Raw genomic sequence first — 134,620 nt, forward strand, 5'->3', positions numbered from 1 at the left:
CTGAGCCCAGCTCTTTGCTCCCTGGGGCACTGAGCATCTGCCCTGTTCCTGGTGGGACCTGTCTTCTGCCAGAGGATTGCCCACTGTATTTTCCATCTTCTGTGTCTGGGCTGGTCCTCGAGACTTGATCTCTATCGTGCATTCCTGCCTTTGTTGGGGGGGGGGGGGGTGCTTGAGGGGGGGTGCCACGTCTGCTTCCTCACTCTAGCCTGGTGCACAGGCCCCACCCTGCTCTTATCTCTCCCCTCTTATCATCCTGCCTTGGCTGCTGGCCCTTTCCCTTATACGGCCTGCTATTGTGTCTGCTTGCATCCCTGCAGGTAACTCCTTGTGCAGGAGTGCCTTTCCTAACAGAGACTGCAGCCCTCACGGCAGGCTGGGCCACTGCTCTGCTGCTGGTCGGACCCGTTATGTGCTATGAACGTGGAGTGGCTCTCTTCACTGTGACTGCTCCTTGAGGTTCCTCCTGCCCAAACTCTTACCAGGGCCTGGTGGTGTGGGATGGGCTGCCCATGGGGCAGGGAGTGGCTGTGTCAGCACAAGTAGCTCCTGGGACCTTGGCTCGCCTTCCTGCCTGTCCAGAGTCCCTTCTGTGTCCTCTGCGGCAACCTCCAGGCTGCTGGCTAAGGATCTGCCTTGGATATAGTTCTCTTTGCTGTGGGAGCTGTAAATGAGCCATGCTGCTTCTCTGTGGCACTTCTCAGAGTGGGCCATGGGCTACTATGGTTTTGGATGTGCATCCGGAAGATTGCGTTCTCCTGATCATGGTCCCGCTCCATATGTTTATGTGCAGCTTCTCTACCTCAAACAGTGCTGACCTATTGCTCCTTGTCTGGTGTTAGTGCTTGTTTCACTGTGCAGTGTGAGGGCTGCACGTTGCTCTCTGAGCCTGGACCCTCTTCTCATGGGTATAGAAAGATGCCAGAGATGTTGGTTCATTTATTTTTTAGCTAATTGAGGCTGACCGGGAGCCTGTGGTGAATTAGTGGGGATGTGAACCAGTGCAGAGCATCAAGTGTTGTGCGCTGTAAGAGCTCAGACAATTGCAGGCTTCAATTATTGATGGGGCTTCTGTTTTTACTAGGAGCATCCACGATAGGTAGATGGAACCTAGAGAATTCGTTGTTTCCTCCCTGGAGAGGACAGGGTCCTGGTACTGAGAGCTGTGCGTGTTCCCTGCTGAAGGGCAGCCAGCCAGCTGGCTCCGAGCCCCTCAGATGGATAGGGCAAGGCTAATTGCTGGGGCGAAGTTGCCATTTTTCTTGTTTTGTAGTTGAGGGAGTGTGCCTGCCAGGCTTGCCTGGCCTCAGCTATGCTGTCCTTGCCACGTCTTCTCCAGCCCTGTGATCCACTATTGGGTGAGGGGCTACGTCTGTCCTGCTGGAGGGAGAGGCAGCTTTGCTCCTGCCTGCAGCTGTAGATGGTGTCCTGTGGTGGGGCAGACCTTGTTCTGTGTGGAACAGGTGTGTGAGGAGCATCAATAGACAGGAAAGCTGCTGGGGGTGGGGAATAGCAGCCGGAACTGCTGTGATGCTGTCATGGCACAGACAGGGAGACAAGGGCTGTGGGTGTGCCTCCTGGCAGGGAGCTGGGCAGGGCTGACGTGGTGCAGGTGGCTTCTGGCTTTGGAGGTGCTTGGCTTGAACTTTGCCCAAAAAATCTTCAGTGCTGAGGATCTTAACTGCAGTCATCCTGAAGATGAGTCTGCAACTGGTCCTTGTGAAAAACCAGCCAGAGGGGCTGTATGCTTGAGTTGCTTTATGCTCTGCAGCAGGTGGTGCTTGTCAAGCCTGCTGTCTGTGTCTTATCTGTAGGATCTTGTCTATGCTCTGCCCATGGTGTCCTGTTCCCTGTCTGCCAGCTCAGGGTCAATGTCCCTGGCTGGCAGGAACCTTTCCTGGTGGGGAACCTTCAAGACTTGAACTTCATCCTCCAGCAGAATAGAATGTGGGTGAACTCCAGGTGGGTACAGCTGTGATTGGACCCTCAGTTGATTTTCCAGGTGAAGTATTTAGTTTTGGGACAGGCAACCATCTAAAGAGTCGGGAACAGAAGGGTTTAGGAAAAATATCCAGAGTTCTTCCACTGGGCTCTTCAGAACATTGTATTTCTGTTGAAGACTGGTTCCAGGAGCTCAGAGTGCAGCCCAGAGCTGTCCCAGCGCTGGGAAGTAGGAAAATGAGGCCAGAAGGACCGGGATGTCAGGCTTTCTGGGTGCGCACATTGGTCCCTGGGGGCTGTGGGATGAGCACTGTGGTGTTCCTCGTGCCCTGGGGTAGGAGCTGCTTGGGGATGTGCTTTGTCTTCAGGCTTTTCAGTTTTGCCCTGAACCAAGCCCGCTGAAATATTTTTGGCTTGCTAGGTTTTTTAAGTAATGGGTGTGTCAGAGTGCCTCTCATGATGAAAAGGCTTTCATGCAGCCATCCTCGAAGATGGTCATGGTCTGGCTTTGGAAAAATGCTCTGTGAAGTTGTATCTTCAGAGCCAGGGGGATGAGGAGGGGGGAATGGGTGCAAAGCAATCCCTGGAATTTCATCCTTTGCTTTGTGGGATGCAGCTCGCTCAGCTTGGAGCTGTCACAGGCAGCTTGCTCTTTCCTCTTCTTTCCTGTTCTGTGTCCCAATCTGAAGATGGCTGTTACCCCACGTTCCCACGGACAGGCGGCAAAGGTCTGTGCTGTGCCCAGGGAGCACCATGCTCCCCAGTACTGTGGTATAGGAGCCACCAGGGAGTTGGCAGAGGGCAGAGATTTGCGGCAGACCCTCAGCAGCTGGGAAGGCATGTGGCTGGCGTGCTGCTTGGGGTGTGTGCCCCAGCCGGTGCTGGGGGAGGGCTGTGCTCTAGCTTCTGCTGAGATGGATGTTCGTGAGTGTGAGGAAGCAGGGAGAGTGGGCAAGGACTGGTCCTGTTCCTTCCCCCACTGCTGTGTGTTTACTCCCTGTGGAAAGGGCAGGAAGGAAACAACCTCATGGCTGCTCCAGCCCCTTATCTGGATCCCTTAACAGCCCTGTGAGTTCCATTGTTAGCATCCACATTCTCTGGGCTGTGCTCCCAGGGGATGTGTGGAGGTGGGGATGTGGGCCAGAGTGGCATTGCTGGCTGTGTGGGGCCTGCCTGGTGGCCTTGGGGAGCTGGAGGGATCTACTGGGGTGTCTGCCCTGCTGGATTCTTTCCTGCAGCAGCAGACTCCCCCAGCGTGGCAGCCTGGGGGAGGTTGTTCTGTGCTGGAGCCCTTTTTTGTCAGGGGCTGTTTCTCCCTTTTTAAAGGGCTTGGTGAAATGCTGTGTGGGAAGTGAGCACTCCTTCACTAGCAGCGTGCCAGCAGTGTTTCTGGCTGGGGCTTGGGTGCTCTGTTGGTGTAGGATGTCTGTGTGTGGTAGGACCATCCCATGCATTCGAGGAAGCCTGGGTGCCTGTGAGCTCAGTCCCCTGGCATTGCAAGAACTATCTTGCTGCAGCCTCTCCTCAGTATGGGCCATGGGGCTGGGCCTTGCAGCCTTGTTCTGTGTCTAGGGGACTGTCACTGAGGAACCAAGTCCCTCCCTTAAATCGGATAGACGGGGGGTGTTTGATTTGAGGATGAGAGCTGAATTCTTCTGGGACTGGGACAGGGAGGCAAGGTGATCTGAGTCTCTGCTGGGCCCTGCACGAGTAGAAGAACTAGATTTTTTTTTAATTGATGAAGACAGATTACAGAGTGGCAGCAACCAGATGTTGGGATATGCTGCAAGCAGCCTCTGAAGCATGTAGAAAAAAATCCCCCCTGCTTTGCTGGATTTTGTCTCAGTGATGTCTGATAGTGCTGGGGCAGATGGGCTTCTTGAGCATCTGTGGGAAGCTATGGGGCAGGCATTTCAGGAAGTGTTTAATCTGAATACTCTTGAGTTAATATGGAAAATAAATAAAAATTAGAAATGATGCAAGAAAAAAGAAAAAAACACTTGACTCTTAGTGCCTCTGACCCAGTATCTGCTTCAGGCTGAAACTGGAGGGAGTGGGCTGTCAGGGGGTGAGGGGCTGGAGGGAGATTGGTACTATGTAAGCATGGTGGTGCCCATGTTCCTGGCCCTGGGTCGGCAGTGGGAGAGTGGGCAAAGCTGGTGCTGTGTTGGAGACCGTGGGAAAGCAGTTCCTGCGTTGGCTGCCTGGCTTGAGCGAGTCCTCACACGCCTGCTGTGACTGCATGGGTTTGGGAAAACCTCTTGTGGGCTTGCCGGGGCTTGGCTGGGGAGGTGGAGGGCCAGGCCTGTGCTGTTCCTCATCAGTGGGGAGCAGTTGGAGGGGCTGCAGTATCTGAGGGAGCTGTTGCAGAGACAGTGCTGAGCCTGCTGCTGTCTCAGCTCCATCCTTCAGAAGGAGAGGAGCCCCTTCCTCAGCCTGTGTCCCCTTCCCTGCCTTCTGATTTAAGTTTGCTCGTGATTTGACCCTGTTCTCCTGCTGTCCCTGCAGCTCCCTTCCTCCTGCTTCCCCCCTGTGGTGGCTGGGCTATTTCTCCCATGACTCTCTACGTCTAGACCTGGCTGTCCCGTGCCTTTGCCAATCACACCCGAGCTTCCTCCTCTAACAGGTCTGTATGGAAGAAAATCTCTCTATCAAAGTGTGTTCATTGTGGTGTGCTGATTCACTGTTTTCTTTTGGGAGGGGATGTTGATGGGTCTGAGGCAGTGCATGTCCCATATCAGTGGGCTGAGGACCTCCTGGGATAGCTGCAGGTGTGGGAGCCCTGACGAGAACCTGAGGGTAGTGGTGGAGTGGCAGCTATCTCAGAGGGGTTCATGCAGGCCCCTTCTGGAGGTCCTGTCCCACTTTGCTCCTTTTCCTGGGTTGGAGGGAGCTGTGAATGTTTTATTTTTTTTCCCCTGTTCTGAAGAATCTCTCTTAATGAAATCAGTCTCTTCTGACCTTTTTTTTTTTTCTCCTCATTTCCTCCCTCAAATCATGTGCAGTGAAGAGTGGGGCTCCTCCCCTTCTGGGTCACTTTTCCTCCTCTCACCTTCACACCAAGCCAACTCTGCTTGTGTCTCCCCGTGCCCTTCGCCCCTTCCCCGCCCGTCCTGGGTAACCGTCACCCATGGACGACTCGGAAGTGGAGTCGACTGCCAGCATCCTTGCCTCTGTCAAGGAGCAGGAGGCACAGTTTGAGAAGCTGACACGGGCGCTGGAGGAGGAGCGGCGCCATGTCTCAGCCCAGCTGGAACGAGTACGGGTCTCCCCACAGGACGCCGGCCCGGGCTTGGCCAACGGCACACTCTCCCGGCGGCACCAGGTAAAAAAGGCCCACAGCAGAGGTGGGCACAGAGGCTCCCAGAGCCCCTGTCCATGTCAGTCCCGTCTCGATGGGGATGGCCCTGGGCCTGGCTCCCTTTGGCCCTCCTTGGCGATGAGGTGGAGGAGAGCTGTGCTGGTCTCATAATGCTGATAGTGCTGTACATGGCTGGGGCTGACGTGAGCTGACGATGTGCAAACCTATCTGGGTCTTAATGGGGGGAAGGTATTGGCCAGGAGGGTCTTGCTGGCAGGTCAGCTCTGGTTTTGTTCTTCTGTGAGCAGTTAAGGCTGGCTGTGTTCAGTAGCTGGGTATCCCTCTGCGTGCTACCTGGCTTCTCAGAAGGTGGGATGTGAGTTGGTGTCTTAACTGTGAGGGTGTCTCTCTGATTCCTCTCGTGTAGCAATGGGCATGTATCTGGAATCTTGGTCTATCCCTGGAGTAGCTAAGCCCAGGACTATGAGAGGTCTCTTCTCTGCAAGGCTCAGAGTGTGGTTTAATCTACCTTGGCTCAAGGTCTCTGTCTTGCTCTTGCTTTCCTGGGCTGTTCTGGGGAGGGTACCCTTGGAGCTGGTGCACAGTGGCACATAGAAAGCATCCACCTTTCTGGCTGTGAAAGGTGGTGCTGCTAGGAGAAATGTGGGATGGGAAAGGGTGGTTGGTGAGGCAGTGTGAGCAGGTCAAGCTGCAGCACCCTGCAGTCAGCTACCAGGTGTCTGCATGCTCCGTTGCAATCCTTGGTAGCTTCTGAGCACATTTCTTGTAGCTCCGGCATCAGGAGATGGGAAGGGTCGCCAGGGCCACTTAGGGAGTGAGGATGCTCTTGGCTTCTCCATAAGAGCATTAGAGTGGCATGCAGGCAGTGTGAGGGAGGTGGGCTGAGTGCCATGTTCTGTAACTTCTTTCGGCTGGGTTGGGTGGTGGCTTGCTGTGTGCTACGCAGACTTGAGGAGTGATGTACGGCATGCACTGTGCCTGTCAGAGCCATCTTGGGACCTGGGGCTGGCAGGAAAGGGAAGATAGCTGCAATCCTGGCAGGGACAGAGGAGTGGTTGGGTAACAGGTCTGCAATGGTGATATGCATTTCAGAACGGCCGTTTCTTGGGTGATGCTGACCTGGAGAGACAGAAGTTCCCAGATCTGAAACTCAACGGACCACAGGTAAGAGGAATGAAGCTGTGGGCGCTGTCCTTGCTGGATGGAATTGTGGGCAGACCTAGTGGGAGAGGGGAGCTTGTTTCTGATGTGGCCACCTTGGCTGAATGGGCTTGGGGCATGATTGTGAGTGTGGTCTACTGAACAAGAAGAGACTGGAGGGCTCCCTGTAGTATAAGATCTCTGGCTGTGCTGATGTGGTGAAGTGAGTGTGTTGTGCTGGTGGTGAGGGCTAATTGACTGCCCCTGCTTCCCCCAGGACCACAGCCACCTCTTGTACAGCACAATCCCCAGAATGCAGGACCCAGGCCAGATTGTGGAGGAGACGTACACCATGGAGGAGGACCCAGAAGGGGCTATGTCTGTTGTGTCTGTGGAGACATCAGATGATGGGACAACCCGACGCACAGAGACCACGGTATGTGCCTGGGGAGGGCGTAGTTGGATTGGACTCCAGCTAAGTGCTCAGTGGCCCAGCTGATCACGGCTATGATCATTGCCAGCTCACTGTTTACGTGAAATCAGTCCAGAGTGAGGTGCTGGAGTGGTTGGGGTCTCAGAGGGTGCAGCGCTGTGGGACAGGATTTCCTGATGGGAATGTATTCTACATCCCACTCTCTAGGTGAAGAAAGTGGTGAAGACTGTGACCACCCGAACGGTGCAGCAGGTCCCCATGGGGCCTGATGGGTTACCCTTGGAAACATCCCCTGTCACCAGCAGCTACGTCCAGACGATGGACAGGAACTTCCGCAAGAATGGCAACGGTGGCCCTGGCAGCTACCTGAGCCAGCCAGGCACAGCCACGCTTCCTCGCAACTACCATTACCCCGATGGCTATGGCCGCCCCTATGATGACAGCTACCCGGGCAGCGATCACAGCTATGGCAGCCTGTCCCGTGTCACCCGCATTGATGAGCGCTATCGCCCGTCTATGGACACTTACCGGGCCCCCAGCCGCCAGGACATCTATGGCCCCCAGCCTCAAGTGCGAGTTGGGGGCAGTAACATGGACCTCAACCACTTCCACCCCGAGTCGTACGGCCTGGAAGATGACCAGCGCAGTGTGGGCTTCGATGATGTGGACTACGGGCTTATGTCTGACTATGGCACAGCCAGGAGAGCAGGGACACCATCTGATGCTCGACGTCGGCTCAGGTATTGGGGTATCAAGTGTGTGGCAGCAGCTGTTGGGGCAGGGGGTTACTCTAGGGTCCCTTTAATTCAGTTCTTACCAAAGGTGTTGAATCAGTTAGGTTAGAAAAATCCCACAAGATAAAGTCCAACCTTGATGTAACAAGATGTAATATAGTGGATTACTTTGAACGTAATTTGAGTTGCATTGCCTTAAAATTCTTCACATTCTCAACAACAGCTTATGCCCTTAAGTCCTTCAAGTGTTCACTGCAGAGTGAATAGAAAGAGGGACAACACCACGAGCTGAGTCAGGCATGGCTTGTGCAGGAGAAATCTTGTATCTGCTTCTAATTAATTGTGTGCTTAATTGGTGGTTAATACTCAGTGCTAATTGAAGCAGTTGTCCTGCAGCAAGGAGTTCCACGAGGTGGCTGGACATGGCTCTGGGCTCTTTCCTCTGCACTACCTGTTTTATTAGCATGGTGGGAAGGATCCAGCTGTTCTGTCACTGGCTGAGCTTGGGTGCTGCAGTATTCATCCTGTGCCCCAGTCTGGTTTATCTGCTGGGAAATGTGCCTGATGCCTGCTGAAAGCAGCAGCAGCCTCACCATTGCATTTTTTGCCAAGCTGAGAGTGACAGGCAGCCCTGAAGGAGCCATGCTGAGCCTGGGGCTGAATCAGACAAGGCTCAGTGCTGCAGTGCCCTAGGGAATGCTCTTGCAGGGTGGGACAGGCTGCTCGACCTGTTTGTCAGTTGCAGCTTCTCCCCTTGTTCTACTCTGTGTGATCTGCAGCTCTTCCAGCCTGACCGCTGTGCAGCTGCCTTAGACAGGTAGAACAGGGGCTTGGTGGTCCTAAACTGCCTTCCAGATGTGCTGCAGGCATTTTGGAGTGTTACATACTGGAGGCTATTTCTGCCAGGGACTGGTATCTCGTCCAGTTCTCTCTCTCAGAATGTGGCTGCTGGCTGGCTAAGCCTCTCAGCTTGCTCTTGTGTGCTGCTGTGTGGAGTTTAGGGAGGTGCTGGAGTGAACTTGACTAGTGCTAAGATGAGTGAGGCTGAGGCTGGACCCTAGTGACGGGGAGTGGCTGCTGGTGGGCTGGAATGCACATCCACTCCTGCTGTGGAGGCAGGCAAAGGGCTGACCACAGGCTTCTTTGCTTCCAAGGACAAGAAGCAGAAGCTTGAGAGGAAGGAAAAGGAGGCATTTGCCAGCCCCTGTCAGAGATCCACCCATCTCTCAGGGTGCATCCTGTAAATCCCCAGTAGCTCTTGGCTGCTGCAGCAACTGAAGGAGGAGATTTGTCCTTTCGGCTTGTGCCAGCACGAGTGTTTCTGTTGCTGTGTTGAACCAGTTGGGGCAGTTGTTCTTTCAGATTGATTTCCCCAGCCTTGTGTTGTGAAGTGTGTGCTGGTTAGAGGAGAGCTGGTGAGGCTGACTTGAGCAGCCTGTGAGAAGCCAGCTTTGGCAGTCCTGAGCCCCCTTCTGGCCCCTCAGCATGCCCCTTGGACAGAAGGGATAAGGCAGAGTCCAGAAGACAGGGATCTGTGCAGCCCTTTCCTGTGGCCCCATGAGCAGGCTCTCCCTCCCCATGCAGACCGATAAAGATCACAGCAATTTGTGGAATCCAGGCGCTGTTGAGCTTGGCTTGTCCCCCGCCTTCTCACTTACCATCTCGTTCAGCTGACTGGCTCACTGAGATGGCAACAAGCAAGAGCAGCATCCCACCCCCTGCCTTCAAGATGTTTGTCTTGAGCAGGGGCCTGGTGTTTAATGACTTCCTTCAGAGAGGCAGCTTGCCAGGCACGTGGGGGACGAGGGAGCATGTTAGGCAGAGTGTGGGGTGTGTGTGCTGGCTGTATGTGGCCTTGTCTCCTCTGTATAACTCTGCTTGGAGCTCCCTGCCTGCAGAGAGGCTCAGCAGCAGCACAGGAGTGCTTCCCTTGCCTTTCCCTGCCTTGCTATTCCATATTCCTCTTTTGGGGTGCTAAAGGCTTCTCCTGGGGGTGAGGCCAGCTGCAGGCTGTGTTGGCAAGAGCTGAGATGTCTTTTTTTTTTTTTTTTTGCAGTGTTGGCATTGGGCAGCTGGCTTGCTAGTGCTTTGTTCTGCTGCAAGGGCAGTGTTGGTAGGCAGTGTGATGCTCTCATATGCCAGACTGCACAGCATTCCTTGGTCACCAGCCCCTGGAACTTGTGATTTGGGCAAATTCCTGTACCCAACTTTATAGGGGAGGTTGTGCAGGGAGCAGAACCTTTCTTGCAACTTTCTGTACCCACTCATAGTCAGTGATAGGGATCTTCCTGTGTCAGATTTGGGAGCTTAGAAGTGGGATCTGAAGGTGGCTGAGCAGATGTGAGCCAGGGGACACAGCCTCATCTTGGACCTTGGTTGTGCAACCAGAGTGGATATAGCACAATGGTTCCAATTGATGTGGCAATCAGGGTAGTATAATCCCCTGCCTCTCCTGTCCCCTTCTGCTGGAGGCTACCAAATTCCTTTTGCCTGGGTGGAGAGAAAATATTTGCCATGCAGGCTTGCCAGTGACCTAAAAATAGGGTAGGAATTGGGGATTCTGTATGCTTTGGGTGTGTGTAGTAGCACTAATGCCCAGTGGATGACTTCCTTGCACCAAGTGCTGAAGAGTCTGGTGTGGAGTCCTGGGGAACTTCTGTCTGGTTTGGACTTGCCAGCAATTTGATGTGGGATGAACGTGCCCTCTAGTGGCCATTGGCCTGAGTAGCTGTTTGTGGTGTTAGTGTTGGTTCAGCCTCAGGCCTGGTTCTTGCCACTGTAAAGGTTACACAGAGAGCAGGATTTTGTCTGACCCAGAAGTGAGATCTGGTGGGTGGGAGGTGACCCTGGTTGCTGCTGGGGCTCCTCGGGAACCTCGTGCTTCCTGAGCCATCCCAGAGATGCCTGCGCTGGCCTCCAGGGTCCAGCTGGGCCCTGTGCAGCTCTGTGGGTAGGAGGAGGATACCATGGTGCTGCCTTGCAGCCTGGCTCCCTCCCCTTGAAGGTACGCTGCAGCAAGTAGCGACTGCGTACCGTGTGTGTATTCCCCATCCTCTGCTGAGTGAGAGGAGGCACAGCATCCGCCTGGGCACAGGGCTCACACTGATTCTTGCTGTCTCCTCTCCTAGGAGTTATGAAGACATGCTGGTGGATGAAGTGGCTCCTGACCGGTACTACTGGGCCCCCCTGGCTCAGCATGAGCGGGGCAGCTTGGCCAGCCTGGACAGCCTGAGGAAAGGAGCACCACCCCCTGGCAACTGGCGTCAGCCAGAGCTGCCAGAGGTGATAGCGATGCTGAGCTTCCGCCTGGATGCTGTCAAGTCCAACGCAGCTGCTTACCTGCAGCACCTGTGTTACCGTAATGACAAGGTGAAGACGGAGGTGCGCAAGCTGAAGGGCATTCCGGTGCTGGTGGGATTGTTGGACCACCCCAAGAAAGAGGTCCATTATGGTGCCTGTGGGGCCCTCAAGAACATCTCCTTCGGCAAGGACCAGGACAACAAGATTGCCATCAAGAACTGCGATGGGGTGCCTGCTCTGGTGCGCCTGTTGCGAAAGACCCACGATATGGACCTCACGGAAGTCATCACAGGTAACGGTTCTGGGGAGGTGAGGCGGCAGTAACCTGCTGGGTGAGATGTAGGGTGTGGGCATTTAAAGCCTGACCAAACACCTTCTATATGTGGCTTTGTAGGAACACTGTGGAACCTGTCTTCGCACGACTCCATCAAGATGGCCATTGTGGATCACGCACTGCACGCCCTGACTGATGAGGTTGTCATCCCCCGCTCAGGCTGGGAGCGAGAACCCAACGAGGACTCAAAACCCCGCCATATTGAGTGGGAATCAGTACTCACCAACACTGCTGGCTGCCTTAGGTAAGGGAGGGGGAGCTGCAGGCTGCTGGCAGAGAGCTGGAGCGTGCTGGGGCTGCTGTAACACTCCATCCTGGAGTGGGAAGAGCCTGCTTTGCTTGCTGTGGAGGAGCAGCTACTGTTGATGTGGTGGTGCTCTTTGGCACTGTAGCAAGAAGCCAGAGAGAGGTCTTCCTTTGATTTGAGCACTTCTGAGTGTGGACTGCTCCTTTGCCTGCCCTCAGCTGTTTTCCCATGCTGTATCTCTCTTGCTTGACAGGAATGTGAGCTCAGAGCGGAGTGAAGCCCGTCGGAAGCTGCGAGAATGTGATGGGCTGGTGGATGCCCTGATATACATCATCCAGTCTGAGATTGGCCAGAAGGACTCAGATAGCAAGGTACTACAGAGGGATGCTAGGTACTACAGATGGGCTAGTGCAGCAGGGCAAGATGCACAGTGCTCTTCAATTTATGGGTTGTTCCTGGGTTTGTCCTGATAAGGACAAAAGATAGAGGAGGATCAAGGAATTTGATCTGGAAGAGCTATTTGAAGAACACCTAAACCAGGCACCTGCCTTGCTGTGCCTGGGAGGAGAGTTTCTTTGGGGTGTGACCCATGTACTGCGTGACCAGGCATTGGGCTCTCAGCCAGCAGTTGGCAGTAGGAGTACCTGACCCTACAACAGGGCTGTGATTAAGTCAGTGACTGTAGCTTTTGCTCAGAGATGTGGACTGGGCACGTGCTGCTCTTGAGTAGAACTATCTGTCTTTCTTTAGCTGGTGGAGAATTGTGTGTGCCTGCTGAGAAACTTGTCCTACCAAGTCCATCGTGAGATCCCCCACGCTGAGCGCTACCAGGAGACTCCTCCGGCCACCACCACCAATGCTGGGCCCCATGCTGCAAGCTGCTTTGGTGCCAAGAAGGGCAAAGGTTCGTTGGCTGGTGACATGAAGGCATACTTGCTTCAGTGGGTCTTTAAGGGTGGTCTGAGATCTTTGTGATCTGCTCTCTTATCTCTCATGTGAAGGCTAAATTGTAGCTTTCTCTGGTAACATGGTGACTTGTGTCTCCCTTTGCTTTGGGAGTTACTGCTTGGCTCACTCAAAGCGTTAGACATGAGCTAATGGTGCCCTGGTGGGTTTCTGTGGTGATGGGATGGTGGTGGATAGATAACCACTAACTTCACATCTTCCCTTTTCTTGTGTGTTGTCCCTTCCCCTTCCCTTTGCTTTCTTGCCAAACGATCTGCCCCATGATGCTGTCGGCACTTCTCTCCTCCTGCCTCCCCTTTCTCCTGTCCTCCTCTCCGCTTCGCCAATAGACGAATGGTTCTCCAGAGGTGAGTGTGCTCTTGGTTTTAATTTTTCCATGGTGAAAATGATCGGGTGCCTTCCTGAGCTCTCTGTTCCCCTGCAGCTGGCCTTGTGCTGCCTGCAATGTGACTAATGTCCTTGGTGGTGTGCATTGGTAGCTTCTGCTCACCTCTGGGCTTGTTCTTGTAGCAAGTGGCAAAAAACTGTTTAGCTGATGTGGCTGGGGAAAATGAAGTGTCTTATGCCTCTGTGCTTGCCCTTTAAAGGTAAAAAGCTTCCTGAAGATCCTGGTGTAGATACAGTGGATTTTCCCAAAAGAACAACTCCAGCCAAAGGTATGTTGTCCAGTGTGTTATGGACTTGAATGTGTAGAGCTCCTTTCCCACGAGCAGTCTGGGAAGGGGTGTGGCATTGAGGTTTTTTTTCCCGCTCACTGAAGAAAGCCTCTTAAATAGGCAGAGGTTTGACTTGAAAGTAGCTTGTTTCTGGTTGCCCAGGCTTACAAGCTGGGCTGCAGGCAGCCATGAGGAGGCCTGCTGGTCTTGGTGTGGGTTAGTGCTACCTCAGGACAGGCTTGTTGGGGCTGCAGAAGGAGCCTTTGGAGCTGAGGAACAGTGTGGTGACGCAGCCCTACAAAGAGGCCTCTTCTGCTGTTGTTTTGGACTTGTCAGTGTCCTGCCTGCTCATCTCTCCTTGACATGAAGGACAGTCAGGATTTTAAACTAAAATGCCCTGCCTAGAGGAGTGTTCTCCAGGATGAAAGTGAGGAAGGGTCATTCCAAGGCAGACACCTAACCTCATTGCAGTGATTCCAACCTTAAGGGTAGCAAATCACAGCCTGTCTGTGGCCCGCTGAGCAGCTGCTGTTGGCCACGAGTTTTAGTTCTGCTGCCTCTGCCCCCAAAACACTGTATTCTGAAGTCTGAAATTGATGACTGATCTGAGCTGTTCGTCTAGGGTGTCTGTTGCTGAGGCACAACCTGTCCTACTGTGTCCTACCAAAGAGCTGACAGTGCCTAGCAGTGCTCCTTTGAGTAAGTCTGTTGCTTGGTCTTGGGTACTGGCGGAGGTTATTGAGTAAGTTCTTCCTCCCTGTGCATCTCTGGCAGGCTATGAGCTCCTCTTCCAGCCAGAAGTGGTCCGGATATACATCTCCCTGTTAAAGGAAAGCAAGACTCCAGCCATCCTAGAGGCTTCAGCGGGAGCAATTCAGAATCTGTGTGCTGGCAGTTGGACAGTGAGTGCTGTGTAGAGCTGGGCATCGGTGTTCATTTGTGTTGAAGGAAAGGGGGATATGGGGAGTATCACCTCTTGGTGTCAGCAGAGATGTGAAGTGTTAAAGCTCTGGCATTCCAGGCTGTTGCACTTCATGTGGCTTGCTCTCAAGAAGACATCATTCAGCAGCACAGCTCAGATGTGAACAGTGCAGGAGAGATGTGGTCAAGGGCTCTTTGCTCACTGCCAGCTGTGCCTTTCCAAGGGCTGCCTGTGTCTCTGCCTGCAGTCTGTTCCCTGCCACTTCTTCCCTTCTGCAGTCCGCAAGAAGGGAGTGTAGGTTTGGGGCTGCTCTGTAGTCCTGCTATGTCTTTGCTCTGTATTCTCTTAGTGTGTGTGGAACGATAAAACAAAATTGTGCTTGCCTGGCTGGCAAGGGAGCTTTGACACCTGTAAATCAGCCCTCTCCCACTCACAGTCATTTGCCTGAGGTTACCTGGAGATGGGTCTGGCACCTTCACTGTGTCTCTCCCTACGGGTGAACCCAGGACCCTTGATTTCCAAGGTGGGTGGGTGGTAGAGCTCCCAGTAGTGCCCCCACTCCCCCACATGGAGCAGGGTGAAGCTGTGCCTGCCCAGTTTCCACTGTGTTGTTCTGCTCTCCCCACAGTACGGCCGGTACATCCGCTCAGCACTCCGCCAGGAGAAGGGACTCTCTGCCATTGCTGACCTCCTGACCCATGACAGTGAGCGTGTGGTGAAAGCAGCATCTGGAGCCCTCCGCAACCTGGCTGTTGACTTACGTAACAAAGAGCTGATAGGTGAGAGCTGTGGATGCACCCCACACCCATCTGGCTCCAGATTTCTAGGCTGGGTGGCTGAGGATATGCATGGGCACAGTGGCTGCACAGAGGGTGTATGTATTTCCTTTCTTAAGGGAACATATACTGGGCTCCTTGAGAGATGGATGCATCAAAATTGATGACCAATCTCTGATCTTTCAGTGGTGACTTCTTTTTTTAGTCACTGTTCTTTTCCTTGTTCACTCATGCCCGACTATTTGCCTTTATTTAGGTAAACATGCCATCCCCAACCTAGTGAAGAACCTGCCTGGAGGCCAGCAGACTCCAGCCAAAAACCTCTCTGAGGATACAGTGGTGTCCATCCTCAACACCATCAATGAAGTCATTGTAGACAACCTCGAGGCTGCCAAGAAGCTGCGGGAAACGCAGGGCATTGAGAAGTTGGTGCTGATCAACAAAACTGGGTAGGCTCTGCTTGAAGGGTAGTGCAGGGATGGAGAGGGGCTTCTCCTGAGTCTGCCTTGAGGCTGTGGGCGTTGCCAAACATCTCTTCCTTCACTGCTTTCTAGGAACCGCTCAGAGAGAGAAGTCCGAGCAGCTGCCCTCGTCTTGCAGACAATCTGGGGCTACAAAGAGCTGAGGAAGCCCCTGGAGAAGGAAGGCTGGAAGAAGTCAGATTTCCAGGTATGGGGAGTGCTGGAGGAGAGTACCCTGTTGTGCCTCGGGCAGTAGACGGGGTCCTGCAGCAGGGAGGAGGTGCTCTGGGAACTCAGCAGTGTTTGATTTCAGCCCTTGTCTCACTGGTGTGACTGGAGACTCCTGGAGGTGTTGCCTCTGCCACTTCTCAGTGGTTGGATGGCAGTGGAGCAGAAACACTCTGCAAAGTATTAAGCCTTTGATCGTCAGGTCTACTAGCAGGGAAGGTCTGCAGTGCTAAAACTGTTGTGGCAGTACTGAGATAACAGGGTCCTCCAGTGTTTGCTTTCCTTCCTAAAAGCTGCAGCTGCCTCTTGAGGGCTGTGTGCTGCCCTAACCCAGCTTAGGTAAACCACCTCCACCCTTGAACGTGGGTACACCCAGAGGCTTTGGAGCACCTTCTGGTCCCTTCAGGCTCTTTGCTCAAGGGCTGTGGGTGGGAAGCATTGCTGGGTGTGCTGGGGCTGCAGGGCTGCTGTGTGCCCAATGTACTGAGTGTGAATGGTGGCTGTCTGGTGTCCCAGGTGAACCTGAGCAATGCCTCTCGGACCCAAGGGGGAAACTCCTTTGATGACAGCACCTTGCCTCTTATTGACAGGAACCAAAAAACAGGTAAGTGCCCTCCCTCCTTTTGGCACTTGTCCCACTTTAACCACCTTGTAGGTACCAATGTTCCCTCTATACTTTTCACCCTCAGCTTCTTTGGGTTCCCCAGGGGCTCACACAAAACCATCCACATGGGGAGTTTGTGTTTTTTCTCAGGGTTATAAATGATGCTCAGAGTTTACATAAATCCTACAGTATCTCTGGGCCAACAGTTCTGAGGCTGGAGCTTTCTCCGGTCTTATTCAATTCAGCACTGGTTCTACTGCTGCTCATGGCCACAGAGGCTACGTCTGATCTGTTTTCTCATCCTTCTAGACAAGAAATCCTCCCGGGAAGAGATCCAGATGAGCAACATGGGACCAGGTAGGAAAGGAACTGGAGGATGAGCGTCTTGCTTCTCCGATGTGCTGTGAACAGCTTGCCTCCTACGGGGAGGATGCTGCCTCACAAAAAGGTAATGCAACTGATGGTCTCCTCTCTTGCTCCAGACAACTATTCCACGCTTAATGAGATGGACCACAGCAGGACACTGGACAGATCTGGTGATCTTGGAGACACAGAGCCAGTGAAGGCAGCACCGTTGATGGTGAGCAACTTCTCTTAATGAAGCTGAAGTGGGCAGCAGTGCAGGGAGTGACACTCTTGAGAACTGGGCTCCTGTGACTAACCCCTGCCTGCTCCTTTGCCCCTACTAACCCTGTGCCTCTGCAGCAGGAGGAGGGGCAGGAATCCCAGCCTGAGGCAGAGGAGGATTCTGCTGTTTTTTCCCCTGTGTCGGTATGTCCTGCAGTGCCCTGTCCAGTCTGAATAGTGGTGGCAAATCCTGCTCTTCTGTTAGGGGTGCTTTGGGTGGCCAAATCATGCTTTGATCGCTGTCTGCAATCGCTGCCTGATCCATAGGGGCCGTGTACACATCTTCACTGATCCATCCTGCTCTGGATGTGCTAACGTTTCTCCTTCTCACTCTCTCCACAGCAGAAGATCTAGCTGCTATCCCCGCCTCTGCTCAATTTGGTTGATAATATATTTTATATATATAAATATATATAACTCTTCGTGGTGGAATGGACCGAATTTTTTTCAACTTTTTTTTGCTGGACTGTTTGTGCCAACTAGCCAGCCAAATGACTGGGCCTGGTCCCACAGGAGGCAGCCCAGGCTGCTCTGCCTCCTCTCGGTAGCTGCACCTCCCCGTTCTGGGACAACTATCAGTAACTCTTCCTCCCTGTCCTCCACCACCTCCTTCCTTCAGAGAGGAGGCCCTCCTGCCTGACTGCCTGCACCAACCAGTGAGGATGCTGCAAAACAATTCCAGACCTCTGCCTTGACCAGGAACTGCCTTCTCTGCATCGCCTTCCTTCTGCTTGGAGTCTGCTGCGGGGACAGGGACCGAGACCTTACTTGCCACCTCCCTCTGTTGCCTATTGGATATTCTTTTGTGTGTGGGATCACTCTTCAGCTGAGGCTGCAGGGATGAGAGCATCTCTTCCTGGTGGTGGCAGGACAGGGGTGTGAAAAGGAGGCTAGAGTCACGGGGGTGTTGGTGGGAAGGAGAAGCAGCAATAACTCTTCTTGCTTTGCTCTAGATGAGGCTTTGGGGGTGTGGGAAGAGGGATCTATCTAGCTCTCTTTGGCCTGGCTCTGGATCCTGCTAGGGGGAACCTGGTTGTGGCCCTTGAGGAGGGATCCTTATATAGGGAGAGGGTCTGTGTGGTGCATATGGAACAGGCCTCTCTGCCCTGGGGGTGATCCTTCCCTGGGGAAGGAGGAGGGAAAGGAGAAGCAGCAGGGCTCTTGAAACTGGGTTTCTTAGGGAACTGGCTGACGTAGCGGTGGGTCTGAGAGGGAATGTGCAGCAGGTAGAGCCTGGATCCTATCCACCCCCATGCACCTGCTGCCTGTGGCAGTGCCCCCTCAGACTTCTCTTGACATGTGCCTTTCTTTTGCCACTGTGAAATAGCTCTTTGAATTGTACTGTCTGGCTTCGCTAGGGGAAGCAGCATTCTGGGCTCCTGGGAGGGCTGAGCTCTGCCCTGCTGGCAGCCTGAGCTGGGAGCCCAGTGGGGAGCATCCCAGCACCGCTGCCCTCGGCTGCCACTGCTGGTAAGGGAGCAGGGCTCTCCCCTCTTTTCCTGTCCTGGGGAGACCAGGATGTCCCGGGAGCATCTCTGTGGTGGTGGGGGTGTGTTTGGTGCTGTTATCTTCTGGGTGAATAGGGGGAGGCTTAGGCTCTCTGTGCAACTGGAAGCCTCCTTGCAAGGCTGCAAAGTGGAGGTGGAGCCCTCCTCAGTACGCACACTCGTGCCTCGCTCTTCCAGCTCCAGCCACACCTCAGCTCCGTTTGGTTTTGTTCTGGGGTCTAACTTCTTTTCCCTTTAAATACGTAAAACACTAATTCCTTTTAATTTTTTAATTCCAGATGAACCAAAAACAAAACAAACCACAAAACCAAGCTTCCCCCTTCCCTCCTCTCCTGCACGGGGCAGGGGAGCTGGCTGCAGGGTGAGGGTGGAGGGGGTGGGAGCGCCCCGCTGTTCCTTGTCTGATTCCTGTGCACACTCTTGTAACGCTTTTCAAACAAAATGATTTTTTTATATAAATAAAGTTTTTAAAGTGTGTCCCTGCGTGGCTACTGTTGGATGCTGTGTTGCCACCTCTCCTATCTTAGCTTTACAGCTGGGGCTGCCCTCTTGCCCTGTCCTCGTCTGCTGGGTGACAGATTGCTACTCGGGTTGGTGTCTGCTGCAGTACAGTGACAGGAGGAGCTGAACCACTGTGCCCCCAGAGCACAGCTTCCTCCTGCAGTGTCTCTCCCTGGCTTTCTGCTCTCAGTGAGCTAGCGCTTGGTCCATTTTTATTTATTTGCACAAGAAGTAATAATTTTTTTTTATCAAGCATCACCAGCAGCTGTAAGGGAAGTGGTGGGGGAAGCCTGCCCAAGTGAAAGCTGGGGTTTCGTGGGTGTAATGCTGGGGCTGTCTGGGGTGGAAGGAGCAATGCTGTGGGTGTGGAAGGGCAGGGATGAGAGGCAGGGTGTTTGCTTCAGCTGGGGATGCTGAGGGATATAAGCAAAGGGATTTCTGGCTCAGCCAGCAGGGCTGGCTCTTGGTGCTGATGACAGGGAAGTCAAGCAGAGCAGCAGCAAGAAGCACAGAGGGAGCCTGGTGCTCAAAGGAAGAGCTTGTCGTGGCAGACCTGGCAGTACATCTTGTCCCCGTGCTCACGAAAGGTGCCTTTGTGCAGCTGGCTCAGGCAGTAGGCGCAGATGAAGTGCTCGGGGTGGTACTTGTGGCCGGCGGTGGTGATGCAGCGCCCGGTGATGGGGTGCCCACAGCCGCGGCACACGCTGCCCTGCCGCTGGTGGAAGTGCAGCTCGCAGTAGGGCCGGCCCTCCAGTTCAAAGAAGGAGCCAGTGGTGAAGCTGCTCAAGCAGTCCTGCAGGGGAGAGGATCATTAAGGTTGCTGAAGATCTCCAAGTTCATCTAGTCTGCCAACCCATTCCTGCCGAGCACACTGAGGCATGTCCCTCAGTGCCACATCCCTGTGTTTCTTGAATATCTCCAGGGATGGTGACTCCACCACCTCCCTGGGCAGCCTGTGCCAGTGCAGCATCTTCTGAGAATGAATGTTTCCTCAGCCAACCTGAACCTCCCCTGGTGCAACTTGAGGCCGTTCCCTCTCATCCATTTGATGTTACCTCAAAGAGGAGGCCAGCCCCCACAACCTCCCTTCAGGCCTCCTCCAGACTGAACAACCCCAGCTCTCTCAGCTGCTCCCTATCAGACTTGTGCTCCAGACCTTTCACAGATCTGTCTTTCTCTGGACACACTCTGTGTCCTCAATGTCTTCTTTGTAATGAGAGGCCCCAAACTGAACACAGCACGCGAGGTGCAGCCCAACCAGGCCTGAGTACAGGGGATCACCTCCCTGCTCCTGCTGGCAGTGCTATTGCTGATAAGAGCCAGGATGCTGTTGGCCTTCCTGGCCACACTGCTGGCTCACGTTCAGCCATCTACCAGTGAACTCATTAGAGAGGAGGGCGGTATGGTGTTGGGGATGCGCCTGCCCTGCACGGCTCTGTCGTGCTGCCCGCTCACCGCGCAGACGAAGCACTCGGGATGCCAGACGCCCTGCAGGGCTGACAGGTAGTTGTCGGTCAGCGGCCGCTCACAGCCCTGACACTTGGGGGCGAAGAGGACCACGAAGTCCTGGAAGCAGTAGGGTTTCCCGCCACGCTCATGGAAACCTGCAAGGAAGGAAGTGGGATGTGCGTTGGGCTATGGAGGGACTGGGAGGGAGAGATGCAGGAGCCAGGCAGGGTTACACAGCAGGGAGCAGGGGGATGTCTCCTCCAGACAAACCATCATCTCCGAACACCTTCCCGCAGTGGGCGCAGAAGAAGTGCTCGGGGTGCCAGGTCTGGTCCATGGCGGTGAGGACTTTCTGTGGGCACAGGAGAGGTGAGGCGCTGGGTAGCGGGGCACAGAGGTGGGGAGGGCCGTGCTTACCTCGCGGATGGGCCCAGCACAGTAGGCACAGCGTGGGGAGAAGGCCTGGTGGTAGTCCTCCTCGCAGTACGCCTGCCCCCCACGCTCAAAGTAGGGCCGCCCACCCAGCTCCTGCCCGCAGTGGGCACAGGTGAAGTGCTCGGGGTGCCAGGTTTCTCCTAGGGCGGTGAGCATCTGCGGGATAGGGATGAGTAAGGAACCTGGGGGCTGCTGTGAGCCCCATGCCCCCGCCCCGTGGCTCACCTTGCCGGCGATGGGCTTGCGGCAGGAGGCACAGATGGCAGCAGGAGCAGCAGTGATGCCCAGCTCCTGCAGGTCCCGTGTCAGGCCACCCAGCATGTGGTCCAGTGAGTGTTCGGGGCCTGCCTGCGCTCCGGCTCCCTGCCCAACCGCTGCCAGCTGCTGGGATGGGGTAGGTGAGGGATGGGCTCCAGCCTGCCCTGTGCTGTCAGCCCCAGGATGCAGCTCACCTTGCTTTGCATCTGGCCCAGGTCAGCCAGGAGCTCATCCAGCTGCCGGGCGGCTGCAGTGGGTTCAGGTGAAGCAGGCAATGGTTGTGGGGTCGGTGTAGGACTGCTGGGCACAGCAGAGAGCAATGAGTACTGAAGTTTCAACCCTAAGGCTGAGGAGCACCTGGGACAGAGTGTCTTTCCTTCACCCCAAAAAAGCTGCTCAGTCCCTGCAAGCTGTGGTAAGGGACAGGGGCTCTTCGTGGGACATGCTGGAAGCACACCCCTCGCCCTGGCAGTAGGCACAGCAGGACGTGACACCCCCACCCCAGCTCACAGAAGGACGTGGGAACGTTGAGGAAGCTGGGTGAGTGTGTCCAAGCTAAGGAAGGGGTAACCCCAATGACTCTGCCATCTCGTGGTTTTATTTTACCTGTACACAGTTTCCAAACTCTTTCCTGAAGGCTGAGCCCGAGGCAGCAGTGGCACCTGGAAGGGCAAATCCCTGTGGCTGAGCTCCTGGCGCTCTTCAGCATCCACGCAGCACCCCCACTCCTGTCATGGGCTGAGCAGGGCCTCAGTGCAAGCCCCATTCCCAGGCCCTGAGCATTACCTTCGGAGCTGCTGAGGCAAGTGGCTTCTGGCTGCTGGGGGCTGGGGGCTTGCTTGGGGGTGCATCCTGCTGCCTGGAGCTGGGTGTCAGCAACGTGCAGTCCGTGGGGGCCGAGTGGGAGCTCTGCTCCAGCTCTGCCAGCAAAGCATCTGCAGGGAGAGATGCATATAGGGAACCAACTCCCACACTCTCCACACCATGCATAAGCTGTATCCAGCTTACAAAGAAATATCCACTGCCCTGAAGTTCCTTTGAGCACAAGTCCTGGCATGGGAAAGCTCACCCTAGGTAATTCCTGTGTCCCAGAACAGGGGGATCCATAGGGAGGACAAAGCCCTTGCTCTTTCTGGTTTCACCTTCCCACCCTCATGGCAGGACATGGTGACAGGCACCCCTAGCAGTGTGGCTGCCCCCTGAGCCCCATCTCCCAGCCTGGGGCCAGGGCACCCTTGTTTATGGTGCTGCCTTCCTGAGCAGGTTGTTGGGCCCCACTGTGCACAGACAAGATTGCACCGCCACTGAAGCCTGCTTCCTGCCTTCAAGCACTCTCCATTTTTGGCAAGGCTCAACCGCCCGTCTGTCCTCCGAGATGGGGGAGCAGCCCTGCTGCAGTCCCCTCTGTGGCATCCCCACCCCTCCAGCGATGCAGGAAGATGAGGTTCCCCAACCTGACAGGACAGGACCCCGCAGCGAGCTTGGCCCCGGGGCCAGCTCAGCCTTCCCCAGCACCAGAGGGACCCAGCTTACCCAGATCTTCCATCCTGTCTCTGCAGGGCAGTGTGAGCAGCAGGCTGGGCTGCACCAGTGCTCAGTTCCGCTCCCCAGCCTCGCCTCCACCCCTGACACCAGAGTTCATCACTGGGCTTTTTCCCTTGTGGGTTGCGCATCACATGCAACATGTAACAAGCGATGAAGGCTGGGCCAGAAGAGGAACAAACTGAGCAGTGGCTGACCAAGGGGCTCCTGACTTGACAAAGAGCACAGGCTCCTCATGCTCCTCTTCTGGGAGCTACCAGTGGTATGTGGCAGAGATGGCATCCCCATGTTCAGCAGGTGCAGGACCGCCCTGCATCCGCCCAGCACAGCTCTGCCTTTATAGGGAGGGCACCTGCAGCACATCCTTGCTGGCCTGCTTTGGACGGTTTCAAAGCTGCTATAAAGCTGTGGGAGCAAATGATGCCACTCTGGCAGAGCCCATAGCTCCCCACTGCTTCTCCTGCAAGAACACATCTCATCCTGCCACAGCCTTGCCTCTGCCACCCCTCCCATGCCATGGGGTTCTTTGATCTCCCTCCCATGTTCCCTGGCATCACCTCAGGGACTGACTCTCCCCTCAGTGACGAGGTGGCCTGTGCTGCAAAGCAGCTCCTGACGCTGTACAACTCAAACTCAGTGGATGCGGATGGCTGAGCCGTCCTGAGCTGAGCTGCCTTTCCACGCAAGGTTTGAGCCAACACGTTCTGATGAGTATGGAGCAATCGAGGCTGCCGTACTCCACAGCACGACAGGTTATCAGAGCATTCTCGCAGAGCTTCTGTAGACTTCTAGAACTAATCGCCAAGCGACAACCCGAGGCGACTCCAGGGGGGGAGGCGAGGCACGGAGACCCCGGCGTGCCCGGCGCCCACTTCCGGCCAGGCCGCACCAGCGCTCCTCCGGACTACAACTCCCGGCAGGCTGTGCGCATGCGCGGAGACCCGACGGAAGTGGGCGGTGCTCCCTCACGCTGGCCCCGCCCCCCTTGCGCCGGCCGCCATTTTGTCACCGACTTTCACCCGCCGCCCGACGGGGCGTTTTTTTTTTTTCTTAAAGGAGAAGCGACAGCCCCCAACCAGGGCCCGCCGCCAGGCCCCGCCGCGACCGCGAGCGGTGCCGCGTCCCGTCCGCAGGGAGCAGCCGCGCGGGGCGAGGGGAGAGAGAGCGATTCCCCCTGCCCAGTCCCGCCCGCCGGGCGAGGGGACTCGGGGGCAGCCGGAGGGGCGCGGGCGGCGGTAGGAAGCCCGACGAGGGCCGGTGGCGGCGGCGGCCGGGCCGGGCGGGCGGCCGGGCGGGTCGGGCGACGGGGTAGCGGAGCGAGAGCCGGAGGGGCCGCGCTCGGGCGGGCGGCGCGGCGGGGCAGGCCGGGGCGGGGAGGAGGTGGGGGGGTGGGGGGGCTGGAGGCGGGAGAGAGAGAGAGCTGCCGCGCCTGCGCGGCGTGCGGCACGCCGATTGGCCGAGCGACAGCGTGGGGGTGGGCCCTGCCGCAAGTAGAGCACCTATTGGCCGGGAAGCGCGCGAGCGGCGGAGAAAGGCGGGAGGACCGCGGGAGGTGGGAACTGGGGGCGGGGCTTTCTCGTTTGCCGGCCGCGGATTGGTAGGTGCTGGGAGGAGGCGGGGCGCGGGGTCGCCGCGCGTGAAGACAGAGGCCGCACTGTGATTGGGTGAGCGCCCGGAGTGGGGCGGGGAAGAGCTTCACGGGGCGGGCGGGAGCGGCACGGAGACGCTGCCCCTCCGCTCGCCGCCTCGATGCCGGAGGGTACCGAGCAGCCGGCGGGCGCCGAGCAGCAGCAGCAACAGCCGCCGCAGCCCCAGTCCCAGCAGCAGCAGCCTGCCCAGAGTCCGCCCCCCGCCGCCGAGAGGCCCCCGCCACCATCGGGACGCCGTCGCCCGTCTGCAGCCGCCGCCGCCGCCGCCGAGCAGGGGGAGGAGAGCGGCGGCAGTCGTGTGCTGAGGGGCGGCCGGGAGCGGGGCCGGGCCGCGGGCGGAGCCGCTGCCTCCCGCCGCCGTAAGGCCGAGTATCCCCGCCGCCGGCGGAGCAGTCCCGGGGCCCGGCCCGCCGCCGCAGAGCAGCCCGCCGCCGAAACGCCGCCCGCCGCCAGGAAGGGAGCGCCCCGCGCTGGGTGAGTGTGGCCCTCCCCGTCCTTCTCCCCGCGGGTTCGCGCCCCGAGTGGCCCCGCTCCGGTTTGGGGTGCGGTCCCGCAGGGGCAGGCACAGCCGAGGGGCAGCGCGGTGCATCGGGAGCTGGCTCTTACACCCAACTTCTGTTTTCCCCAGGTGCACGGATAAAGGCTCTGGCAGAGGTAAGAGCTCGGTGTCTTCTCTGTGCTGTGGTGTGCTGTGCGGAAAGGCAGGGCTCTCCTGTGCAGGCAGCCACGTGTGTGCTGGAGCTTCCTTTAAGAGAAAGCCCTAGTGTGTGGGGGCATGCAGTTCCTTTCCAAAGTTTCTCTTGGGGTGGTGGAACTGCCGTAAACTGCCTGTGCTGTTCACGTGTGCCCAACGTACAAAAACTTTGTTCTCCTAAATAACCACTAGGGTTTCCCTCTGTTAGCAGAAGTGCAGCCCACTGCACCGCTGTCTGCCAGCCCCTGAGCAGCTGCTGGCACACCTGGGCTCACATCTGTGCTGGGCTGTGCTGAGTAGAGGTGTGAGTATGCAGGGACACGTGCAGGTGGATATGCAGATACTTTCCTTTTCTGGCCTCACAACGTGTAGCTGTGGTGAATCTTGTGCCTTGCTGTTCCCTCAGGGATCATAGAATTATATTCTGAGTTGGAAGGGTCATCAAGTCCAACTTGTTGAAATTTTGGAGGGAGAGACAGCAGTGTGTCTTAGTGTCTGCAATGAAGCAGACCCAGGCAGCAGCATGGTCAGTGGCAGAATTCTGTCCCTCCATGTGATCTGTAAAAACTGATCACCTGTACAGCAGATGCTTGTAGAAGAATGTCTGAGGACCTCACTCCTTACCCAGTGACTCTTGAAACAGTCATCAATCCCTGCCCTGTGCCTCCTCCCTCCCAGATAAATGAATAGGTTTATGTGGTGTTGGTCCTGATCTGGCACAGGAGAATCATAACAGAAGTAATGACGAAGAAGGTCATGCAGCTGTGAGTATGGGTTTGCCTTTCCTACTGGAGCTCTTAAGTTCTTGTTTGCAGTTTGTACCTAGACTATGCAGTCTGTCCTTGTTCTTAAAATTCTGTAACTCTAATTCTTACAACTCTATAACTTTATTCTGCTTGGGTGCCGAGATCTGCGACGATTCTAGCTGACAAGGCATAGTTTTGAAGAACTAACTGAAGTGTGCTGAACAGAGAGGCTGTGTGTATGTGTGTGCTTACTGCTCGTGATGCTCTGCCCATCCTTTCATGCAGGAAAGCTTCATCCTTGTGGGTGAAAAAAAGTTGCTGCAACATGTAACAGTGTCACGGCATTGCCCTTTGATGATGTGTACAAGGAAGTGCTAACATTATATTTTGATGGTCCTTCCCAGTGTTTTGAATATGCCAAAACACGCAAAGCAGTGTAGTCCCATTCTTATGCAGTTCTTTGTGATGTTCTTGGAAGGGGTGTGATTCCCAGGTTTGCTGTCTCTCTGATAGAGTACCTTCTTAAACCTGGGGCTCCGGGTGTCCCAGCTGTCCTTGGATGTGAGAGTATTACAGTTCTTGACTGCATCTCTGGGAAGGTGTGAAAGCAGAGTAATGAAGGTGCATTCCTCGCTGGCAGGTCATGTGTGTGCAGGAGGGGAGCCCTATTCTGGTCCCCTGTTTTGGCCTTCAGCATAAAATGTGTGAAGGGACCAGATGAGGTGTGAGCAGACAGCAGCTCTCCCTGCATGCCAAAGCTTCTGGCAGCGAGGAGCCTCTGGGTTCTGGCAGGTGAGTGCCGTGTGTGGTTTCCAAAGGTCCATCTGCACAGGTCGGATGGGGAGATTGCAGGAGGGTAAAGTCAAAGCTGTGGTTTGCCAGGGTGCGTGGTTGTTGCCATGCCCATGCACACGAGGGCAGCTGTGCTGCCAGCCACAGCAGTTGTGTTTCTTGGCTTAGTCATGCAATTGCAATATTTCCCTAATGTGTTTTATAGAAATATTACTTTCAGACAGAGAACGCTTAATCTCAGTTTAAAAATGAACTCATATAGCTGAGCAGTATATGCCACATTGAGTGCTCTGTGACACTGTCACTCTTGTGGAAATAATTCTCATTTTTGTTAGGCCTGAATAGCTTTAATTATTGGAACATAGATTTTATGAATGCACTCCATGCCCTTCTATCACCAAACTGAGAGCTGAGCACTTCCTGTGGTTCTTTGAGCCACGGCAGCAGTTGGTGGAACCTGCTTCTCAGCTACCATGGTAGGGTATCAAAGATAGATGAGCCTTCCGTGGCTGTGCCCACCTGCTTGTCTCTCCCCAGGCAGGGAGCAGAGTGGCACTGTGTCACCAAGTCCTCAGGGGACAGGACTGGAAGCCCTCTGAGGAAGGAGCTGTTGGCAGGTGTTCAGGGAGTGCGGTTTGTTTGGATGTTCTGCTCTTGACAGTGAGTGTTTAATACATGCCTGGGACTTTGCTTTCCTTCAGGTGTTGGCTGTGGGATGTGTGTTCACTGCTCCAGCCCTTGTCAGCTCTCTGTCAGTCATGCAGATATCATGGCTCTTACTGATTCTTTTCTTACATCACTGGATGCAGCAAGTGCCCTGTTCTTGCATGAGCCTCCTGTAAAGAAAACACTGTGGGGTCTCAGAGAGTGATGTAGAAGCAAGGCACCTGAATGTGTGTCTATCCTGATTTAGGGGTTATGATTTAGGGTGAGGAAGAGTTTGTCTCTTGAATGATTTCTTGTCAGATGCTGGCACCCACCCAGCTCCTGCAGCTGATTTCTGCAGAGGCTACTGAAGGAGGGAGATAGCATCGGTATCGGGGAGTTGCAGGGAGTGTGAGTGCGGGGGCATTCCTTGGCACAGCAGCTTGGCCAAGTCACAGCTCCTGCTGCCCCCCGCCCCGTGCAATGGGATTTGGGAAGATGACAGCAGTGCTGGGTCTTAATCTGGGGCTGCTGCCAGAAGGAAAGCCTATCATTTGCTTTGCAACAGCTGATCTGAGAAGCAGTGCTCCCTGCTTTTTTTGTTTCTCACTGGTGTTGCTTCGATATCCATCACTTCATGCGCTTGTTCGTCCCTCCTGGACTTGCAGCTCTTACAACCCAGTGTCCATCACTGCTGTTGACACTTGCAAGGAAATAGCAGGATGCTGGCATGCAATCCATTTTCCAGGCATCTTATGGGAGGGCAGGAACCTGCTCCAGAAGCTGCTGCTGGTCAGAGCTGCTGATGTTAACAAGTTTGTGCGCATCAAATGCAGAGTCAACAGCAACCTTTTCATTTAAACTTTTCCCTCCGTTTCAGCCTGGAGAGATTAGAGCAGCAACTTTTTTGGTTGAAAGAACAGAGCCTGATTATCTGTAATAGCAACATTTCCATTTATCTTGCTGCTTGCTCTAATTAGCCAAATCCCTCTAACTGAGGAGCACGTGGCTTTCTGCACAGGTACATTGGTGGGAGAAGGGTGGAGCTGTCTCCATCCACAGGGCCTGGGTTTCATCAGGTTAAGTGTGGTGTCTGAGGCAGGACTGGAAATAGCAGGAAGGTTAATTACTGTAAGGTTTAATCAGTCAAGAGGGCATCTCTTACTGTGTTTTCTCAGAGGTACAGAAGTATTCACAGCATGTATAAAAGGCAACATGTCTGCTAGACGGTGCTGAAGTGGGGGGTGAAAGTGTCACAGAAAAAGGCTCATTCACATCTTCAGAGAAGTAGAGCAAAATTGCTGGGTGAGTGGCATCTCGGGTGTGCTTCATAGGAACGTGTTCTGAAGGTCTGTTTCAGCTCTAGATGTATACTCTAAACAATATTAGCTCTTACCGAGAAATCAGATCAGCCAAATTCCTGATCTGAGGGGGTAAACATCCTTCAAGGGCAGCAGTACGTGTGTAGAATGGTGGTGCTTGATGGGAAGAATGCTAGAGAATGGTTTCCAAGTGTCTTTGAATTTGATTTAGCATTCAAAAAACTAGGGATGTTCAGAATTAGGATTACAAATGTAAAGTAGGTGTAATTGGTGCTGGGATCCATACAAGCAGGGAGGCAGAAAGAAGGCATAGTTTGTGCTTGGTAATCAAGGTGGCTTTATGTATGCAAAACATCAGACTCAGTTGCTGTTTTGAAGCCTCGTATCCCATATTCCAGGCTTTTCAGTCAAAGGCTGATCACTCTTGACTCTGCTAATGAGGGCCTGAGAGGGGCCCCAAACAAGCAACGTGTCAGAAGTTCTATCACAAAGGTTTGGTGGAAAATTGAGGGAAGAGCTGAGGGAGCAGGGTACCTCAGAGGGCCTCTGGTTCCTGCTGGGTGTGGGTTCAGCATGCAGCTAATGTCCTGAAGCACTCTGGGGACACACAGCAACGCAGCTTGGCATTCAGCCCCCCTCCCCATGCCTGGATGCCCTCTGGGAAAGGCCACACAGCCATGCAAATGGATGTCAGTGAGGAGTGGCTCAGAGCCGAGCCTGGAGCTCAGGCCCCATGCCCGTGTGTTAGTGTGGTGGCAGAGCTGGAGCACAGAGCCTGGCCAACTGCTCAGGGTGGATTCCTTTAGCACATTGTTTGTGAAATGTAAGCAAGCATTTGAGTGTGTTAAGGCCCAGTGTTCCAGCAACCACCAGGAAGTGAGATCAGGTGAACTATACTTGGAATTCTAATTTTTAAGGAGATGAACTTGCTCACATACACGTTTTAGTTGGTTCTGTTATCCTGCCAAAATGTATTTGGAGGTCAGCCATCAGCCAAAGAGAAACCACCTGTAGAAGCAATAAATGAGTCCACAGACCTCAGGATGATTTTGCTTGTGCTTTTTGCTCTAGCACGAGACCAGAAATCCAGCTCAGGTTCCTCAGGATTATTACGGGGTATGCTTTGCGTTAGATGTGTGTTTAGGGGGTTCTCCAAACACGACTTTTAAGACGGGGCTATTTTGAAGCTGATCTTTGATTAACAATGACATTTCAATGGCGTTTCAGATCCCAAAGAAGAGAAGGAGGAGGAGGAGGTGTCCCCTGCCCTCAGCCAGGGCTCTCCAGTCAGCACAGCCCGGCCCAGCAGGAGCTGGCGCAGCAGCAGGTCAGCCACTGCCGCCCGCCAGCGTGAAGCTGAGAACTCACGTGCCTCCAGGTCCAAGACTGGCTCCCTGCAGCTCGTCTGCAAGTCGGAACCAAACGCCGACCAGCTGGAATACGGTACGTGGGAAGCACTGGCGTGAAGTGCCTGAAGATAGGCAACTGCTGGGAACCTCAGAAGGGAGCTGCATGTTGGGTGTAAGTCGGTGAGCTGTGTGCTGACTGTGGCTGGCTGCTCCAGACGTGGTGCTGCTTTGTCACGAGTGCCTTCTGCCACCAGCGCTCCTGATGCTGAGTGTTGGCAGAGGTATCTTGAGACAGATGAGCTTGCTGCAGTCAATGCAGATTGAAACCTAATGGTGACTTTTCCTTTCAGAGATCGCAGAAGAGCGTCAGTCTCCAGCTGGAATCAGGTAGGAAACTTTTTTTTTGCAAGTCCTTTCTTTTTAGTGTCAAGAAAACAACATATGAACAGTTTTTCAAATGCTCATGACACTGTCTGTGAGAGGGATGGTGGTTGTGTTCTGCTTGCAGTCCTGGCCCTTTGCGTTTTCAGCTTGGATTTCTGATGGGCTAAAGGCGTCAGGAGATGTTGGAGAATTGGGTTTGGTCAGTGTAGGCCTTTTAGCTGGATGCTATAGTTGGGTGAGTTCTCAACAGGGTGCCACTCTGCCTAGCTGTGCTCCTTAGTGCAGCCACATGGGATGAAAAGTACCACATAATAGTGTCTTTCCCATCCTATGGGGAGGGAATATTCATGAATATTCTTGCTTAAGTTGCTGCTTGACTCCTCTGTTCTCCTTTTCTCCTGGCAGTGATGATGAGGAGGAGATCCTTGCCAGTGAGGAAGAAGTTCCCTTCAAAGATGATCCAAGAGATGAAACCTACAAGCCCCATCTCGAAAAGTATAATAGATTACCCACTTTCTGTGTCTTTAGAGTAAAAAGCAGTTGAGACCTCTTAGTTGAACTAGCTTAATGTGACCCAGAGTACCCATGCTAGTTGCTGACGTGGAATGGCTCCCATTGAGCGCAGTGTTTTCCCTATTGCCCACACCTCTTGGGGGACATTTTTCTGTGGTGGTCTGAAGCTTTTAAAGACCTGTTGGGATTCAGGTACATCCTTAGTCCACTTCTGCATAGAAGTGGGATTTGATTAAAACCGTGAACTCCTGTCCAGCTTTTGCCTAACACTTTGTATCGAGCAGACTTTTTAAAGATTATGGAAGGAGAGGAAGCCGTTTTTGCTAATATAGTGGAGAACCAGTCATAGCAAGGCAGAGGTGTAGAGCCTTAGAGGAAGACAGAGGCATGAGGGTGTCTTAAAATAGATCCATGCGGCCTCTTAACATTGGAGTAATACATTGTTTGTGTCTTTGCAGGGAAGCTCCAAAACAAAGGAGAAAAACTGGCAAGGGAAAAGAAGAAAAAGAGAAACAGAAGGAGATTAAAGTAGAGGTAAAAGAAGAGAGTGAGTTTCGGGAAGATGAAGAACCACCGAGGAAGTGAGTAAAATTCTGCAATTATGTGTTCCAGTGTGTATGGTGTATTTTGCATTCTTGCTAGCGTACAACAGTGTTTTTGTTGTTTTTCCCCTCTGGGGCTGAAAGATAATAGGGCAGAACCTCTTGTTCTGACTGAAGTACTGTTTCCTAGCATCCTGCCCGTGATTGGCAAGGGAAAGCAAGAGGTGATGTTTTCATTTAGTTGGGGCAGTTTTTTTCCATGCTGGGGTTTAGTCAGCCTGCCTAGATACAGCCACGCTGCGTCAAATACTGTAGAGAGTTTTTAAAGACAGGGCTCAGCTGTCTGAAGTGTGTTGTACTGCTGTGTTAGACTGTTAGAAAGGTGGTCTGGGAAGGCTGGATCTCTTCCAGTGTGTGCCTGGAGGTAGAGTACTTCATACATGTTGTGTGGGAAACCTCCTCTTGGTTCACTGGGGATTAGTGCACCATTGCTCAGGAGAAACAGCTGTGTTATGTCTCCTTTTGGAGAAATGGGAACAAAAGGAGCTCCCTCTGCTGGCAGCAGCACGGGGCTTTGCACACCTTTGTTTAATTTCTCATGCAGCCTCTAAGCTGCAGCAAGGCTGATTGATGTTGAAGTATTTTTTGAGAAGGTTTTTGTTTTATGCCAGATGGGGCTTTCTGAGGTTTGTGGTTGTGCTGTTTGGATCAGACTTTTTTTTTCTTTTCTTTTTTGTACACAATAAAACCTGTGCTGTTGCTGAAGGCTTGGCTTGAATGCTGAGTGCCTGCTCAGGCTGTTTACTGGCATGGTCTCACCATCAATAAAATGTCTCAGTATGGGCTAGAAAGGAGTTCATCAATCTGCACTCAGAGTCTTGCTGCAGCTGTGTGATCAAGCAGGCACAGTCTTCTGGGCAGAGCTGTTGCTTGGGAGGGTGCATTGTACGTGTAAACACAGGTCTGATCAGGGCATAGATTTGTCTTGACAGGTGTGTAAGCTGCTCTAGGTACGTCAGAGGGCTGAAAAATAGCTGCTAGGTCATCAGTCCCCTTCTTCCTAGCCATGCGGACTGATGTTTTTCACGTGGCATGAACATACCCAGCAGAGCAGAGGAAATAGAGAGCACCATCAGTTCTGGACTGTGTTGGCAAAATTATTTGTTTATTAAAAATGCATTAGGAAATGGGAGGTCTTGTGAGAGCTAACCACATAAAGCACTTATTTCTCGAGAACATTGCCTTCCTCTGAATCTGCATCAAACTTGCTCTCAATTGATTTTTCTCGGGCTTGCAGTTAATGAGGCAATAACTTGCTAACCGTCTACAGCGGGAACTTGGGAGAGCAGAGTTTTGTGTGCTCGAGTGCAGCTTGGAAAGGCCTGAATTTAAGCAAGGATTGAAAATGATTTGGACAGTGACAGATCTAAAAGAAAAATATGAAGCATGTGATGCCTGCTTGAGGGGAGCCTACCCATCTATTGCACAAGTGTTTCCTTTCAAACTCTTCAGGCATTTTGATCCAGAGTGGGTGGTGGTTAGTTTTGAATTGTGGGTGCAGTGTTACTTTTCAGCCTAAAGTTGTAGAAGAGTTCTGTAGTATTGTGGCATTCAGCTGAAAACCTCTACCTAGTACCAATGTAAAGAAACCTCCTCCAATTTTGTCTGTATAGGAGAGGAAGGAGAAGAAAAGATGACAAGAGCCCAAGATTGCCCAAGAGAAGGTAGGTGGTCCCCTCCACTCAGTTCAGTTCCTTTGTGTCCTCCACAGAGGCGCTGTCTCAAAGGCACCTTTCTCACACAATACAGAAATAAGCCTTAAAGAAATAGTGACATGTTGGGTCCTTTGCTTTCCTTCCCCTTTTTCCCTGTGGGTGTTGGGTTTGCTTTCTTCCCAGCTGTTTCTCCCCACTTGACGTGATCCCTGCCATGGCATTGTGTGCGGGTTTTGGGGAGCTTGGCATCTCCTGGGGTTTTCTTAGTCCTTGTGTGAGCTTTCAAGTCCTGCTAGGAGTAGAGAGGACTTTTGGCCAGAGTCTGTGAGCTTACCCAATGGGAATACTGGAGCAATAATTCCTTGCTCTCACACTACTGAGCTGCACTCACATCTGATCACTGTGCTCATTTTCTTACTCACCTCCTAGGAAGAAGCCTCCGATACAGTATGTCCGCTGTGAGATGGAAGGCTGTGGCACAGTCCTGGCCCACCCGCGTTACTTGCAGGTATTTGGGATTGTCTGCTTCCTGATGCTCTTGTGTGTGAGGGCAGGGACTGGCAGTTTGCATCTGTGTCTGTCCTGTTACTGGATGTCTGCATTCGTTTGGCTTTCTTCTCTGTGTGCAATGGTGTCTTGTTAGCGACTGGAGTTTCGTGCCCTGCTGAGGGTCCATCTGGGATTGGTGTGCTTCACTCCCTGCCTTAGCCGTGCAAAGAGAGCTTACAACCTTTCACTTTTCTTTTTCAGCATCACATCAAGTACCAGCACTTGCTGAAGAAAAAGTACGTGTGTCCCCATCCCTCCTGTGGTCGGCTCTTCCGGCTGCAGAAGCAGCTCCTGCGGCATGCCAAGCACCACACAGGTATGGGGAGGTGGGGAAAGCATCTCAGCTCCACGCTGGGTTGGTGAATGGAGTGGGGAGGGAAAAAGGAAAATGCCCAAGGCTTGGGGTGAGGGTGAAGGCAGATGATGTGGATGTGCAGCAATGGCAGGGTATTATTTCCTTCTGTGTTACCATCTTTTAAGGAAATTGAAGAAACGGGCTATAGAGTTCCTAATGCACCCACTGGCAAGTATTGTTGCAGGTATTGGTAGCAATCAAGCAAGCTAAGCTTTTTCCTAATTTACCACTCCTTCAGTTTTGGTCAGAATGGATTAAGACTCTTCTCAGAGTTAATTATCATGCCTTAGCTCTCCAGATCAAGCTTCTGTGGTGTCTTGTGGGACACTTCTTCCTCTATGGTGCCTGCTAGCCTTCCAGCACTTCTGCTGCTTCGTGGGCAGCTTTGCCTGCAGTGCATGATAGCAGGGAGAGGGAGCAGGTCTGCAGGACAGTAATGTTCCGACTGGTGTTGCTTTTCAGATCAAAGGGACTACATCTGTGAGTACTGTGCCCGGGCATTTAAGAGCTCTCATAACTTGGCAGTGCACCGAATGATCCATACGGGCGAGAAGCCCTTGCAGTGAGTACCTCTATCACCTTCCTCCTTGGAGTGACCCTTATACACCAAGCGCAGGGGCAGCTCTGAAGTCAGGGCTGGAACCTACTTGTGAGTCCTGGCCCTCTTGAAGTACACGTCCCTGGGAGTGTTTGAACTGCTGTTTGTTGTCTCACCTGGTCCTTGAGCAGAGGTCTGAGGAACAGGAGTGATATAACTGGAAGAGCTGGTGCTACGGTGACAGCTCGCAGTGATGAGACCCCACTGTTTTCCTGGGCTGCCTCCTGCTGTCTCCACAACCATGCAGTGGCGTTGCTGTGTTGTGACCTCACCTTTCTCCTTTCCCCAGGTGTGAGATCTGTGGATTCACCTGCCGGCAGAAGGCTTCCCTCAACTGGCACATGAAGAAGCACGATGCGGACTCCTTCTACCAGTTCTCCTGCAACATCTGCGGCAAGAAATTTGAGAAGAAGGACAGCGTCGTGGCCCACAAAGCCAAAAGCCACCCAGAAGTGCTTATTGCTGAAGCACTGGCGGCCAACGCGGGTGCCCTGATCACCAGCACTGACATTCTGGGCACTAACCCCGAGGCCATCGCGCCGCCTACCGATGGCCAGGGCCTCCCTCTTCTTCCTGACCCCCTGGGCAGTGCTGCCCCGGCCGATTGCCTGCTGCTGAACCCCGATGGGATGCCGAAGACGTACTGCAGCGGGGCAGAGCGCGTGAGCCTGGTGGCTGACGGCAAGCTCTTTGTGGGCAGCGGCAGCAGCGCCAACCCTGAAGGGCTGGTGATGAACACAGAGATCCTGGGAGCCACCACGGAGGTGCTCATCGAAGATTCAGACTCCACTGGACCCTAGTGGGTGGGGGAGCATGTGGGTGCTGGGACTGTTTGGACTCTATTTAAAAGGAAAAAAAAAATGGAGACACTTACTGAAAGAGAGAAGAGTTAAACAAAACTTAAAATACTAGTAAATAACCGAAGGGTCTGCTCCCCTCAGCGTGGATCACAGCACATCCTCTTTCTCCCAGCCACTTCTGTCTCCCACTGCTCCTTTGCAGAAAAGGGGCGCGTGCTGCCATTACCAGAGCAGGTTGGACTGAGCGACAGATTTCTCCGAGGGAGAGGGAATGGCTGAAACCCTTCGCTCTGCCCCGAAGCAGATGCCTTTCTGGCTCCTTGACCTGGCCCCGTCTGCAAGCTAGAAAGCATTTGGTGTGCTCTGGACAAGTTTCTTAGGACTCCCTTTTTGCCCCGTGGTCCCCACTTCTATGCATTGCTGCACTCTAGTCCTTGCAGTCTCACTCTTCATCCCGGGGCTGGGAGTTTGGCTCGGCACTTTAGGCCCCCTCGGTGGGGCAGGCTGCAAAAGAGTCCCTGTCCCCTGCCGCACTCGGCCCCGTCCCTGGCAGGAAGCAGAGGGAACGCCCTGGCTTATAGATCATGTTTGCTTGGAGAGGCCCGGGGGCTACGGGAGCCCTGCGTGGGAGAGGCAAGGAGGAGCATCCCGGTTTGACGACAGTAATTTGCACTTTGAACATGTTTCGTTTTTGTGTTGTGGTAACGAGATTCCTTATTTATTGATGAAAGGGTCGGTAATACTTTAGTTACGTTCTTGGCAGGTGGGGGTGGTAGGGGTTCGGGCTGCTTCCCTGTAGGCTCCTTCCCACCGGAGAGCTGTAGGGAGTGCGCATGCCATGTAACAGCAGCTGGGAGAGCTGGAGAGAAGGCAGTGTGCTGCAGTCAGACCTCACGGCTTTCCAGAGCAGAGGGAGAGCCCCAGAGAAGAGCAGTGGAGTCCTTGCGGCAGCGTTTTAGCAGGAGGATGAGGTGAGTGATGGCACAGCAGCCTCTCGTCTCCCTCCCAGCTCAGCTCTTTGCTCCTCTTACTCCCTCACCTTGCTGGGAAGGACTGCATTAGCCAGGATACTTGTTCTTGTGGCCCAGGACACTGGTGCTCCGCTGTAGAAATCGGGTATAGTTGTCTTTAGCTCATCTATCCAAGGCAGTAGGAGTAAAGGCTGTCAGTTTGTCCGTGCCTCTGTTAAGGGCTGTGCTGAACCCCTCACTTGTGCACAGCCACCTCTGCTCCCCAGGGTGGTATGGTTGCTGCCTGCTGGTGCGTTAGGACAGCTCGGAGCCCGTGGAAGAGTTTACATAGGAAATTATGTCTGGTCCATAGGCTCAGATCTTCTTGTTGTTATCTGAAGCTGCGTGTGGAGACTTGGTGACCTTGAATAATTTGCGTGTTTGGAAGAGGTGACCAATAACCTGGGCTTTCTGTTGGTTTGCTGGGTTTTTTTTTGTTTTTTTTTTTTTTCAGTTGTGTTTATGTGCTGGGAACAGATCTGAAGTGCTTTGTCCAAGCCTGAGGTCAGCAGAACCAGTCTGTAACAGCAGCCAGGCAAAGTCTAGTATCCGCGGTCTGGAGATCAGCAATAAAATGTGGATTGAATTGGAAACTTTACAGGAAGCTGACTCCAAACGCCCACTCTGTCGCCTGTGCTGCCTGGAAATCCAGCTGTAGCCCAAAGCCTGACAGCACTTATTGGGTCACTTGTCCTGATTTCCCCTTTCCCTTCCCACTGACACTGAAGTGTGTGTTGGAGCAAGGCAGGGCACTGCTGTTGCTGGGATGCTACATGTTGGTCCATGCCCCGGGTGTGGACATCCACTGGTCCTGTAGCACAGCTCTTAATGTGTGTGAACATGGGCCTCCCAGCACAGTGGTGTGGGAGCACACAAAACAAAGCAGTTGCTTTAGCTGGCATGGCCTGCTTTCTTGCTTGGGTCAGCTTGGGATTCCCATTAGGAAGCATTGCTAACTGAAGGGCACCACATAGCTCACAGAAGTGGATTCACCCCCTGCAGTGTGGCTTTTCTCTCCAGGGGATTGAAGGAGGGGAGCACACAGCTTGCACTGTGGCATGCCCACTGGCAGCTGTGCATTGGTCCCCCAAGTTAGGAGCTGTTTCTCATGCCCTGCTGCCACCCCTGGGAGCGCTGCGGGGCAGGCAGAGCCTTGCACGGAACACTAAACGAAATAGGAGAGGTTGGGGTTTGCTCTCTGACACTAAAATGCTTTTGGGTTGGGAGCTCACTTGCTGCTGGTGACGCAGTGCTGGGCTGGGCCAGGAGGTGAGGAGGCTGCCTCGTCCTGCCCCTGCCCCAAGCACTCCTGTGTGTTGTGGGGTGCAGAACAGAGCAGCTCCTTTGCCTCCTGTGTTGCTCCTGGCCCCTCTGGTCCCTGCCTTACCCTCATTGCTTCCCTTTTTTCTTTCTGTCTCAGCGAGTTGCCTGTCTGTCCTCTAACCACAGCCTGCTCGCCCTTGGTGTGGGAGGGTCTGGTGTTAACTCCTTTCCCCCCTCTCTCTGAAACCATACAACTGACACAGCCCTCCTGCAGCTCCTCCTCTCGGTGTCTCTCCTTCACTCGCATGCAGTTTGCTTCAATAAATTATTGTAGTAGTTTGCAATAAACATTTTTTGTATTTTTCCCCTGTATTTATTTTATTATTCTCCTCCCTGGAAGGAAAGCCGGGGCCCTGGCCCCAATAAACCCCTGAGCTGTAGGATGAGATGGGTGCAGGTTAAGGGGGGCTGCGGGGGCTATGGGGCCTGGTGCTGGGTGATGCTGTGGTGGCTAAGGGAAGCTGCTTTTCTACTCTGTTTTTCTTTTCATCTGGGTAACACGTAACCAAAATAAATGTATTGAGGAAAACAAAGCAACTCTGCGGGCTGTCTGTGTGTGGTACTCGTGCTGCGGGGCTGCTGCTGTGGGACACACCCCTGGGCTAGGGGTGGCTGGGGGGGGTCCTGGCACCCTGAAGAAGAGAGCGGAAGGCGGCTGTTGGGGTCAGGCTGTCGGGTGTCCCAGCCCCCGGCTGGGCCTCGCTCTGTCCCCAGTGCTGCGCCCTGCTCAGGCCCCAGCCTGCTGCTTGTGCTGAGCTGTTGAGCAATGTCCCGGCTCTGCTCACCTCTTCCCGGCAGCGGTTTCCCGCGCTCCGGTCTGAGCCAGGGATTAGCGTGGGGCTCGTCATGCCACGGGGAAGGAGCCTTTTGCTGCCGGGTGAGAGTGTTCTGGGCAAGGCGCTCAGAGTGGCAAAGCACGGGGAATTAGGGAAATAATCTGTTGCTGTTGATCCCAGAGGCGGGAATCTGCAGCGTCGTGCCAGGCCCCAGGCGCGGAAGAGGGGGAGAGCCGGGCCAGCGGACGTGTGAGCGGAGCTCCCGGCTGGAATGCACCAGCTCAGCAAGGGATTGTCCTCCCTGGGCTGCGCGGGCACTGCGCCGGGAGCCTGGGACGGCCGCTGGGCCATGGCGGCGGCGGACACCCCCTCGGCCTCCCTCCGGCACCACGACCTGTGCAGCCGTGGCATCCGCCTGGCCAGGAAGATGCGCTCGGACGTCACTGACCTACTGGACATCTATGTGAGTTGGCCCCGCTCTCGGGGCTGGGAGTGCAGGTGGGCGGGAGGCTGCTGCCACAAGACTTCTCGGGGCAGGATGCTGGAGGTCTTTGTGCCGGCACCCGTCCCGCTTATCTGTCCCACAGGTGGAGCAGCAGGGCCTGGACGCATCCATCAGCGTGGCGGCGGTGGAGGGGGTGCCAGTGGCGGCAGCGGAGCGCTGGGCCGAGCAGACGGGCACCCAGCGGCTCCTGGACAACCTGGCAGCATACCGGGCCTTCCGCGTGCTGCTGGCGCAGATGCTGGAGGAGCAGCGGGAGCAGCTGGGAGATGCTGACGGCGAGCTGGGTCCGGCACTGGCGGCCGTGCTGCTGCAGGTCTCGGCTTTTGCCTACCACCTGGAGGAGCTGCTGGAGCTGGAGAGCCGCAGGGCCCCCGCCGAGGAGGGCTCCGAGCCCCCTGCACCCCCGCGTCTCAGCCTCTTTGAGCAGAAGCTGCGGGGCCTGGGCGTGCTGCGGGAGCTGGCCCAGTGGGCCGTCAGGTCAGTGCGGGACCTGCGTCAGCTCGCCAAGCACGGCCCGGGCAGCGGTGCGGCACTGGGTATGGCTGAGAGCCAGTGATGGCGGTGTGGGGAGCCCCGGCTCGGATGGGCTTAGCTGAGGGGCCACCCCTGTGTAGGGCTGCAGATGGGCACGGGGGTTTCGGGGAGCAGGGGGGACCGTGCTGCTAACTCAGGGCCTTTCTGCTTCCCTGCGATGGAAACTGAAGCATAGGGAGGCAAAGTGGGTGGCCCGCAGCCCCACTAGGGCCTGGAAGCCGTGACCCCCGTGTGCTGTGCAGGGCCAGCCTGCTCTGTGGGACTGGGCGATGCTTCTGAAGAAGGGGAGCTGCCTCGGGGTTAGGGCTGTGAAAGCATCACCTGGTGAAAGGTGGCTTAGGAACTGTCCCCTCTCCGCAAGACCTGAGGCTTTGCCTCCTTCAGGTGCTCCCTTTTCTCTCCTGCACCTGCACAGCTCCCACCCTGCCCGTGTGCTCTGCGTGCTGAATTTCTGCTCTAGCCACTTGGGGGCTTTCTCAGGAGGGGGGATGGGATTTTGAGCTCGATGGCTCAGAAGGAGCTGGATGGTTTCTCAGAAGGCTGACTTGGAAGGCCCCATGCCTCTGGGGGTGCAAAGTTGCTGGAGAGGGAGAAGCGAACAGCCCCAGCCACTGCTGGCCACCGTTTTCTCCCCGGGTGGCTGTGGTGGATGCTGATCAAATAAAGCACCTGGAGAGCTGCTGGGGTGTTGTGACTTCTTGGGGGCCCGACTCACTGGGCTGCCTTGTTCCCGATGCAGCACCTTTCTTTGTGCCTGGGGGGGAGGGGGGGGTTGGAAAGCGGGCATGCTCTGAGAGGAGGATAAAGGAATGGTGCAGGTGGTGGGTGAGGAGGAGGTGAGAGAAGGCTTGCTGGGGAGGTACAGCCGCAACGTTACCCCATCCCTGTGTAGCTCTGCCTTCATCCTTGAGCCCAAGAGTGACACACTGCAGGGGGTTCCTGTTCCCTGGGGCACAGGCATGGCTGTGCCACTGGCCCTGCACAAAGCTCCTTTGTCCCAGTGGGTGCTGGAGGCTCCAGGCACAGTGCCTGCCCCAATGCCAGTGGTGTCTGTGCAGCCAGAGGGGGCTGGAGGGCAGTGCTGAGGTGGTGCTTGCTGGGCTTGTGGGACAGGGGCTGCCTTATGGGGTTGGGATGGGGTTGCCTGCAGGGTGGAACCTGTGGGGAAGGACGTACACCTTCCTCCCTGCAGCTGATTGTCTGGTCTCGGTTTTGCAACTCCCACTGGATTACTTGCATGGTTCTGCTTCCGTGCACTTGTAACTATTTCTGGCATTTATTTTTTGGGGGGGATTACACAAAGCATCGCTCTCTCCCACGTCTTGCTGTGTGCAATCGCGCACAACTTTCTTTTCTCCCCACACACTCTTGTTCTCAGCAGCACCCGGGGGCTCACACCCACTCCCCAGCTGCCCCCTGCTTCCCCAGGGCAGAATGTGCACCCCAGTCCCACCGTTAGCTTTGGGACAGCAGGGTGGAGGCAGAAGCCCAAGCACGAGGTGACCTTAATGTCAGCGGGGCCCCAGCGGTCCTGGCACAGGGCCCTGCAACCCGATCGGGCTGGGGCAGCTGCTGCAGCCATGCTAGGGCCCAGCCTGGGCAAGGACAGCCGGCATTGCCAGAGCCGTTCCCCAGGGCCCCTAAGGAGCCTTCCAACCCAAGGCACTCGATGCCTCTAAACTCTGCCCTGCTTTCAGGCGGCACTTCCAGCCGCACAATGCGGAGCTGCCAGAAACCAGGGCACGGTTTTCCTGCAGCCACAGGGGCGGTCCTCTCCAGGACGGGCCGCGACGGCTGCAGATGCCGACGACCACGACCACCTCGGGACCCACTCGGGAGGGACGTGGCCGGGGGCGTGTCCCGGCCGGGGGTGCCGTCCCGGAGGGGGCGCGTCGCCCCGCCTCCCCGAGCGCGCTCTCGGCCGGGGCCGCGCGGGGCGGGCGCTGCGCGGTGCGCGGGCGCTGCGATGCGGAGCCGCCCCCCGCCGCCGCCGCCGCCGCCGCCCGCCGCGGGCCGCTCGCCCGGGGAGAGGCGCTGCAGCCCGGCGCGGCGCTGAGCGGCCCCTGGCGGCCCCGGTGCGGGCAGGGCAGGGCCCCGCGGAGCATGCGAGAGCCGGCGGGGCGGGCAGCGGCGGCCGCGGGCAGCGGGAGGAGGAGGAGGAGGAGGAGGCGGCGGCGGGCCGGGCCGGAGGAGCGATGCTGCTCGCCTCCGCCGTGGTGGTGTGGGAATGGCTGAACGAGCACGGGCGGTGGCGGCCCTACAGCCCGGCCGTCAGCCATCACATCGAGGCGGTGGCCCGCGCCGGGCCGCGGGCGGGCGGCAGCGTGGTGCTGGGCCAGGCTGACAGCCGCCTGGCGCCCTACATCATCGACCTGCAGTCCATGCACCAGTTCCGCCAGGACACCGGTGAGTGAGCCCGGCCGGCCCGGGGCTGCCCGCGTTCCCACCGGGTCCGGTATCGCGCGGTGCCGCCTGACCTGGAATCGCGTTGCGCTGTGTTGCACGGCGCCGCGCCGCCGGGCCCGTGCTGCATTGCACTGCCTGAGCCGGAGCCGGGTTGCGTTGTGCCGCCCTGCCCCGTTCCACGTCCCGCTGCCCGCCCTGCCGTTGCTCTGCCGTGCCGCTCGCTCCTGCCCGGCCATCGCTGCCGAGCCCCGCGTTGCATCACGCTGAGCCCTGGGTTTGCCTCGCGCCGCCTGACCTGGGATTGCACAGCTCTGCTCTTTGCTGCCTGCGCGCTCCCTCCCCCTAGCTGTGGCTGTGCTGCTGCCCGGACCCTGTTGCAACCAGCAGCAGCCTTTTGCCCTAGTGCTGAGCTGGTCGCAGCCTGCGGACCTCTCCTGTTCCCTTCAGACCCTTCCTACGTGTGCTTCTCTGCTCCCCTGAGCCTGGCCCTATGGGAGCCGTGGGGACAAATCCTGCCCGGGGGCACGGCACGGTGCAGGTGGGGCGATGCCCAGGGAGCTGTGGGGGGCACAGGCTGATAATGGGAAGTCCCCGAGGGCTGAATGCAGGTGTGAGAAATGCAGGGCATGGATGTGTGAGGTGCCCCTGGCACAGGGGTTTGTGCCCCTTCCCTCCCCTGCCAGCCCTTGCTTGGCCATAGGAAAGGGATGGCGGTGTCCCTTGTGCCCTGGTGTTGATCCCTTCTCTGGGAGCCTGGGGCTGGTGGGAACTATGGCCCGCCCGGGTGCTCGGGGACAAGGGACCTTTGGTGCTGGGGGACAGCATTCAGCGCCATGTGTCTGAGGGCTATTGTTGCCCAGGGGAGGAGGCCTGAAAGGGGAATTGTTCTGCCTCTCCCTGGGTTGCCGGGGATGTTGGTATTTTGGGTCATTAAACAGCTCTGATTTGGGGGGGTCGCGACCCTGGCAGGCCCTGAATAGCTATTGTCCCTTTTCTTCCCCTGCTGAATGGGAGGCCAGCCGGCCGCCGGGCCGGGGGGACACGCCACTTTCCCACAGTGCCAGATGCCGCATGCCATCGCTGCTGCCTTCCACGCCTCGCGCCGGATTAGGATAAATCACTGCGTGCAGCGAGGCCCCACTCCCCTCTGGCCTCAGCCCTGCTTTGTGTCGGGAGCTTTTCCCCCACCAGGTGCCCCTGTGCACGATGGGGCGGTGACCCACTTCTCTGATCTCCAGCCCGCTTGGGGGAACGTGGTCTGGTGTGGGAGCTGATGGTAGTGGTAAGGGTCGGGATTAAGAGGGACTGACATTCTTGCGGGCTTTAGGGGGACACGTGGCCGGTCAGAGCAGGATGATCGTGTGCTGCTGCGGTGCCAGGTGGGACCTGGCTGAGGTCTGCTGCGACAGGCTGACGGGTGTCACGTTGGTGCTAGGATGGCCTGGGGAAACTGAGGCACGCCACTCCTGTGGCAGGGCGGGGACAGTGGCTGAGTCAGGAAGCTGTTGTCCCAGCACCAGCGAGGCCAGTTGGGGCAGTTCCATGGTGCTCCCTGCCCACAGGCTGGTGCTGGCCTCTGATGAAATCTCTGTCCCCTCTGCAGGCACCATCCGCCCCGTGCGGCGCAGCTACTATGACCCATCCTCGGCACCGGGCAAGGGCGTCGTGTGGGAGTGGGAGAATGACAGCGGCTCCTGGACTCCCTACGACATGGATGTGGGCATCACCATCCAGCGTGCATACGAGAAGCAGCACCCCTGGGTGGACCTCAGCACCATCGGTTTCTGCTACGTGATCGACTTCGCCACTATGGGCCAGATCAACAGGCAGACCCAGCGCAAGCGCCGCGTCCGCCGCCGCCTCGACATGGTGTACCCTCTGGTGTCAGGCACCCTGCCCAAGTCGCAGTCCTGGCCAGCCAGCCCTGGGGCCTCAGCTGCTCCCCCGACCCCTGCCTGTGCCTGCCCCCAGTGCCTCCTGGTGATGAGCGTCAAAGCTGCCGTGTCGGCCGGCGGCCTGGGGGCTGCCACCCTGCAGCCACGCAAAGCCCCTCCTGCTCCTCCCGTTGCCCCCAAGGCCCCGGCACCCACCCCGGGTGCCAAGGTGCCTGATGGCACGGCCACAGCACGCGGATCGCTGAAGCCTCTGGGCTCACAGGGGGTCCGGCGGCAGGCAGCCAGCACGCCCGCCCTAAGCCCGGCTGGCCCTGCCTCAAGCCCCCCAGCTGTGGGCAGCAGCAAGGCAGCCCGGCCTGGCCTTGGCACCCTGAACCGCAGCCACCTGCAGCGCCTGGCTATTGCCCAGTCCCGTGTGCTTATAGCCTCGGGGTGAGTCCTGCTGCATGTGTGTATGTGTGAGCGAGAGGGCAGTTGTGGGGAGAGCAGGGGACCGCATCCCTGAGCCGTTTAGTCTGATGGAAGGGAAGCCATAACACTTCCCCGCAGGCACAGGGCTCTGCTGGCCCCATTCCCTCCCCATGGGCACCCCTGGTCCCTGCAAGGGGAGTGGGTGGGCAGCACAGAATGCCCTCCTGCATCTTAATGAGGAGGTTGGGCTGCTCTTTCTTCAGTCCTTTTTCTGTCCCCCACCCTTCCCCTGCCACAGAAAAGGCATTCAGGGCCCTGTGAGAAGGGGTCCTTCCCCACTCTCTTAGGACAGTTTTTAGTGGCGGGGTGGGGGCTGCTCAGTGTGCTGTTTCTCCCTTTTGTCTGCTTCGCCATGGGCCTCCTGTCACAGCCTGGCCCCTTTCCTTCCCTCTGTCCTCCCCCTTCCCTCTGTCCTCCTGACCCACCGGGAAACTTTCCCATGGAAGAGAGCCCTGACGCGGGGTGCAGGGAGCGGCTGTGCAGTGGCTGTAGGAGAATGGAGGTGGAAAAAAAAGCACTAACCCAGTGACAAAAAGAGGCTGTGAATGGTTTGGAGATGCAGGCGGGGTTTCTAAAGAGTGAGAGAAAAGGCAGCAGCAGGGCGGGGGGCACAGGGCCGGGTGGGGAATTCTCTCCTTCCAGCCAGGGGCTGTTCGGTTGCTTGGGAAACTGCTGTCTGGTGCAGGCCCCAGGCTCTGACGTGGTCCTGTGCTTTCTCTGCAGGGTCCCCACCGTCCCTGTGAAGAACCTCAATGGCTCCAGCCCTGTGAATCCAGCTCTGGCAGGTGAGGATGGCCCCACTGGGGAGGTCTGTGGGGGTCTCCCTCATTCCTTAGCACTGTTTTGCCCCCCCCTCAGGGATCACAGGGATCCTGATGAGCGCAGCCGGGCTGCCCGTCTGCCTGACACGGCCCCCCAAGCTGGTGCTGCACCCCCCACCTGTCAGCAAGAGCGAGATCCAGTCCATCCCCGGCATCTCCCACACCTGCCGCAAGACCACCAAGAAACAGGCCAAGAAGGGTGAGCCCCCTCTGGCCTTCTCACCGTCCTAGCTGTGGGCCTGCCCACCTCTGCACTGCTGACTCTTGCTCTCCTGCAGGTAAAGCTCCAGAGGAGGTGCTGAAGAAATATCTGCAGAAGGTGCGGCATCCCCCGGATGAGGTGCGAGCAGCAGGGCTGGCCTGGGCTGTCTGTAGGGTGGGAGGTGGCAGTGCCCCTGGGCTGTGCCACACGTCTGTGGCCTCTCCTCGTGGTTCTTCTGAAGAGGGGCTGCGTGCCCTGGGCACGTGCCAGCAGGACCTATCCCATTCTTCCTGCAGGACTGCACCATCTGCATGGAGCGGCTCTCGGCACCCTCCGGCTACAAGGGCCCCCAGCCAGCTGTCAAGCCCGACCTGGTGGGGAAGCTGGCCAAGTGTGGCCACATCTTCCATCTCCACTGCCTGGTGGCCATGTACAACAATGGCAACAAGGTGCGAGGCTGCAGCTCCGTGAGCCTGAACCCTCAGCTTGGTGACCCTGGTGCATGCTGTGACCATGTGTCACCATAAAATGGTCTGTGGCGGGTGGGTCTTTGCTGGAAATGCTGAATCACAAGCTGGGCTTGCATGGGTGTTTTGTTTCCCGATGTGGTTCCTGTCCTCGCTTCCCTCCCAGGGCTGGGGAGGTGACCTTTGATCGGTACACACACCACCACTGCTTTTCCAGCTGCAGGTGGACTTCTGAGCCCTCTTAACAGAGCTGTTTTGTTTGGCATGCCTGGAAAAATGTGTTCCACGTTGCTTAGAGATTGTTATTCTGCTGTCTCTCTCTCTCTCTCTCTGCCAAACCAAAACAAAAAACAGAGGTAGGGCTTGTGAAGCTGGTGTGACCAGAGCAGTTCAGACCTCGGGTGTTTCGTTCCAGTTGGTTTGCAGGCCCTCCCATCCGCGCCCCCCCCCTCCCCCCCAGTTTCCTGAGTGCTCTGGAGATGTCTGTGTGTTTGTGCTGGGTGGTGCTGGGGAGCACTGCTTTCATTACTTCCCGCTCTCAGGATGGCAGCCTACAGTGCCCGACCTGCAAAACCATTTATGGGGTGAAGACAGGGACGCAGCCCCCGGGGAAGATGGAGTACCACATCATCCCTCACGCACTGCCCGGCCACTCTGACTGCAAAACCATCCGCATCATCTACAACATCCCCCCGGGGGTGCAGGTGCGTCCTGGGGAGTGTCTTGGTGGCGAGCCACCCTTGTGGGGACCGGCAGCCCTGCCACTGCTGCAGCACTGTGACCTGAGCCTGTGGATGATGGTTTTGGGGTTGCTGTCTGAGTGCAGCTGCTCTGTGGTTAAGTCCACGGTGTGTGGCAACAAGCAGCTCTGCCTCTGATGGAGTTTCGGTGTTCTGTTGCACCCAGAGTGTGCTTTTGAGCTCTGAATTGTATTTTATTTTTTTCTTCCATTGTGTATTTCAGGGACCAGAGCATCCAAACCCAGGGAAGAGCTTCACTGCCCGTGGCTTCCCACGGCACTGCTACCTGCCTGACAGTGAGAAGGGCAGGAAGGTGAGAGGGGCTCAGACTGGCAAAGCATGAGGGGGAGAGGGACAGGAGCAGGGATCTGGGGCATGGAGAAAAGAAGGCTTGGCTTCGGCAGGCAAATCCAGGTGAAGATCTTCCTTCCCTGTAGCCTGTCCTGGACGTGCTGCGGAGCTCTGCTATTTTGGTTGGTGTGAAGCACCATGGGGTAGGACTCTGCTCCTGAGGTTCCTGGTCAGCCTTGGTGAGGGCTTTCCTGGGTGGTCGAGTGCTGAACAAAGGCGGGTGCTGCCCACAGCCCTGTGCCCACCTTGCTGCCTGCCTTGTCACCTGCTCCCCAGGTACTGAAGTTGCTGCTGGTAGCCTGGGACCGGCGTTTGATTTTTGCCATCGGGACCTCCAGCACCACGGGTGAGTCAGACACAGTGATATGGAATGAGATCCACCACAAGACGGAGTTTGGTTCCAACCTCACCGGCCACGGTTACCCTGACATCAACTACCTGGACAACGTCCTGGCTGAGCTCGCAGCCCAGGGCATCACGGAGGAGAGTCTGGCACAGGAGAAGGACTGAGATGGTGGTGGGGAGGCCATGGCAAGGGTTCCCACTGCTGTATCCATGGATAGAAGCAGCTTCAGGCCAATGGGGATGTGGGAGAGCGTCTTAGGGCTGTCCCCTCCCTGCTGGCAGAGCCAGCTGGTGCTGTAAGCCACAGAGGTGATGCTGGCCTGACTGTCCCCAAAGAGCCAGTCACTGCTGCACGTCCCATGTGAACGTTGCGTGCTGCTGCCAGGGTTCTGTGGGAGCTGGGGAGGGCAAGCCAGGACCCTTCCCTCTCTAATCACTCATGTCCTAGCCTGACTTGATGCCCCCTGATACCCACCTGGGCCTGGGACCCCATTCTGGTGCTGGGCAGTGGGTGGGAGCTGGGCTGTGGGGTCTCTGGCTGTGACCCTACCTTGTCCCTCACCCGTCTCTTTGTCTGTCTGTCCTGTCTGGTACATCCTGACTGGTCTCCTCTGTCCACAGAGGTTGGGGGACTCTGGACCACCTCGACCAGACCCCCTTGTCCTTCCTCCTCTTCTTGGCTGTGTCTGAGCTGTGCCCTGTGGGGTCCCATTGTCTGGGCTGCCCCTGTGCTGGGAAGGGCTGGTAGAAAGCTGAGTGTGGGGGGGAAGCATGTCTCCTGCCCCTGTTCCCCCCAGTAGTGGGTTCCTTGAACTGTTCGTATGGGGGCGTCCCCGTGTTGAATTTTATATACCTCGTGTTTTGGGGGTTTGTCGTATATATGTACATATAGGTGGTGGTGGTGGTTGGGAGGTGGCCAGGGGAACATGGTGCTGCAGCTGAGCCTGGTGGTGCTCTGGATGCAGGGGGGGTGTGTGTGAGGGGGACACTGACCCAAAAGGGCTCAGTGCCTCACAGTGGGGCTGTCACCCATGGGTCTCTGTGAAGCAGGGGTGGGTGGGAAGCCATCACTTTCCTGCTGGTTTCCAGCCATGTCCTGTGTCTCAGGGGTCTCTGGTAAAATCTCAAGGGAGGGGTGGTGGGTGTTCAGGGTGGCTGACAGTGTGTTGGCACAGTGATTTTTGGGCTGGGTCTGGGGGGGTTGGTGTTCTAGGGGGGGAGGTGTGGATGGGAAAAGGGGAGGGGATGGGGTTTGCATGGCATCAGGTGGACCCCCCACCAGACCCAGGGACTTCACAGGGCCTCTTGGAGCCACATGGGCTGGGAACAGTGGGTCCTGTGGCTCCAGGGGTATGCTGGTGGGGGCACCTTCCCCACAGGCTGTTCTGTACCCTCCTCCTGACACCATCCTGTGAGATGCCCCGGCTTGGTGAGTCAGGCAGGGGCCCTGCCCAAACTGCCCCCTGTCCCTGCCTCATCGCTCCTTGTGGGGTTGGGTCCTCGTAGCCCCTTTTGTTTAGTCCCCTTCTGGTTTTCCTTTGGGGTCGGTTCGCCCTCCGTCCTGGGGGATGGCGGTGTGGGAGGGATCCGTCCTGATGTACATCACTCTGTTGTTGTTGCTGTTTCTCCTCTCCCCTGTCTGTGGGGTCCATTGCCGCCAGCTGGCCGCCTCACAGGGGCATCAATAAAGCGGATGGTGGAGGAGTGCTCACTGTCCCTACGTGGCCTGGCCTCTCTGTTGTCTTCTGTCCGTCGTCTGTGTGGCCAGGCGAGGGAGTGGGCACCCACAGGGAGGGCGGGCACCTCGTCCCCCTGCACTCTCCCCTTCCTTAGCATGGGCTGTCATCTTCTACCTCAAGGGAGAAACCCTCTGTCTGTAGGAAATCCCCTTCTGCAGCAGGGGAACAGTGTGGTGATTCCTGCATGGCTGCACCCGAGGTTGCTCTGCTACAGAAAACTCTGAGCTGGAGCTATGCAAAACCCTCGTGTGTGATCCGGGGGAGAGGGCCCCCACCCCCAGGCTGCCAGGTTGATGACTAATGTGACACAGCTTTTAAACAACATTCTTTTTTTTTAATATATTTTTTAATGCTGTGTTGCCTATGCAATTAGTTGCTGGCTGAAATAAAAGTGATCCGTGCCTCTCTGCATGTGTGTGTATATCTATCACGATAGATATACATGGAGGTGTGGGTCACCCTCCTGTTCCTGTGGGTGGGAATGTACAGTATCTGGGGATTGGGGGAGGGGGGGGGGGAACCAGGGGTGTTCTCCAAGGATTTGGTCCCTGTGCCACTGCTTTTACAGACAGCGAATCTCTGTGATGGAGAGATCTATCTGGCGAGTCGGGGGAAGGGGGGGGGGGTGTTGCATGGCTTCCCCCTGCACTTTGAGGTTCTCTGGGGTACCCCAACAACGTCAGTGGTTTTTCGAAGAGCACTGGATCCCCTTTTCTGGCTTTGGAAGGGGGAGGAGGAGAGAGTGGGCACAACCTGTAATGGGGTATTGAGGCTGCTTATTTCTCAAGCAGCAAAGCTGTGGGCTGGTTGAGAAAAGGCAGGGGCTGGCAGAGATGTGGTGGTGGGTTGAGGTGGTGGGATGGCCCCAGGTGGTGGCCTCAGAGGCCCAGAGAAGGGAGAAAGGCTATGGAGCCCTGTGGGTAGACAGAACTGCAGAGAGGTGAACTTACGGGGATGGGGTGAGGTGCAGGAGCTAGTGGCACCGCACAGCTGTGCCTCAGGGAAAGGAGCGAGCAGGGGGCTTTGCCTAGGTTAGGGGCACAAGCAGCTGGGTAATGCTCATTCTATGAGCCTTGCTGGCTCCTGCTGGTGCCCCTCGTCCACATTAACTGCAGTGCTGTCCCCTGGGCTCTCCACAGGAAGCCTGTCCCCTTCACCCATAGCCAAGTACCCCTTTCTCCTGTACCTCCAGCGACCGTAGCTGACCATTGCCAAGATGGTGACGAGCCCCACCACCACTGCCGCGACCACACCGGCCACCTCACCCCCAGTCAGTGCCCGGTCCCTCACCATCTCTGCTGCACGCTGGATCTCGACTGGCTGTGCCAGCTTCCACGCGTGGCCCGTCCCATTCCACACCCAAGCACTCTCCCCGTCCCCGCTGCTCACCAGCACGGTGTCGACAGCTGGCAGGTTGGCAGGGGGTCGGGTGAAGGGCGGCAAGCGTGCAGGTGGCAGCGAGCCTGCCGTGAAGACACCAGCCTGGACACAGTACTCCACCTGGCAGCTATCGCTGATCAGTGCCAAGTGCTGGCTGAAGCCTGTGGGGCAGCGCTTGGCGTAGGGGTCCTCGGCGGTGCCTTTGTGCTGACCCCCTAAGGGGTTCCCTGTTTGGCAGCTGAAGAAGCCCCCAAAGGGCACCGCGTACCGTCTGCCTCCCTCGTAGTCCTGGCTCACGCACAACCTGAGGTCATCAAAGAGCTTCAGCAAGAAGTACCTGGAGGGGCAGGACTGGGCACCAGTGAGGGGGTTGACGCTACGGCTGCTGAACAGCCCCCCAAATAGGTAGCCTGAGTCTGGGGGCACTGGTCCACTTGCGACACACCAATAAGCTCTGAATTGCACCCGGGAGAGCCAGAAGATGTCCTTGCACACGCGGTGGCAGAAGATGCCCAGGGTGCACTTGTTGTGGCACTCCAGGTGGCTGTGGCCTTCCTCCCTCTCCTGCATGCCCAGCAGCACAGGGCTGTAGGAGGTGGGGCAGGAGAAATCCCCGGTGAGGGGATTTCTCTGCTCCAGTACTCGGCACAGTTCACTGGTGTCGGGGCCGGTCAGTCCAGTGCAGTCCTGGAAGACTCCCCCAAAGGTGAAGTTGGTCGTGGTCCCCTCGCAGGAGCCGTCGTCAGCGTTGGCATGGAAGTTGAAGTTGGGTGAGGCGGCATCGGTGCAGCCAGGGTAGGTGTTGAAGGCGTAGTAGCGGCGGATGGCCATCTCCACCCGCTTGGCCAGCTTCTTCACCGTGGGGCTGGGCAGCTCTGGCAGGGTGCTGGGGCTGATGAAGAAGTATAGAGGCAGCCCTGAGCGATCGATGGCCACCAGCTGGTTGCTGATTCCCTCCTGCCAGGTCTTAAGGGTGATGCCTGGGTAAAAGGGGGTCCCGCCAATGCTCTCCACTCTGGAGTTGGTGCGGTTCTCCAGGTACTGCTTGGTGAAGGCAGAGCTGGTGCCCTGAGACTCCTCAGTTTTCACATTGACAATGCTGTGGAAGGCTACGGCGGCTGAGGCGGTGATGGAGCTCCGCATGGCCCAGCTGTCCTTCAGGAAGGTGGCCTTGATCTGATCTTCCTGGACCAAGCTGGCTCCAGCATCCACGGAGGTGATGGTGTGGGTGCCATAGTTGAGCACCAGCACCTCAGACAGAAAATCAGCCATCCGAGTCTGGTTGTTCTCCAGGTGGCTGGCAATGGTTAACAGCTGCTTCTTGAAGTCCTTGTCCAGGCCTGATCCTGGGTTAATCTTGGCAGTGTAAACCAGGTTCCTGACCTGTACACGAGTGGTGACCGCCTTGTCCTGCACTTGGTGGGTCTTGGTCTGGTGGAAGTCGTAGGAGAACTTGCCATTGATCGCAGAGAAGAGGGACAGCTCCAGGTTGATGGAGGCAGAGGTGACGCTTTGGTAATCTTTCCAGGACTCAATGATCTCAGAGTTGATGTCCAGGTTGCTCTGCTTGCGAGGAATAGTGAAGATTTCATCTGGGATAATGTAGGATCCGTCTTCAGTGGTCTTGCACAGTGAGTAGCTCAGATTTATGACCCTGCCCATATCTAAATTTCTGAGGTTGTCCCAGCCCCCCCCAGGGAGGACTTCCAGGCTTGGGAGCTTCAAGGCTTTCTTGCAGTCCTGAAACCCTACAGAGGCTACAGAGGGCAGTGGCTCCTGGGGACGTTCAACCTCTGCCACTGTCGTAGCCAGTGTCTGAACGAGGAGGACCACCCTCAGCACCCAGACCATGGCTGAAGCTCTTTGGGCTCACTGGTGAAGAGATGACTGGGGAAATGAAGAGGAGGGGGTGCAGCTGGTGGGTGGTTCCTCCTCTCAGGGTTGAATTAAGAGAAGGGAAAGGAGAAGTGAGAGCTGATGAATATGAGAAATGGCTGAGTGGAGCAGAAATGACTGGGTGAGGGGCAGGAAAGCCCTGAAGCTCACTGCCTCCATGCAGCAAAAGCTCCCTCTTACTGTGAAAGCTGCTCTGCTGGGAATGGGACAGGGAGAAGTCTTTTTTCAGCACGCTGCTGCCTCACATGTGATGCCATCATGTGCATCTCCTTTCAGTGACTCCATCCCTTTACTCTGGCTCTACCATGCTCCACAGGGCTCTGGTGGGCTTTAGGGGAGTCTTCAGCACTTCCTGCTGCCCACTGCAGCCTCCTGTACCTCGCTCCTGTCCTCCCTTCACCTAGCTGGGAAGGGCATCTTCTGTATGGAACTGTGTCACAGTTTCATGCTTTGGGTAATAAACAGTTAAAGCTTCTGTTTCTGCTGCAAAAACTGCTGAAATAACCATGGCTCTTTCCTTATGGACAGGTTCATTTCCCCTATTTTTGTTGGTTAGTTCCTCTTTCCAGGACGGTTCTGGTAGAGAATGGGACTGCAGTGAGCAATGTGGTGAACAGCTGAAGGGGCCAATGGGAGCACCTTGTCCCTCATCATCAAGTAGAGTCTGTCTCTGCCTCTTTAATGCCCTCACATGAGATGCCTTATTCTACAGACCAAAAAAGGTCTCCTCAGGATAAACAGTCCCAGATTCCTCAGCCTTTCCTCACAGGAGATGGACTCTAGACCATCATATTCACAGTGCTTGCTTGGACTCTCTCCAGGATGTCCACCTCTTGTACCAGAACTCACCCAACACTCCAGGTGTGGCCTCATCACTGCAGAGCGGAGGAAAAGGATCACCTCTCCTGACCTGCTGCCATTCTTGGAGGGTTTCAAGACAATGGAGGAATCCCTGGGCAACTGGGCATTGAACCTCCAAATCAGGAGGTTGGAGACAAAGACCTCACGTGTGCCTTCCCAACAGAGTTGAGGGCAGTGTGATTTTACTATCACACCTGAGCGGGATGAGGAACCAAGAACACTGCGTAAATCTCCAGGTATGACATATGAAATCAGATATCGCACTGACCAGGAGGTGCTGGAGCAACCCCACAGTCAGACGTGGTGCTTTGCTGTGCTGCCACTGCTCTCTGCTGGCATCGGTACAGCACAGCACTTTTGGAGCCTCACAACTTCCTGGTCTGGAGTGTCTTTTACGTAGAAGAAAACTAATGCTATCCCAGCAAAGATCCAGCAGAATATCCACCCATAGTTCTATACCATCTGTGTCATGCTCAGGTTTTACACTTGGGAAAACATCCTCATTAATCACCACCATCCTTCCTGTCCTGTGATATACTAAGATATTACTACTGTAGGCTGTGGGCCATTCCTTGAAAATATCAATGAAATGTCCCGTGTAAAGGTCTGTTGTTCATTGTAGTCCATGATTTTGGATATCCCTTCAGGCTGGTGGCATGCTTCCCTCTCATGTTGCCTATCCTTGCTCCATCTTTGTAGGTTTCTAGTTTGTGTTAGAGTTTGGTAAGAAGATCCTCATTAACCTGTGCAGGCCTTGGTATGCTTTTGCCTGACATTCTCTGTATTTGGATGCTTTGCTTCTGATCTTGGAACAGGTGATCCTTGAATATTAACCAAGGTTTTCCAGGGCCTTATCTATCAAGAATCTGCTTGTGAAGGCAGATCTCTGCTATCCCGAGGGCAAGGGATGTACTCATCACTGACCTAAGCATCAAAAACTGCAAAATTCATAAGCACTGCAGCTAGTGCTGCCCATGAGCTTCACATGCCCCACATGAAACTACATATGGGTGACAGTGAGCTACCCCCCAAGGTACTGATGGATGGCCGCTGGACTAAGGCAGAGGAGCCAAGGCTGGAAGTGAGTTTCTACACAGTTCTGGGGTTTTAATAAAGAAGAGATACCCATAAGGAAGTTACAGAAAAGAGAAAGGCTGATTAGCTGTTGTGTCCCAGCTGCAGGAAGGAGAACGGAGCAGTTTGCCCCTGTTCTGCAGCGCTGGGCAGGGAGAGGTGATGCTGCCAAGGCCAGGGCCACCTCCTTCTAGGGAAAGAGGCCCCTGTTGCAGCCATGTCCCTGGAGCCTGCTCACAGTGATGTCCTCAGGGTGCAGACACCAACGTCGTCATAGCCTGTGTCCTCAGGGAGCTGTTCCAGGGCATCCCCGGTGTGGGGAGAGGGGACCACCTCCAGCACAGCCATAGCATCGTCGTAGCCATGCGAGGGGCTGTGCTGGGGCTGGGCTTCGGGCTCTGCAACAGACACAGAGGAGTGGGTGGTGAGGACACAGCCGGGAGGGACTGCGTGCCCTCAGCTCCCCATCACTGCTGTTCAGCTAAGTCTCCTCGGATGGGTGTCGGGTGCCTTTTTGTCCTCACCGTGCACCTCTGTGCCTGTGCCCATACCTGGGGACACCTGGAGATCGCTTTCCTTTGCGCTGCTCCCGGTGTGATCCGACAGCTTTGTCCTTGAGCTCTGGGACAGGGAGCCTGGAGGGGAGACAGGGTGTAGGGGACGTGAAAAGGGATGGGGACAGGCCCAGGCCCCGGGAACCATCCTGCTCCCACCTGTGCGGCTGGGCATCTCCTGGTACTCGGGTATCAGGCTGTAGTCAAGCTCCTCATACACAGCCTCGGAGGAGGCATCCTTGCTGGGGCCTGCAAGGCAGTGCGCCTGGCACCGGTGTCCCCGATGTCCCCAAGGCATTGCCCCGTGGTGGGGGACTCCCAGAGCGGTGCTCACCTCTGCATTGGGCCCGTGTGCGGTGTAGCTGCACAGCCAGGGCGGCCAGGGCCACGCACAGCAGCGTCCCCAGGAGCACACACAGGACCATGAGCACTGACACGCTCCTTGGTGCTGCCGTCAGCGGGACAGCGGTGTGGGTGGAAGCTGTGGGGCAGTGAGGGGAAGTGTGAGCTCCCATGGCAGCAGACGGGGGAAACTGAACACCTGTTGAGGTCCCAGCAGCTGCTACCTGGGGCAAGGGTGGTGGCCTCGCTCCTGTCCCTGGTGCCTTCGTCACATGTGATGAAGGTGATCTCAGTGGAGCTGCATTCCTGCAGCTGCCAGGGTGCCGAGGGGCAACGCCAGAGCGATCGGGCCCCTTCCTCACAGCTCACCCAGCTCAGCCAGGCAGGGTCTGAGCCCTGTGCAGGGACGGCCTCCAGAATCCCCCCGGTGCCGCAACCCAGCTGGCGGCAGACGGCAGCAGCCGTGGCGGGGCTGGTGCCATTGGCACAGACACGACCCCACGTCCCCTCGTGCAGCACCTCCAGGCGCCCACTGCATCTGCTGCTTCCCCCGCTCAGCCGCAGGTCCAGCAGCCCTGCAACGAGGTCAGGGGATCAGTGCACCCCGAGGGTGGTGGGGCTGCTCCCATGCACAGGGATGGTGGCACTCACCTGAGCACACGGCGCCCGCACCACCACCACGCCGGCAGCCACGCTGCACTGGGGCAGAGCAGTGCCAGAGAGCATCCTCCGTCCCAGAGCAGCCCCCGGCAGCCGGCCACAGCGTCCCAGCGCCAGGCCCGAAGCGCTCGGAGCCGGGCGCCTCCAGGGCCCACCCACAGCCCAGCTGGCGGCAGACGACGGTGGCATCCTGCAGGGTCCACGTGTCCTGGCAGACGGTGCCCCAGGTGCCCTTGCTGTACACCTCCACCCTGCCGGCGCAGCGCCCGGGGCCGCCCGCCAGCCTCAGCCGATGGCTGCCTGCGTGGGGGGCTCGTGCTGGGGCTGGGGACGGCAGCGTGATGCCCACGGCCCTTCCCGGCACACTCACCTGAGCACGTAACGGCCAACTCCTCAGGGCTGCGGCCGGGCTCGGTGGCCATCCCCGAGGCATTGCACTGCACCAGGAGCTCCTCGGTGCCAACGCACCGCAGCTCCTGCAGCTCCATGGGACGCGAGCCGTTGGCCGACGCAGCATCGATTTTCTCAGGCACTCCGCAGCCCAGCTGCCGGCACGCCACGGCGGCAGTGCCATTGTCCCACAGCCCCACAGACACACGGGCCCAGACACCGGGCAGCACGGCCACCTCCAGCCATCCGTCGCACCGGCTCTCCCCGCCGTGGAGCCGCAGGGGTTCGGTGACACCTGCAACAGCCTGGCTGTGCCGCGGGGATGGGCAGTGTTCCCTGCCTGCGGGGATCCCCACTTCCCCAGCACACACCTGAGCAGCTGACCGTGGCCGTGTGCCCAGGGGGGCAGGCGGGCTGCCCCAGCACCTCCACGGGGCACTCGCCTGGGTGCCGCTCATTGCCGCTGCAGCTGAGGGCATCGCGCCGCAGCATCCCCGTCCCCGTCCCAAAATGGCCTGGTGGGTGCAGGGAGATGGCAGGGCCACAGCCCAGGTGGCGGCAGAGGACGTGGGCGTCGGGCAGGTCCCAGGAGGTGGCACACAGGGACCCCCACACCCCCCGTGCCTCCACCTCCACTCGCCCCACACACACCGAGCCTCCATCCACCAGCCGGAACCCTGTGTAGGCTGCAGCAGAGAGAGGGTGCTGGGGTTGGTGAGGGGGGAATCCCCCAGCAATGCGTACAACATGGCAGTGACACAGCCCCACAGCCCCAGTGCTTACGGGAGCAGATGATGGCAGCAGAATGGGTGCAGGTCTGCATGTGGGAACGCCGCTGCGTGCATGCAGACAGGAGGAGCTCGGTGCCGTTGCACTCAAAGGCCCCATCCCAGAATGGCCGCGTTGATGGTCCAAAATGCCCAGGCCGCGGTAGGGCCAGCGCTGTACCGCAGCCCAGCTCCCTGCAGACAACCTGGGCGGCCATGAGGTCCACGTGGCCGTGGCAGACGCTGACCCAAGCCTGACCCTGGCGCACCTCCAGCCGCCCTGAGCAGGCGCTGTCCCCTCCGGCCAGCCGGGAGAACCCTGTTGGGAGAGGTGGGCTGCTGGGCTGGGGGATGTGGTTGATGGGCTCCCCACGGTGCTGCATGCCCCCAGCTCTCACCTTGGCACACCACAGAGGTGTCATAATCATGGGGTCCCTCATAAGGTCCCCAGCCCTGAACGTTACAATCCCAAATGGCAGACTCATTCCCATGGCAGTTGATAAATGCCAGCATGATGGGACTGTAGATTAGCCAAAATTTTGAGGCAAAGTAGGCGCCAGCAGCTGATCCACAGCCCAACTGCTGGCACACCACCTCAGCATCATTCATTTTCCAAACATCATCTGACACGGTGCCCCAGTGTCCCTGCAGCTTCACCTCCACTCTCCCTTCACAAGGTCCCCCTCCATCCGCCAGCCGCAGCTCCAGTGCCTCTGCATCAGGAACAGTCCTCAGCCCTGCTCAGGGACCCTCACACAGTGTCCCCATCCCAGCCACCCCACCTCACCTGTGCAGATTACTCCAACATCCCGCTCATGGCTACAAAAGTGCTTGCCCCAGCCAAAATGGGGACAGTTCTGCAGGGAGTCCTCAGTGCCGCGGCAGAAGAAGGGATGCATCCAGATGCGCCCCTTACCCTGCCCGAATGGTGCATATGGGGACGCATGGGCCGCCGTCCCACAGCCCAGCTGCCGGCACACCACGCCGGCCCCGCGCTTGTCCCAGTCGAAGTCATAGGCGCAGACGGAGCCCCACTCGCCGTTGTGCTTCACCTCCACCCGACCGGCACAGCGTCCACCGCCATCCACCAGCCGCAGCTCCTCGCTGCCTGCGAACACACGGAGAGGTGGATGAGCCTGGGGGTGCCCATCCCATGGCTCACAGAGTCAACCTCTGCTTTCACCCTATCCAAAGTCCACCCCGTACTCCTGTACTCACCCCCACAGAGCTGCACACAGAGAAACAGCCCCAGCACCACAGCAGGCACCATCATGCCCCACACGCCCAGCCTGCAGCCCAGGATGTCCCGGTGTGATATAGGCAGCCCCCGCAGGCAGGAGCCAATGGGGACGGCGAGGTGCGGTGGGAGCCGTTATCAGCAGGGTTATCTGCCGCCTGCCGGGGCCCAGCCTCCAATAACCTGCTTTGTGCCCAAATATGAGGCTCATCTCCGCTTCTGGCGTCACACAGCCCCACCACGGGGGATCACTGCCTCTACGTCCCCAAAGGAAGTCATTATCCTGGGTACAGAACATCCTTGAGCTGTGGCTGGGGCTGTGCCCACGCAGACCAGGTCCCCAGAGGGACAGGAGAGACCCCAGACAGGGTCTTGCTCTGCACCGTAGTACCATCCTCAAGATGGTGCCATCCTAGAGCTGTTTTTGAGATCCTCCAGTAAAGAGTGGGGTTAATAAGGTCCGTATACTGGCACAAGAGGTCCATCCCCAGCCCCTCACAGCAGCCATTGGGACACAGTGCTGCCTGCATCTGGGCACACGCAGCCCTGTGCCCTCCCCGCAGCACAGGCAGCAGGGGATGTTTTCTCCTGTGCGGGGACCCGGTGTGAGCTCCGAGCTCACGCAGCTGCTGTGCCACCTGCACACAAAGTGATGCTCTTCGACTCGAGCCTGCAGCGTGCGATGCGGGAAGGGGTCCCGCTGCCCCGCTTCGGTATCGCTGCTCCAGGAGCAGACACAGGGACGGCTGCAGACCGCAGCATTCCCGGGGCTGTCCGGCTGCTGCGGGGACAGCGCAGGAACCCCAGCTTCACCAGCGAAAGGCGCAGGGCCGAGCTGTCCCTGCCCTTGTCCCCGCAGCAGCCTGGCCCGGCCACGAGTCCTTGTAGGCTGCAGTTACAGACAGGTGCAGGAGCTGATGCGGAGCCCCAATACGATGTCTCTTGTTTCACAGGGAACTGTCTCCTGTGTGTCCCCTTCCCACTGACAACACAGGTCTCCTCAGAAGTGCAGATCCTCCCCACAAGCGCAGGGTGACACTCAGCTTACTCCGCTTTGCTTCTCAAACCCTCTGTCAAAGGGCTGTGAATGTGTGTGGAGATGCATACATAGCCGTACGGTTATCATCTGAATTTCTGTAACTGCTTTCCTTTTCTGTCCTTTTCCGTTTGTGTGTTGCCCCACGAGTTTGTTTACCGCTCTCTCCCCCATTGCACACTGGGGGGCAGAGGCGCAGTGAGTGAAGGCCGGGTGCTGCTCAGCTGCCTGCCGGGTGAAACCACAGCGTGTGCAGCGCGCTGCACCTGTGTGCCTGTGGGACACGCGGTCTGTTTTATCCTTCCATTGCGGTGCAGCCATCATGAGAGCCATCCCACCTCATCTCTGCGAGCTTTCCCACTCTTTCTGTCCTTTCCCCCATGCACAGAGCCAGTGGGATGTCTCTGTAATCAAGCTATGCCCTTGTGGACCCGAGGAATGGCCGCTGGAATAAGGTAGAAAAGCCAAGGCTGGAAGTGAGTTTCTACACAGTTCTGGGGTTTTAATAAAGAAGAGATACCCATAAGGAAGTTACAGAAAAGAGAAAAGCTGATTAGTTGTTGTGTCCCAGCTGCAGGAAGGAGAACGGAGCAGTTTGCCCCTGTTCTGCAGCGCTGGGCAGGGAGAGGTGATGCTGCCAAGGCCAGGGCCACCTCCTTCTAGGGAAAGAGGCCCCTGTTGCAGCCATGTCCCTGGAGCCTGCTCACAGTGATGTCCCCAGGGTGCAGACACCAACGTCGTCATAGCCTGTGTCCTCAAGTAGCTGTTCCAGGGCATCCCCGGTGTGGGGAGAGGGGACCACCTCCAGCACAGCCATAGCATCGTCGTAGCCATGCGAGGGGCTGTGCTGGGGCTGGGCTTCGGGCTCTGCAACAGACACAGAGGAGTGGGTGGTGAGGACACAGCCGGGAGGGACTGCGTGCCCTCAGCTCCCCATCACTGCTGTTCAGCTAAGTCTCCTCGGATGGGTGTCGGGTGCCTTTTTGTCCTCACCGTGCACCTCTGTGCCTGTGCCCATACCTGGGGACACCTGGAGATCGCTTTCCTTTGCGCTGCTCCCGGTGTGATCCGATAGCTTTGTCCTTGAGCTCTGGGACAGGGAGCCTGGAGGGGAGACAGGGTGTAGGGGACGTGAAAAGGGATGGGGACAGGCCCAGGCCCCGGGAACCATCCTGCTCCCACCTGTGCGGCTGGGCACCTCCTGGTACTCGGGTATCAGGCTGTAGTCAAGCTCCTCATACACAGCCTCGGAGGAGGCATCCTTGCTGGGGCCTGCAAGGCAGTGCGCCTGGCACCGGTGTCCCCGATGTCCCCAAGGCATTGCCCCGTGGTGGGGGACTCCCAGAGCGGTGCTCACCTCTGCATTGGGCCCGTGTGCGGTGTAGCTGCACAGCCAGGGCGGCCAGGGCCACGCACAGCAGCGTCCCCAGGAGCACACACAGGACCATGAGCACTGACACGCTCCTTGGTGCTGCTGTCAGCGGGACAGCGGTGTGGGTGGAAGCTGTGGGGCAGTGAGGGGAAGTGTGAGCTCCCATGGCAGCAGACGGGGGAAACTGAACACCTGTTGAGGTCCCAGCAGCTGCTACCTGGGGCAAGGGTGGTGGCCTCGCTCCTGTCCCTGGTGCCTTTGTCACATGTGATGAAGGTGATCTCAGTGGAGCTGCATTCCTGCAGCTGCCAGGGTGCCGAGGGGCAACGCCAGAGCGATCGGGCCCCTTCCTCACAGCTCACCCAGCTCAGCCAGGCAGGGTCTGAGCCCTGTGCAGGGACGGCCTCCAGAATCCCCCCGGTGCCGCAACCCAGCTGGCGGCAGACGGCAGCAGCCGTGGCGGGGCTGGTGCCATTGGCACAGACACGACCCCACGTCCCCTCGTGCAGCACCTCCAGGCGCCCACTGCATCTGCTGCTTCCCCCGCTCAGCCGCAGGTCCAGCAGCCCTGCAACGAGGTCAGGGGATCAGTGCACCCCGAGGGTGGTGGGGCTGCTCCCATGCACAGGGATGGTGGCACTCACCTGAGCACACGGCGCCCGCACCGCCACCACGCCGGCAGCCACGCTGCACTGGGGCAGAGCAGTGCCAGAGAGCATCCTCCGTCCCAGAGCAGCCCCCGGCAGCCGGCCACAGCGTCCCAGCGCCAGGCCCGAAGCGCTCGGAGCCGGGCGCCTCCAGGGCCCACCCGCAGCCCAGCTGGCGGCAGACGACGGTGGCATCCTGCAGGGTCCACGTGTCCTGGCAGACGGTGCCCCAGGTGCCCTTGCTGTACACCTCCACCCTGCCGGCGCAGCGCCCGGGGCCGCCCGCCAGCCTCAGCCGATGGCTGCCTGCGTGGGGGGCTCGTGCTGGGGCTGGGGACGGCAGCGTGATGCCCACGGCCCTTCCCGGCACACTCACCTGAGCACGTAACGGCCAACTCCTCAGGGCTGCGGCCGGGCTCGGTGGCCATCCCCGAGGCATTGCACTGCACCAGGAGCTCCTCGGTGCCAACGCACCGCAGCTCCTGCAGCTCCATGGGACGCGAGCCGTTGGCCGACGCAGCATCGATTTTCTCAGGCACTCCGCAGCCCAGCTGCCGGCACGCCACGGTGGCAGTGCCATTGTCCCACAGCCCCACAGACACACGGGCCCAGACACCGGGCAGCACGGCCACCTCCAGCCGTCCATCGCACCGGCTCTCCCCGCCGTGGAGCCGCAGGGGTTCGGTGACACCTGCAACAGCCTGGCTGTGCCGCGGGGATGGGCAGTGTTCCCTGCCTGCGGGGATCCCCACTTCCCCAGCACACACCTGAGCAGCTGACCGTGGCCGTGTGCCCAGGGGGGCAGGCGGGCTGCCCCAGCACTTCCACGGGGCACTCGCCTGGGTGCCGCTCATTGCCGCTGCAGCTGAGGGCATCGCGCCGCAGCATCCCCGTCCCCGTCCCAAAATGGCCTGGTGGGTGCAGGGAGATGGCAGGGCCACAGCCCAGGTGGCGGCAGAGGACGTGGGCGTCGGGCAGGTCCCAGGAGGTGGCACACAGGGACCCCCCACACCCCCCGTGCCTCCACCTCCACTCGCCCCACACACACCGAGCCTCCATCCACCAGCCGGAACCCTGTGTAGGCTGCAGCAGAGAGAGGGTGCTGGGGTTGGTGAGGGGGGAATCCCCCAGCAATGCGTACAACATGGCAGTGACACAGCCCCACAGCCCCAGTGCTTACGGGAGCAGATGATGGCAGCAGAATGGGTGCAGGTCTGCATGTGGGAACGCCGCTGCGTGCATGCAGACAGGAGGAGCTCGGTGCCGTTGCACTCAAAGACCCCATCCCAGAATGGCCCCGTTGATGGTCCAAAATGCCCAGGCCGCGGTAGGGCCAGCGCTGTACCGCAGCCCAGCTCCCTGCAGACAACCTGGGCGGCCATGAGGTCCACGTGGCCGTGGCAGACGCTGACCCAAGCCTGACCCTGGCGCACCTCCAGCCGCCCTGAGCAGGCGCTGTCCCCTCCGGCCAGCCGGGAGAACCCTGTTGGGAGAGGTGGGCTGCTGGGCTGGGGGATGTGGTCGATGGGCTCCCCACGGTGCTGCATGCCCCCAGCTCTCACCTTGGCACACCACAGAGGTGTTATAATCGAAAAGGGTATTGTAGGGACCCCAGCCCTGAACGTTACAATTCCAGATGGCCTTCTCATTACCACTGCAGTTGACAAGTGCCAACATTAATGGACTATGGTCTTGGGATAGTTGCCAGCGAAACGTGGTGTGATCAGCTGATCCGCAGCCCAACTGCTGGCACACCACCTCGGCATCATTCATGTTCCAGGCACGGTCAGCCACTGTTCCCCAGCGTCCCCGTAACTTCACCTCCACTCTTCCTTCACAAGGTCCCCCTCCATCCGCCAGCCGCAGCTCCAGTGCCTCTGCATCAGGGACAGTCCTCAGCCCTGCTCAGGGGACATGGCACAGTGTCCCCATCCCAACCACCCAATCTCACCTGTGCAGATTACTCCAACATCCCGCTCATGGCTACAAAAGTGCTTGCCCCAGCCGAAGTGAAAGCACTTCTGCAAGGAGTCCTCAGTGCCGAGGCAGTAGACATGCATCCAGATGCGCCCCTTACCCTGCCCGAATGGTGCGTATGGGGACGCATGGGCCGCCGTCCCACAGCCCAGCTGCCGGCACACCACGCCGGCCCCGCGCTTGTCCCAGTCGAAGTCGTAGGCGCAGACGGAGCCCCACTCGCCATCATGCTTCACCTCCACCCGACCGGCACAGCGTCCACCGCCATCCACCAGCCGCAGCTCCTCGCTGCCTGCGGATACACGGAGAGGTGGATGAAAGAGTGGTCAGGCACTGGAATGGCCTGCCTAGGGAGGTGGTTGAGGCACCATCCCTAGCGCTGTTCAAGAAGCGTTTAGATGAGGTGCTAAAGGATTTAATTTAATACTTGGGTAGAGATAGTGATAGGAGGATGGTTGGTCCTTTCCAACCTTATGAACTTATGAACTTATGAGTCTGGGGGTGCCCATCCCATGGCTGACAGAGTCAACCTCTGCTTTCACCCTATCTGAAGTCCACCCCGTACTCCAGTACTCACCCCCACAGAGCTGCACACAGAGAAACAGCCCCAGCACCACAGCAGGCACCATCATGCCCCACACGCCCAGCCTGCAGCCCAGGATGGGGACGGGGTGATATAGGCAGCCCCCGCAGGCAGGAGCCAATGGGGACGGCGAGGTGCGGTGGGAGCCGTTATCAGCAGGGTTATCTGCCGCCTGCCGGGGCCCAGCCTCCAATAACCTGCTTTGTGCCCAAATATGAGGCTCATCTCCGCTTCTGGCGTCACACAGCCCCACCACGGGGGATCACTGCCTCTACGTCCCCAAAGGAAGTCATTATCCTGGGTACAGAACATCCTTGAGCTGTGGCTGGGGCTGTGCCCACGCAGACCAGGTCCCCAGAGGGACAGGAGAGACCCCAGACAGGGTCTTGCTCTGCACCGTAGTACCATCCTCAAGATGGTGCCATCCTAGAGCTGTTTTTGAGATCCTCCAGTAAAGAGTGGGGTTAATAAGGTCCGTATACTGGCACAAGAGGTCCATCCCCAGCCCCTCACAGCAGCCATTGGGACACAGTGCTGCCTGCATCTGGGCACACGCAGCCCTGTGCCCTCCCCGCAGCACAGGCAGCAGGGGATGTTTTCTCCTGTGCGGGGACCCGGTGTGAGCTCCGAGCTCACGCAGCTGCTGTGCCACCTGCACACAAAGTGATGCTCTTCGACTCGAGCCTGCAGCGTGCGATGCGGGAAGGGGTCCCGCTGCCCCGCTTCGGTATCGCTGCTCCAGGAGCAGACACAGGGACGGCTGCAGACCGCAGCATTCCCGGGGCTGTCCGGCTGCTGCGGGGACAGCGCAGGAACCCCAGCTTCACCAGCGAAAGGCGCAGGGCCGAGCTGTCCCTGCCCTTGTCCCCGCAGCAGCCTGGCCCGGCCACGAGTCCTTGTAGGCTGCAGTTACAGACAGGTGCAGGAGCTGATGCGGAGCCCCAATACGATGTCTCTTGTTTCACAGGGAACTGTCTCCTGTGTGTCCCCTTCCCACTGACAACACAGGTCTCCTCAGAAGTGCAGATCCTCCCCACAAGCGCAGGGTGACACTCAGCTTACTCCGCTTTGCTTCTCAAACCCTCTGTCAAAGGGCTGTGAATGTGTGTGGAGATGCATACATAGCCGTACGGTTATCATCTGAATTTCTGTAACTGCTTTCCTTTTCTGTCCTTTTCCGTTTGTGTGTTGCCCCACGAGTTTGTTTACCGCTCTCTCCCCCATTGCACACTGGGGGGCAGAGGCGCAGTGAGTGAAGGCCGGGTGCTGCTCAGCTGCCTGCCGGGTGAAACCACAGCGTGTGCAGCGCGCTGCACCTGTGTGCCTGTGGGACACGCGGTTGTTATTATGTAGATACCTCAGTTTTCTTAATTCATTACTGCATTTGGCCTTCTGTTTTCTGGTATGCTAATTTCATAAGGATGTCTTTGTGAAGGCCACTCTCTGCTGTCCTGAAGGCCAAGGCTGTGATCTTTCTGTGTGACCTCCTTGCTGCCCTAAGGATCCACAACTCTGCAGCTGACTGCACTGCAGCCAAGGCTGCCCTTGAGCTTCCAGTTCTCCTCTTGCCTCTCCATGTAAGTGGGAGGAAACTCTAGCACAGTACCTCTGCTTATTGGTTCCTCTGTCAATTGGAGGTGGAATGCATCACCAGTGTATGGGAACCTCATGGAATGCTTTTGTCTGGCTGTGCTGTCCCTCCAACTGGTATTGGTCTTGTTGACGTCTCACAAACCTGCTTTGTCCCCTGAACTTGCTTTGTGCCCATATATATGGGTTTCAGCTCTACTTCTGACATCATGCTACACCATCATGGGCATGTTCCTGAGTGGAACCAGTCTTCTTTGGTGCTGTGTGTCCTTGAGTTGGATTGGGGGCTGTGCCCCAAAGAGCAGGTCCACACAGTGCCAGGAGTGACCCCACACAGGGCCTTCCTCTGTACCCTATTGCCCAACCCATTACAGTGGAATCCTGGAGCTGCCTTTGAGGTTTCTCAGGCAGCAGTGGGCTGAATAAGGTTTCCATGATAGCCAGGACATAGGCAGAAGGGCTGTCCCTGGGTACTCACAGCAACCAATGGGATATGGCACAGCCTGCATCTATGCTCCTAAAGTCCCCTGCAGCACAGTCGGGGAATGTTTCCCCCGCACGGGGAGTCTGTGTTGGTATCGGCCGCACGCAGCTGCCGTGCCACCTGCACTGCTGTCGATAGCATCGTGGCTTTGTGCATTTGCTGCGATGCAGACAAGGGGGCTTGGGGCCCAAGCGGGGCCTGGGGACCTGCAGGGCTTCCCGAGCGCTGAGCTGCAGCACAGTCCTTGAGGAGAATGTGCCACCTGCAGGGAAACGTTACAACTGCATGAACTGATGGTCTACTTGAGACTCCAGCATGAAGGGGTCTCACTCCCCTGCTTTGGTACTCCAGCTCCCTATAGACTGAAGGAAGAGACAGGTGCAGGAGGTGACTCAGATCCCTGATACGAGTCTCTTGTTTCTGAGGGAACTCTTTAAGGCATGCCCCTTTCCCACGGACAACAGACCTGTCCTCAGAAGTAGAGATCCTACCAGCAAGCACAAGGTGAGAGTCTGCTTACTCGATCAGATTTACTTATCAAAACACCTGGTTGGCCACCCAGGCTTCCTTTGTTGGCAATAAATCAAGGGAAACAGGCGATTATAAATGATCTAATGATTGTAAATGGACTTCAGATGACTCAGGCTGATATTTTTGGCAGTTAAATGGATGTACAATTTTTTCAGTTGTAGGTATGTAAGTACAGTTGAAAAGTATCTTGTTCCTTAGCACAAGGGGACAGATGCCACTTCAGCAAACCTGCAGGTAAGTGGTAAACTGGGGAGGGAGGAAAGCAGTTTGTAACTACAAAGGATGTGTGTAAGCATTTGTGTTAGAAGAGTGTCTGCTCTTTTAAGGGTTTCTAATGCAGGACCTATTCCAGTGCAACAATTAATAATAAAGGCAGGAACTGATGGGAAACAAGTCTGATTTGCCACACTCACTACTGAAGGTATTTGGGAATGTTTGTTCCAGCTTGGTTAATTGACTGAAGAGTCCTATGTTAGGATGGTAATAAGAATATATGGGAGAACAACAGAGACATAGACCTGGCAAAGTGAAAATGGAAATGATGACAAGAAACACACCTCTGTTTGTGCTAATGGATGGGCTATCTAGATACAGGTCGCAGGAAGATCAGCCTGGACTTCACAACTGATAAGACTGTGAACAAAGGCAGGGGCTGAACTATAAGGGGTGCAGGCAAACTGCAGAGCTCTACAAGCCTGTGGTGGGAGCAGGAAGAACAAAGCAGGGAGATAGGTAAAAGATATATGAATGTACATGAAGCTTTGAGGCTGCTGCTCACCTCAAGCACCAACCAGGTGCTGTGCACATGCTCCTAAGTCCTCTGTCCCTGACTTCAGGTTTGGTGAGCCAAAACCTGCACTTTTCCTCCTGGCAGGGCTCCCAGCACTGTAGCTGTGGCTCACTAGGCCTGAGAGTGGAGAGATGCCATGACAATACAGGTAGCCTTAAGCAGTCAGGTGGGAGGGAAGCTTCACTTGGATCTGTTTGGCTGCAGGAAAGAAGGTACAGATGAGTTATGACACTGCTGTAAATCCTGAGGAAGCAGAGCTAATGTATCTAAAGATCAACAAAGTGGAAAGTACTTACAGGAAAATTAGCTTTCCTGTTTTACAATGACAAGATTAGGCAGGTGTGTTAGCAATGCAAACCGTAGTGATCCTAGAGACTAACACTGGCAGCTTCCTGCTGTCCTTCGTCCCTCTCCCAAATTATGACTTGCAGAATAAAGCAAGAAAAATCCCCTAGTTTTCCAAAGTAATAAAAAATTTGCTCTTGGCAAATGAATAGTGTGTTTCTCTGTTTGGTTTTTGCAGACACAGGCAAAACGTGTTGCCTAAAAATGAAATGTCAGCCCTCCCTCAAGAAAGAACGAATGAAGGATACATGCTGATCAACAAGAGACTCTGCTCCCCAGCCTTAGAACTTGGTTGCTTTCACAGATGCTGTTTTACTCATTTCCAATATTACCACCTAAGAGGTAAACAGAATCTGACTGAGACTAAAGGTCTGTCTGATTATAAGGAGTCCTGTGCTGGTGATGACGTGGGAGTAGCAGAACTGCTCCTACCCTGTCTTGCCAGAAGAAGGCGCTTCTGAGAGACCTGGTGCAAAAAGAGAAGTTTTCTGGTTGATCTAAAATGAAAATGGCGACGTTTTTTTCTTCCTGTTCCTCAGTCTCACCACACGCTGGTGCTTCTTAGGCTGGGTGTGGCTATAGAGACAAATTAGTTCTCAGTGCCCTTTCTTCTTCCTTTTCAGCCGCCTGAACTTACTGCTTAGCTCCTTTCAGGTTTGTTTTTGTGGGTGTGATTGTGTCACTGTGATGTGCTAGTTTAGGCTGAAGTAGTTCAGGAAGAACTCCTTTCTCCTGTACTGAGCCACCTCTGGATCAAGCAGCCTTCTGACCTCTAGAATAGATTCTGGACCCTTCTCACCTGAGGAGGTTGGTGGCAATGCAGGGCCTTGCAGGAACTAGTAAGCTCAGGATGCAAAGAGAAGGGTTTCCAGAAGAAAATGCTGGAAGTGGGCAGTCTCCTTCTCTTTCAAGGCTGACAGCTGTGGTCCACTCTGCTTGTCTGGAAATGTTCATGTTTACAGAGGGGGGAGTTAGACCAATGTGACTCCAAAGAATATGGAAAGATGAAGAAATTGGAGATGTACCCTGTCAACACAGGATTTTCTTAACAAGTGAGTTTCTGACCAAATAAAGAAGGTAGATAAATGGTGGAGATATTTTGTACGGATTCATATTCCATCTTATTGCTACTCTACGCTTCAAACAGTACGATCAACAAATGTTACCTGTATTTAACACCAGTCTCAATTGCTGGTGATGTCTGAATGAGTGGCTCTAGCTCACTAGGTTCTTTAAAGTCAAAGGTGTTTTTTAAGAGGGCAATGGGACAGCCTGTTCCTTGTCTGCAGGTCTGAATCGACTGATCAGAGAAGCAGTGTGATATGGGAGTAGGTGTTAAAAGAGAACAAAGTTTGATGGAAAATCCATTTGACCCTTCTTTCTGAAACTGTGGCACTTGGGATAACAAGTGAGCAAAGGGCTGGTGTGCATACTTTTTGCTGGGCAAGGTCCTGGGCTCAGTGCAGCAGTATTCTCAGGGGAGCCACTGCTATAGTGAGGGCATTAGGGGCAGGGAAAGAAGTAGGAATTGCCTGTGTCATGCAGTATTTACTGCTAGTTAAGACTCAGTGTGGCCAAGGATGCAAGCAGTTATGATTTCCAGTAAAAGACTGGTAGCTTTTTTTTTTTATGATCATGTGGAGCTAGTTCCTCTACTTGATTTTACTGACAGAGTTTCCTGGATTAAGTAACAACGCTGCAATTCTAGCTTACTTTTCGTCTCCATCAGGGAATTTGTCTTACATGGTGACCTCAGTAACATCCATGTGGTTTAGCATCTGAGCCACTCCCTCTACCACCCCATGATTCTAGCTGATGTCAGCCTGTTGCTCAACCTGCACCTCCTGACTAGAGAAATGCTTTGTAAGAGCAATCAGTACAATCGCTTCTGCTTTGTGTCCGAATTAACAGCTTCACAGCTCAGTATCCTTGGCATCTGGCCAAGTCCTAGGTGTTCAGGGGGCAAAGGGAAGCTGCCTGGGCAGCCTACTCACATCACAGGAAGATATGTATTCTGTTATTCCCCGAGGGAAATGGCATCAGGAAGGGCTGTTTCTGGCACGAGTTGGGGGAGCCAACTCTGGTTGTGGTAGAAGAATCCAGATATCATGTGAATGTCTGCAACAGTCATCTCTGTTAAGGCTCCTGTAGGACAGTAAGGAGCTGCCACATGGGGAGATTTTCAGTCCCCTTGTTTTGTTAATGAAGTGTACAGCCTTACTCATTCCTGCATGAGCCCATGCCTGAGGAATGTCTGTGCACTTTCAGAAGCAATCAAGTGCACCAAGCACAGGCAAAGTGTCCAGCCTGTGAGAAGTATGTGAGGAGCAGAAATCTGTTTTCTTGTCTGACTGGGAAGTTCCCAATTTGACTAGTTTCAGTCTTGGTCATTGCTGGCCTATTTACACAAGTTTGATGAAGTGTGCCCGTGCATGACTGAGCAGGCCTGCTTGTAAGACCGAGCAACCAAGGGGAGGGACTGATGTGTTAGGTCAGGTTAAGTATTCTACCAACCTCCCTAAACCTGAAATGAAGCTGGCTGCCGTCCTAGATGAGAGCCTGCACTACTCGCTATCTCATGAGACTGATAGTTAAGAGCTTTTAGCTGGAGCCTCTTTCCAGAATGCTGGCTGAAATCACGGGACAATGTTATGGCTGCCAAGGTATAAGAGTCAGGTGGTCTGCCTGGGTTTAATGATTCTTCCTGGTCAGTTCTGCTCAGAAACTGCCAACACAGCTAGTGCTATGGTCTGAAAAAGTGACTGCTAAGGAATGCATATATTCCTTTCTGCAGCGCCACATACTCCTGCAATTGCCTTTTAATGTAGCTAGATGGAATGGCCAGGTGGCCAGTCCTGAGAGTATTTTTCTGGTTGCTGAAACACTGAATAACAGCATCTGATGATTTTATGCACAGTCCTCACATCCAATCCTATGTAATGATACCAAGTCAAGCCTTGCCTCAGTAGAGCCTACTGACAGCTTTTCCTTGTTTTATTTCCCTTCTGTCCAGTGAAGCCACTAAGACCCAAACCATCAAAATGATGTTTTGGGGATGGACAATAATTATCAATATGAACACTCTCAGGAAGGTGGGCAGCCTGACTGGGGTGCAAAACCATGGGGCAGGGAAGCTTTAGAAGAGCTACGTGGCTGTACCTCAGGTGGCCTCAGCTGACAGCCCAAGGGACAGACTGGGCACATGGTTAGTTTCTTTCTGATGGATTACCAAGCAAAATCGTGTATTTTAAAATAAGTACGTTCCATCTGTGCCTCCCACTCAGAGTGAAAGCTGCCTCACCCTTCATGAAGACTTGAACATCTACCTGTGTTTTGCAGTGGAATTCACAGTAAGGTTTCCAGTGCACTGAGAAATTTCCCAGTGGCTGTTGACTTAAGCAGGGTGATTTTATTTACAAGTTTGGATTGTTTTTTTGTTTTTGTTTTTTTTGTTTGTCCAGCTTTTCAGTATTTGTGGAAAAGGTTTGTAAGCAGAACAGTTTAGAAAGATTTTGTAATTCTGAAAGGAGAAAAAAGTTGATTTCACTACAAAGGGGATAATGACAGTATAGAAAATGCTGTGGCCAATGCTGTACTGTGGAGGACCATTGATGTTACCCTGATTCTGGATTCTGCTACTAGGCAAGTCTGTCTTACGACCACTACAGTATGCCCACCCAGTACACAAGCTGTAATAGGAATAAAACCTAGAACTTCTGACTCACGGGTAATGTAGTCTTCAAATTAGAATAAGTGGGGTTGGTAACCACCAGTAAATCCACCAAATCTTGCTTCTGGCCATGCTGAACAGGCAGAACTATTGTAATATTAATTAACATTGCTCTTCATCACCCTATGCCCCTAAGCGCTTTTTTCTACCGACACATGCCAAGGAAGACAAATTAAATTAGAAGGATATTCTGAACAAATTAGAGAAGTGTAACCTCCTGGGGCGGTCAGTTTAGACTGTCTCTGTGCAAAAATATTCCAGTGGGGAGGAAAAAAACTGTAACTACTCAGAAAACATGTCTGTCCAAAATGCATCTTAAATTTCTTGCCTATAAAGTACAGAGTGTTACAGATTACTTTGTCTTTTGGATCTTTTTTTTTTCCTAATGCTGAGCTGCTGTCTCCTAAGCACATTTCCTTGAGTAACTTTCTGTTATCCTTTGTGTTTCTGCCATGGCACTGAGCTTCCAGGAACTGGCAGTTCTGCGTAACCGGCCATTTGCATTCAGAGCTGCAAGTACACTGTGAAGCCTGCTGCCTAAAACCGGAGTTTCCCCAGGAAATTGCGTGCCTAAAAGAAACAACAGAGGAATTGAACAGCGTTTTACCCAAGGAGCTACGGGAGGAGTTTGCAGTCAGAATTCTGTTTGCAGGATTTCTCATAGAATGAGTGGAGCCCACATGTTCTCAGCAAACAGCTTTCACAACAGTTGAGATCAGTGTCAAATTTCCAGGCACGTGATCGAGCTTGGAGCCAAGTTTGGGGTTGCTTTTGTGTTTACCCAAAGTCTGCGAGCTGAATTGCGCCGAAGGTTGTGGGTGGGTGGAATGAAATTCTCCATAACAAATATTTGAGCGGATGTGCGGTTTATCTTATTTAGAGGACTTTGAGCTTTGAAAAAAGGCTGCTGTGTTTCTGTTATTGTATATTTGAGGCATATTCAGTGCTCAGTGGATTTAGAACAAGTGCTGTGCTTTAACTCAGATCTGTTAGTACTCTAGCCATTCAGAAACCAAGCATTTTGAAGCCGGGGGGGAACCATTTCTACAGATGCTTAATGAAACCTTGCACATTCTTCGACGCTCTGCCTCATCTGACTGCAGTGACCTCTGCCCATGCAGAGGAACGCCTCGTCCAAGGTCGACCTGTGTGCCTAAGTCACATGCTAAGATCTTGCTAAGGCAATGAATCAGCAAAAATCCAACTCCCATTTTTACAAGCTCAGAATTTACTTTTGGTGTGTACTGTCCAGCATCTCACACAGTGCGTGCCACTCAGTTCGATGAGAAACTGAAATGTGTAGAAACAGAGCACATACATTTTTCTGTATCTAGCTATACCTTGACCTCTGTCAACCAATTCTCTGGCTTGATTGCTTCTGAATACCTTCTATATATATCCTGTATATCTAAAGAAACGTTTGTCAAAGGAGCTCGGATTGTTTTTCCAAACTGAAATTGATGTCTTGAGCTGTCACGGGAGGAATCTAAGTGTTACTGTCAATGAGCTGTCTGATTTCCAGATCTGTGCTTGAGATATAATGGTTAAGCTGTAAACAATGAGAGATTGTGCTCCATTGTTTCAGAGGGGATCTGAAACAGAGATTGTCTTCAACAATTTGAGGCTTGTGTGGGCAAACAATACACTTTTTGCCTTTCACACCAGCAGACAGCCAAGAGATGACATAGATGCAAAGTAAGGCTGCGTGTGCTGTCAGCTAAGTTGATGGATCAGTCCCTGTGCAGCTGTGATGTTTGTGTGCAAAGGGATACCGAAAGAAATAATTTGGGCTACCGGGCTCTTTTTCCTCTGTACACTAAGAACTTTCATCTTGCATTTGAGTGAAAAGGGCCAGGATTTCCCTGCTACTTTGAACAGTTTAATGAATAATGGCTAGGCATGCAATTAGCTACTAGCTATTGAAAGTAATGTGATAGAAAGCAGTGAGCAAAGCATTGCCAGATGCAGAAAATGAGCTTGCCAGTTGTCAGATGTGAATGTCATTTGATGCAAAGCCCAGAAAGAGTACGATAATGCTTCTACCAGGCTGCTTCCCACCAGTGCCCACCACTGCGCTCCTAGAGGATGAAAGAGGGCTTAACCCAAGCCAAAGAGAAACACAGTGAAATGAAGTTAAAACGTTGTGACAGTAGTTTAAGGCAGAGAGTCCATTGCACTGTTACCAGAGGAGATTTGGTTATAGCTAAAAAGCAGAATTTAGGACTTCCCTTATCTTACTGACATTTGATCATGGGTGGCACAGACTGTTCAAACTACAGAGGAAATACTCCTGTTATGAATAGGCTATTTGCTAAATTTCTTACAAATTGTGCTGTTGCACAGCCTTTTGTGAAGCAATGTAATGAGGATTTATGCGTGCTTGGTCACAGTGAGGCTGGAAATTGCAATCTATAAGCTGCTGGGCTACTTCTAGTTTGCAGTGTGCCTCTGCCAGCCACAGTCAAAAGGGTCAGGGGGCAAGAGAATGCAAACAGCAAGAACACGTACAAAGAAAATGGTTTAGTAGTAGGTTCAAGATTAGTCCTGGAATACCAAGTGGTACTGTGCAGTCAGCGGGTGATATAGAGGCCTGCCTGAGCGTACAGCTATACAAGGTCTGTGCTCTGAGAGGACAACTGACTTTAAAACACAACTCTTCAGGCAAATGCAAGGTTTCAGCTTCGAACTACTGAAAATCCCTCCCTATGTAAACAATAATGCAAGTCTGCCCAGAGGTTACAACTCCTTTTTTTTTTTTTACATAAGCATTAGCGTGGGAGGAGAACATGAGATTTCAAATGTGCCTGGCAGCCTGCAAAGCAATAGGTATGATCCACGTTAACTTAAAGATCTTAATTACTCCTGACAGTTAACTGACAGAAGCAATGGAAAGCTGCAAGACCAAGGAAGACATTGGCTGCCCGCTTCTTTCAGACACTCAGAATGCTGCTAAAAAAGCAAACACACCCCTATGCCATCACCCGCGGGCGATCACAGTTTCAAAGATCAAATAAAACTTTGTAGAATGGGCTGGTTAGAGGAAAAATTAAGTTAATCAGAGCTTGCAGGCTCAGTGATTCATGTCGACAGAGCCTGGAGTACTTCTGGCAAATGTTAACGTTTTCTGTTTTCCTAGTAAGAGACGAGGACTCGGCAGCTCAGAGCTATGGGGCAGTCTCGCTTTATAGAGGATATTTCTGGCCCTCAAGGTTACTTGTACAGCCTGCTTTACATTTCAGATACCAGAAAGTCAAATCATATGTTTATTGAGAGCGAATGGCCACGTAACTGGAACTGAACAGCTGAAATAATCATCTCGTTATCAGAAGCCTCAGTTGGACTTAGATTTCCCAATTCTCTCTTTAGGATTCGGCGTTACGTTTGAGCTTAAAGGCCCCATCGGGTAAATGGAGCAGCAGCAGCAGGCAGCGCATGTTTGGTGTCTCTGTTTTCGTGTGCATACGGTGGTGCCTGTGTTGACGCTGTGCCAACACGCAGCACGCTTCCTTCCCAAGGTCGTTAAGGACCAGCAGCCATCACTGCAGGTGCCCGTTCATCAGCGCCTCGGAGCACCGAGGGTGTAGCTCTCGGCTGCGTGTGTTTCTTGGGCTAACCAAGGACTCTGACCTTTATTTAATGCATTTCCTCGCAGCGCTGCTAAGGCGGCGTGCAGAGCGAGGCCCGCTCGCTGCGGGGAGGAAGTCTGGAAGCTTCGTGGCTGAGTCACTGGGTACTTTATGGTGCGGGAAGCTAGGAGCTAGGCGTGGAGCGCAACCAGCTGCAGCACGGCGCGGTCCCAGCAGCCTCGCGCACATCTCACGCTGACTTCGCGGGGAGGCGCGCACCCGCGCCTCGGGAAACGCCGCCGGGGGAGGTGCTGAGTCACGGCGGCCCCGCAGCAGCACGGCGGGCAGCGCCCGCAGGCCACGCCCCCTCCCCCCTCCCCGAGGACGCGCGCTCATGCGCGGCGGCGCCGCGACGCTATAAAACGGCCGCGCGGGGCGGCCGCTCGCAGTGCGCGTCGGCGAGGCTGAGCGGAGCGGGTTCCTGCGTCAACAGTGCTTGGACGGAACCGGCCGCGCTCGGGCCCGCCGCCTCCCCCCCATCCCACACCACCAGCACAGCCGCATCCATCTCTGTGTCTCGCAGCGCCATGGCTACGCCTCCCTCCCAGGTGCGCCAGAACTACCACCAGGACTGCGAAGCCGCCATCAACCGGCAGATCAACCTGGAGCTGTACGCCTCCTACGTGTACCTCAGCATGGTGAGCGGCTGCGGCCTTAAGCAGGCCGGGGGGGAGGGCAGACCCGGTGTCCGGGAACAAGGCCGGGCTCGGCCCGGCGGGGGGGGGGGTGGCAGGCCCCGGGCGGTGCCTCCCGGCGCAGCCGCACTGCCTTCCTTCCCCCGGGGGAGGGGGCGGCCCGCGCCGCTTGCTGGCTGCGGGTGGGGGGGGGGGAGGCTCTTATCTCCGCTCGTTAGCGGCGCGTCGTTCGCTGTTATCGGCGCTGCTCAGAGCTCCCGGGTGACTCTGCCCTTGGGGCAGGGCTGGGTAGCTGTAGTTGCCCGGCGGAGCGCGTGGCAGCCCTTCCGTTGGCTTTCAGTTGGGAACGTGGCTTTATCCTCCAGGCTACTGGTGTAAGAGCTGAGAGCTGTGCTGGTTCTTGCCTGGCCGCTTGATACGGAGCTTTCTGTCGAATTTTGCTTCGTGTGGGTGACCTAATTAAAAAAGAGCTACGTGATGGCTTCTAATGGCAGTCACAGCATCTCAAGAGCTGAGTTAGGGCATCTGCTCAGCAGCAGATACAATTTCTGCACTTAAGCTTTTCACTTCTAAACCTAATGCTAAAGGCTTCTTTAGTATACTTACTAGTATGCTTTCTACCTTCTAAATCTTGGTGGAGTATACATCAAAGTGTTACTGCAGAAATAGCTTGAAGTTTCCAGCTTCTCTTATCAGGTGTTACAGTTAGATCTTTGACTTGTGACCGTTGTAAACAATCTTGAGTGAACAAAAGGAGTGGGGAGAACAGTCCTTGAAAGCAAGGTATTTGAGGAGGCAGAAGAACAGAGCTTAGTGGTGTGTGGGCTTTCATATTATTCAGAAGTGAGCCACGAGTACCAGTTCCTTGTACTCAATGATCAGGATGCAGGTTGAAAGCTAATAAAATTCAGTTCTTGCTGAGAAAACTGAACTTTAAATGGAGGGAAGATTTTGGCTATGTTGCCTTGCTACCTGTCACACTACTAGTTATCCACAGCTTGACCTCTAGCCTTCTTAAAGAAGGGCTGCTAACAGGTATGTTGGAAGTTATAGCATAGACTTTGCTGTGTGTGGCTGCAAAAGTGAGGCTTTGGTTTCTGAGCACATGTATTTTTATTTTCAGTCCTACTATTTTGACCGGGATGATGTGGCTCTGAAAAACTTTGCCAAGTACTTCCTGCACCAGTCCCATGAGGAGCGTGAACATGCTGAGAAGCTGATGAAGCTACAAAATCAGCGGGGTGGACGCATCTTCTTGCAGGACATCAAGGTGAGAACTAGCTCTCTTGAGTTGTTATGCCTAATGCACAGCTAGTCCAGGCTGTAGGGGAAGGAATTCCCCTGAGAGGCTGCCTGCAGAAAAGGAGCAACAGCTGCCAGTGGCTGAGCATGTGCATTGCTGTGATGTGTGTGGTGATCGGTCTAGGTATGCACGTTAACTTTTTTGACTAATAAAAAACACTTCTTCCATAACAACAGCTGCATGTGTGTAGTTGTTAGTAGTTTTAGAGGGTGTTGGTGGTGCAGGAAATGGCCAACTAGAACATAACTGGTTCAGCTATTTTAACTGCATGTGCCTTTCGTGGGTCTCCAGTCTTGTGACTAGAGTTGAGTTCACAAAGCAGTCTGTTTCCAGTTGTTGATTATGACTTGGCTGCAAGACTTCACAGCGTGATTTGCTTGAAATTCCTTTATTTATTTAGTGCTGTCCTGAATTATTAATAATGTGGCCAGTTTAATACGTAACAATTCCTCATGGGGAAAACAGTAAATAGACATCCACTTTCATCTAAACTGCTTTGTTTTGAGATTGTACCTATGCAGTGGCTTAATATGGCAACTCAGCACCACACAGCTGTTCACTCCATCTCCCTCCCCATTGGGATGGGGGGAGCATTAAAAAAAGTTAGAATTTTAGGGGCTGAGAGAAAGGCAATCATTTCAAAGGGCAGAAATGAAAGAAAAATGTGAAAATATACAAAACAGGTGATGCACAGTTGCTTATTGCTAGCTGTCTGGTGCTCAGCCAATCTCAGAGCAGCAGCAGCCCTCCCCAGCAAACTCCCCCGGTTGTTTTGTTCAGCATGATACCATATGGCATGGAGTAGCTCTTGCAGTTTCTGTCAGCTGTACTGTTTTTGTGCACCCCCAGTTCCTTGCTGGCACAGCAGTATGAGGTACTGAAGAATGCTTGACTTCTAGTGCGAGCATGGCTTAGCAACTACAATGCCAGTGTTATTGCTTCTTGTTTGAAAACTCGTCAACCACTGCCAACAAAGCTTAGCATATTTCAGCTGAAAAATGGTTGCCCACTCAGATCTGTTAAGGCCATTAGATTACGAGGGGAGGAAGAAGTAGTTCTAAGTTTGAACTTTCAGGTTATCACTGGACATAAGTGTATGAGGAACTTAAAGAACAGATGTGTGTCTGTTCCTTGGGACTTTCAGTCTGTATTCAATTTTGCCCTAAGTGCAGTGTGAATACCAAGTTGTTTGTTTTTTCCTGAGACCCAAATGCTTGAGTTTGGTTGTGCTTAAGGAATTGAGTACCAGAGCTTTACTGGAAAACTGTATAGTGCAGCAAGTTGCTTTTTCAGGTGGACTTTGAGCCTGGTCTAGAAGACTTTGCTCTCTATTGATGTGTTTACTTTATAATATGGTCATGGACTTTTCCCTTGTAGAAACCAGATCGTGATGACTGGGAGAATGGACTGACTGCAATGGAGTGTGCCCTGCACCTTGAGAAGAACGTGAACCAGTCGCTGTTAGAACTGCACAAACTGGCAACTGAAAAGAATGATCCGCATGTGAGTGGATGCCAAAGCAGGAATGTAGCTGTGCAGTGAGGGAGCTTACATGTGACTGGATTTGGGTGTGAATATATAGCTGCTGTTCCTAGTGCTGCTCTTCCAGAAGGAACGTTCCTTCTGCGTTTTCTTTTTAAAGCAGAGGATCAGGTTTTTCTGAGAGCATGGGGTGTGTAACTGTACTCAAACTCTTCTGCTGCTGCTCTTCAGAAGGTGCTTATGTGAGCAACGTAGTGCAGAGAAGTATATTCAGCAGTATGGAAGATTCTCTGGGGGCATCTACCATAAGGTTCCAAAGTCTGTGGCTGACCGCTGTACATGTAGAAGTGGTCATGAAGTGCCATACTATGTATGCTGCTTAAATACATTCAGAGACATACTTGATCTTTCTTAGTATGGTTCTTAGCTTGCTCTGCTGAAACAGGGGCTATGTTCAGGCCTGACTGTCTTTATTCTCCCTTTCAGCTGTGTGACTTCATTGAGACCCACTACCTGGATGAGCAGGTGAAGGCCATCAAGCAGCTGGGTGACCACGTGACCAACCTGCGGAAGATGGGGGCGCCCAAGTATGGCATGGCGGAGTACCTGTTTGACAAGCACACCCTTGGGGAAAGCGACGAGAGCTGAAGGCTTGCCAAGAACCACCCTGTGGGCTTCAGGGGGACTTCTACTTTTCTGGTCCAGCAATGCATGCATCTTCAGCTATCTAGATGAGAAATGTTCTTATACTCTGTACCAAATAACAACCTTCTTTTCTCTTGTTTTGTGTATTGCCCTCCATCCAATAAAGTGACTTGGTTCAAGGTGGCTTCTGCTTTTTTTTCTTCCTCAAAAAGTGTATGTGTAGGGCTGTGCACTGTAGTCTTAACTGGGAAAGTTATCTCGAGCTGAGCATGGATGAAGAAGTACATTAGAGGAATTGCTTTAAATCTAGCACTTGTGTATTTTAGTGGATACTGCTGGATAGGGAGAAAAAGCTGCAGGGATTGCTTAGGAGCTGAAGCAAAGTGCCTTTGCCACCAAAGCTTCTGTCTTAATGTGCAAGAAGAGGAAGACTACTGCCTGTGATTTTAGATAAGTGCCACTTTTGTTAGACAGGCACATACTTCTGAATGAAAGCATATGGGGAAGGAGGATGGAAGAGCTCCCTACTATTAGCTAGACTGAAACTGTTGCAGGACTTGTCCCAGACACAATGTATAGGGTGTTAGGTATGGATTGTGTTGTGGTTTGCCTAGTTTGAAGAGCTATGCCTGGAAGATGGAGGGTTTGGATATGTTGTGAGGGTATTGGAAGGAAGGTGGGTGGACTGAATGTATCATGTGCTCCTTGTGATCAGAGGGAATAGGCAGCTTCTTGAGAAAAGAGGAAGAACTTCACTGTTTATGCTTTTATTGTTGCATGGGAACTAAAATGAGGAAGCAAGTGGGTCCTGGACATCTGCCTTGTTCTTTTTTTTTTTTTAGGGAAGGCTTGTTTAAAAATCATTGCTTTATGTCGTCTGCTGTCTGTCCAGACGAATTCTTTGAGTGCTTTCAAATCAATACGTGTGATACAAAACATCAAGCAATGTAAATACTGTTGATGGCAGCCGCTTGTTGGGAGTGGCCTCCCCCCATCACTTAGTGATGCTGCAGAACATCAGCTGAATAGGACTTCGTGAAGCACTGTGGGTTTGTATTGCAAATTCTGTGCCTCAGTCCCTTTCACTCCCTGGAGCAACTTGTGCAGTAGTCCTGGGCCTTATGGCAAATAGTCATGTAAACTTGGAGCTTCAGTTCTTGCTGTAACGAAGTATCCTTTACTACTTACCTCTTCTGCTTTGGGCTATGCCTGTGCTCCAGAGTGTTCAGTATCTGTTCAGCTATGGTTCTACAATTAGGCATTTCTAATACCTAACACTAGAAGTCTCGTTTTGCTAGAGGATATAGAATTTGTTTTTTTTCTTGTTGCAGGACTGAAGTCAAGTGCCTGCTACCGTGCCTGAGTCCAGTAGTAGTGAGTTACTGGTGAATAATACTCCAGAGACATGAAGTCTGGCAGCACTGCCCTGTTAGGATGAGTGCTACTGTGGGCCAGGTGTGAGGATACTGCAGTACTGCTTCTCGGATACCTGGCATAGGTGTTTGTGTCTCAGTCTCTAGCTGTACTGATCTATCTGCTCTTCACATATGCTTTCACTCGTCTCCATGATCACCTCCATCAGCCCCACGTAGTCACCCTCAGCAAGAGAGATGCCAGAGTCATTAGTGGATGGGCTTTCTGCTCTTCTTGTCTCTCTTGTAGGAGGGGTATTTCTGTTTCCCGTGTCTCTCGTGCTCCTGGAAACCTCTGGTGGATGCTGGTCTGGTGCGCTAGCTGTGTCCTCTGAACTCAGGCTGTGAGCATCGGGGCCCGTGTTCCCTATAGGGGATCTCTCCAGCACTGGAGATGAGACGGGAGTGAACGAGAAGCAGAAGGAGGTGCTGCTGCTAGGCAGTATGTTGCTAGGTGGGGGGAAGGCACTCGATGGCTCAGAATTGGGAGTGGTTGTTGCTGCGTTCTCCGGAGTTAGCCAGGGAGGGTGGGAGCCTTTTAAACTCTTCAGATTTTTGAAGCTGCCCTGCTGCTCATGGTTAGGGGACTCTGCTAGGAAGGAGAATTTAGGGCTGTCTGATGCTGTGGACAGAGCTTCTGGGCTTCCTGTGATGGCAGCTTCTCTGCTTTTATTGCTAAAGTGGCTCTTTTCTTCTTCCACCATTACAACCAGCGAGTCAGGACCTTTATTCCGTTCTGTTGGCCAAATAAATGTTTCCTTTGCACCTGAGCCAAGGGAGCTCTGGCTTTTATACGTATCACTCATCCTGGAAGGCGAGGGGTTGACAATGACGTCCTTAAGAGAATTTGAACATGCAGCTATGCTGGAGAGCGCAGGGGGCTTCTTGCGCCCTTGGCGTCTAGAAGGGAAGATCATGGGGATGGAGCTGATTGGTGTCTGTGGAGCACTGTAGAAACCAGGTCTCTCATAAAATGGGGTCGATATGAAGGCATCAAACTCTCTTAGTTTTCTGTCCTCAGTGTCCCACTGCTCCTGCGTGCTGGTGTCTCCCCTTGGCTGACCGACGTTTCCCGGCTTGCCCACGTCCTGGTACGTGTAATGGGAGAAGGGGGATGTGGGCTCCCCTCGCCTGCGCAGTAGGTTCATTCGGGAAGAGGACCTGGAGAAACTTGGTGACTGAACACCCAGGAGCCGGCCCAGGTGTCCCAGTAGAGGCGTGGAATGGTTTGCTTCCTCATTCTCTTTAATTTGTTCCAGGGGCTGGAACTCCATCTCTTCTTTCTGCATGCTGGGAAAGGCAAAACAGGCTGTTATGTGGCCACAAAAGATGGTGCTTTGCTGGCGGAGCTGGCAGCACAGGGAACATCATTGCTGATGGCAAGCTTCCCCTGTGTTGCCACATCAGTTATGTGTTAGGCCCTCCACCCCAGGGATGCTCATCGTAGAGGAGGGGGACAAGAGATTGGAGGTATTCTTTGTGAAGGTAGATACTGGCTGTCACCTTTGGACAAGCCTGTAAGTATTTTAGAGCAAGGTTTCACAGACAAGGGAGGAAGATGTTGATCTTTCTTACTCGAGTATAATATCCTGCACTGCAGCTGCTCTCAGATGTAAATGTGATCTGTTCTGATACCCTGTAGTTACACTCACCTGATATCAAAGGTTGATCCAAGGAATGATGGGCGCTTGTACTCAGCAGTGGCTGCAGTGTAAGGTGGCTGTGGATCGGGCTCATTCCAGTACAGGTCCTTCTCCAGAATGGGCAAATCCTGATGCATCTCATCCACTGCCATAAGGGAGACCTGCCGGGGACAGCAGGAGTGTTGGGGTGAGCAGCCTGTTATCAGTGATCAAAGGGATGCAGGGCAGAAGGCAGCAATGTAGTGTGGAAGTGAAACGAGCAGCTGGATTTGCTATGTGGTTTCCTGTCACTTGTGGTTGTTTTTGTTCTTTTGGCATGAAAAGATTTGGTTAATTAGAAGGAAAGCGGTAATGAAGGAGAAATGAAAGCAATATGCTCACTAGAACTGATGAGCTTAGTGTTACAGAGGGACTGAAAGAGGAGAGTTACTGCACAGAAGAAACCAGAGGAGGTGATTATAGGTATACGCACAGTGTGGGAAAAGCCAGGGAGAGGCAAGAATGATGTGTCATTGGAAGGTAGTAAGTGTCTGAAACAAAATCTGCATCCATAGTGTGTGCTGGAAGATGGACTGAGGGGCAAGGTGAACCCTCAGGTGCAGTCCTTTTGTAGGTCAAGAGAATTCTGTCCTCACTTTACCTGCAGGTTCCTGTCAATGAGCCAGTTGGTTTCAAAGTCATCATCGTCCTCCCCAAAAGGGTTGATCAGTTGCTCAGCCACCTGCACATGGAGAACACACAGCAAAAGTCATACCCACCCCTTCCCTGCAAGGAGACTACCTACTGGACAGAGCCCAGAACTCTGCTCAGGGGTGATGTGTCCCGAATTCAGAGCACTGCTCTTTCTCCCAAAAAAGGGGTGGCTTAAAAATGGAAGTGCCAGTTACTATAGGAGGCGTTGGTATACAGGTAACTGCTCTTTGCTCACTGCCTCTCTTTTCCCCCAAGCTTAGGAAAGGTGGAGCTGATCTTCTGGTATGTTGTCTGTAGGCCACAGTACACAGTTGGGTTCTTTGTGAGTGCAAACTGGGAAAAACCCAGTGGGTCAGATTCCAACTCCAGGCATAATTTCTTGGACGTACCTTTAACCAGCCAGCATAGAAGAAGAACTGCAAAAACGTAAAGACAGGCACGAAGAGATCTAGTTCATGGCCAGGATACGCTTTTTCAGGATCCAGGAACTGCCTCCCAATCAGACAGGCCAGGAAGAAGCTGTAAACAGCCACGGTCACCACCTGGGAAAGATGCCAGGGGACACACCAGAGAAACTTAAGTTCTTGACATGCTTTCTCAGCACCTTTCTCTTCAATTCCCATCCCCTTACTGTTACAGATTTCTTCCTTATAACCAAGTGTGGTTGATCTGCTGCTGATTTAAGGGATGCTTTCTTCTCCTAATAGTTCTCTTGAGCCCATGATTTGGTCCATGCTGGTAAGCCTTTTCCAAATCTGGGAGGGGAACCCTAAGCATAAGTGCCACCTCTGATTTGGTCCTAAGGAAGGATGTTTTTTATACTTGCCTGTTTGCTTGCCCAAATTTCTGGCTACAATGAACTTTGTACTTTTCTCTGTAATCATGAGACTGGAAACTTCCACTTTTCAAATTAATAGCAGCCGAGCTTCGTGTGTCTAGCAGGAAGGTTCAAAACAAACACTCAGCGTCACGAGACTCTTGAGCTAGCCAAGCAGTTCCCAGCAGGGAACAGCACAGGACTGTTTCAAGATGCACAGGTTACAGGGTGCCTGCAAAGACAAACTTTGCAGTGTGGATGGGCAACTGTAGAAAAATGGGTCATGCACTGCAGGGAGGACTCTATTACAGATCATCTGGCAAACCCTGCTCACAATTCCAAGACCTGACTGAGGCTGCAGAGGATCTGACAGTTTGGGCCCAGCCTTTTCTACAGCTTGACATGGCTCTGTTTTGTGGATTTAGACTACAGTGGTATCTCCCTCTCTGCCCTAAAATTCCATTTTGACTATCTCTGTAGCTGAGACTCTTCTTGCTGTGCTTTTAGTAAGGCTTTGGTGGAGCTGTGTTCTTCTGCTCCTGGGCTTTTTGGCACGGAGCTGCAACAATGTGCCAGGGCCACAGAGGCGTAACATGCCACCCCAGGAGTAAATATGGAATGGTAATGCAGCATACTAATATTGCATTTGCTCCTAGTTTGCAGGACACTGTGATCTGAGCAGAAATGTGGTTTGCCAGTGCGTGTTTAACATTCAGCACTGCATGAATGCAAGCAGCTCCCATTCCATGGTGGAGTGCATTAGTGTTACTTGAGAAGCTGGATTGTGTGAGACAAAGGAGCATGTTGGTGCCAGAGTTTCTGTCTGGATTTGCGTTTAAAGACTGTTTCTGTAGAGGTAGTGTCTGAGTTAAAGAAGTAAGGCTGGGCTCTCTGAGTGCCTAGAGGTTATGTGTGTGAGAAAGCCAGCATGGGGCTTGCATGTCTAGGTGTGGATGAGAGGTCCAATTGTATGTAGCATCAGCATGGTCTGAGTGTAGGGCAGTTATGAGCACAGCAGGGATTCCCTTGCAGCATGCATAGGCAGGCAGTGCAGCCATGGATGAGGAGGCATCCCTTCTCACCTGGGTGTAGACCAGGGGAATGCTGATCCAGTCGTACCCGTAGAGCCTCCCGCATTGGCTGCGCAAAGTGTTGAGCTCCTGTAGTGGGGAAAAGGAAAGACCTGTTGGCACTATGGCTGTGTGTCCTTGCTGGGGACACTGACCTTTTCCAGCCCATCCCCTCCTGCTCACACTTCTCTGGAAGGAAGAACTCAGCCAGGACTCCGTGGGTGTCCAGCCCCTCCTCAGCAGGCCACCAGCAGGGTCTCACACTTGCTGAGGAGGAAGTCCTTGCTGCCTGGATGTCTCTGAGACCAGAGTCCTTTCCTGGCTTATTTCATAGCAGAGATTATCTCCTCACAGTATGAGCATCTCAGCAGGTTAGAGACGAAGAATATCTTAGAAATATCCATCTCTTTTAACTAGTGAGCCTTGATAAATAGTCCAGAGGGATGAAACTCACTATAGGCAATAGAAACAACATAGGTCTCTCAGCACATGAATCTTAGAGAGGATGAGCCATTCCAAAGTCTTTTTTTTTTCTCTGCAGCTATGCAAGGGCCTTGCATTGTTTAAGATACTTTTGACTTCTGCTTTTTTCCGGATACATCCTCTGCTTCCTTGTGGCTTTACAGCTGTATCCTCAAGATACTTGAATGTGCGAATGCTGGAAGGGTGATCTAGAACTTGCTAAATGGGTGTCCCCTATGACTATACCTAGATGTGAGTCAAATGGTTCCTCCCAGTCCCAGTTTTGTGAAAGACGTTACATTCTTTATCCTCTGCTGCATGTGGCATCGCTAGTGTGTCATCAGGCCACAAAAAGCTCTACTTTGTCACAAGCTGGAGAGTGGCAGTGGAGTATTTCCCATCAAAATTAATGTAATGTCTCCAGGAACAGACATGGCTCACTGCCTGGACATCCTACCTCAACAGTCCTGTTCCTTGCCTGACCTTTGGAAATCCCCACAGTTCCACCTGTAAATCTGTATGGAGGATCTCAGCTGCCTACTGACTGATACTCACATTCAGGATGCCCTGGAGCAGCACGCTGTCCCGGATCCTCCCCTCGTTCCTTGCTTTCACAGCCAGATTGGAGAACCACACGCATGGAATCCAAAACTTGTTGTGGGGGGAATTCAAGCTCTCAAACTTCTTGTGCTCTTCTGGTGTCATGAGGCCTGAGTGGAAAAAATAGATGAAAGAGGAATGGCCACAGAGAGCAGAAGGTAGTCAGCTTATCTCTTGTTATAATCACAGGAAAGATTTGGGCATTCAGCCTTTGGAAGATGCAGAAAAGGATGGAAAGTTTTGTTACAACATCGATTTTTAAATAAGCGCAAGAAGAATTTCTCATTTCACAGAACCCAAGTTAGAAGGGACCACAAAGTTCATAGAGTTCAACTCCTGTCTCTGCACAGGACCACCCAAAATTCAAACCCTACGTCTGAAAGTGTTGTCCAAAATTTCCTTGAACTCTGGCAGCTTGGGGCTGGGCAGCCTGTACTGTGCCCACTGCCCTCTGGTGCAGAACCTTTCCCTAACCCCCAGCCTGCCCCTCCCCTGACAGCTCCATGCCATTCCCTCGGGTCCTGCCATTCTCTGCCCTTGTGCTCCCCTCGTGAGAAAGCTGTAGACTTTGGATGTCTGCAGCATGTCTGATCAGATCACAGCCAGCAGGGAGGTGCAGAACTGCTGAGGGTGCAGTTGCCTAGCATATTTAGACAACTGCTGATAACTTGTGTCCTAGAATTTCACCATCTCTGCTCCAGAGTGGAGGTCAAGTGGCAGGGTGCTGCTAGCTGCCTGCATCAGAGCTGTGCCAAAGGCAGTGCTGATACTGACCTGCCCTCACCACGTGCTCCATGCTGGGGAAGCGCTTGTAGACAGCGGTGCTGACGGAGCGCAGGATCAGCACGCTGCACAGGTTGCTGTAGCGCATCAGGGTGCGACGCAGCAGCCTCCCATACTCATCCTCCCCATCCACGTTGCAGGAGACCAAATTCATGATGCGGTCAGGCCATGGGATGCTCTCGTACTGCGCCCACCAGCGGGACACCACCAGAGCCACGTAGAAACCTGGAGGTGAGCTGAGCAAATTAGTCATCCTGACAGAGGGGAGATGTGTGCTTTTACATAGGAAGGCTGGCACTGCTCTTATGGGATTGAGTGAAGGCAGACCTAGAGGGTAATTTGGACCTCCGCACTAAAGCTAGAGTTTGGCTTTCACAGTTTGTTTATTATCATGCCCTCCTGGTAGAACCCAGAGCATGCCAGCGTATCTGGACAGTGAAAGCTGTGTGCATACCTCCCAGCTGCAACGTTAACTGATATATTTGTCTGGGGAGTCTTACAAAGACAGAATGAGGGAACTGCTCAGTGATTCCTGCCTGCTTGAAGAACTGTGTTAAGCCAGGGTGAGAGAAGAAATGCTACCCATTTCCCCTCCTTGCATGTTCACGGTCAGATCTCCTTACCCAGCACAAAGGACACAGGGATTAGCTCAGCATAGCTGTTGCAGTAGAGTGCCAGCTTCTCAAACATCAGCCTTTGGCTTTCGCTGAGGATCAGCCTAAAAGGGAGGAACAGAGGCATCAGCCTTAAAAAGGAGACTGTGCCTTGCTGGGCCTGCTGGGTAAGAGTCTGGCAAGGGAAAGGAAGGACACGTAGCCACGACACAACCATGCTGTGGCTGTGGGGTGATGTGAGGAGTGCTCAAAACACCCTGGTGACATGTCCAAAGGAGCCTGAAGTGGTTGCTGAGTGGTAATTGCTGCAGTCTGGTTAGGGAGTCCTATGTGCTATGTGGTATCAGAGGTTTGCCACAGTGCTTGGATGTGTACCACATTTTATTTAATATCCTGTAAAATGTCAGTCCAAGCTCTGCTCATGTCAACAGCACCCGATGCAAGTTCCTCTTTCTTGGAGCTGATTTCTCGCTTCCATGCTGCATTCACCCAGAAAGGTGAGCTCCCTGGCTTTCCCATCCAAATCAGTCCCACCCCACTGCATAGCTGCTTTCTGACTGGTCTGCAGCCTCAGAGCTGATGTCTGTTCTCAGAAATGCTTCCCACTGTAGAGCACTTCCAGCACTAGCTCAGCCTCTGTCTCTATATGCCATTCTTTTCAGGTAATCATCACATGCAACTTTTCATCCCCAGGAAGAGAAACTGCGTTCCTCTCCAGGCTCGAAAAAGGAAATCTGTCAGCTGCTAAACCACTGCAGCAGTGAGGAAAAACCTTTCCTCCTCTGAACAAGGCTGGTGAGTGGCTGGCTAGCTCCTTCTCCCCAGGACTGTTGTCCCAACCCTGCACTGATCAGTTGTCCAGCTTTGAGACCAGCTGAGAGTGAGGGGCTGTGGCTGTGCTGGTGTAAGGATGCTCACCTGTAGACAAGGCTGATGGCGAAGTAGAGGGAGATGAAAATAAGGAACTCAGAGTAGAGCAGTTTGTAGATGCTGCCTTTCCATTGGAGCAGGAGCTGTGAGAAGGTCCCTAGACGGGCATCGGCCACGCGGTTAGTGTATGTCACTGTCATCACGGATCCTGGTAGAGACACAAAATGAGCAGATGCTGAAGCTGCCAAGCAAATCACACAGAGGGAGGACACCGAAACTCTAGGTGTCCCAGCAAGGTGGGTAGGAGGGAAGAAAGAACAGGAGAAAGAGCTGAAATCAAAAGACAAATCTATTGAAGTCGTTAAGGTAGAAAACCAAGAGGAAGCTTATGGTGGGCAATCACTGTGATGTGTTTTCCAGCTTCTTCCTGTGTTTTAGCTCTGTGTGAGCTGGTTGCAATGACAGTGAACATAGCCTGTGTTTCTAGTGTTGGATAGTCAGTGCTCAAGTGGAGCTGCTTGACCGGAGTGAGCAAAGCCCACATGCTGCTGTATTCCACAAAAAGAGCAGTTTGAGATTAATGATCAGTCTCATGAATTCCAAAGTTCCTTCCCCCGGTTTTATGTTTCCTGCTTTTGTTTTTTTTCCCTTTTTTCCTGGCAAATTCTGTGTTCCTGGAGTATTGCTGGCCAAAAAAATATTTATATTATATTCATAATACATATACATATACATATATATATATACATATATATAAAATCAAAGGAATGCAAAAACCCAAGAAAGGAGAGATCTCTACAAACTAATCCAGAGGAAGGTACTTCTGGAGATTTGGCAGTTGTCCAACAACTATAGCTGTCTTTAAATTTGGGCTGATGTGCACAACTAGACTATGCCAGTCCTGGTCCTGTAGGCAGGACAGCCCTCCCTGTCAGGGAGCTGAGGGATGGATTTTGGCTGGGCTCGCAGAGCACAGATTCCAGTAACTACACCTCCCCAGTCTTTCAACCATACGTTGTGAGTTAAATTGTACTGAAAGAGGAAAGAATTTTTATCCAATCATGCAGCATCCCCATTGCACTTACTGTTTTCTAATCCTGGGTAAATAACTATTTTTCTTCAATTAATTGTTAGACTGACATTCAGATAAACCTGAAGTTATATGCATACATATATATATAAGCCAGTGTAATCCATGCCAGGAAGCATGATAAGGTTTTATGAATAATTATTCAATGTAAAAATGGACGGAATCAAATCAAAATACATTTTACAGTTGTTAGACATTGCTTTGGTACTGAGATTAATCGTAGAGGGGCCTTGGGCTCTTTCCTGAGTTGTGGAGACTGGGAGGTACTTCCAGGGACGATTCAGCCCTCACTGGTCTATAGCAGCAGCTGAGGGTAGGCAAATTTGTGCCCATCCTTCTCATTTAACCATCCCAGTGAAAGACCTATAGTTAGGTGGGGAAAATTCATGTCCAAGCCAGCTGGTGCCGTGAAGATAAACTGCACCGTTTGCTGGCTGCTTCAAGTAACATCTTTGTTCTGACTCTGGCTTCTTGGTTCTGCTCCTCCTTTGGGTTTCCCTGTCCTAACTCCCTCTGAGTCCCCTCAGCGATTCTATCTGAGGGGCAGAGCTGGCACCTGCCCTGCCAGGAGCTCCCCAGAGGCACAAATGCTCCTTTCACTGCAGACTCATACACATTCATGCCTTTCCCACATGTGGTCAGTGCACAGGACTGAGAAGAGCTTCTTGTAACAGTCCCAAAGATGTTATACACATGAGCTATACAGATGAGAAATGTATGGAAAGACATGCAAATATGTTGGGGGCCGCTTACAGGAAGCAGTGTTTGCTTTAGGCTTCGGGTCTTGAAAGTGCTCAGGGAGACTCTTCGTTGCGTAACTCAAATGCAGATTCGCTTTTTACCAAACATGGAAAACTTCAGCTCTTGTCTATGTAAGTGATGGATGTTGCCCACCCTGTACAGTTCTGCTCAGGCACAGAATGTGGGGCTTTTCCCAGCACTTGTGCCTGCATCCCTGTGCTCTTAAGGCAGCTCCCTGCCTGACAGCCTGTGTGGCTGGCCCTGCTTGTTGCTCAGCAGCTGGCATGCTCACAGTGCTGCATGGGGTTGAGGTTGGTGGTGCAAGGTAGCTCATTGCAGCACCGGCACAATGGTGTCAGTGGGGCAGAAAAGCTGCTCCTGCACAGAGCCTACATGGCCCAACTCCCCATAAGGTGATGGGAAACGTGTGGCACTGCCAGCCCTGCGTGTCTGCTCCCTGTGTTTGCTGGCATCTGCTTGGCACATCCCTCTGAGCTCACTGCCACACCTGGGGATCAGCTGACACTGACCAGGCTGCAAGAGCCCCCAGCAATGAGCATCTTGTGGCATCAAGCCAGATTTTCCTGAGTAAGTTGTGTTACCCACCGTGTAATGCTGAAAACAGACACGAGCGCCTATTGCAAGTGCAGAGAACAAAGAGATGCGGTGGACAGAGAAAGCAAGAGGAGTGATGAGCTCAGATGCACAAGAAGATAGACAGACCGATCAGCTAATCCTGGAAGGAATCTCTTTGCTCTTCTGAGGACTAGATACTCACAGTCACGGGATCCTGAGCTGCACTGGAGACGGTGGAGGTTTGGTCCTGCATGTGTCCTTGCTGGGTCCTTTGTGGCCGGCACCGCAGCTTGCCTTTGCTTGCCCCCTTGGCTCATTGGGAGGATTGAACCTGACAGACGCGGTGTACTAAGGAGCCTGAAACCCACTTGGGAGCTGCAGCCGGTCACTTGATGCCATAATCCTTCCTCATTACAAAAGAGACTCTGTTGTCTTTTGCCCTGTTCCTTTCTAATCTTCTGAGTAAGCCCTGCGTGTTTATAGAGGCGGCTGGAGGAGGGGGAGGCAGGGCTGGCTGCTCCACGCTCCTGCTGCTAACTCCTGGCACAGCCATGGTGGCTGCCAGAGGAGAAGCATTTTCCACTAATTCTTTCCTGTTTGGTCCCTTTCTCTGTGTCACAATCTTCCGGGAGCCCCAGGAGATTAAATAGAGCTGGAATTTTGCACAAATGCTATAACGTGTTTCCCCCTTTAGGGCTCGTGCAGCGCTCTCTTCCTCAAGTGCTCCTGGCTTGACAGGTTTGTGAAACACCTGGCCCATGCTCTGCAAGACTCTCAGCAGAGATTTCTCTGTAATTCATCGCTCTCCTCTTTGTCTCTGCTGTCCCTGAAAGAGGGATTGATCCATTGCAGGGACAGAATCCAGCACTCACCGCTGTTAAGCTTCATGCAGCAGCCATCCAGTTTGCCAAGACCTCTCTGCCAGGCTTCCCCATTGCCAAAGGAGTAAACCTTCCTTCCAATTTAATGGCATATGCAAACTTAGTATACATTTGAGTCCTGTATTTAGAGCATTTATAAAAGCACTGACGAGAAATGGCCCCAAAACGAAGCCCTGAGAACCCCCACTAGATGCTGGCCACCAACCTGGTGTAACTTTGCTGAGCTAAGCCAAACTTCTGCCCCACCTGCATGATGTTTTGGTCTTGCTTGTTCCTGTGCTTTGAGAGATGGCACTTAGGTGTAATCAGGGACCAAACACTGATGAACCCCAATGCCTTCAGAAGCAGTTTCCCAGAGAGCCTTGCTAACCTGGTTACCTGAGCTGCCTGAAGTCTGCTCTGCCACCTTCTTTCTGCTCACTGCTTTGGGAATTTGTCTCTGTTGTCCTAGCTAATAGCATCTGCCCCCTACACACCCGTACTTTCTTGTCAGTGTTTGCTGACCTGCTGTAACACACCACGTTCTTGGAGACAAGTTGCTGCTCTGAGCTGTATCAGCATCAGGGATTAATTTGCCCAAAGGTGGGTTTCTCCTTTCTGGGAGGCTGAGCCTAGCCAAGAGCAGGGTGTTGTTTTGCTGCTTCTCTGAAACAGTTTCTGCTTGGCAGCTGCCTAATGTGGAATTTCAAGGCTGTCAATAGTGGGTAGATGATAGTTGAAAGCGTGGGACTCAGTGCCAGTATCTGAGCTTTTAGTTCCTCTGTAGGCTGTGGTGTGTTCAATTATATGTGGACCTGATTACTTTTCAGCAATGATGGAAACAGTTTTTACTCCTGCCTGGCACAACTATGGAGATCTCCTGATTTCTTCTACTGTCTTGGCAGAAGCTGTCCTGTATTGGATCACACAATGTGCAGAAGGATATAGGCTCACATCTGATGGGAGTAAGGTGCCACAACTTGTTGTATTTGAAAGGGCTGCCACCCCACATGCAAAGAGAATATGTAAGTGACAGGGACGGGTCTGGAGCGCTCAGCCTAATCAGGGCTCTTCCTGCATGAGCACCCTGTGTCCCTGGGTGCATTGCCGCTCCTTGGCCCTGGAGCCAGGGGTGACTTACTTAGGGCAGGAAGGAGGGCAGGGCAGAAGAGAAGAGGCAGCATGATGCTTCTGCTGTGTGAGATACAGACCTGGCAGGGAAAGTACAGGCACGGGGAGGGCCACAGGGAGAATTTCACATTCATGGTGTGGAGCTAGATAGAGCTCTTATCAGTGGCCAGGCGCTGATGAGTAAGGGGTTGTCTCGCTGGCCCAACCACAGCAAATCCAACTGACTGACTGACGCAGCACATAGCTTTCCACCTCCCCTATCTGTGAGTGTCACAGTGTTCACCTAAAAAGCCTGACTGTCTTGCCCTTCTGAAGCCTTATCCCTGGCCAGCAATGAGGCAGTATGACCGCGGTGTGGCTGTTACCCCAGTGTAAGCGGCATCTATTTGAGACAGGAGGTGAGGTGCCTTGGTTTTGCAGAGGCTCTGGGCCAGCGTCATTCCAGAAAGCTGCACAGTGCTGCCTATCTCAGCTGCTTTGTTGTGGGACTGAGCTTGCTGCAAGGTCTCTGAAACACTGCTGCTAGGTTGCAGCTGCTCCCAAGGGCCTTTTATGGCAAGAATCATAGGGCTGTGGTCCTAGCAGGGTCCCTGAATGACTCAGGATGATGAAAATGCCTTCAAACACTCAAGGAGTTCTGTGAATGGGGGAAGACCTGGGAGAGCACTGCAGTGGGATCTCTCTGGAGGCAGGCTGTCCACACAAGGGACCAGGGTCTGGGGAGGAATTACGGCTTTGGGATACCTCTTTGCAGAGACATCTAGAGAAAGGGAATTAACAGATGGGCAGACTGAGACAGTTCTAGAGGGCCCCAGTGCCAGAACCCATGTCCTTTTACATGGCAAGGGTACAAAAATGGTTCTCTTGAGAGATTTTCTGGAGCTGTGGGGATTTTCTGTGGCTTTGGTGACTCTTAACGTGAAACAGCAAAATCTCTAGCATCCAGCTCTTGATGGAGGGATATACTGTTATCTGGGGGACTCTGCTGCCCTCCTCTGAGAGCAGCTCATCCAGCAGTTCATGCAGTTCAGAGTTACTGTTAGGACAACATCAAATATTTGTGGTATGTAATATGAAAGTAAATAACTGAGGGACTACCAGTGTGGCAGCAATGCTTGGATCACTTTTTGCATTCCCTGTGGCCTCAGTTCTTCCAGGCCTCAAGCAAATTGCCAGTTTGAAAGCAGCAGAGGAGGAGCAAGGATGCACTGACATCTATCCTCAGTCTTGCTGCCTTCCCAGTGTCCTTGCAGGCCCTGGAATCCTTCCCATTTTCTCCATTTTGCAGATGTGCAGATTGGGTTACTATGATGGGAAATGAATCCCTCCCCCTGTGCTGACTGAAACCCGTTAGCTGCAGCTGCCTCCAGGAAAGTGACAGAGCCCTCCCTGCAGTCTGCCAGAGAACAAGTGCTTTTTTCAGGATGCCACAGGTGCCAAAACTCAGTGAAACCCCTCTCCCGTCTCTGCTTTCAGTGCCAAGATAGATGCAGCTGGGATCAAGGTTTTCTTTCAAACTAGTATTATTCCTTGGAATCTGATGTGGAAAAAAAAAAGGAAAGAGTAAACAAAAATGAAAGTATCTCAGGAAGTGCTGTTTTCACAGACAAGATTGACTCTGATGTTTGAGCTTGCTGTATGCCTTTGGGAGAGGACGCAGTGACCATCAGTGCTTTTGTGAAGACCCTCAGACCTCTTCCCCCTGCCCTGCAGGACTCATGACAAAAATCCATCTCAGTAGGGGCCCATGGAACTCAGGGCACTCTAAGGGTGCTCAGTGTGTGCTAATTTCTTTGTGGACCATGTGCTGTTTGGACAGTCCTCCCTTCTCTCCAGGTTTCCCAGCTGCTCTTCTTTTTCCTGCCCTGATGTCTCTTCCTCTGGGCTCAGGCTGGGCTCTTTCAAAAACACTGCTGTCAGCAGGAGAGCAGCAGAGATCTGGCAGGGGTCAGCAATGCTTCCAGTGCCACAGCAGGACTGTGCCAAGCCACATCTGCCTGAACAACACTGCCACAGCACTGTTACCCCCTCCGACTCTGCTTTTCCAGTCTCCTCTTTTGCCCTGTTGCCCTGGGAAATGGGCAGCAGTTTGGTGCTGAAGGCAGATGTTGTCCATGAAACTGGAGATCTTAGCCCCAGAGATCCCAGAGGAGCCTTGCTGGAGCCCTCCTTGCCAGTTGAGCAAACATGCTGCATAGCTGGCCGAGGCCGGCTGGAGGGAGGGGAGCGAGTGGGCGGATGGATCCTGGAGTTTTACACTCTTGTTTTCGTTCTCATTTTCGTGGCAATAACATCCGCCCTGAGTTTGCTGGGTCAGGGTTTTAGTCCTGCTTTTCAGTATCTAAGATAACGCCTATTCCTCCTGACCTTCACAGGATGTCTTTCCTCTCATTTTTTGTCTCTTTCTTTCTCCCCTCACCCCCTATTTTTTTCTTTTTTTTTCTTTTTTAGTTTCCATCTATTTTTTTTTTTCTTAAATGGTAGGATCTGAATCCATGAGCAGAGAAGGAACATCAGCAACAACTTGCTGCCCCCCCAGTACCTGGAGTCAAGGCCCCTGCTAATTCTCTGCTTGGTCTAGCTTAACATCTGCTGGTGAATTCCCACATGGGTTTGCAGAGCTTGGCAGTTTCAGTGCCCTCCCAGCCTGGCATCCCTTGGTTCATAACCTTAACAGCTACAAGGCTCACCCTGCGTGGAAGTGGTGCCAGTAGCTCGCTGGCCCTCCAATGAGAGTGACTGAGAGGTTTGCTTCTCGTGACTGCCTCCCACCCTAGAAGTCCTCCATCAGGCAGCTCTGCTGGAGCCATTCTCTTGCTGCCTTTTGGACTCTGGAAGGAGTTCTGCCTTTCTAACCCGAAGACCCCATCCCTGCCAGCCAGACCTCGGGAGTTAATCATTACAACTGATTAGTTCTGGTGCTCCCTGCAGAGCAGCAGATCTCCCCTCCCTCACAAAAGCTCCCTGCAGATAACGAAGGTCACAGCCATAGACGTGGCCTTTTCAAACACTTTGCTATCGGACCTCAGCGCGCGAGCTGCCTCCTGTAGTCATCTTGGATCCTAGTGACCGGGTGGGACAGGGCTGTAACAATGCAATGCAATGTAACGGCCTCCAGTTGCACCGGGGGAGGTTCAGTTTGTCTATCAGGAAATATTGATTCTTTCTTTATTTCTTGCGCAGACCAGGGCCAGGGGACGACAAAGCTCTTCACGAGATTAATTTCCCCCACCGCCCGCTCTCCGCAAACGCGACGCGCGGACGGCAGCGCGCACGCGCGCTCGCCCTCCAGCGGGGCCGCGCCGCAGTCACGTGGTCCCTCCCACCGCCCCCTCCCCTCGGGGCGGCCCCGCGGAGCCGGGCGGGCTGCGGGCATGGCGGCGGCGGGCGGTCGTCCTCCGTCCCCTCCGCCGCCGTGAGGCGCGGGGCGGCACGCAGCATGCGGCGGGGGTAGGTGCGCGAGCGGCGGGGCCCGGGCGGGTGTCATTGCGGGGCTGCCCGGGCGGAGGTGCGGCGTCCGTGCGGGCTGCTGGGTGCCACGCAGCGCTGTCAGCCGGAGCGGGACGGGCAGCATCCCGCAGGCAGCGGCCGTGCACGGATCCGCAGGAAACCGCGGGGTCGGCGCGGCAGGAAGCTGGGAAACTGCCGACCCTGCGCTTTTTTTGCGTCTATTTCTTTTTTTTTTCTTTTTCCGCGGAATCCGACTCGAGAAGGTTTGTGCTGCGCTGGCCTTTTTCGGTTCTCCTCTAGTTTTTCCCCACGTCCGCCTTTTTTTTTTTTTTTATCGTGAGGCTCTGGGACGCGTAGGGTACGACCCAGTGTCCGAGGAGCGCAGCCCGGTCGGAGCCGGGCGCAGGTGCACCGCTCCCTCGGGCGCTCTCGGATCGCGATTGTCCCGGCGCTCTGCACTGTCCGCGGTGCCCTCCGGAGCCCATAGTTTTCCTTTGAGGACTCGAATCACGAGGAAGCGGTTCTTATCTTTTTTTATTTTCCCTTCTTGTTATATGCGGGTAGCTGGACCCTTAGCTTAGTCGCAGCGTCCCTTTCCCTTGCTTCTTTCTTTCGCAGCTGTTCGGTTCAGATCTCGGTTTTCCTTTTCTGCTCTGTTCCTTGTCCCCTTCTGGCCGCAGTGGCAGGAGGTCCTGCTGGGGATCTCCTGGAGAGTTTCCTGGGCGATGCAGGAGTCCCCAAGCGATGCGCTCGCTGCAGTTTGCGTGTCCGATCTCTGCGGGGTGGGCTTCCACAGCACCATCCGAGGAATGGTTTAACTGTTGAACCAACATCTCTCTTTGGAATGCTCTCCCTGCTTCGTGGCAGATCCATCGCGGAGAACCTCCCCTGATTTCGTGTGGCAAGGATGAATTGGTTTCATCAAGTCTCCACCTTCCCGTGATGGGCTTCATTCCTTTCCATTGGGTCATTCTTTTGCTCGATACCTCCCCTTCCTGAGAGAAGCCCTTGGAGACCTCCTCATTCCGTAGCAATGTCGCTCTTTGGGTAAGTGATGTGTTTGCTCATCTTGATCTTTCTAAACCATTTTCTCTGATTAACCAAAAGTGTCCAGTGAGCAGCCTAACTACAGTGAGTGCTGCGCTGTCTGAACATCGAGCAGTGTGCACCATGCATGCTCTCTCTTGCACCTAAAAGAGCAGGTGCAGCATAGTCTGGGAGCTCCCGTTGGTTGTAAGTCACTCGATCTGTGTGTCCACATGTGTATATGGTGTTTTTATCAGCAGCTCCAGCGTGCTGAGTAGCTTCAGGTGCGTTATCTTTGTGTGGCAGTGCTGTCTGTCCTTTTCCCTCCCTAAGGTTGTTCCTTTGTGTTATTTCTTATACTTCCAAATGTCATTTATCACTAGAATGAGCTCCTTCTAGATCTTCCCAGGTGAATTTAACAGTTCCTTATGAATCCTTTCCCACATTCCAGCACTGTTGAAGCTCTCTCACTTGTTCTTGCTCTATAAAGAGGTCAGCAAAATCTATGATGCTGACTGCCTGTTGCCCTTTCCCAGTTCAGTCCCATTTGTGTGGCAATGCATCACAGATGGTCCCATGATCCTACTTATCCCAGGGGTCAAAGAGATTTCCCTGTCTGCACTTTCACGCCGTTCCCTGTGGTACCTGAGCATCTTTGCAAGAGAGGACAGTGGGCAGACCACACGTTCTGCCTCATGGGCAGACATTCAGGCATGTGTTTTCCTCTTGTAATATTCCACCAGCTGCAAGGCCTACCTGGCCTCTCCCTGGCCTGTAGGGTTGAAGTCTGGATCTGCAATGAAGAGGATCAGGGTCTCTGTATTGCTATGGAATGTGCAAGCTGTACAATTTTTCTCCTTGTTCCTCCTGTGGTTTGGGGAGCAGTGTCCCTGAGCTTAGGCCAATGGAGTGTTTGCTTGAGTACTAAATAAGCCAGCTGTGGCATGTTTCTCTCTGAAAGTGCTCAAGAATGGCACTCGTGGAGTAGCTGTGTTTTGTTATCCTGCTTTGTTCTGAGTTAGATGTTTGGGAAGGGTGAAACCAGGAGGTGTTATAACTTTGCTTTGCCTACTAATGTTTTTTTTTTTTTTTTGTGTAAAGAATCCTCTAATTGTGAGGCAGTACTTTGCTGTTGAGAAAATAGCCTTTCTTACCAGGAGTGCAGGCAGCTCAGACTGTACTTGATGCAATTCTTGAAGATCTCAGGATAGCAGAGATTTCCTCCCAGCTCATTACTTTGGACCGCTCTCTCTGTTGCTTTTCTGAAAGGAATTCATGTTAAAAGCACAAAGTAGTCCAGCAGGGAAGCAAGAGAAAGGGAGGAGAAAAGACCAAGCATTGTCCGCTCTGCCTTCGGTATTTGCTTAGGGTCTGAGCTACGAAGGACATTAGAACTGAAACTCATGGGTGGATGTTCACCATCTGCATTTGTTCTGATGCATGCATGCTCATACTCACAGCAATTGAATTTGACAAATATCCTTCCTGGGCTGGGCTTGTATTTAAGAGAGGGCTGCACAAGATATCTGGTGAAAGCTTGTTTAACTATGTTCAAAACAATATTTGTGCACGAACAGCTTATTCTAGTTAAATTTCTTAGCTCTTTCAGTCTCTGTTTGAAGAACTGGTTGTGAGAAGATGGTTTGTTTAGGACTTATCTCCTTAGAAATTCTGCTAAGGGCAAACGAGCCCAGCCAGGGGGCAGAGGAGCTGGTGCTGCTCCGGGACACAAAGCAGGTCCTCTAAGCCAGTTTCTTTATGTGCCATCAGCCTCCCTGCCTTGCTCCTGTGCCTCCAGGAGCCTGGAGATATAGCTCACCACTGAATGGCCTGTTTGGTGCAATACTGCTCAGCCTCCCTGAAATGTTGGGAGAACCCAGCCAGACGTGCCTTGCTGTTGCCTCCAAGGCTGATTCTCAACGTGGTGGCTTTGCCGATTGCCGCCATGTAAAGTTTCACTGTGCTGATTCTTTACAGCCAGACCTGTTTTGAGGAAGACAGCCAAGAGCAGCCAGCTGTGGGATACTGGAAACCACTAATGCCGTCCAAAGGCAGCAAGGAGGAGCCAGAGGCTGGATGCCAGGACGCAGGCTGCGGGGAGGACAGCCAGTCCACTGAGCAGCTCAACGTCTCGCGTCTCCGCAGCTCTTCGGTGGAGATCCGGGAGAAGGGGTCTGAGTTCCTGAAGGAAGAGCTGCACAAAGCACAGAAGGTAAAGCCCAGAGCCTGTGAGAAGGGCTAAGCGTGGAGGTACTGAGGGATGTGGTCTAGAGCAGTCATGGACATGGGTTGGTTGGTGGGCTAGCTGATCTTAGTGGACTTTCCAACCTTAATGATTCTGTAACACAGAACCTAATTATAAATGAGCAATTTCAACCTGATAAGCCTGCTACATTTTGTGGAGGGATGCTTCTGGTGGCACAGAGTGCTGTGATGGGAGACTCAGGCCTGGGATCCGTGCAGAGCTACAGAGGAAGGGATGATTGGTAGGTGAGACCAGGCAGGCATCAGCACTGCTGGGGCCTGCCAGGAGCTCATATGTTCCTCTCCAATTTCCTCAACAGGAGCTGAAGCTGAAGGACAAAGAATGTGAGAGACTATCAAAAGTCAGAGAACAACTGGAGCAAGAACTAGAAGAGTTAACAGCTAGTTTGTTTGAGGTACCACCCTCTTCCTTTTCCCATCATTTCTTAGGCTAAGCTTGCTTCCAGTGCCTTTGAGATAGGCTTTCTTTGAACTTCCAGTCATACTTGTGTTACCTCCCACAGCTTCCTCCATCCCTGTTGTTTGTTCCCATTTGGAAAGCTGCACAGTGCTGCATGCAGGCCCTCCCAGGGGCTGGTACTTGCTTCTGGGGAGGATTTGCATGCATTCCCTTCCTTTCCTAGCAGCTGTGGGGTGACATAAAGAGCACAGCAGGTTCCATGGTTGCAAACCTAAGTGAAACCAGATGTGGAGATGCCTGGAGCTGTAGGTGAGCGTGACTCCCTGGCCCTCTCCTGTGCCTGCTCTGTAGTCTGAACAGCAACTCCTGTGGGTTTTTTTCTTCGTTTTTTGTTGTTGTTGTTGTTTTGTTTTGTTTTGGGTTTAGTTTCTTTGGGTTCTTTTTTTGTTAATGTGATTTTTGTCAAGCAGTATCCTGACAAGGTCCCATGATCCCACTTATAAACAGCTTTAATCTCTAGATCTGACTGGACAGTGAGGAAAGCCAGGGCCCAACTGCGCCTGCGAAACACAGGCTGGTGCTGAGTGTAAGGTGAACTTTGAGACAGTTCACCTGGTGGCCTTAGGAAGAGTGCTCCAGGAAGTGCTGTGGGGTGGTCTCACTGGGACTGACACTACCCAGCTTGCTTTTCCTGTGGGATGTGCTTTTAAGTGTAGTCCCCACCTGAGCTACTGCTCCTGTTGTTGTGCTGCAGCCATCTTCACAGCAGTGAGGGCTGGCTGCTCCATGGAGGAGGTGGGAACAAAGTGCAAGTTGGGCAAGAGCAGCAGGGCAGTGACTGAATGAGAAGCCAGGATGCAGAGCAGTGAGTCTGGATGAGAATCTGTGCCAGAGACAGTGATCAGGATCAGAAACAGTGCAGCGATTAACCAGCAGGTCTGCAGTGGTGGCACACGTCTGAAGTCACTCCGGGAAGCTAAGCCAGTGCGTTTGAGTGAGTTGCAGAAGTATTGGACTACACAACTGTGATCTAGCACGAGTGGGCGCCAACATTAAAACCTTGGCTTTAAAGCATTTCCCAAGGGCAAGAGGGGCTGGCCATTTCTTCAGACAGACAAACTGTTACATTTAGCCAGCAATGCTCCTGGAAGGGGTGCAGTCATGGCCCTGACACTGAGTGCCCTTTCCTGGGAAATTCTGAGGGGAAAAACTCTTTGCATGGGAAAAACATCTTTGCATACTCTGTTAGAGTAAAACAATTGGATGTGGCAGTAATGTCTGTCCTCCTGCTTGCTTGCACAGAGCATGAGGCATGGCAGAGCTCTGGCTGGCCCTAGTGACTGTATGAGATGGGGCTGCCACAGGCAGACTAAAACTCTTTCTGGTCCAGGAAGCACACAAGATGGTGAGAGAAGCAAACACAAAACAGGCGGCGTCAGAGAAGCAGCTGAAGGAGGCATGGGGAAAGGTGAGAAATGTGCCCTCTGTGGCTTGATCTCTTCGCAGAGTTGTTGTGGACCTGGCCCAGCCTGGCCATGGTCTGTTTGTTGGCTAGAAGAGCGTGAAGTGCCTGCTCCCTCTCCAGCAGACAGTGACTGAAAGGAAAGAGGCCTTCTTGTCACCCACTGCTGATCTCCTCTCCTCTTTGAGAAAAGGATGTCAGAGGAACCAATTAGAAGCAGTCTGCTGTTTAATTGTTGCAGCTGTGTGGACAGAGCTGATGAGGCTGCATCATGGGACTGCTGGATCGGTTCCTTCTTGGAAAGTGAAATTACTTCTGGGTTATTGTGTCTGAAAAGAACCTGGGGCAAGATAGACTGAGGAGCAGTGGGATGGATTCCCAGTTAGTTCTTGTTTTCCTCTTTAAAATTTTGCCTGATGGTGGGCATTTGGGAAAATGGGGAGAAGCCTTCATGAGCGGGCTTGTAGCTAGTTCCCTGCAGCCTCACAGTGTTGGGTGCAGTGCAGCAGATGCTAAAGGTTCTGTTGATTGTTGCCTTGTCTCTCTCAGATCGACATGCTGCAGGCAGAGGTAACAGCTCTGAAGACGCTTGTGATCACATCCACACCTTCCTCTCCAAACTGGGAGCTGCACCCTCAGCTCCAGAGCCCTTCTAAAGCTGTCTTCAGGAAAGGCCACGGGCGAAACAAGAGCACCAGCAGTGCGATTGTCACAGCTGCCAGCCAGAATGTGATCCCAGCACCAGTCAGTCGTGAGTGCAAAGAGGTGGGTGAGGGCTGTTCACTGCACCAGCCTTGGAGCCACTGCTGTTGCTGTGCTTGGGAAGTTTTGCTTGACTTCTGACTGAGAGAAGCCCTCTGTGCAGTAGTCTGGCTTGTTCCCCAAACTTTTTTTTTTTTTTTTTTTTTTGGAACTGTGGCTTCTGTCATGAAGAATTGTTAAGAGAGTGTGGATATGCCTGGATACTTGGCTTGCATGAGAATGTGTACGCAGAAGGGCAGCTGGTGAAATTAGTACTTTCACCTGACAGGACCATGCCAGCAACACTGGCAGTGATTTCAGTGGATTTACTTTGCTAACTTCTGTGCAGTTCTCTCATTGCTAGTTTGGATGAAATGCTTCAGGTGGTATTGGCTGTAGCTGTTGTCCTGAGGGCTATGGCAATAACATCTGTAGCTCTGCTCACAGGCAGAGAGGAACAAAGGCTATGTCCAGAAGAAAACCAAAGGAAAATTTAGTTCAATAGCTGCAAAGCCCTGCTGTACTTGTTTCTCTTGCTAATTAGAGAACAAACCAGATATTCTGGAAGTTGTAGTCAAATACTTAGTTGGCTAGATGCTAATTTGAGGGCTAGGAAGAAAGTGGTTTTAATCTTCTAATGCCCTTTGTGCTCTCCTAATGGTTACAATTCCTCTCAAGTTGTTTAACAGCCCATAAGATGGGTGGTATGAGGAAACATGGCGTTCAGCTTGGTGCTTTATGGAAAATGTGTCCCATCCTAAATTGTGCCTAGAAGTAGCAACATTTCTGTTCCCTTATTGCATCTCAAGCTGAAGTTGAAAGGTGTAGTTTGTGGCCCTGTGATGCCTTGAGCATTACACTTAGTTCCCTGGAAGAGAAGCCTTCAACCTCTGTCTGTACCTTCTGTATTGTTACGGCTTTTTACCACCCTTTTTTTCCTGTCACTCTAAACATGTTCCTTCACTGTCTGTCTCTTTCTCTTGCCTCAAAGTCTGGGGTGCCTGCTCTCCTCTCTCTACTCCTTTGTATCATCCCTGGGAAGGCTATCCACTTCACCTATGAGCCAGGCTGGCAGGCACTGGGGGCAGATGCTTCTTCACCCTTGCGGCAGGTAACCATACTGGACAGGATCAGGGAGGGATGAGACCCATCTGACTCTCACACTTTCAATTTTTCGGTTCTAGCTTCCTTTTATGCTAACCTCCATTTTTGTTTTGTTTTCCCAAATTTCTTTTTCCATGTTGTAGCTCTGAAGCTGTCTGCTGGTATGAGGTGAGCAGTCTCCAAAGCATTCAGCGAGTGCGCTAGCTCCCAGACCTTTTCCAGTTTGTTAATTCATGCTTCTTGTATCGTTCACCATGTCTTTGTAGTTCTGTTCCTCCTTTCAGTATCTTTAATGGGATTTGCTGGCCTTTTAAGGAGCTGCCTTGATGGGTTGGTGACTGGGCTAATGCTGCTGCCTATCGTGTCCGGATAGTCTCCAGCGCTGAAGTATTTCCAGTTAGACAGTGTTAGAGGGAGTAACCTTTCTGCTGGTTGAGGGGTTGGAGCAAGTCCTGAGGAGTAGTAATTCTTGCAAGCCCATCTGTAAAAAGCAGTGAGCAAGCACTGGAATCAGGAAAGCTATTCCTGCTCAGAATTTGACGTTCTGCTTGTCTCTGCATGCCTATGTGATTGCCCAGTATTCCCATTACTTCCTCAACTCCCCAGACACTGGAGTTCTGGAGTCAGAGTGGCCTTTAAAGGGCTGGCATTCTCTGTTATTTGGTCTCACTGGTTGTACTCCTGCTGATATTAATAGCTTTATATTTTTGTTTTTCTTTCTCCAATTCATCCTTTTCTACAGCAATCCTCTCCTGAGAAAAAGTGTTCTGTGTCCTTGGTGTCATTACCACTATGCTTTGCCATTCTGCCACCCTCATTGTTTCTGCCACGGGCACTTACTGTGTTCAGCAGTTGTGTGGTGGCTTTCCTTCAGCCATGGTGCTGCTCTGTCCTGGAAGAAGGTGGGAGAGATGGGTCTCTGCAGGTTTCGGGCAGAATGTGCCCACTGTGGCTGGATGGGTTTGGCACAGAACTGCAGTCGGGTGAGAGACAAAAGATCCTTGGGGAGAGCCAGCTTCCTTCAGACGCTTCTGTGATATCTGAACCTTTCTAGATGCCAAGCAGATGTTGTATGGTTAGATTACCTGCGCTGTAACAGTTATCTTCAGGCATGGAATCTCTCCCTCTACCTACCTTCTCTCTCCTTCTTCTCCTAAACATTTGCTGCAGATGGATTCCATTTTATTTGCCGAGTTCCAGTCCTGGAAGGAATCTCCAACTTTGGATAAATCCTGCTCCTTCCTGGACAGAATTTACAGAGAAGATGTAGGACCTTGCCTGGACTTTACTAAGCAAGAGGTGAGTGCTGGAAACTGAGGACAGAAACTGCACAGTCTGGCAACACCTTTAGGGTGGTGGCCTTTGTGCATCTGTATCTGCAATCATTTCTCTTTGCTGCAGCTGTCTGAGCTGGTGCGAGTGGCTGTGGAGCAGAATACACTCACCATTGAGCCTGTTGCTTCCCAGATGCTACCTGTGGTGAAGGTGTCAGCAGAAGACTCTGGTGGGCCAAAGTAAGGAGCCTTTGTTGTGCTTGTCCCCTCTTTGCTGATGGTTGTCTCCCACTGCCTTGTGGAGTTGGCTGAGTCAGTACCAGGGTGCTGAGTGTTTCTAGCCCAAGAGCAGTGGTAGTTAAGCTTCACTTACTGAACTCTTCGCCAGCTGATGTAATTCTTCTCAGGTATACTGCAGTTGAATGGGGGATATTTAGAGATGTGTCAGTGTCTTCAGCTCAGATAAGTTTTGTTTTCCTCCTTAAGAGAGAAGCTATTTTAATGTTCTCTGAAGGCTTGTGCATAACATAGGGTACAAGGGTTAAGACAGAGCTGCGTTATCTCACGCTCTTGTATCTTGTGACCCCTGAGCTCAGCTTGCACTGCTAACATTGCTGGTGCTTCAGGTGGGTTTGAGTCTAGGTCAGAAGAGTTTGCTCCTTGTATATATATCATCTTCCCCATCTGGTGCTGTGACTGTGTTTGATGTGACAGACACCTTAAATTGTCTCAGGAAAGAGGAATGCTGGCAGGAGTGACATCATCTTCCAGAGTAAGACAGTTACTGAATTTGGTTTCAGCTGAGGCTCTCTCCCTTAGTTCTTCCCCTTTCCCTTCAACCACCTTACAGGCTGTGGTGTTCCTGTAATAAATGTTGCTCATGTGCAGGTTTCCTACCATTCTCTTCTGCATTTTTCTCTCATCTCAACAGATTTTTCCCCAACAGTGTGTTAGGCCTCTGACAGGACTGACTCATCCTGTGTTTGTCCTTGCTGTCTTCCTTTTGATTTATTTTTTTCCCTCTTCACAGTGTGTTCTGGTCACAAATTGTAAAGTAAGTGAAGTATTTATTAGTGGATGAGCAAGGGTGGCTAATCCATTAACAGATTACTAATTTAGTGTAATTTAGCAGCTTTGAGGCTGGAGCCTAACCTAACTCTTTAACTGTTTACATTTCCACCTAGACCAGGTGTCAAGGAATCTTGCTCTTGGTAATAAAAGACCCCAAAAAGATTTGATTTGTTCCCTGGATGCAAAATGCAAGGTTTTGTGGCACCATTGGTCCTGCTGTGGAGTAGAAAGAAGCAAGCTTGGGTCCCTTCCACCCAAGTTGGTACAGACTTCAGTGCAGTGCTTTCAGGAGTCTAGGCAGGCAGCGACTGAGCTTGATGGCAATGAAAAGCAAGCACCAAGATGTCCTCAGAAACTTTTTGGAACTTGTGCTCCTTTGTATGTTGTCATCTTCATGGCTCCCAGAGTTACTTCTGCAGCTGAAGAATGATGTCCCTCTTCCATTCATGAGGTGTTAGACCTCTGAGGAGTCATGCTTATGATGATGCAGCAGCAAATTCTGCTTTACTGTTAAGTGATGGTGAAGGGAATGCTACTGGCTGGTACTGGGAACTGTTTGTATTCAGAATAAAGGAAGGAAATGGCAAGAAAATAGTTGTGTGCTGCACCCTTTGCTGGTCACATCTTTTCATGGTCTTCCTGGGAGCTGTGTTGTCTTGAAAAGTGTACTTATTTTCATTGCTTTGTCTGAAATCTCTACAATTGTGAGACTGAACTTTTTCCATGCCAGCACAGGAAGGGATTGGCATGTTCTGAGGGACCTCAAACCATATCCAAAACCCCCTGAAGTGCAAAGTCAGTCCACATGGCTTTCAAGTCTGAAATAAGGAAGAGGAGCCTAGCATAAAGGCTGCAGTGCAGCTTGTTCTTAGTTCTCAGAATGGGTAGCTGGTGACAGTAGGGTTTGTGCTAGTTGGTGGTGATAAAGTGTGATGCAAGAACTTCAGGCTTTTTTTGGAATACCTGAGAGCTTGTAGCTCAGAGGAGATTTAATTTCATTTAAAATATAACTCTTGCCTGGTAGTGGCTATCTTTGAATGTGTTTTCCTGTAGTGTGGCAGACTTGTATGTTTCCCAGTGGCTTGATGTGTGAAGTCTGTGCAGGGATGCCTCAAAGGACAACTTGCGTGCCATGCTGGATATTGAAGACAGGTGACAAGTCTGGATGAAGTTCAGTGTCTTGCCAGCAGGGGGGATGATTATGCTCAAATGCTCCATTATCTGTTTTGAAACCAGGTTTGTTCCCCAGCTGGCACGTTTCTATCTCACCAGGAAAACTGAGACACTTGGACAGAGCTCCTTCAGCAAAAACCTTGCATGGAGATGTGCAGAGCCCTGAGGACATAAATTATACTCTGCTTTGTCCTCACCTCTTTCTGTGGTTCTGCCAAGGGCAATGCCTTGGTTTGCCTGATAATTCATGGTACCAGATTTTCAGCTTAAGGTCTCCTAAACTTGCTACTTATGGACTCTTTCTAGGAGCAAAAGGTTAATTGCCAGTCGTAGTTGGTTTGTTTTTCTTAGTGCTCACTGACACAGGTCTGAATTCTGGAGCTCCACCCTCCATCTCCTGGGGCTGTACTCTGCTGTGCCATGAAGTTGCTTTATAGCCTGATATGTTTTCTTTCTTTTTCTCTGCCTGCAGGAAGTGTGCTCTAAGTGGTCTTCCCAGGACCTGCAAACACCGCATCATGCTGGGGGACTCTGGGAATTACTATTACATTTCACCATCCTGCAGGGCCAGGGTGAGTACTCCACCTTCCCAGGGTGCCTCGGCCCTCCAAAATTTTCTAGGCCCTGAGGTGGAAGAACTCTTGGCTCAGCTCTCAAACTGACAGAGCCCTGTGGGATTTGAGTTTGTTCTCATCGTTAGGGTGGCTCTTGGTCAGAGTGGTAGAGTGGGGATCTCCAGCCCTGTCTCTGGGTTACACTCCTTCAGGCTGATGCCTTATTTTATTTTTTTTTTCTTTCCTCTATTCCTCAGATCACAGCAGTGTGCAACTTCTTCACATACATCCGCTATATCCAGCAGGGCTTGGTGAGGCAAGATGGTAAGAGGGGATAGCAGCTGGGTGCAGTGGGGCCTTTGATGGTGGCCAGTTTGGGATACCCTGAACTCACTGAATCTTTGAGAAATGGCTAAATGGCAAAGGAGAGATGTGAACAAGAGGGACGGCTGCTCCCATTCCTTGGTCAGCAATTTCTTGGGAGCTATATCCTGAGGCAGAGCTGGTAAAGGGGTGGCCTGCTGGACCTTGTGGTGTGTTTTGTTTCCTTCCCTCAATTTAGGGGTGAGCCTTGTCAGGCTGCACTGAAAGCATAGTGTAACACGAGGTGGTGTCTAGCTGTGCCTTGCTTACCGACTTTTTCCTGCTTTTTCAATTTTCTTCCCTCTTGCTTTTTTACTTTGCAGTGGAGCTGATGTACTGGGAAGTGATGCGACTCCGGAGGGAGATGTGTCTGGCCAAACTTGGGTTTTATCCCAATGAGATGTAAGCAGCGGCCTGAGCATGGAAGAAAACTGCTCCTGTATCAAGAACCCATCAGTTGTGGTCTGCCAAACAGATGAATGCAGTGCCTCTCCAGCAGTGGCCTTGCTCCCTTCCCTCCCTCCCTATGCCTGGAGCTGATCATGAAGCAAAAAGCACAAGTTGTACCTTCAGCTGTCCCATTCTTCCCACTGTGACTGGAGTGCAGCTGCCAAGCTGCTCTCTGAGAGCTGGGCTGGTCCTGGCTGCTCAAGGGTGACTGTCTATGGACTGTCCTTTATGGAGATATGCAGTGTATATCCATTATTTTTAAACTTTTGTTTTTATATACAGTCTGCTTTGGCGTAGTCTGAGGCCAGCCCTGTGCAAAGCAGGAGTCCTGGGCTCCCTTCTTAGTAAGCAAGTCTTTTGGGACAGATGCTGGCGGTCTGTCTGTCTGTCTGTTCCACTCGTTCTTTGGGGTGGAGGGTGCTGAAGCCTGCAAGAGAATTCTTTCTTCCATCTAAGTCACAAGAGGGTTTGGTTTCTGTTTTTAGCTTGGCATTTGTGCTGGGTGCTTGTAATCCAGCCAGAGGAAATGGCTAGGGCTGAGGCCACAGATGTGCACCTGGGACCTTTGGGAGAAGGAAACAAGTAGGGAAATTGCATAACTTGCAGCTGGCCATAGCTTGGCTGCATTTAGTGCTGGATATTTTCTCCTGGGCTTGAGAAACTGCTGTTGGCTGTCATGGGGAGATGCAGACTTTGTTAGCACATTACCAGAAGTCCCCCATGGTACTCCTAGATACAAACCTCACCCAAAAACAAATGCCTTTGTTTTGTTCCTACTCTGAGGGTAGCTTTGGGCACTGTTTAGATGGAAACCATAGTCCTGGACAGGTTCTTTGTGTCCATAAGGTGTTTGCCTATGCTGGGCACAGCCTTGAGGCCTGGAGATTCCTTCTCTGCTATAACACCAGCCTTAGAGATGGATGTCTATTTGGAAAAGCCAGCGTCTCTCAGGCTGCCATCCCCAGTGAGGAAACTTGAGATATTTTTGCACAGATGTGAGGGATGTAGCTGCATGCTTCAAAACGTGCTGGGAGGGATATCTCTGTGGCTTTTAGAAAGCCGAGGCCAGCTGTAGCTCAGGCTTGTCTGTACAGAACTTTACTAACACAGTGTTGTAGCTGATGTAGCCCATTTTTCAGTCAGTGTAGAATTGTCTCAGCCACCTCCCTGGGGCTTTCCATATCCCGGAGCACAAAAATGCCAGGTGAGGTTGCTGTGCCTCTGCTGTCATCGTAAATCCTATATTGGCACAGTATTGCCAAGAAGCGGGTTGCTGCCCCCCACCCCACACCATTAGGTTCCTCCTTCTCCTGAGAGATGCAACAATGAGAACTTTCTGTCTTTGCTGAGCTGCTGTGATTATGCCCAGGAGGGGTAAGAACTGAGTCCAGCTCAGATATGGCTGACCTGCAGGTCCCATTTGTTACCACCTTGGTTCTGCTTTTATTCTGAACCACAGAGTGCCTCTAGGCACCTCAGCTGGACGAGTGTATGCATTAGCTGCTCTTCACAGAAGGAATGTATTTCAGATGTGGAGTAAAAGCCTGGAAAATACATCTTTGGGTAACAATCTGCATCTGTTTTATTGGTGCCTGCAGACCTGTGTCAATTAGAGATCAGCTTTTGCCATGGAGAAAATAGAAATGTCTTTCCCGCAGCTGCAGATTTCAGGTCAGTGCTGTCCCTGGCGTTTCTCTTTGTGTCTGTTCCCCCTGACCTTTCAATCTTTACTTGTCATTCTGTGCCATTAGCTGCTACGTTGCAGAGCAGATGTAGCTACATTATAGCACTGGGGATGGTATGATCTCTGTGTAGGAGGTAGTTTGGGAGATTGCTTCCCCTCAGTGTCACTTTGTAAAGCACTTTGAGACAAAAGGAATTGGAGGAATTGATTGTATAAGGTCATCTTTAAAAGGAAGCATAGAAAACAATTTGAAAATGAATATGAAGTCACTCCATTAACAACAGGATGGTTGCACCTTTAATAAAGAAAAAATAAACATTTGCTGTTGGCCTCCTCAAAGGTCTGGCTGCAGTTCTAGGTTGGCTGAGAGGTGTGCATGTGCACGTCTGTGTGTGCTCAGCTGCCAAAAGGAAGGTCAAGTCGGGCTGCAGCAGAACACTCTTCTGAGCTGGTGCAGAAATAACTTATTTTCCCAGTGGATTTCTCAGCTTCCTCCCCTTGTTGAGCTGTGATTGACTCTAATGCTGAGGTGAATGTGTCCTGTAGGGCTTGGGGAGGGCCAAAGAACTCAAGCAGAAAATGCAGCTGCATCCCCACTGGACTCTAGGCTGCCCAGCAGCTGGGATTGATGAGCTCTATGAAGAGAGGCTGAGAGAGCTGGAGTCATGTCTAGGGATGGCCCTGGGGAGACCTTAGAGCAGCCTACCAGTACCTAAAGTGAGCCTAAAGGAAAGCTGGGGAGGGAGTCTTTATCAGGGAGTGTAGAGAGAGGACCTGGGGGTAATGGCTTTAAACTGAAAGAGGGGAGATTTTTAGTCAGATATTAGGAAGATCTTTAGTATGAGGGTGGTGGCTCAGGCTGCCCAGAGAGTGTCTATCCCTGGAGCTGCCCAAAGCCAGGTTGGGTCTGAGGAACTGGTGCCTGGGCAGCCTGGTCTGCTGGGTGGCAACCAGCCCATGGTGAGACTGGGTGGACTTTAAGGTCCTTTCCAACCCCAGTCAATCTATGATTCAATGAAATTACCTAGAGAAAGAAACACCACTCAAGACTTCATTTGGGAATGTAAAGCAGCCTCTGCTCTGATCCACCCCCAGGCTACTCTGTGCCCTCTCTCCTGCACTGCAGGAGAGAATTCAGGTTCCAGCAGACATGAGGATCCCCATCAGCATTGCCTTGAAGGGCAGCAAGGCGGGAAAACAGAAGATCTGTGGGGAAAGAAACAGAGGTACTGCCAGTGCAGAAAACAGCATTATAGGCCTCATGATGGTGGTTCTCATGGGACCTGTTGTCACTGGTGCCCTGTGTTCTCCCTGTCAAGCACCACCAGAGGGCACAGGCACACCGGGCATGGGTGCCCCGCTGTCCATCCCGCCCTTCACCCTGCGTTCAAGGTTACTCCAGGTTTGCAGAGGACTGTAAATCCAGCTATCTGCACACGGTGGGTCAGGCCGGCCCCTAAGCATGCTGAGATGAGTGTTTCTGGGAACCAAAAAAGGAGGCGTTACAGGTGCAGACAATGGAAGGGGAGGAGGAGAGCACATGGCCTCTAAATTGCCCCCTACCTCTGCTATTCCAAAGCTTTTATGATGGCTAGCCACCCTCCTTTATGACAAATATATCAGAACCATCGGCCATGGGAAAATTCCTGTCATTTTGGAAGTTTGTGGAATGCGGCCTTGCCAGGAAGAAGTCAATAACTGCTCTGAAGCTACACGTGACTCTGAGGCCCAGGCTGGGCAGCTCTGCCAAGTCAGCACGGTCCTTATAGGAGCAGTCGCTGTGGTGCCACCGGTGCTGGAAGCCAAAAGGTCAGATCTGCTGTTTATCGTGTCAATATTTCCATTTGATTGAGGGCCACTGGATTGAGCTGAAAGGAACTGAACGTTGACTTTAGCTCACCTTTTGAGATGAGGTGGACTTTGTGCTGGCTGACAAAACATCTGTGGGACCATCAGGAACCAAAAAAGGCCCTCAGTGGGGTAATTTCTCAGGTTGTAAGAGAGAAGTCAGACAGCAGACTTGCATTCCAGCCCTGCTTGCTCTGTGGCTCTAATGATACCCTTTGGATTTTGGTCACCAGTTAAGTGCTACAGTTGCATTCCTTTGACTTGTGGTCCAGCAGAAGGCTTCGTGTGCTGTTTTGTGCTTTGTGGTGAGGTCAGAACTCAGAGGACAGAGCTGGGCTAGCAGGGCTGATGTGAGCCCTGGCAGACAGGCATGGTGGTAGACAAGGACAGCTCTTTGTCCTTAGTTGCCCTGGTTTGCTGTTCTAATTCTCCTCTGCTAATCAGCTCAGGGTCAGCTTAAGATGCCTCACAACAACGGGCACTTATGTCAGTTTCAACTGAAAGACCTTTTGCTCTTTCTGCACGGAAATGATTTGTCCAGTGCCTTCAATGACTTTTCCATTTGTCAGGCTGCCTGCTGAATGCCATGATAAGAAATGAGGCACAAATTAAACTTTCTGTCAAACAGATGGCAGCACGGTGAGAATGGCAAATAACGTTTCAGTGGGAATTGCTGCAGTGCCCAACAGTCCCATGAGTAGCTGATAAGTGTGCTTTTAAGCAGGTTAAATGTTGGGACAGCCTGTAAGCCTGACAGACTGCAGGAGGAATAAACACTTATACATCTGGGAGCTGTAAGAAATTTAGAGAAAAAAGAAGAGATTTAGATTGGATATAAGGAAGAAGTTTTTTACAGTAAGGGAGGTGAGGTGCAGGGATGAGTCCAGAACTCACCCATCACAGTGTGTGTGCTGCCACACTGTGACTTTTCCCTCCACATCAATGTCATTTACAGACAAATCTTAGAGGAGCACATTTGTGAAAGCCTTTCTGAAACTTGGGTATTTTTATAAAACATTTCAGTAGAGCTTTTAAAGTTGTTCTGAGTTTTCCCTTGGGAGTTAGTTATGGAGACATAACGGAAAGGAAATTGCTTCTTAATCTCTCTTCCTCTTTCTGTGTGCAGTTCAGTTTCATGCCCCAGAGTAGCCTGATGCAACATCTTTTTGCTTCTTATTGCAGGATTTCTACTCACGCAGACAGAGATGATAATGGGTTGGAGAAAAGAAAAGAAGAAAACAGTATTTCTTTTGCTGTTCCCTCTTTTTTTCCATGGGCCAGGATCAACAGCAATGAACTTTGGTCTTGCAGAACTTGAAAGTATCACTAAAAATTGTATGGGCTTTTATTTATTTATTTATTTATTTTGTAGTAAGACATTTGAAACAAACTTCACCACCTCAACCTGAAAAACGGAACAAAACAACCGACCAACCTAACAAAAAAGCACCCCAAATCCAAGCTCGTTCTAGCTTAAACAAATAGCACGAACAGAGGTCAAAGGGTGTGACATTTAAATGGGAAATTAAGGAAACAGAACATAGGGGAAAAGAGGTTTTGTCCAACCGAGATCAAGGGTGGTTTCGTGCTGCAGTATTAAAGCCCAGACATTTTGCTTTCAGGCAAATTGTTGATTTCTGCAGGGATGTGAAAGGTGCAATGCTGCTAGAATGAATGAATCTAGACCCATGCACAGAGTCTCTGGCTTTGTGCTGTCCATGATGACAGTAGTACAAAGTCACAGAAAAGGCAGTGCTGTATGGTTCCTCTGTCTTACATAAGACTTCTCAACAGATCTGAATAATAACCGAAGTAAGTTAAATTAACCAGACAAGAAAAACAACTACACCCATATCAGCGTGGACATGTGCAAGCACAAGCAATTACTGTGATTAACCTTCTTAGAGTCATATAAATTTAGCACCTGGCCAATAGGATGCACATTTATCTGTACTAAGGATTTTGCTCCAGGCAAGAGTTGTGCTCTGGGTGAAGATCCTTTCCATTTACCTTTTTCTCAATTGTTTCCCAGAAGTCTTAAGTTTCTCCTTAGTCTTCTTAGTCTTTTTTGGCTTGACCTGAGCTGCATCTGACATTCAGACATTTGTTGTTATTGCTGGGTGAGAGAGCTCTGCTACAAAATCACACCATCTTTAAGTCACCATTCACATCAGTGGAGCTTCCTCACCTTTGCAATCAAGCTATCTCTGCAGGGGTCAGAAGGAGTCCATTTTTCCAATGAGCGCAGAAAAACACTGAAGACAAAATGTTGGATATTATTAATGTTATAGTTCAATTTTATATTGCTGTGCATACACAGCAATTGTTACCATAAGGACTTATGTGTCAGATGGATAATCAGCAGCTTCACACCAATATGTTTCAGGAAACAAGCTTAGCTTTCCATATAAGCGACACTATTGCTATTTTACGTTATATTTAAAGGGAAAAGAGTAGTACATAGTAAATACATTGAAGCTATTTTTCAATATCTTTGGATTACTGGACTAATATCGCTAAGATTTTCCTATAAAGTCATGCAGAAGTGAGTGTCTGCAGTCTTTGTTCAGGATTACAGCAGATTGTTTTTAGGTTAAACTATTTATGTGACTCACATTCTCAGCTTGAGCACGCTGCTGTTGACAAAGGGAATGAAGTGGATTTAGACAATTCATGAATCGGTTCATAAGCCATGTAGGGAAGATTCTGTTGTAGAAAAGTTCGTTCACCTGTACTACAATCTCAGTGGTATATTCAGGTTCAGTATATTTCTCACTCAGAAAAAAAAAAAGGAAAAAAAAGAGGTTATCTTCTTATTGGTGTAATTATTCTCATGTTCTTTCTGGTCAGTATTTGTCCACACCCATCTTAAATTTGTCAGCAAGTGGAATGTGAGAATATTAACCTCTGTACACAAATGGGAACTTTTGTAATGATCTCTTCTTCCCTGTGCCATTAATTCATCTGCATGGTGAGGGTTCCACCTCAGCAAGATGCAGAGCAGCATGACTGACTCCATGCTCTGAAAGCCCTTCTTCTCTCCATTAGAGGGGGCTTATTATTTAGTCAGAGTTCTGCAAAATGTTGCTGCTATCTCTTGCTAGAGCACCCTGGGGCTCATGCTCTGGCTGAAATGATGAGCCTTCAGCTAAATTATGGGATTTTGCCAGTGCCAGTGCCAGGGGATTACAGTGCATCTGAAAACACACACTTGTGATGGAAAAGGACTTCTGATTGCTAAACAACTGGTATGTCTCAAAATGCCTTTCTGAAGATGAGAAAGAACCCTCTAGACTCTCAAGCCCCAGTATGAGAAATTTCCAGGATGGTGGAATTATTGTGTAGAGTTTCTTGCCATCACTATACAATGTAAAGGAAAGTTGTGTGATGACAAACAGCTCTGTTCTATGGCAGTGTTGGATATATCATGGGTGGATGATTCACTTTACAGCTTGCCTTTGAGTTTTGAAATTTTGCATTTTTCACTTATTACCTCTGATAATGCAGCTTTCAAGCAGATGATGGTTCTCTGTCCAGAGTTGTACGCTGTTTTCTGAGATATCTGGAATTCGGCCTTTACAGAATAATCAAAAAGAGATTTTTTAAAGCAATATTGCTAATGGATGAGGGCTTCTTTTTAGATCTTGCCAATTACAAATCTCCCTATTCTTAGGTCACTAAGCAGTTTAAAATAGAATTGAATAGAGCTCTGAGTAAAATCAGGAAGTGTTTTTGTATGACTGTCATACATTATTTGGGTGTAGGCATCTTAATCTAGGACATGAGCTCAGAATGGCTGGGCCCTTGTTCCCCTTCGAGCTATGTTATGTTGGGGATGCTTGGGGGTTCTGGGAACAGTTGTACCAAGAAGGAAAGGGAAGTGATATATCAATTTGCAATATTCCTTTTCTTTCTTTCTTTCTTTTTTTTTTTTTTTTGTGTGTGTAAGAGTTTCAATTTGAATTAAGGGAATGTGTTTACTTTAGGATCAAATAGAAGTCCTGATTATGAGGCAAGGTAGGGTCATTTTCCCTTTCGAGTTCTATGACTTCTCATATAATGCTTTCTGTGCAGAATTAGTTTACCTATGAAGCAATTAATGTGTACTCTGGAAAACTGTGTTGATAGAAAATAGCAGATAACCAAACACTGTCCTTCCCTGACTTCGTGTTGTAAGATCTAGGTCAGCCTATGTGATTCCTACTCATTGTCTCTGTCTTCTGTGTGCTTCTGCAGCTGCCAATGCAGCTGAGATAGGTTTATCTGCAAGGACAAGCTCCCAGCTCCATTAAATGATGTTGTGTGGAAGCCTCTGGGCTGTCTAAAGCCCACTGACTCTGTTGGACCACGCTGCCCACTAGAACAGCCACTAGCAAGCTGCCTACTGCACCACTGGGAGAGCCATTAATCGGCAGAAAAAGTGAGTTTTGACAAACTGCAGGAAGCTTCTACAGAAGTTTCTGTATCCATGTTGATCTTACCTGCCTCCTAGAAGTGCCTGGAGACTGAGCTTGAACATTTGGGCCAATCTTTTTACATGGAAAAACTTCTTTTGGTGGTGGTTCCCAAGACAAGGGTAAACACTGCTATTGTTCTGGGATTTGTGAAGGCTGCAAAGACATCTCTCTGTTGTCAGTGCCATAAAAGTCATTTCACCCCACACAGTGGAAAAGGGATTTTCCACTGAGACACTGCCGTGACTCTGGATGTGACTGAAGAAAACACAGAAAGCATTTTTATGGTCAACTAATAGTTATGATTTTAATGAGCAACAGAATACACTGGAAAAAATATTTTGAGGGTTTTTTTTTTTTTTTAAGAATGAAATAAAAGGAGCTGTCCTATAAGGAATGTAGGTCTGATGTTTTAATAATTACTAAGGAACACTTGAAATGTTAGGAGTCAGTTAGGAGGGCTTTCGTAGGAAAGCATCTGCTGGAAGAGGCCGTGATTGAGACATGGCTGCTTTTAATCTGCCTTGTGGGGGCTGGTTTCTTCTCACTTTGTGGGCATCTGTGCAAAACCAGTGTCCCTACCTCAGCTGTTGGCCAATCAGAGACTAGTAATTAATGGGGGAATGTGGGGCACCTGGTTTCAAGTTGCCTTTTCTTCTCTGTCCACCTCCTTAGTATTTGTCTTTCCACACTGTCTGTTCCTTTCCTGTGTCTCTTCCAGCTCTATGCTACTCCTTTCAATACATGTGCACATCTCTTGCCCAGAGTTGATGCCTTTCTCTTCTAAACATTTCTGCACGTGCCGCTCCTTCAACTTCAGTGGCAATCCCTGCTAGTGTGACTGAAGAGAAGCAAGCCAGCCCTCTGCTGCTTATTCCTCCATCATCTGACCGAAACAAATGCTGTTTCCAACTTGCAACCTCTGTACGTTGCCAAGTGTTCCTATAGCCAATGATGTGGTTCAGGTGAGTTTGTCTGCAAGCCCTGGCAGGCTCCAGGCATGTTTGAGAGATTTTTGGTGTGTATTTGCAACGCAAATTGCCTTCGTGAAGAGAAAAAATGTATGTTTTCACCTCATTCTGTTTCACAGGATTAGCTTTGGTCTTCAGAATGCTGGAGCAAAACTGTGCACAGATGTCAATGTTTATATAATTTTGATGGCTAATTGGAACCTACAAAGGGAAACTTTTTGCTCTGGGAACAGAGCTCAGAAAGGTCATGTGAACTTTGCATCCTTTGGTGAGCTAAGTTTGCAATTTTACTGAAGCTTCTGGAACATCTGTATTTCAGATTTCACTTTGATGCTACCGATCATTTAACATGGTAGATTTCTCTAGGCTTTCAGGGCTCTTTGCCAGGGTTGTGTTTGACTGAGTTAATGGGTGGAGAACTTAAACATTAAGCTGCATGTGAAACAGTTGGTGTCCCAAGATGGTGGGCTGGGATTTTTTTTTTGGAGGGAAGGAGAGAAAATACATGAGTAAGGCTGTCAGTGAGGCTTTGCCTGGAAGGTAACAAGCTTCTTGCATTTTCACAAGACAAAATTTCAGAACATATAAGCACAACAATTAAAAGAATGCACTACAAGGGGCTGGTGATCTGTTCTTTGCAAAAAGAGACCTTTATATCTTGCAGCAGCAAGAACAGCACACGCTGCTTGGAAGTCGCTTCTTACGATAGCATTACACAGGTTTTATTTCTGGATACAAGCAGCTGCACAATTTGTATGAAAACGAGAGTTTCCAGGGTCTAAAAGAGGGAAGTCATCGGAAAACAGCTAAATATTAAGATCTCTTCTGTCCCTTCTTTCTTCCATTTGATATCTTGTGCTAAGGTCTTGGAAAGAAAAATGCCCGTTTGAGGAGTTGAAAACAGATGGACATATTAAGGCATACTTAGCAGTGTTGCTCAGAATTCTGGACTAGCCCATTACTACCTGTTTGAGGAGTTACAGCATCCAGAAGGACATCACTGCTTGTGCTATTAGAAATCAACTATAAAAATTGCTCACATTCTGTTCAAGCTTCAAATAACCTGGAGTAACTTTTAATCTTAACAATTCATTGTGATATTCAGGTGAGGGGTGAGCAAGAACTTGAAAATAAGCCCTTCATAAATCTGAAATATTAGTAGCTAGGTTAAGTTACAGACCTACCTATGAATTTCCTGTCTGCAAGCATAGAAATCTCATCCAATTTTCCATAGAGGGAGGTGACAATACATATTTTCTGGAAGTGTATAGCCACAGCTCTGAAGTTGTTTCTGCATGCAGAACCTTGCTGATTTCTGTGAGATTTTATTGGCATTGATGGTTTGAAAGTTAGGATCCAATTTCAGTGTTGTGCAATGCAATAAGTGCAAAGTTATTGCCTAATAACTAGAGCATCCTTTTTGTTCTAGGAAATGTGTTTGGAGCCGGGGAAAGCTGTTGTAACCAAGCACTGCTGTTGAAACTATGGCTCTTTATTGTAGATAATCTGTCTCTTCCACTGTATTACAGGTTAATCCACAGGGTTTGATTTACCTGGGGTGGGCTTGCAATCAGGTTGCATGGAAGCGATCTGGAAGCTGTTCAGCTATATCCTCTGGTTAAACCAGTCATGGGTTTTGCCTATCTGATACCGTACAGAGAATAGAGTTTTAAGGAAATTGTAAGATGTTTTAATGGGAGGTTTCACATCACTATCACAGCCTGGTCAGTTCTGCCTTCAGCCACCTCCCCATAGGGCCTGGGGTCAGGCTGAGTGGTTGGGGAGCTCCTCCTCCTAGAGAATGAACCCATTTTCTTTGCTGATTTGTCTCAGGAGCAGGGCACACATCCCAGACCTTTGGTAAGAGAAGCAGCCCTGGTTTCTGCTGGGCATGTGTGGACAGGCAGAACTGGGTGTTGCTGAAGCTCTGCTCAGGTGAAAAAACCATTTGTGGTTACACAGTATTGATGGGCAATTAGTATGCTTTGCTTATGGGCAGAACTGAAAGCCACAGCGTATGGCTGCCGGGCCCCGTGGGGTGAGGTTCCTGCAGCAGAGCTGACATGGATGTCCTAGTATTGTCCTTGGGCTTGCTGAAGCCTAACAAGTTGCGTGTGTGAATCAGGGGCTCATGTGCTTTAGTCAGAGTGAGAATGAGTGAATAGAGAGGAGACGATGGAGAGCTAAATGTCTGCTTTTTAGATGCTTCTCTCTGTTCTCTCCCACTCATCCGTTTGTGCGTTGGGTCTCGTTCTCTGAAGGCTGTGCCAAGTGTATTTTACATCTGTCTAGATGTAACAGGTTGCCTGAGCTCATACCAGTAGCAGTTTACAAGACAGGAAACTCCCCTCAAATTGTGCACATAGAAGTAGACTGAATTCTGATAGTAAAAGACACATATGTGATCTCCCCCCTCACCCCCATCCCTCCTGGTGACTCACACCTCCCCATTAAGACTCATGTTCACTTGTAGAGGTAAGCATCCAGCCATAAATCTCCAGATTTCTTTAGTGACCTGGGGAAAGAAAATGGACAGAGGTTTGCTTGGCTTGTGAACTTCTGTCATTCTGTTTCTACAGAGCAGAACTCTTGTTACTGAGCCTAAGCGTGAACCCCACAAAATATCCTTCTTCCGAATGCTGCAGGAGCTGCCTATTTTGCTCTTTGGTCTCCCAAAGTGACCAGTCAAAGTACTTTGATAGAAGTGCTCCAGTTGCAGAAGCAGCTTTGGGGGGCAGCAATTATGTCCACCCAAAATGATGTAGTGAAGCATCTCCTCACTCCTATGCCAATTGTAATCTGGCATTGGTCCACTACATCTGTGGGGCTGTGTGGTTGTGCCATTTCTGCTAAAGCAATGTTTCTGCAGGTATTTCTTGGGCTATGATGTGAAGGTAAGGTTATCACTCAAGTGACACCAGATTACAAAAATGCTATTTCTCAAAGGTCTATGGTGTCCTGAATTCCCTGTAGTAGAAATGATAGGATGCTTGTGTAACATTGAATTGCAAGCTGCTGATGGTACTAAAAGAACCTTACCCAACTATGTCAACAAATGCTTTTCCAAGAGACTTCTCTTCATATTGGACTCCATACTTGGCACATAATGACTTCACCAAAGGTTTGATTTTCCAGAAATTGTGCCGTGGCATTGTTGGGAACAGGCTTGAATAGAGAAAGAGAAAACAAATCTGAGAAAACTCTAGAGACTAACCCCAAGGGATGGGTATCTCCATCCACCTTCTCATAGGGGCCAATTATTAATGCCTTCTTGAGATGTACCAGTAGACAAAAGAAAGAGAGGCAGAGAGAAATCCACGCTTTACAGTACTCTGTTTCAAGGAGGCTTGTGAAAACAGAATACACTGATTCTCCTGCTGTTCTGTCAGGCCTCAGAACACAGCTGTGTTCAAGAGAGACAATAGAAGTCAGTTTATGCAGGAGAAGATGCTACAAGTGCAATGCAAAAGAAGCAGGAGAGAGGAAGCAGCCTTGCTCTATTGAGATAGCTACCCATTTTCTTTGGGCAGTACTAATTGTTTCTTGCCAAACTGAATTATCAGTGGCTCTGTTTTCTATCTCATGGAACACAGAAGCAGGTAAAGAACTTGGGATTGCCTTGCCCTGTACTGTTCAGAGGGATATCCTAAGCTGACGTACAAACCAGTCAGCTTTACTCTAAATGCACTGACAACAAACTGCCCTGGTTTCAACACCCTTCCTGAAATCTGCTATCAGCAGCATGTACAGTCCCACACAACTGTCTCCAGCCATAAAACACTGAAGCCCTTTTATTTAGGGAGAGAGGAAATTTCTGAAATGTACCCTAAGACAACTTCTTCAGCTTTGGTATCCAAATCCATAGCATTTGTATCTTGTAGTTTTGTACCAATGACTTAGCTAAAACACAAAATTGTGGGAGTGAAAGTTGAAGTATCAGGTAGCATGAGAGAAAGATGCTGTGCTTATAGTGACAATGACCCCCCTGCAGTTTGGGACTGACTTTGCTTGGAATATGGTAGTGCTCCAAAGGAGAAGTGGACATCTCTGAAGAGAGAGCCACCCTCCAAAAAAGAACCACTGAGATTATCAGAGTCTGCCACAGGCTGAGAGAACAGGGTTTGTTTAGCCTGGAGGAAAGCAGAGCTCAGGGAGACCTCATCACTGTGTTCCTGTATTTAAAAGGTGGCTACACAGAAGATGGAGACACTTTTTACAGGGCACCACATGGGAAGGACAAGGGGCAATAGGTAAAGGTTACACAAGAAGAGACTCCAATTGAATGTAAGAGGAAAATCTTTCACTATGAAAACAATTAATCACTGGAATAATTTCCCTGGGGATGAGGTGGGCTCAACACTTGAGATTCTTAAGGTTTGACTAGAGAAGGTGTTAGGCAATCTTGTGTAGGGCCTGCTTTTACCATGAAAATTTGGACCAGATCATCTGTGAGATCCCTTCCAACCTGCGCTTCTCTGGGATTCTGTCTTATCTCGCACATATGTTTTCAGCAGACTATCCCTGGCCACAAGTCCAGTGTTGTGACAACCTGATAATGGCCAAATGATACTGGGTCCATACTCACTGGTGCTCAATTTGAAAGTTCAGATGCCCGGTAAACCAGTCATTGAAAAAGGACTGTTCAATATTGCAGGTGGCTGCCAGCTGTGGAGGCAAGAAAGCAGTTGTGAATGTTAGTGACCCTCATAGCTGTGAATCAGTCACCCTAAAATCAACACAAAGCTCCTCTTACCTGTGGCAGGAGCTGGAAAACAATAAATGTCTTCCTCTACTATGAGCAGTCACTTATGTAGGTTGCCATTCTGAGAATGCTGACTGCAGCATAGGAAGCTTTAATCCTCAGCCAGGGCTTGCTATCAGCTGTTGTGCTGACAATGCCACACAGGTTTAAACAGTGATCAAGGAACAATGCAGGGAGATAGTCATGTTTGGTGACATATCAGCCCAAGGACAGGGTCCTAAATCTCAGCCTATCTAGCTGGAGACCAGATGGTTAACAACAGTATCAGGATGGGAAACTGGAGAAGAAAACACCATAGGTGCAGGAAGCCTACTTTTATTCCCAACTAGCTGTTGTCCAGTATGCCTGTGCTTCTCTCAGTTCAGTTATACAGAATTCATACAGACAGTGCCAAAGTTGCTGTCATTATCCTCTAGGTCTGAATGAGACTTGGATCACCACAAATAAAGGGTGTGAATTTGTCTGACCTGGCATTCAAGAGATTTATATGTAGAAAGCAGTACATCTTCATTGCAGACCTTATTCCATTAGAAAACTGCAAACTTTAAAAATACACTAAGTTCCTTCTTTAACTGGAGTTGATGTGTTTTCAGCACAGGGATAGCATGTTGGTTTGAAGTATCATTTAGCATCAGTAGATGAATTTCTGTTGAGGGATTTATTTGCTCATATGTGTATGCCTATATATACCATGTGTGCACCTGATACTGCTTCAGATCCGAAGAAACAAAATATAACCTTCTGACTATCAAACTCAATACAGAAGTTTGGACTTCCATACCTTGAATGAGCACCACTGACTTCGGGGAAAACAAATGGTGGGAATCAGTAGATGGTTGGACTAGATGATCTTAGATGTCTTTTCTACCCTTAACGATACTGTAATTCTAAAATCTTTATTATTGGATTATTTGGTAATTATTTATTATGGATTATATGGTAATCCAGCCACTCTGAGTACACTTTGAGTACATTTCTAATCCAGTTTGGGGTGAGTGGAATCAGAGGTATTCTTTTCCCTCCCCATTACCTGAGAGCTAAGCCAGTCTTTGTGCTTCTCACAATCAATATCCATTGGAATGTGATTCATCTGAGTGACCCACACAAACCAGTGGCTCTCCAGAAACCTTCAGAAACATAGAGACAAAACAATTCAGATTGCAGACCAGGTTCTGAGGTGTATGCAGGGAGCAGCAGGGCATACTGCACATGAGAAAAATATTTCCCCAAGATACAAAACTAAATGTAAACCTTTTCCTATTGAAACCATAGGGAATCACTTCTGCAATGAATTTCTCTTTTTCTCTTTATGCCTTTGGAACTAATGCAATTATCCTTCTCCTTCCTCAGGAGTGGATCGATCTTTCCTGCTAATTTTTCTTTCTCTAAATAAAGATGTAATACTGAAGAGAACCAATAGGAAAAATTTATTTTCCAAATAGCAGTGCTGCACTGGCACAAGCTGCCCAGGGAGGTGGTGGAGTCACCATCCTGGAGGTGCTCAAGAACTGTAGAGATGTAGCACTGAGGGATGTGTTCAGTGGGATGGGCTGGTGGTTGGACTTGGAGATCTTAGGTCTTCTTCAGCCTTAATGATTCTGTGATTCTATAATCCAACTGCTTGAGAAAAAGCAGCCACAATTTAGAAATTCTGAGTTGATTTTCTTTCCAGTTGCTTGCTGGATATACAACAGTTCCAAAGTCCACCTGCTTAGTGGTGTTAACATTCTGGTTGTCAGATTTAGCACTCTGGGGCTCTCAGTTTCTCTTTGTTCTCTCTGTAACTCTACCATCGTTCTGAATTCTGAACTTGAGATTGGCTTGTTTATTGCCAGTGGTGTAAACTACGATTTTATCCTCTGGAGAACAGTCTACAGAAATGCACTTCTATTTATCCAATGAAGGAACGCCCTTCTGTTTACCCAAAGCTTTTTCACTATGCTGAGACTGAGATGTATGTTGCCAAGCAGTTGTTCAGAGGCATCCCTTTTCAGAAAACAAGCTTATAGTCTAGAAAAAGCAGATGATCTGATGCTCTGCTTTCATCAGTAATTTCAGCAATCACTATAATGGATCCAGCAGTAATTTCATAAAATCACTGACTGGGGTTAGCTAATTAAACAGAGCTATCTCAGAGCTGTTTGGAAGTCTGGATTTTGATCGTTTGTTTTTCCAGTACTTTCATCTGTCCTACAGAGGATGAATAAGACTGTTCTAATTAGCTGACACTTGACATTAACAGTCTCAATTTTTTACTCATATATCTGGGATCAAAACAAAATGAAATGTTTTTATTTAACTTCATGCTTTACGTCTTTAAATTGAGAGTGGTGAGCCTCATTGAATATCCTTATTGCTCTGAGCTATGGGAGAGCTGACTACAATGATGCATTGTTCTCTAAAGCTCCCAGGGCTCTTCTTTTACTGACTCGAGTATAACAGAACTATAGTAACAGGGAACCACCTCCTGCTGAACCTTCATGAGGGACTGGAAACAATTTTGCAAGGGGAATACTCTTCATCTTGTATTTTCAGATTGATCAAAATAGAAAAATTTTTGGAGATACTAGGTCAATTCTTGTCAGTTGTTGAATCCAGATAAAAGTTTTGGCTACCCATTTACACAGAAGTCTATCTTTTGAAGTTTATATTAAAAAACAAACAAACAAACAAAAAAAACAGGACCAAAGTGCTCTGTAGCTGTGAAAACTTAAATCATGAGCAGTGATGTTACATTTTCTGGAGGCGAGACTTCAGATTTAGTGAAGGATTTTGCATATCTGCCGTCATTTCTTTTCATTTAGAAGACATGTTTTTTTTTTTTTTTTTACAATATGTTTTTCACTCTGATGAAATGTTTTCCTAAAACTTATGCTGACTGTGGGACTAAATGCCATCCTTTGGTGTTAGCCAGAGAGCTGCAGATACTACATGCAAAACAGGAAAACAAATTCAGTGCTACCATCTGGAATAGTGTAACTGTGCAGTGAGTAAGCTTCTTGACCCTGCCATGTCTGATTCATTTTGGCAACCCATGATTGTAGATCATGTTTTCAGACCTCTCAGTGAACTTTCCACCCATCTATCATACAGCAATAATCAAGAGAAGCTCCTCACGGGGCTTGGTAAAAAGAAAGGGGCAGAAGACCAGTCAGAATCAACACACAAAAGAATTTCTCCATTGGTGTAAGGAGCACTGAGAGGTAGTTTTGGAGTGATCTACCAGGAGCACTGATCTGTGGTGTGAAACAAATTTCTGAGGCACTGACCTCCGTGTAGAAGCAATGATGTGCATGTGTAGTGTACAGGACATGAGCTATTCAGCATGGGAGAAGTTAGGAGCATTACCATTCTGGTTCTCAGGAGGGCTCATGAGGCAGCTTCCAAGTGAGCTGGGAAGAGTTTTGCCTGAGGCACTATGGAAAGGTTAGGCCTTGGACAGTGTGGAAAATACATGAGTGTTGGGATTGGGTGGTGTGTGAGAATGGGGTCTGAGGAAAGAAACAAGAATCCTGGCTGAACCATCTGAAGGGCTGAGGAAGGTCCTGAGCACCAGACCCAGCTCTGCTGTGAGGAGGTAGAACTGGGAAATGATGGGAAGGAAGCAAAGTGGTAGGAATACCCAAGAAAATAATACACTGTGTGGTAAATGACTGCAGAGAACCTAAGTGAGGAAAGCCTGTGGGCCACCGCAGAGCTGGAGCTTGGGTAGCCCAAGACTGGTGGTTCTTTATCTCCTACCTGACAAACATGAGGAGAGATAGGGATCCCAGAGTGCCATAGAATGGGATGTATGTGATGAAATAGCGCATGTAGTAGCTGATGGCCCAGGCCAAGTCCTACAGGAAGAGAGAAAACATGAGACACCTCTTAGCTTATTTCATACAATGTGGTTCTGCTGGTAACATTAGGGACATCAGTTCATCAGTAAAGTAAAGTGCAATCCCTTCCCACCCACCCTCTGCCAGGTCTTTTGTGCTGGAGAGACCATTGGCCTCTCTCCCTACTCAAGTTTCAGACCCCACAGAGACTGAGGGAATGTGTCACTCACCGCCCAGAACCTGCGCTTGATCATGGTTGAGATGATTTGGATTTGGAAATACACAGGGATGAGCAGAGGTGGGAAGACTGCAAAGCAAAGGGAAATGTTTCGGACATCAGAGAGGCAGAAAAGTGCGTGACATGAAAGCGAGCTGATGATTTAGAAACTCTTTTTGGGGAAGTCTGCCTAGCACTGGTAAAAGAAGTGATGTGCTGGTGACAGGGACAGGTGACTTCTCTGTGAAGGAGGCTCTGGTTCACACCTGTCCATCTTGACTCATCACATGAAGGTATTCCATTGAGCCCCTCACACAGAGATTAGTTCCCAGTCTCAACTGCTTGCTTTACTTTCTATAGACATGCTGGTAATGCTAAAGATGCTTGGATATCCATGAGAATATACTGAATTGATTTTGAGGCCTGCACAGATCTTCAGTCCCATGAATGGTATGTCTTAGGAAGGGAAAGATGAGCTGAGACTTATGCATTGCTCTGTTAACACAGTAGGGCTGGAAACTGAACTGAAATTCAGTTCCCCTGACCAAAGGGAAAGAGGAGGAGCACAGGGCAGATACTCACTGAAGAAGAAGTATTCATGTTGGTGGTTGTAAGGCAGGTACTTCAGCTTCTTCTTGCCGTACTGTGGGACAAAGTTGAGAAAGATCAGTTTTGGACAATAGTGCCCAGGTGTAAGAGAGGATCATCTGCATTATTTCTTTATTGATTGGAGAGTTCTGACCAAATTTCCACACCATCAAAGCTAGAAAGAATTTTATTATGGATAAATATCCTGACTTCATAATTCTTCTGTGTGTAAATTCCTTTTTAAAGCCTCCTGTCTTGATGTTGATAGTCTCATTGCATTTGTGAACCTGATGGCATTTTCATGCATTTCTGCTCATCCTGCCTGGGTTATGGCTGTGCTTAGAACTGTCCTTTCTCCAAAATCACCAACACCAAGGCAAGACTTCGACAGTTGGACTACATGATTTTGGCTGTCTTTTCCAACATTTATTATTCTAAGGCATAGCGAAGTGTGACCTCTGGAAAGTTCTTAGGTAGGATACCATTAGCAGAGAAAGGTGCTGAACCTTGGCTAATCTTCCACCCAAATGTTCCAGCCACCAGCTCTTTCTGATTTCTGCAGCCATCAGCCCCATGAGCCTTGCCATCTGTCAGAGGTTTGTAAAGTTGTACTTTACCAACAGTGGAAAAACTAGTGCGGCCCTAAGTTAACACAGGAAGTTATATAGGTGTATTTAAGTCTACAATGCCTGTGTTGCTAGTTTGATGTGATTGGAAGTAGTGTGCTGTCCCTGAGAGCTGTTATGCACCAACTGCTGTGTTACCATGGTTCACCTACACACAGCAGATACAGACGTGTTCCTCCAAAGACAAATTTGGTCAAATTCGGTCTCTTTAGTTATGACTGACAGAAAAGGACTTGAATTTTTCCCTGTAATTCCTGGTAAACAGTTGAAACTTCCCCATTAATCTCCATGACAGAATGTTTTGGACAGACAGCAGAGAGAGCTTTCCTGGTGATCTTGAGTGCTGAGCATGGGACTGGAGTGCCCAATGAATTTCCAGTGTGCCAGCTCTCAAACCATGCTAAAGTGTCGTTGGCATTCTCATCCTGAGAATGGAGTGTCTTCAGTTTTTCCTTTAAGTAGACCACAGTTTACTTTAAAATCCAATTATCAAGCACAATATTTTCCAATGGGAAGTACCAACACGGTGAAGAGCTAGATGCTGATTTATATTTTCTAGACACTGTCTTTCTTTATGCTTCAGAAGAGGACTTTCATTTTAGTCACATGCAAGAGACATTTCAGCATCTTGAAAATACTTTGTGTGCAATATATTCTGTATATGTATCTACTTACCAGTGTGTATGTCCACAATGTATTTCTGGGATTACTTTCTTAATAGGATAAAAGCTGGCTGATTAAGCATTTGCTTTTTCATTTTGTACTTGCCTGAGTTGTACTTGCTGCAGATCATTTTGTTGCAGTTATTGCTGCTGCTTTTAACTAGAAATATTTGTTCAATTTTTTTTAAAGACCAAATGTTTATTTTCTATGTGTAGGTTTTTATGAAATTCTAAGCATTTTGGCTCTAGAAAGACAGATTGAATCAAAACACTTTAACTGCCTAACAGTGTGCAACATGTTGGGACACAGCTAATGTAAGAAACCTGTTCTAACAGATGACTGCATTAATTTGGTGTAACCCAAGAAATTCACAGTTGGTCTGGCTTTCGCTCTTGGACTTTGCATAAAATACTTATTTCAAGATGAGTTGATGGTGGAAGATCTCTAGAGTGAGATAAGAGTGCAGTCATTTGCAGTTAGTTTATACATGCAGAAAGTTTCTGTACGCCTTGAACATTCAGCTCAGCTTTGCTGGCTTAAGCCCTCAGATTGAGTCAAAGTCTCCACAGATATTGCCTCAATAAATAAACAAACAAACAAGGAGCCCACAGAGATGTCCTCCTGTTTCTATGCAAGCAATATCCTCCCACATGCATGGCAAATGTTCCAGTATGAGGACGTTGTCCAAAATATTCAAAGATATTTTCTGTGGAAGTGGAAGATCAGTTTTGAAATATTTTTGGCAAAGTACTTAGAAACACCATATTTTCCCCTCAAGTTGATATTTCAGTACAGCTGAATGAAGTTTTCTTGAACAGCTTTCTACCATCCCTTGTGTATTGCTTTTTCTCAGCTATCCCCAAGTAATATTTCCTAGGATATATATAGGAAATGGATAGGCTATTATACAGACAATCCTGCTCTTCAACCCAATATCTGGGAGTGTGTAACTCCCAAGAGACCTCAATAGACATATGAAGTCCCTGGGAAAAGCATTTGCTTTTTTAGCACTCTTGTAAGTGGGTCGAGCAAAACCAGCAAATTTCTGTTTTAGAATGGTGTTCTCTGATGTCTTTAAAGACAGCGGTTTTCCACTTTTTAGCCACTTTGCCTTACCTCAATAGGCTGAGTTTCTCCAAGGACAAAAATATGCAGCATGTTCACATCTGGGTCCTTCTTGAATATGTTGGGCTTAGCATGATGTTGGAAGTGACGATGGTTCCACCAGTTTGCAGAGGCACCCTGAGTAGATACAAGAACAAGGAATTAATGCATGTAAAAGCACAGCTCCTCTAGTGGTAGCTGCACTAAAACAGTGCAGTTCTGATTATACCCAAACTACTGTTTGTTTTTAAAACAGAAAATTCTCTCCGCATCTGCTCATTATAGAAAGACTGAGAGATGCAAGTTCCTGTTTTGATACAGTCAAAGTGACTGCAGCTATTTCCACTGACCCCTTTGTCCATAAGAACTTTTACCTTCAGGTGTCCAATCACAAACTTGTGGACTATGTGGTTCCAGGAAGACTTCTTAAAGACAGAAAGGTGTCCAAAGTCATGTTGCAGCCAACCTGCCTGAGCCTGAAATGGAAGTAAATTAGTTGTATAGCTGCTTGAAAACAGAGTTGAGCATAAAAGAAAATAGAGACAGAAGGCAAGTTCTAAGCATGAGAAAGACGGGAGAGAGTGAACTGAAGAGGTGAAAAATCTCTGTTTTGGTTCTGGAGGGGAGCATAGAATTGTAGAAACACAGAATAACACAGGTTGGAAGGAATCCACAAGGATCCTTGACTCCTTGAGTTGTGTAGAGCCTTGAGCTGACTCTACACAAGACCACCCAAAATCCAAACCCCTGTCTGAGAGCAGTGTTTGAACAGTCCTTGAACTCCAGCAGTTCAGGTCTGTGCCCACCACCTTCTAATGAAGAACCTTTTTCTGACCCCTAAGTTGACTCCCCTAATGCAGCTCCATGCCATACTCTCGGGTTCTGCCACTGTCACCAGGGAGAAAAGGCCACTGCCTCCATCTCCTGGAGAAGGAAAGGCACAGGAGTTAAGAAAAATGTATGTAGCATAATGACCACTGTGTAGCAGTAGCCAGAAGGTGCCATGGGGCTGACATGTTGAGAATGTTGGATGGGTCTAGAAAAGTTCAGCACATGCTGACCTCCTCTGAACTAAATGTGGGCAACTAGTATCTCTGTGCTCACTACTTCTTACCTGGGAAGTTGCAAGGATGAAGGCGAGGATGAGAGTTGTGATCCAGCCAGTCCCGAAGTATGAAACCATTAGCCAAGCCAATGCTTCCATTGCAATGATATGGGCCAAGTAAAGAGAGAAGAACAAAGGACTGGCTTTGAATAAGTTCATGTCTTCTGCTGTTTTCCTCAGGGTCCGAAAATCCTCTACCAGCTGGGACTGCAAAATGGACATGCGAGACACAGCATGCAGTTTGTAAGCAAGTCTGAATGCATCCAAGGAAGACTAGGTTCCATGCAAAGGACTTTGGTTATTTCGTCCTTTGTTTGGCTCCACCAGAAGTAAGGAAGGATACAGTTTTATTATAGCTTTCCATAGCGCTTTCCTAAGAGCAAATACCCTGGCTGGTCTGAGTCTGTGTCTTGACCCTTCACACTCTGAGCTAGCAGAGTAACTCGAGCCTCGTGCTGTGAGCCAGCACTACTTTGCTGTGTTGGGAGTTGCACTTGGTGACTTGTCTGAATGAGCATTACAAGTAGCAGAGAGCCATTGGCATCATCTCTTCCGTTCTGAGTAATACAAATATACCAATGGTTGTGGCCAGCCATAAACAACAGGATGGAATGAAGGTGGGTTTTTTTAGCAAGAACTAGTCATGTCATGCACAGTGCCTGAATAGTGAATGAATGAACTGTCTGGGAGGGGTACAGAAATGGCTTGAGGATATGTAGTGGATAGAAACGATACCTCCTGGGCTGTTGCTCCTGAAGCACAGCCATTGAAATGGGACATGTTTCTCCTCACCCATGGGTCCCTACTGCTCCTACCACTTGTAGAATAATTGTGGTTGTTCTTCAGAGCTTTGCTGGTACTGGTCTCAGCCGCCTGAATGAAGGCTCCTTTATAATCTACCTGGATGACTTTATTAGAGGGAAAACTGGTGGCACTTGTCCATAATAAACCCCAGTTCACTAATACTCACGTTTTTATCTCGGTCCTGGCTGGGTTCCCCTGGTGCAAGCTCTCCGATAAGTAATGGCTTGAGAAACTTCTGAACCAAGCTGGGATTGATGTGGAAGGCCTGGAATGCATCCTGGAGAAGAAAAAGGAGTGAGATTCAGCAGTAGCTGTTGCTTCCTGCCCATTGTTCTGTTCCTGCACATATCTAGCACTGTCCTTCCTTGCAGCAGATTCCCTCATGTTACTGTGAAAGAGAGGTGTCATCTCCATTCAGTGTGGTATTTCTATACTGGTGGAAGCTCCATACATAGAGGCATTCAAAGGCAGGCTGGATCAGGCTCTGAGCACCTGATTGTCGGTATCCTTGTTCACTGCAGGGCAATTGGACCAGGTGGCCTTGAAGAGCCCCTTCCAACTCAAATGATTCTATGTTTCTACCAGAGAAGCCTTCTGCTGGAGGCTGATGAATTTGCTGATTCAGAGGGAAGTAAACACTGAAGCCTAGGATGATGTCTAGAGAGGCAGAGAAAGACAACCCAAGAAATTTCCTAAGCAACTAAACACCTAAATCCTGCTTAATTCCCTTGAAAGGTAGGCCAACAGGAATGTGTACGAATCCCCACTAGGATATAAATACCTATGAAAGTCTGCTGCCTGAAGGCCATTCAGGAGAGGGGGGTTGAACTTCTGTTTTCATAGCGTATTTGATTTGAGCAGAGTTCACCTCAAAGAGCTGTAAAGATTCCATGATAAGTTTGCCACACTAAGCCACAGTTTTCTTTTGTGAGATGGTCTTCAGCATAAGAACTCCAACTTCATTTGGAGCTTATTTTATTTTGCTCACGGTGCTCCTCCTCTATTGAGATCCTATAACACCTGGGGAAAGCTTTCTATCTTCCATTCCTCATGGAAGCAAACCAAAGGATCTCATGGAGGCCAAAAGGCCCATGATTTAAAAGGGAGGATAGTTAAAAGAAATATGGGGTTATGACTTCGTCAGACACCTCGGCTAATGATTTCTGTGGTTATAAGTCCCCTTTTCTCGTGATGTGGCACTGAGGTCAGCAGGCATGGTGGGGGTGGGCTGGGTGTTGGATTTGGTGATTTTATAGGTCTTTTCCAACACTAATGATTCTATGATAAACGGGAAGGACAGATCAGAACACGCTCACTGTGTCTAGCCGACCTTGCTGGGAGCTGACCTCCATTCATAAGCTGGCTCTGGAGTTCCAAATTCCCAGCCAACAACCTTGGTTCCAAAGTGCACCAAAGTCCATGTAAACTTTCACCTCATTCTAGGACTTTGGGTTGAGCTTCGGAATAATACTCTTATCACAGAAATTCTGCAGCAGGAGGCATGTAAGGAGTGAGAGCTGTCTAGCCAAGGGTGCCCTGACAACAGCAAAAAGGTTTTCTAAACGTGTCACGACATTCCTAGGGAGAGCTCTCCTCCATCTCTGAACTTAACAGCTTTGTTTCTTTCTGGGTTGGATGAAAAGGAAAGGTTGGAACTGGTCAGAAATGCAGTTGTGCATCTTAGAACACAGTCATAATCCAAATGTCTTGTGGGAAGGGAGAATTTGTCCAGCCACTTTTAGTGGGGAAAGAAGAGTTTTATTTATTGGCTTATGAGCTGTATCCAAGCATCAAAGTACTTAGTGCAGTCAATGCAAAGGTGCTCTTTTGCATTCTTGAACATCTTCTAAAGCAGAGATGCTGCAAGGTGCTGGGACATATTCTAAGCCTTATTCATTTCCTGAAGGCAGCTGTCCACAATGTTGTGCCACAATAGGCTGTCCCTGTCCCAGATTGGTGTGCTGCATCACTGTGCTGAGGTACAGCCTAAAGTGAGTGACTGCTGGCACTAGCAGGGGAAACTCATATGTATGCTGTCCTGAGCACTGTGGCCCAACCAGCAGCACCTGAGTGTGCTGAGCATAAGAGCTGTCATGAGAGCAAACTATCAGCTGTCCTGCGAGCACCAAAAGATGAATTAGGTCACACAGCACCAACTGGCTTGTTGTAAAGGCCCTGATGTGGATGCAGAGTGCAGTGAGTCTGTCTGTGGGCAGTCTGGGATAGATAGACAAAACTGATCACCTATAGTATTGGTAAAAGACAAATGGAGAAGCAGCTGGAGTTGCTTTGGGGCACGTTTGCTGGGCTGCATGAAGTGTGAAGGAAGGACTCCAGGAAGATGGAAACTATTTAAGAGCTGAATCTTTACCACTGCCTTTTCCTCCTCCAGAGCTCTCCCGCTTGTGAGATCACGCAACTCTAAATGAAACTTCTTAGCAAAGGCCTGACAGGCTCAAGGCCAAAGCTTTCTCACTCTGGATACAGGAGATGTTTTGGCAGTAAAATGTTATTCACCATGGGGAAGCTGGAAAACAGATGCCAACTCTGTGTTAGTGCTCCAGGCAATCTCAGAGTACCCTTCAGGCCGTGCCCTCGTGGAGTGCTCTCTGAGTGCAGAGGGATGCTATGCTGGGGAGAAGGAGCTGGCAGCGGAGACGCAACCCTGTCTTTCAGTCTGCCTTGCAAAGATCAGAGACAAATGCAACAGCAGACGCTTTTTGGTTCCTTGTGGAGGAATTGCAGTGAATTCTCAGGGATAGGAAGCCATCAGAAGAGCTCGCTGCTTGTGCGGCAGAGAGAAAGCCCCACCCCTTTCCTTTTGAGGCAGAAAGCTACTCATTTGGGGCAATAATTGGAACCGGACAAGAACAGGATGCATCTCAGTGCTTCCAGGAAACGAGCGGGGAATAGCCGCAGGCAGAGGGAGACCGAAGGAAAGCGTTAGTAATGTTAGTAATTCTGTTGCACACTCAGCCTTCTTGTTCAGGTGTTAAAGCTGCGGCAGACCAGCAGCTAACGCTACATGGGAAAAGGCAGACAGCAATCTGTAAACCAATTTGTTCCCACGCCCTCTTTTTATTTTTCTATTTTGTCTTAATTGCTGAAACACGAGAGGCGTCTGAAACAATCCAGCCGCGCAGCCCAGAAGCAGCTGTAGCAGCAGCAAACTTTTTTTTTTTTCTTCCCCTCCCCTGTAGAAACCTGTAACACAATTCTCTGGAGAATTCTCTCCTGGGTAAAAGCTGAACGGCGCCTTGTTCAGCTCACCTCCGCAACAGAGCGCTCGCGAAGCAGGGGCCGGGCTTAACCCTTACAGCGCGCGGACCTCTGCACGCCCTAAACCAGGGGAAGACCCTCGGCCCACGAATCCCCAGCTGCCGGCACCGCACGGACGCAGACAAAGCCACGCAGCAGAGCCTCTCCCGATGCCGCCCGGCGGGTATCGCCCATGTGCGGGGAGAGGGGCGGGCGCTGCGTGCCCGCGGGGCTGTGCCGGAGCCCGGAGCAGCCCCGTGTCCTTACCGTGGCATCCTCGCCGGCGCAGTGGCCGATGACCCGCTGGCCGCCCGGGTGCCTGTGCGCCCACTGGGTGACATTGTACACCTTCCGCTCTATCACCAGCCACCTGTCCGTCCGCAGGTTGTGCTTCTGGATCTCCTCCCAGGTGTAGGAGCGGATCTGCGGCTTGCACTCCTCGGACTCCTCTCCTTTCTCGCCCCCCTTCCCCATGGGGCCGGCCGATGCTTTGTCCTCTCGATACGCGGGGCTCGAGGCTGTGCGGGCGGGACGAGCTTCCCGTGCCCGATTTAGCTCAGCTGATCCCCGGCTCTCCCCCGCTTCCTCTGCTCATGTCCTCCCTTCTCTTTGTCTCTCGCTGCCCGGCTCCGACAGCTCCGTCGTTGGCTCCGAAGTGCCCCCTAGGCTACGTTTTCCCTCACTGATGTACTTTCTCCTCGCACATAGCTCCGTTTTGAGGCAAGCTCGGCCCATTTCCCCCCCCCCCCGCCTCCCCAGCATCCCCCTCCATTCAGTACCGGTGAGGCTTCCACGGGGATCAGCAGAGCCCCTGCACCAATCCCGGCCCTCCCGCCGCAGAGCTGGGCGCTGCCATTGGCCCCGCGCGATCTTGCGAAGGGAGCAGCCGGCGGCCGGCCAGGCCGGGCCGCGAACCCGCGCCCCAACGGCTCAGGGGGGAGCCCCTCTCCTCCCACGCCTGCTTTTGGCTTCGGCACCAGGATTCCGGCTCCTGCTTCTAAAACTTCTTTTATTTTATTTTTTCTCTTTTTTTTTCCTACTTTTTTTTTTCTTTCTTCTTTTTTCTTTTTTCTTTTTTTCCCCGTTTTTTTCCTTCTCTCTCTCTCCCCCCCCCCCCCCTTCTTTTCTAGTCGTCTCCTTTCTTCCTCTTCCCCTTTTTGTTTCCTCCAGATTTACCACCACCCTTCTTAACTTAGGAAGCACATATCGCTATTCTGCCCAAAACACGCATTGTTTTTCTCTGTGCGTGTCAAGTTGCAATCTAAGCTGCCCCTCTGTCGTGAGAGTGGTTGGTGCCACTCACAAGGCAACCTCCTGCTTAGGGCAACATTTTTGCTAAGCAGTGAGATAGTACCATTTTTTCTTTGCCATGGGGCACATAATCCTTACCAGGATATTGCACAAGGTGTTGAGGTGCAAGGGCAAAACCAATGGAACAGCTCTTTCACTGGTATCTATCCC

General features: G+C 51.8%; 10 protein-coding genes and 1 pseudogene across 15 annotated transcripts; 6 read left to right on the forward strand and 5 right to left on the reverse strand.

Annotated features, from left to right (window-relative positions):
* The first annotated feature begins 687 nt into the window (after window positions 1-687).
* CTNND1 (catenin delta 1) lies at window positions 688-18,676 on the forward strand. 2 transcript variants are annotated; one of them, XM_065755072.1, is made up of 21 exons: window positions 688-1,962; window positions 4,450-4,567; window positions 4,947-5,266; window positions 6,356-6,427; window positions 6,681-6,839; window positions 7,044-7,576; window positions 10,699-11,162; window positions 11,265-11,448; window positions 11,705-11,822; window positions 12,202-12,355; window positions 12,747-12,764; window positions 13,005-13,073; window positions 13,848-13,975; window positions 14,624-14,774; window positions 15,028-15,220; window positions 15,326-15,440; window positions 15,977-16,064; window positions 16,374-16,421; window positions 16,547-16,644; window positions 16,770-16,835; window positions 17,034-18,676. In XM_065755072.1, exons 3-21 carry the CDS (start codon window positions 5,072-5,074, stop codon window positions 17,043-17,045), a joined length of 2,865 nt encoding a protein of 954 aa, XP_065611144.1. In that variant the 5' UTR covers window positions 688-1,962; window positions 4,450-4,567; window positions 4,947-5,071; the 3' UTR covers window positions 17,046-18,676. The 2 variants fall into 2 exon arrangements, with proteins under 2 accessions (XP_065611144.1, XP_065611145.1); XM_065755073.1 differs by lacking the exons at window positions 688-1,962; window positions 16,770-16,835.
* Window positions 18,677-19,168: 492 nt separating this feature from the next.
* On the reverse strand, window positions 19,169-22,628 carry LPXN (leupaxin). Of its 3 annotated transcripts, none has more exons than XM_065755076.1 (9): window positions 22,376-22,628; window positions 21,629-21,777; window positions 21,449-21,504; window positions 21,037-21,139; window positions 20,810-20,968; window positions 20,567-20,740; window positions 20,420-20,501; window positions 20,156-20,304; window positions 19,169-19,493 (listed from the first exon to the last, which is right to left on the reverse strand). In XM_065755076.1, exons 1-9 carry the CDS (start codon window positions 22,386-22,388, stop codon window positions 19,227-19,229), a joined length of 1,152 nt encoding a protein of 383 aa, XP_065611148.1. In that variant the 5' UTR covers window positions 22,389-22,628; the 3' UTR covers window positions 19,169-19,226. The 3 variants fall into 3 exon arrangements, with proteins under 3 accessions (XP_065611148.1, XP_065611147.1, XP_065611146.1); XM_065755075.1 differs by having other exon boundaries at window positions 20,810-20,965; window positions 21,037-21,142; XM_065755074.1 differs by having other exon boundaries at window positions 21,037-21,142.
* A 1,168-nt stretch (window positions 22,629-23,796) lies between these two features.
* On the forward strand, window positions 23,797-38,398 carry ZFP91 (ZFP91 zinc finger protein, atypical E3 ubiquitin ligase). Of its 2 annotated transcripts, XR_010623367.1 has the most exons (12): window positions 23,797-24,507; window positions 24,662-24,687; window positions 29,460-29,675; window positions 29,932-29,968; window positions 30,371-30,460; window positions 30,937-31,059; window positions 32,694-32,744; window positions 33,165-33,243; window positions 33,486-33,600; window positions 34,102-34,201; window positions 34,527-36,008; window positions 38,327-38,398. XR_010623367.1 is itself a non-coding variant. In XM_065755079.1 (11 exons), exons 1-11 carry the CDS (start codon window positions 24,134-24,136, stop codon window positions 35,035-35,037), a joined length of 1,722 nt encoding a protein of 573 aa, XP_065611151.1. In that variant the 5' UTR covers window positions 23,797-24,133; the 3' UTR covers window positions 35,038-37,674. The 2 variants fall into 2 exon arrangements, 1 of the variants encoding a protein (XP_065611151.1); XM_065755079.1 differs by lacking the exon at window positions 38,327-38,398 and having other exon boundaries at window positions 34,527-37,674.
* Window positions 38,384-39,260, forward strand: CNTF (ciliary neurotrophic factor). The gene is made up of 2 exons (XM_065755080.1): window positions 38,384-38,609; window positions 38,734-39,260. The coding sequence occupies exons 1-2, from the start codon at window positions 38,418-38,420 to the stop codon at window positions 39,205-39,207; spliced, it is 666 nt and encodes a 221-aa protein (XP_065611152.1). The 5' UTR covers window positions 38,384-38,417; the 3' UTR covers window positions 39,208-39,260.
* A 1,906-nt stretch (window positions 39,261-41,166) lies between these two features.
* DTX4 (deltex E3 ubiquitin ligase 4) lies at window positions 41,167-49,031 on the forward strand. 2 transcript variants are annotated; one of them, XM_065755077.1, is made up of 9 exons: window positions 41,167-41,591; window positions 43,195-43,918; window positions 44,681-44,742; window positions 44,816-44,977; window positions 45,057-45,118; window positions 45,277-45,429; window positions 45,990-46,151; window positions 46,411-46,500; window positions 46,815-49,031. In XM_065755077.1, exons 1-9 carry the CDS (start codon window positions 41,381-41,383, stop codon window positions 47,046-47,048), a joined length of 1,860 nt encoding a protein of 619 aa, XP_065611149.1. In that variant the 5' UTR covers window positions 41,167-41,380; the 3' UTR covers window positions 47,049-49,031. The 2 variants fall into 2 exon arrangements, with proteins under 2 accessions (XP_065611149.1, XP_065611150.1); XM_065755078.1 differs by lacking the exon at window positions 41,167-41,591 and adding an exon at window positions 42,745-42,873.
* A 109-nt stretch (window positions 49,032-49,140) lies between these two features.
* Window positions 49,141-51,896, reverse strand: MPEG1 (macrophage expressed 1). The gene has a single exon (XM_065755081.1). The coding sequence runs from the start codon at window positions 51,851-51,853 to the stop codon at window positions 49,682-49,684; it is 2,172 nt and encodes a 723-aa protein (XP_065611153.1). The 5' UTR covers window positions 51,854-51,896; the 3' UTR covers window positions 49,141-49,681.
* Window positions 51,897-53,841: 1,945 nt separating this feature from the next.
* Window positions 53,842-63,447, reverse strand: LOC136060799 (deleted in malignant brain tumors 1 protein-like; annotated as a pseudogene).
* An 11,431-nt stretch (window positions 63,448-74,878) lies between these two features.
* On the forward strand, window positions 74,879-78,742 carry FTH1 (ferritin heavy chain 1). Its single transcript, XM_065755108.1, has 4 exons — window positions 74,879-75,132; window positions 76,253-76,399; window positions 77,810-77,935; window positions 78,401-78,742. The coding sequence occupies exons 1-4, from the start codon at window positions 75,022-75,024 to the stop codon at window positions 78,560-78,562; spliced, it is 546 nt and encodes a 181-aa protein (XP_065611180.1). The 5' UTR covers window positions 74,879-75,021; the 3' UTR covers window positions 78,563-78,742.
* Window positions 78,743-79,949: 1,207 nt separating this feature from the next.
* On the reverse strand, window positions 79,950-90,365 carry BEST1 (bestrophin 1). Its single transcript, XM_065755099.1, has 10 exons — window positions 90,133-90,365; window positions 87,572-87,731; window positions 86,663-86,757; window positions 86,031-86,264; window positions 85,212-85,366; window positions 84,207-84,284; window positions 82,697-82,849; window positions 82,255-82,335; window positions 81,624-81,775; window positions 79,950-81,261 (listed from the first exon to the last, which is right to left on the reverse strand). The coding sequence occupies exons 2-10, from the start codon at window positions 87,721-87,723 to the stop codon at window positions 80,076-80,078; spliced, it is 2,286 nt and encodes a 761-aa protein (XP_065611171.1). The 5' UTR covers window positions 87,724-87,731; window positions 90,133-90,365; the 3' UTR covers window positions 79,950-80,075.
* A 5,722-nt stretch (window positions 90,366-96,087) lies between these two features.
* On the forward strand, window positions 96,088-107,531 carry RAB3IL1 (RAB3A interacting protein like 1). The gene is made up of 10 exons (XM_065755105.1): window positions 96,088-96,418; window positions 98,375-98,609; window positions 98,962-99,057; window positions 100,453-100,530; window positions 101,074-101,289; window positions 103,540-103,668; window positions 103,771-103,883; window positions 106,360-106,459; window positions 106,699-106,765; window positions 107,128-107,531. Exons 1-10 carry the CDS (start codon window positions 96,405-96,407, stop codon window positions 107,208-107,210), a joined length of 1,131 nt encoding a protein of 376 aa, XP_065611177.1. The 5' UTR covers window positions 96,088-96,404; the 3' UTR covers window positions 107,211-107,531.
* A 9,936-nt stretch (window positions 107,532-117,467) lies between these two features.
* LOC136060512 (acyl-CoA 6-desaturase-like) lies at window positions 117,468-133,896 on the reverse strand. Its single transcript, XM_065755104.1, has 12 exons — window positions 133,427-133,896; window positions 130,068-130,178; window positions 129,107-129,304; window positions 128,367-128,468; window positions 128,005-128,130; window positions 125,594-125,654; window positions 125,025-125,101; window positions 124,715-124,812; window positions 122,004-122,100; window positions 120,797-120,876; window positions 119,251-119,376; window positions 117,468-118,726 (listed from the first exon to the last, which is right to left on the reverse strand). Exons 1-12 carry the CDS (start codon window positions 133,631-133,633, stop codon window positions 118,675-118,677), a joined length of 1,335 nt encoding a protein of 444 aa, XP_065611176.1. The 5' UTR covers window positions 133,634-133,896; the 3' UTR covers window positions 117,468-118,674.
* Window positions 133,897-134,620: the final 724 nt, after the last annotated feature.

The sequence above is a fragment of the Cyrtonyx montezumae genome, unplaced genomic scaffold (genome assembly GCF_038088225.1).
Source record: "Cyrtonyx montezumae isolate F1298 unplaced genomic scaffold, pur_monq_1.0 scaffold_10, whole genome shotgun sequence".
NCBI classification, from domain to species: Eukaryota; Metazoa; Chordata; class Aves; order Galliformes; family Odontophoridae; genus Cyrtonyx; species Cyrtonyx montezumae.

What these genes read in the sequence shown, in the direction of transcription:
- CTNND1 (XM_065755072.1), top strand. Translation starts at nt 5,072, where the DNA reads ATGGACGACTCGGAAGTGGAGTCGACTGCCAGCATCCTTGCCTCTGTC. An exon ending in GATGCTCGACGTCGGCTCAG is followed by an intron (nt 7,577 to 10,698) that starts GTATTGGGGTAT and finishes CTCCTCTCCTAG; the next exon opens with GAGTTATGAAGACATGCTGG. An exon ending in TGTGTGCTGGCAGTTGGACA is followed by an intron (nt 13,976 to 14,623) that starts GTGAGTGCTGTG and finishes CTCTCCCCACAG; the next exon opens with TACGGCCGGTACATCCGCTC.
- LPXN (XM_065755074.1), bottom strand. An exon ending in AGTTTGGAAACTGTGTACAG is followed by an intron (nt 21,143 to 21,448) that starts GTAAAATAAAAC and finishes TGCTGTGCCCAG; the next exon opens with CAGTCCTACACCGACCCCAC. An exon ending in CCGAGTGCTTCGTCTGCGCG is followed by an intron (nt 19,494 to 20,155) that starts GTGAGCGGGCAG and finishes TCTCCCCTGCAG; the next exon opens with GACTGCTTGAGCAGCTTCAC.
- ZFP91 (XM_065755079.1), top strand. Translation starts at nt 24,134, where the DNA reads ATGCCGGAGGGTACCGAGCAGCCGGCGGGCGCCGAGCAGCAGCAGCAA. An exon ending in AAGGGAGCGCCCCGCGCTGG is followed by an intron (nt 24,508 to 24,661) that starts GTGAGTGTGGCC and finishes TGTTTTCCCCAG; the next exon opens with GTGCACGGATAAAGGCTCTG. An exon ending in CCAAGATTGCCCAAGAGAAG is followed by an intron (nt 32,745 to 33,164) that starts GTAGGTGGTCCC and finishes CTCACCTCCTAG; the next exon opens with GAAGAAGCCTCCGATACAGT.
- CNTF (XM_065755080.1), top strand. Translation starts at nt 38,418, where the DNA reads ATGCACCAGCTCAGCAAGGGATTGTCCTCCCTGGGCTGCGCGGGCACT. An exon ending in CTGACCTACTGGACATCTAT is followed by an intron (nt 38,610 to 38,733) that starts GTGAGTTGGCCC and finishes TCTGTCCCACAG; the next exon opens with GTGGAGCAGCAGGGCCTGGA.
- DTX4 (XM_065755077.1), top strand. Translation starts at nt 41,381, where the DNA reads ATGCTGCTCGCCTCCGCCGTGGTGGTGTGGGAATGGCTGAACGAGCAC. An exon ending in CGTGTGCTTATAGCCTCGGG is followed by an intron (nt 43,919 to 44,680) that starts GTGAGTCCTGCT and finishes CTTTCTCTGCAG; the next exon opens with GGTCCCCACCGTCCCTGTGA. An exon ending in CAAGAAACAGGCCAAGAAGG is followed by an intron (nt 44,978 to 45,056) that starts GTGAGCCCCCTC and finishes GCTCTCCTGCAG; the next exon opens with GTAAAGCTCCAGAGGAGGTG.
- MPEG1 (XM_065755081.1), bottom strand. Translation starts at nt 51,853, where the DNA reads ATGGTCTGGGTGCTGAGGGTGGTCCTCCTCGTTCAGACACTGGCTACG.
- FTH1 (XM_065755108.1), top strand. Translation starts at nt 75,022, where the DNA reads ATGGCTACGCCTCCCTCCCAGGTGCGCCAGAACTACCACCAGGACTGC. An exon ending in CCTACGTGTACCTCAGCATG is followed by an intron (nt 75,133 to 76,252) that starts GTGAGCGGCTGC and finishes TTTTATTTTCAG; the next exon opens with TCCTACTATTTTGACCGGGA. An exon ending in CTGAAAAGAATGATCCGCAT is followed by an intron (nt 77,936 to 78,400) that starts GTGAGTGGATGC and finishes TCTCCCTTTCAG; the next exon opens with CTGTGTGACTTCATTGAGAC.
- BEST1 (XM_065755099.1), bottom strand. Translation starts at nt 87,723, where the DNA reads ATGACAGTGACATACACTAACCGCGTGGCCGATGCCCGTCTAGGGACC. An exon ending in GCCATCAGCCTTGTCTACAG is followed by an intron (nt 86,758 to 87,571) that starts GTGAGCATCCTT and finishes CCTCCCTTTTAG; the next exon opens with GCTGATCCTCAGCGAAAGCC. An exon ending in TTCCCCTGGTCTACACCCAG is followed by an intron (nt 82,850 to 84,206) that starts GTGAGAAGGGAT and finishes CATCTTTCCCAG; the next exon opens with GTGGTGACCGTGGCTGTTTA.
- RAB3IL1 (XM_065755105.1), top strand. An exon ending in TAACAGCTAGTTTGTTTGAG is followed by an intron (nt 99,058 to 100,452) that starts GTACCACCCTCT and finishes TTTCTGGTCCAG; the next exon opens with GAAGCACACAAGATGGTGAG. An exon ending in TGGACTTTACTAAGCAAGAG is followed by an intron (nt 103,669 to 103,770) that starts GTGAGTGCTGGA and finishes TCTTTGCTGCAG; the next exon opens with CTGTCTGAGCTGGTGCGAGT.
- LOC136060512 (XM_065755104.1), bottom strand. Translation starts at nt 133,633, where the DNA reads ATGGGGAAGGGGGGCGAGAAAGGAGAGGAGTCCGAGGAGTGCAAGCCG. An exon ending in TCAAGCGCAGGTTCTGGGCG is followed by an intron (nt 124,813 to 125,024) that starts GTGAGTGACACA and finishes CTCTTCCTGTAG; the next exon opens with GACTTGGCCTGGGCCATCAG. An exon ending in AACTTTCAAATTGAGCACCA is followed by an intron (nt 119,377 to 120,796) that starts GTGAGTATGGAC and finishes TCTCTATTCAAG; the next exon opens with CCTGTTCCCAACAATGCCAC.